Source organism: Rhinatrema bivittatum, chromosome 3, assembly GCF_901001135.1.
Source record: "Rhinatrema bivittatum chromosome 3, aRhiBiv1.1, whole genome shotgun sequence".
Taxonomy (NCBI): Eukaryota; Metazoa; Chordata; class Amphibia; order Gymnophiona; family Rhinatrematidae; genus Rhinatrema; species Rhinatrema bivittatum.
In genome coordinates, this window is record NC_042617.1 from 532735414 (window position 1) to 532879592 (window position 144179).

Below are 144179 nucleotides of genomic sequence, written 5' to 3' on the forward strand. Positions count from 1 at the left end.
CAAATTCTGAATGATCTAATTCATCAAAAAGCTGTAGGTGCTAATTTTGCTTTCAAACATAAACAATTTTGATATGGAATAAATCTGGCTGGTTACTTGCTAATTTGGCTACAACTAAAATGGATTCTAATTTCATTGGAGATATTAGGAATGACAAGAATGATTGGATTATAAATACTGAGAGAAATGGGAATGTATTTAATCATTTTTATCAACTCTTATATACAATGGAGCCCATGAAAGAGGAAACATGACAAAATTTTTATCTCTTCCTCAATTAATTGAGGATGATTTGAAAGGACTAAATAATCCTATTACAGAACAGGAAATTAGTAATATAATTCAAGATCTTCCTTTGTATAAGTCTCCTGGCCCAGATGGCTTCTGTCATAATCCACTATGTTGATGAGAGGAGCAATCAGATAGGAGTAGCAATCTGATGTATTCCGTAGGTGGAGTAGCAATCTGTTGTATAGACTGTTGGAGATAGTAGTGGGTGGATCCTTGGGCCGGTGGCAGATGACCATGCCCCAGGGGAAGATCCCGAGAGGGACCACCGGCTAGACTGAATATGGAGACAGACACACACTAGTCCTTTTATTAAACAGGTCTTGAAACCACCAGCGGTGGTAGTAGTGAGCAGAAGTTCCCTGCAGGGCTGAAGTCCCTCAGATACTGGAACAGCGATCCCTGGATGGCTGAGCTGTTGAGAAACTGTAGACAGTGAGTAGGCAGGGTATACAGAGTTCATGAACAGAACTAGATGACAACACTCACATATTGGTCTCAGGGAGCTCAGGAGCTGGAAAGGATAGGCCCTCGAGGAACGAGTACCTAGTTCCAGGGAAAGCTCTGAGAGAGTGATGGTAACTCACAATGATGTAGACAGTGATGGCTTCCAGGCAGAAGAGAATCAGCAGATAGTCTGGAACGAGGGCCCTCGAGGAGCGAGTACCGGTTCCTGTCTGTAACCTGAAAAGCAAAAAGAGAGCGAGGCCCCCGAGGAGCCTCTGGTAAGTCTGAGGAGGCAGAGTAGCTTAGGCAGGGTAATCAGGGTAAACCTTGTCCTAACCCGAACCCTTGCTAACTCCATTTGTCAGCGATATCAGAGACCTTTAAATATCGGAAACGGATGATGTCATCTCAGGGGGACGCCGCTGAGGTTCGCGCCCTTGCTGGTACTTCACTCGGAGTGCGCGTGCACCCTAGGCTTCAGGCAACATGGCGGATCTGCAGCGTCGAGCCGGTTTGGGGAAGCCAGAGAGCGACGGCAGGGAGACTCCGCAGCAGCCAGCCGTCCTTCAGATCTGGAGGGAGTCGCCACAGAGGTAAAGAGGGCGGAGTGGAAACGTCGGGCAGCGACGGTCGCAACAGCCTCCCAGTGTTGTTTTATAAATCTCTTAAAGATTTAATGGTATCATTTTTGAAAAAACTTTATACTACTATGATAGAAAATGAGTGTGTCCCTGACACTATGAAGGTAGCAGCGATAGTAGACTTACAAAAACCAGGTAAAGATCTGGCGTATCCTAGTTCATATAGACCCATCTTATTACTGAACCAGGATATTAAAAAATATTCCAAGATAATAACTAATTGTCTAAAGCTAATCATGCCAAATTTGATCTCCCCAGAACAAACAGGATTTGTTTATGGGAGGAAATCTGTTATGAGTGTATGAAGGCTTCTGCTGGCTTTGGAGATTTGTAGGAAGATAAAACTTAGAGATCCTTTGGTAGTGAGCTTTGACGCAGAGAAGGCTTTTGAAAGAGTGTTGTGCGGCTTCCTCAATGTCATTTTGGAGAATTTGGTTTTATTGGTTCCATCAGGACAGCTATTCACTCGCTTATATCATTAAATGTGTCAATTTCAAAAACTTTTACTTTAGGAAGGGGAACCAGTCAAGGTTGCCCTCTATCCCCATTGCTATTTATACTCACATTAGAGCCTCTTATTCACAAATTAAAGCAGGATGCTCGTATAACTGGTGTTAGATCAGGAAAGAATGATTTGTAGTTGTTGTTCGCGGACAACATCTTAATGACATCGACAAATGCAAAAAATACCTTACCAATAGTGTTAAGTATTATAAGTGATTTTGGCAGCTTTTCCGGGTTGATTAAACTTGTCCAAGTTTGAAGCATTGGATATAGAAGGTCACTTGAACAGCACATGGCTTGATTTTCCTTTAATGTGGGCTGGGAATACCATTAAATATTTGGGTATTAAGATACATAGCAACCCAAATAGATGGTACAATTTAAATATCTCCCCCATAATTCAGGAATTTCATAAAAAAACTTGACATTTGGAAACACTTGACTTTGATCTTAATGGGAAGTAGCCTTAGTCAAAATAACCTTAATACCGAAATTGATATATACCGCAAATGGTTCCTTTGATATTACTACAAAAGGATCTAAAAATAATCCAGAAATTTTGTTCAAAAATTTTTTGGAGAGATGGAAAAGCTAGGTTAACCATCGCCAGACTGATATTGCCCAAGGATGAAGAGGGTCTAGTTTTTTCCTGTCTTCACTTATACAGTATGGCTTGTATAATGGGGTTGTTGAAGGAATGGCTACTAGACACTTCCAAGAAACCTTTAGTTAAAATGGAGGAGAATTTTGCATTCCCATACAGTCTCCCGTATCTTCTGCATGTTCCTATTTCTACTCTTCCAAATTATATTTCTCATTCTTTACTGGTAAGATCGATAAAGAGAGGGTGGAATTTTCTTAGGAGTCTTCTAGGGTTACATAAAAAAAAGGTCTTTATGCTTGTCCCTCCATGGAAATCCACAATTTCTCCTGGAGTCAGTGAACAATCTATTTTCCATTTTGCAAGTCAAAGGAACTACAAATTTATGTCCTTTTATTAATTTACAATCAGGGGAAATTCACATTTTTGCTTTTTGCTGTCAAAATCTACATTTTCAGAAGAATTTCTTCATTACATATTTACAATTATGTAGTTACATCTATGAAACTTAAGATGATGGAGGATTCACAAATGGTCCCTTTCAATGTTTTTTACATCTGTTTGAGAAGAACTAATTTCCATTTAAGAATGTATAAATATCTTCACAATAACTCTAAATATTATGTATTGCAATCTCTAGCAGATGTATGGTCTCATGATCTGAAGTGTATATGTACAGATGCCATATATGCTTGTGGTTCATTGGTAGGGACAGTAAACAGCATAATATTTTGAGAATTACATTTCCAGATTATCAAATGAATAATCTTTTGGTCTAGCAAAGCATTATTGGCAAAACTTACAGGTTCTGATGACTGTCTTAAATGTTCCCATGCTTCTGCATCATTTGTGCATTGTCTGTGGGACTGTAAAGTTGTGCACGTGTTTTGGAAACAGCTACTAGAATTTTTCGCCTAAGTTCTTAAGGATAAGTTTCCATGCTCAGCTGCATTTTGTCTGTTAAGTCACACTGATTTGAAATGTGTATTATGAAATTCTTCCAAGCTCTTCCTGATTAAAGGTTATTTGGTAGCTTTGAAACTTATTCTAGCAAAATTGCTGGAAATAACAAGTCTGGCCTTTGCCACTTGGAGATCATCTATGCTGGAGTTATACTTGCTGGAACACAAACCAATGGGAGATAAGTCGGATAAAAAGCAATATTTTCATCAGCAAATATGGCAGAATTTCTTGACTACATTACTGATGGATCTTCATGCCAAGATAACTCAAGAGTTGATCATCTTATACTACAGGGACATAATACTATAATGTGACTTTTATTATTATTTTGCTACATCATGATATATAATACCAATTCTATAACTAAGCTGATTGTTTGAGCTTGATTTTGTAAGTTTCCTGCCATATACTGAACTGAAGTACATGTGGCTCAGGATAAGGGGAGGGAGGGGTGAGGTTAAGGGAAATATGTTCTTGTATTGTATTTTATAGGCATATTTGTACTAAGTTACAACTCTATTGTTATTGCAGACTTTTCAAATCATAATAAAATATTATATAAAAAACATGTTTGAAAATAGATACATCATTATTATTATTATTTAACGGGGCTATTTTATAGTTTATAATATGAATATGGTATGGAACTACTTTTTTTTTCCCTTATATGCTACATTATTTTTTATTTCATTTTTGTAAATGAAAAAAACTATTTGAATTAAAAAAAAAAAAGATAGTTGAACTGGAAAAGGTACAGAAAAGGGCGACCAAAATGATAAATAGGATGAAATGGCTCCCCTATGAAGAAAGGCTAAAGAGGTTAGGGATGTTCAGCTTGGAGAAGAGACGGCTGAGGGGAGATATGATAGAGATATATAAAATCATGAGTGGATTAGAATGAGTAACTGTGAATTGGTTATTTAGTCTTTCAAAAACTACAAAGATTAGGAGACACACCATGAAGATAGGAAGTGGCACATTTAAAACAAATCGGAGAAAATTCTTTTTCACTCAATGCACCATTTAGCTCTGGAATTCATCACTAGAGGACGTTGTTAAGGCAGTTAGTGTACCTTAAAGTTTTGAGCAAGTTCCTGGAGAAGTCCATAAACTGTTATTGACCAGGCGCATTTGGGAAAAGCCACCACTTATGGCTGAGCATTAGCATTATGGAATCTATTTACTGTTTGCGATCTTGCTAGGTACTTGTGACCTGAATTGGTGACTGTTGGAGACAGGATACTGGGCTTGATGGATCCTTAGTCTGAACCAGTATGGCAATTCGTATGTTCTAATGAAGCAAGGTTTACATAGTGAAGACCTAGATATTTAGAAAGTATTGCCCTCTCTGAGGTCTATGCATGGATTGGAGGTATACATTTGACATGTCTGAGATAACATTTGGATAGTTTAAGCAAGGCAGATCAAAGTAAATACTTACAGAACTCGAATGTAATTGTGAAGTATTATTAAAGGCAGAATATAAATAAAAAAAATCTTAATATAAATAAATGACCAAATGGTTTAAGAAGAAAGACCTTTCCCCTTAGTTCTGTAATTAAAATAGATAGGATTTAGTGCTGAACTATAGACTCTGACCATCACAGTGCTTCCCAACCAGCGTGCTGTGGCTGAAGTGCAGGGGGTGATGCGAGAGGGGCCCAATAAGAAAAGTTGAGGTGCCAGCAGTCTTCATTTTCTTTTTCCTTCATGGCTTGCAGGATGTCCTGCCAGCAGGGGTGGGGGTATTCAGAGAACAGTGCCCGTCTGCTATTGCTGCTTCCCCCTCTGTCGACTGTCCTCTGTAAATGAAACTGCACAGGCCCTGTAATCTTCCCAGACCTGCTGGCCTTGTGTTGTACTGATTGCAGAGGCAAGCTGGCAGAAGAGGAAGAACACAAAGTAAGCACTGCTCAGACCGCTACCGGTTTGGAGTGAGGGTGGAGGAAAGGGACAGCTGAATGTGCCAAGAGGTATGGGGGAGAGACAGATGAATGTGCTATAGGGGGTAGGGGAAAGTGATGATGCCAGGGACGGGTGGAGAGGAATTGATGATGCCAGGGAGGTGATAATGCCAGAGAGTTGGGGGATGATGGTGTCAGGGGGTGGGGAAGAGGGAAGATGATGACAAGGGATAGAAGGAGAGGGATGGAGGGAGATGATGGTGATGCCAGGGAGTGCTCAGGAGAAGAAAGGGAAGAAAAGGTGACTACCAGCGGGTGGGGGAGAGAAGGTAGTGATGATGATGCCAGAGGGTAAAGAGAGAAGTAAGGGAAGAAGGTAATGATGCCAGGGGAGAGGTAAGAGAATTGAAGTGATGATGTCAGGGTGTAGAGAGAGGGAAGGGAAGAGAAAGTGGTGATTATACCAAGGTGTAGAAAAGGGAGGGGTGAATGATGCCAGCAGCCAAGAGGAAGAGGGGATGGGGAGAGGGACGGGAAGATAAAATGCCAGGAAAAAGGAAGAGAAAGTGATGTTGATGCTGGGCATAGTGGAGGGGAAGGAAAGGTTTTGCTGCCAGGGGAGAGTGAAGAGAATAGAGATGTGAATCATGTGCCAGATCATCTTAACGATCAGATTCGGCTGGGGGGGGGGGGGAATCTGATCGTTAAGATATGTGAATTGGAATCGTTTCCGATTCCAATTCACATCGCTAATTTTTTTTTTAGGGAGGCCCGCGCCGCTAAAAAAAACCCAACCCACCCGACCCTTTAAATTGATCCCCCCCCTCCCGACCCCCCCAAAACCTTTTAAAATTACCTGGTGGTCCAGGGGGGCCTTGGGGAGAGATCCAGGGGAGCCTTGGGGAGAGGAGAGATCCAGGGGGGCCTCGGGAAGAGATTTCCCGTTCCCAGGGGGGAAGAAAGGGAGAAGGTGTTGGTGCCAGAGGAGAGAGGAGAAGCTGATAATGCTTGGGAGGGGGTGGAGGGTGAGGGAAAGGAGGAGAAAGAAAGAAGATAAGCCCTTTGGGGAAAGGGAAATACCTACAGTACCTGAATGTAATCCACTTTGAAGTGCTTGAAAGGTGAAATATTAAAAAACTAAAATAAATATGATGACGCTAGAGGGGTGGAAGAGGGAAGGAAGTGAAGATTGTGCCAGGGTGGGGGGAGAGGGAAGGTAATGTTGTCAGGGGGAAGAGGAAAGATGATGATGATAATGATGCCAGGGGTGGGAGGAGAGGGAAGGAAATAGGTTATGATGATGAAAGTGGTGGTGTGTCACGATGAAGTGAACCTCCATGCTTTTTGTGCCACTGTGCACATAGGGGTAGATTTTCAGACGTACGCCCAATTTTATAACATGCCGGCGCAGGCGCGTGCATGTTATAAAATCGGGGGTCAGCACACGCAAGGGGGTGCAAAATTGTACGGCATGCACGCGCTGACCCCACTCCGAGTTGCGCTGCCTTCTTCCATTCCCTCCCAGGTGAAATTGGAGCGACCTCAGAGGGAACTTCCCTACCCCCCACCCCACCTTCCCCCTACCTCCCCCGCCATTCCCCCCTACCTTTTTCTTTTTTTCCCTTTTGTTTTAAAACTTACTTCAGCTCTGGGGCTGAAGTAAGTTGGTCGGCGCGGGATCCCCGGCACAGCAGCAAATGGCCGCTGTGCCAGGGCATCTGACCCTGCCCCACATCGCCCCCGGACCGCCCTGCCCCTTTTTGCCAGCCCCAGGACTTAGGCATCCTGGGGCTTTATGCGCGTCGCAGGGCCTTTTGAAAATAGGCCTGGCTCGCCTAAACTTTTGAAAATCCGGCCCACAGTGTAGGAAAGCACTGCGGTGCCCCGAGTTTAGAGGGCCCGACCCCAGCTCCCAGCTGCACCTGATAGCAGGGCGTGAAGTTGGAGGCCGGGCGTCGCTATCTCTTTTAAAGGCGGGGCGGGGCAGTTTAGGGAAGGAGCGCGAGCCAGACCCCGGAAAAGAGCAGGGAAAGCTGACGTCACTGTGACAGGTGTGCTTGGAGCGTGAGGGAGAGGCGGAGTCTATTTCTAGGCTGGCGTCAGTGTAGAGAGCGAAAAAAAAAAAAAAAAAAAAGCATGATCCACATTAATCTGCTGGAACATACAGGAAACTTTCTGTGAAGTACCCTCCTGCCCCGCGGAAAGAATGGGGCGTGCTCCCGCTTAACTAGATCGTGGGCGCAGTTTGGTGGTCACTGCCGAGTAGGGACGAGGGCTGCGCTTCGGATCGTTCTTATCTTTCTTCTGCAACTTCCTAAACAGTCGCGGCCCGCAACTGCAGCAGAAACTGCAAATAATTTATTTGCTTGTTTTTGGGTTGGTTTTTTTTTTTAATCGCAAGTCCCTGGACAAAGGAGCAGTTACGATAACGCTTCCTCTAAAAGGTAACTACAAGGTTTCCCCCTCTCTCATCCCAGTTGTTTGCAAAATATGACGGATAGATCTTCCTGTGTAATTCCAGCTGGGCGCTACTTTGTGACGGTCTTAAATGACAGTTATTACCCGCTATCAGCGTGCAAAACACTTTAAACCAGTCTTCCTGCATAATCCTGACCCCCCTCACCACCCCCCACCCCGCAGAAGAGTTTACATTACTGTCTGATCTGTTTTCAGTTAAATTGCCATCCTGCAGCTGGGTGTTTACCGACTGCTGTTAGTGATTTACAGGTGTGCTCTGTGCAACTGGCGTTTTGAAATATTTAGTTCACTATATTGGCCGCGGCCAGCGGCTCTGGCTTCTATCGTATATGAAATTCCTCCTTCATCCCCCCATACTTTCAGATTTATACTGTGATAAGATCAGTCACTTTCGATCAAGCTGCTGCAACTTGGCTGTTTCATTCTTTGTTTTTTCTCTCTTCTGTGACTAAACAGAATTCTCCCCTTCCAGCTTTAATAATTTTCGAAGGAAGTGTAATGGATGTATAAAATGCTTTCAGTCTCAACAGGAATTGCTGAGTAGAGAAGCAGGCAGGGTTGACTGATTTTAATATTTCAGAAACCTAGGCTACTTGCTCTCTTTTCTACCCCGTTCTCTCTTTCTTCTCATATGTGCTTCGGATCCTCCCAAACATGTTGGGAATTGCTGGAATTCCAGTCTTCTAAACTGCACAGCACAAGCGATAAGAGGATGGCTTAATGGCTAGAACCTTAGTACAAATCGGAAAAGATATAAGGGTTGTTGCTAACTCTTTGTACCCTTGGCTAAATAATCGCCTCCCTTAGCTTCAGCCATTATCAAACAGGAAGGAACAAGGCTGCTTCCCTTTTTCCTAACTCCTTTGGGAGAATGCCATGTTCTTCAGGCACAATAAATGTATTGCTAGGTCACCAATTCAAGAAAGTAATTATAGATAACTTAAGATGTGCCTTTACTGGGTCAGCTTTAAAGGTCCAGAAAGTGACCATTCCTGCCTCGGACAGTGGTCACTTCAGGCCACTAGGAAGCACTTCACCGATCCCAAAGAGCAGATCCACTTCCTGATGCAGCAGGAAAGGATCCTGTAGCAAGCACCTGCTCTCCAGGCGATGCATTGTCCTTTTGCACCAAGGATATCTCCCCAAGGCCTACTGCCCAGGAGGGGTTAGGTCGGCCATCATAGTTGGTGATTCGATTATTAGGAATGTAGATAGCTGGGTGGCGGGTGGGCGTGAGGATCGCCTGGTAACATGCGTACCTGGTGCGAAGGTGGCGGACCTCACACGTCACCTAGATAAGATTTTAGATCGTGCTGGGGAGGAGCCGGCTGATGTGGTACATGTGGGTACCAACGACATAGGAAAATGTGGGAGGGAGGTTCTGGAAGCCAAATTTAGGCTCTTGGGTAGAAAGCTTAAATCCACAACCTCCAGGGTAGCATTCTCTGAAATGCTCCCTTTTCCACGCATAGGTCCCCAGAGGCAGGCAGAGCTCCGGAGTCTCAATGCGTGGATAAGATGATGGTGCAAAGAAGAGGGATTCGGTTTTGTTAGGAACTGGGGAACTTTTTGGGGAAAGGGGAGTCTCTTCCGAAGGGATTGTCCTCCTTAACCAGGGTGGAACCAGACTGCTGGTGCTAACTTTTAAAAAGGAGAGAGCAGCTTTTAAACTAGAACAAAGGGGAAAGCAGACAGTCGCTCAGCAGCGCATGGTTCGGAGATAGGTATCTTCATAGGATACTAATGATGCATTAGAATTAGGGCATCCCGACAGTGAGGTTCCAATAATAAGAAAAGTAGTCCAAGTGCCTGTAACTAAAAACTCAGCTGAACTAAAAAAAAATTCTAACTTACCCCTATCAATTAAAAAGCAGAATGAAAATACAAACAAAAAACAAACTTTGAAATGTTTGTATGCTAATGCCAGAAGTCTAAGAAATAAGATGGGAGAATTAGAATGTATAGCAGTGAATGATGACATAGACTTAATTGGTATCTCAGAGACATGGTGGAAGGAGGACAACCAATGGGACAGTGCTATACTGGGGTACAAATTATATCGCAATGACAGAGAGGAGCACCCGGGAGGAGGTGTGGTGCTTTATGTCCGGGATGACATAGAGTCCAACAGGATAAGCATCCTGCATGAGACTAAATGCAAAATTGAATCTTTATGGGTAGAAATCCCTTGTGTGTCGGGGAAGACTATAGTGATAGGAGTATACTACCTTATACCTGGTCAAGATGGTGAGACTGATAGTGAAATGCTAAGAGAAATTAGGGAAGCTAACCAAATTGGTAGTGCGGTAATAATGGGAGACTTCAATTACCAAAAACAACAAAGTGGAAACCGAAATAATATATTAATCTTAGCCTTGAAAGGTGTCAGCAAGCCTGACGTTGTGTAACTTCAATAGTAACCAACCGGTCTTCTAATCATTCACCTTCAAAAAAATCTTTTAATTCAAAAAACATTTTTTGTTATCTTTATATTATTCTAAAAAAGTTCTCTGTTTTCAAAACAATGTATATCAGAAGACTCTTTAATACTGTTATCAAAAACAGCCCAACACGGCTGGTGTTTCGCGATATAGCTTCCTCAGGGGCATGCGAATATCTTTGCATAGAGCCATAAGGGTTTCACCATCTCAAAATGGGCACTGTGTCTCAATGCCTCTTCCGTTTTCAGTGAAACCAGAGAATACTACTCAAAGGATTTGAATTGGGCACTGCTGAAAAGAAGCAAACTCCAGATTGCACACCTTGATCTAACAGCAGGAATGGAGGACAAGCTGTGCTGTTAGTGCTAATGGTATCGTTGTCCCATCAATCATTAGAGAAGGCTTATTGAAGCACTGGTATGAGGAGTATCTTTCAGACACTTCCAGTGTGATAGGGTCACTGACCAGATAAGCATAGATTGTTTGTTTGTAATACTTGTAACTAAAATCTGAGTAACCTGTCTGTGCCCTGTGAAAAATACTGATGGCTTGTAACTGTTCTTTGGCACACCTCCCTACATCAAAATATGAGACTAACCGTGCATAACTACTTGTGTTAGGGCGTCAATTGAAAAAAAATACAGGAGCAAGTACCAGCAGATCAATGGACTAGTATTAGGAAAGCTACATATATCCCCACACGTAACATTAACAGGCCGATACAGAAAGAAATGAGGGAGAGTGGGCACTTCGTGTTGAGAGACCGCTTTCCTGACGTGCGCCCAGCCACCTCTCCTGGGTGTGCAATTCAGTACTTAAATGAGGGGTTGTGCTAATAAGGAGGAGCTAGGGACAATAGAGCTTCCCTAGCACCTCCTTATTAGCAGTAGAGGTGGCTGTCAGCGGGTCCAGACAACTGACGCATCTGTTTCCGAACCCGCTGATAGCCACGGGTTAGGAAAACGGACATCAGTAAAATTGAGTGACTGTTTTGCTAACCACTGACTGGCGGGCAGATATCTTTTTACTTTTTTTTTTTTTCTTAATTTATTTAATTTTTGGTGGTTCCAACTTAATATTACTTTTCCGGGTTGCTTGGCTGCACATTTTACTTTCGGTATCCTGGGGACTAACTAATAGACTCATCAGCATGCATTTGCATGTGATGAGCGCTATTCGTTTTTGCCGGGGGTGGGGTGGCTGCGTTTTTTCGATGCACTAAACCCCTTCCTGTATGAGGGGTAATAAGACGCATGCTAAACGATTGGCCTGTTAAGTGTTACCTATAGAAAGTAAAACCAATTAGGGAAGGTCATTATTGCAGATGCTTGACTGACAGACTATCTCCTAGGTTATAATTCAATCATTCTGGTAATAGTTCTTCAAAAGTGTTATCTTGAAGGGTCTGGATGGTTGCTGAACTGCATTTTGGCATATGATTCAGATTTTGTTCTTGAACCTTGAGTTGGCTGCGAACAAGGTCTGACTGTTACTGAAAGCAAAGTGGCAGTTGTAAGAGAACTGATGAGGTAGGGATGTGCAGAAGGGATGGATTCGGTATTCGTATTCATCGGGACCCAAATACGTTGCATTCGTTTTCATAGGGGGAAACCCGATTCGTCCATTAGTTGAATTCGGTATTGGTTTTCCATTAAAGTTGGAAAAACAAAAAAAAAAAACCCTTCCCAACCCTTTAAATTTAATTAACTACAACCCCCCCCCCCCCCCCAAGACTTGCCAAAAGTCCCTGGTGGTCCAACGGGGACCTGGAGCGATCTCCTGCACTCGGGCCGTCTGCTGCCGATATTCAAAATGGTGTGCTACCATGTGGCAGGGGCCGACCAATGGCACCGGTAGCCCCTGTGATATAGTAAGGGCAAAGGCTATCGGCACCATTTTGAATACTGGCAGCCGACGGCCTGAGTGCAGGAGATCGCTCCAGGACCCCTGCTGGACCACCAGGGACTTTTGGCAAGTCTTGGGGGAGGTCAGGAGGGTGGGGGTTTTATTCGTTGTTGATACATTGCATTCGTGGGGGTTTGCCATACGTTTCGGAAACCCACGAATGCAACGAATAGGTACCTATACGTTGCAGATTGCGCATTCGTTCAAAACGAATGCACATCCCTACTGAAGGGCAAAGCTGATAAGTTTGATTTCTACACGATAAGCCACCTTATTCACAACATCCATTAATATCTATCTTGTGAAACTCCCATAAGTATAAAAATTACTGTATCATGATCAGATATTTTATAGTTGTGCCTTCAACTTAGGATGTTACTCGAAACTACTCCACCTTGTCTGATTCATAGTTTCTGCCCTAGATTGGAAAACAAAAAGTTTGTTTACTTGTCAGTGAATGCTTCTTCATTCTTTAATCTTTTCACGTTAAGATTAACACGGCAGCTGTATGAAAATTCTGCATGTTTTGTGCCAGGTAAATTACATTTTCCAAGGGAGTTTTGTGGGATGTCTTTGTTTGTTTGCTTGATAAACTCTCTTCCATTCACACACTCCATCCGCCACTTTTTTCCAGCAGGAGATGGTTTGCTGGCTGCAGGTTTGTACCTGTAATAGGACAAGAAAAACTGGGGCTCGGAAGCAGTTCCATAGGAGAGATGTGGGAGAGAGAAGGATGAGGGTTTCAAGATTCTTTGTATGTGAAATCAGTTTGTGTGGGATACTTGTATAGCTACATTTCAGGATTGCTGTGATAAGTATACTTGGGAATTACCCAAAAAATTGTTGTTCATTTTATGTAAAACACACAACACGTACTAATATAAATACCTAATGTGAGTGAGCATTAAATGTTCAAAAAAATATATTTTTATGATTTTTATAAATTTGAGGCATCAAATGTGGAGCTTCGTCAGTTTTAACTGATGAAGTATTCCAACCCTTGACATCTGCCAGTCTTTTATGTTGCTTTTACATTTCTGAAGAATTTTTTGAAACATCGAAGTCGGGACTTGCAGTGCAGTCAAATTGTCCTTATGGAAAGATGCTGCTGAAATTTGGTGAAATCTTATGGCTGGTGACTTTGAAGAAGATTCCAAGTTAAGTACTGATTTTTCATTGACTGACATTTGGGGCATCTCGGTTTTTCATTTTAAAATGGTTGGAATTTGTTTAAGAGATTTTTTTGTACCCTATTTAAAAGCAACATTTAAGACTGGCTTATGACAAGGAGTGGAATACTTCATCAGTTAAAATCTTTATTGATGAAGCTCCATGTTTGATGCTTAAAAAATGTATAAAAATCATACAGCTTCTGTAACTGGACACTAGATAACTTTATGCAGGGCAAAAGTTGGAGTGTAGCTCTTGCAAAACCTAGCATAATGAAATGTCTCAACCCACTGAGGTACAAAATGTTAGCAAAAAGTTTACCTTCCTGAAAAGCAGGTAGAGTTCTACTGACTTTATTAGTCCTGGAGAAAGCTGGTGTTATGAGACCGTTTCAAGTATCAATACAGATGTAGTACATGAGCTTTCAAGACCTTGCAGATCTCTTCTCCTTGCAGATGTCTCAAAAGCTCATGTACATCACTTTTTAAGTCCTAGAAAAGGTGTCTCAACCTACAAAGACTGAGAAGTAGGTCACTTCTGATTGCAACATCAGCTTGATTCTTTTACTTTCAAACATGTCTGCAGTGATAGTTGGTAGGAGGAGGTACCATGTACTGTTTACAGAAACAGATCAGGAACAAAAAGGGAACAGGAGTAGTAGTATAGTTGGGTTTAGCAACCCCATGAGCAGAGCCAGTGCAAGGGTAGTGGGTGTCCTAGGCAACTTCTGCCTTGCACCTCCCCCCCCCCCCCCCATTTGCACTGTGGCGTGCCACGCTTCTCAGGGCTGCGAGCAGCACGCGCTGCTTGTGATCTGACTAATCTCTACTCTTTGCCATGAGCGGCTCCGCTCTCAGCACCACCTGGCTGCTCTTTGGTGGCCCCCCAAGGGTCAGCACCATAGGCGCCCACCTAAGGTCACCTAATGAATGTACCGGCCCTGCCCATTTCCTAGAATATATAAACTCATGCCACCATTTTAGAGTGTGGACTCTTCAGGTATTCTTTTCTAGATCAGCATGTCTCCATGCTGGCTCCTGTTTGGTTATTTTCTTAGGAAATGACCCTTGGGTCTCTAGGGATGAGACCTGGCCAGGGAAAAAAAGATAAAGGATGCCCTTGCCTAACCTTACCATGTCCTTGGGATCCTTTGATTTTTTTTTCCAGAGGGAAGTTCTCACCCTTCTTTTCTCTATCCATAGTTTCCCTTTTCTTTAAGGTAGTTTATTTTTATACCATGCCTGTATCCTAAGGCCCACAGGGGCTCAGTGTGTTTCCGTGTTGAAGAGGAGATGGTGTCCTTCACAGAGAGAGAACCTATGAACTACTGTTCATTCCTGGAAAGGAATGAATCCATATTTATTTCTGGGGAAAAGGAGAGAAATTGGGAGGAGAGAAAATCTGTGGCATTCATCCAGTGTAAACCATATCCACATCACCAAGATGTTGAGAGGAGTAAAAGGGATGCCTTTCTGGTACCAACAGGGAACTAAGGAGAATGTTCATAATCTTAGTCCAGTTCCATCAATGGGACTAGACTTAAGCACACTTAAAATGGAAAAATATTATTCTATCTATCAAATTCTGGCAGGAAGCTCCAAAACTACCACATTAGTTGCAATGGATCAGGAATGAGAAATGTCAATTGATTCTTACTGATATCAAATTGAAATCTTAGTTACAAATTTTATTAAAAGATATGGAGCTGTAAAAATGGACTGTAAATAAGAACCTATAACTGACATTTTTATTCTTTCATCACTTATCAGTAAGAGTTAAATTGGAAACCAAATCAGCTTCCAGCATGTTATTGGTGCTGGTGGTAACTCTAGCATCAGCAGTTTGGGAACAGCCAGAGGAAAAAGGCATGGAATGGCTGCCCTATGAGGAAAGGTTAAGGAAGTTAGGGCTCTTCAGTTTGGAGAAGAGACGACTGGTGGGGGGATATGATAGAGGTCTACAAAATCATGAAAGATCTTGAACAAGTTAATGTAAATAGATTTATTCTCTCAGATAATAGGACCAGGGGACACTCCATGAAGTTAGCAAATAGTTCATTTAAAACAAATCAAGAATTATTTTTCACTCAATGCATAGTTAAGCTCTGGAATTCATTGCCAGAGGATGTGGTTATGGCAGTTAGTATAAATGGGTTTAAAAAAGGTTTGGATAAGTTCTTAGAGGAAAAATCCATAAACTGCTATTAATTAATAAGTAATAGTAGCTTGAAATTTAATGTTCAGGTACTTGTGACTTGGAGACAGGATACTGGGCTTGATGGACCCTAGGTCTGATCCAGTATGGCATATCTTATGTTCTTATGAGGCAAACTCTAGCTGTTCCTTAATTGCAGTTTTACAGTGAGATTGAGAAAAGTGCACAGCAAAACAAACAAAACAGGCATCTTGCCTTGGAGTTCAGGTCTCTCACAATTCACACAGTGCAGTATAAAGTAAAACAAACAATCGGGCCGATACAGTAAGGAGCGATAGGAAGAGGTGCGTTAGTGCCGGGCGCACCCGCGTTTGCCGCATGCACTGTCCGGCTCACCTACCGCTCGATACTGTATTAAAATGGCATGCAAATGCAAGCCGCGTCCAAGAAGCGTTAGGCCCGTGCAATCCATTTTACTGTATACAGCGCCTATACAGTAACCTGGGTGCGCTGGTACCTGTCATTTCAAATGACAGGTACCAGGAAGTGGATGGTTCTCCTACACTCGGGTCCTCTCTCCCCCACTCCCGAAGCAAGGCGCAGAGCGAAAATTAAAACAAAAGTGAATAAAGTGTAATAAAAATAAACTTACTGCATGTGAATTTTCTTTGAACAGTCCTCTCTCTCCTCCTCCCAAGGCATGCACCGCGGCTCCCGGGGACAACCGGCGGGCGTGCGTTCATCCGAGCGGGAGCCGGCGGCGAAAGCGGCTTCCAGCAGCCCCTGCCGGCGAAGGTGAATGAATGAATGTGCGTCTGTGTGTGCAATTTGGGCGCTCAAGGCGTGACGTCACGACGTTTGGCGTCACGGCGTGTGACATCGGCGTTCGCTAATGCACTTCCTTGAGCGCCCAAATTGCATTCATTCACCTTTGCCGGCGGGGGCTGCTGGAAGCCGCTTTGGCTCCCCTGCTCCCGCCGGCGAAGGTGAATGAATGCACGCCTGTGTATGCCTGTGCCTGCAATTTGGGCGCTCAAGGCAGTGCATTAGCGAACGCCGACGTCACACACCGTGACGTCAAATGTCGTGATGTCACACCTTGAGCGCCCAAATTGCAGGCACAGGCGTGCATTCATTCACCGCTGGCGGGGGCTGCTGGAAGCCGCTTTCGCCGCCGGCTCCCGCCCGGATGAACACACGCCCGCCAGCGAAGGTGAGTGAATGCACTTCCGCCTGGATGAATGCACGCCCGCCGGCGCGTACGGGCGTGCATTCATTCACTCACCTTTGCTGGCGGGCGTGCATTCATCCAGGCGTACGGGCGTCCATTCATCCACCTTCGCCGGCGGGGGCTGCTGGAAGCTGCTTTCGCCGCCGGCTGCCCCCGGGAGGCAGGGAAGCCGCAGTGCGTGCCTCGGGAGGAGGGGAGAGAGGACTGTTCAAAGAAAATTCACATGCAGTAAGTTTACTTTTATTACACTTTATTTACTTTTGTTTTAATGACATGTCGAGCCGATTTTCGCCTTGCTTCGGGAGGGGGGGATTTTGACCGGAGCCTGCCTATTGCTGTCGCACCACACTAACGCCAGGGTAAGGGTCCCGGAGATGAGGGGGTCGTTTGCCCATGAAATTTCGTCTCTCTGACCTGACGCTCCACACTAACGCAGGGGTAAGGGTAGGCAGTTAAATTAGCAGGTTAAACGCGCGGCAAAACTGCAGGTTAAAAGGCGATAGTCGGGGCGCACGTTACTGTATGGGAGGGAATAGCTAATCCGATCGTTTACATCTCATATACATGCTGCGGGCGGAAAGGGTTACCGGTTGATTTAAAGAAGCGGTAAGGATGAGTTAAAAAGGATAGTGAATTGCGGGTTGGACTTGCGCGGCCAAATTGTGAGTTAGAAGCGGGTTAGAAGCAGGGTAACCGCGGCCGCGCTTTACTGTATCGGCCTGAATGTAAGCAGCTCACCTTGACTTCAGGCAAGTCCCAGTCCTAAACAAAGCAGGCCTTTAACATACTGTCAGTGTCAAACCTTAAACTTAGCAGGTCTTCTCAAACGGTGGATCTCCCTTCACCCAGGGATTCCCTGTGGGTCTCAATCTTAAGAAGGACTGCCCGATCCCTTAAGGTAGTCTGGGGGAGTTTTCTGTGCACTCCTTCACAATGCCATATACAAGAGCATTTAATGTGGAATGTATTTGGATGCTCACTTCAGTATAGAACCACGCTCGGGGCTTAAAAGAATCTTCCTTCCAACAGGAAATCATGAACATCAGATTTGGCTTATCAGGCAATGACTTTAACAGCTTAAATCTTAAATTGAGGTGTAGGATGCTAGCCCGGGATTTGTTTTTTGTCTGAAAAAGTGTGTTCATAGGCATTGCTTTACAAGTCGTCATGATCTGGAAGTTCTTCAGCTTGCTGTTTCACGCATACATGTAGTGCCATCACTTAGATTGCTGTATCTTACTGTTTTTTTCCACTTCAGGTACTTTTTAAGGAAGGGATATTTTTACTCCAAGAGCAGTGAAATTGTAAAAAGCCTTTCATCAACACAAATTGGCTGTCTGAAACTTGCCCATCCCCCAATGCAATGTATGTGGTGTTCCTCTTATACTTTCCCTTTTGCAAACTTGGTGCAAAGACCACAGGAAAAAAAACTACCCATGGACTTTGCACCAATGAGGAGACTTTGAAAATTACTTCCTCTTTACCAACAGAACTATTTGTGGTTACAAATTAAACTGGTTTGGTTTTTCGAGTCTGCTGATCCAGTGATTCAGATTGGAAGATGGAAGGGATTTAAATAACTGAAGATGTAGTGTGCTTTTTGTTTGCTTGCCCTTGCCTTCCCTTGTCAAGAGCTGCTAGGCAACTTGAAGAAGCTTGCTTGATGGACCTTTTGGGTTTTTTTTTTTCATTCTGGTCCTCTAAGAGGCAAATAGAAGCTGAATATCTGGCTTTCTCCAAGGACAAGCAGGTTCCTGAAGTCCTCACCTATGGGCAACATTTGCTGATGGAACCCAGGCTGGAGCTTTTCGTAAGCTCAAAACATGAAATGGGAAAAAGCTCTGCTGAGCTTGTTCAGATCTTGTGGGGTATGCCTAGGGTCCCCCTCAGTTCTTTTTTTTCAGTGGAGCCAATGGTCCGTTCTCAGCTCATGGAAGAGAATTGCAATTTTCTCTAATCTACTTTTTTTTTTTTTTTTTAAATCGCGGATGCCTTTCCCTTTGCCCTTTTTGCCAGATTTTTTTTTTTTTTTTGACATTTTAAATCTTAAATGTTTGTCTCAGCCCTACTTGAGACCTAGTGATCCTAAGAACTTAGTCAAGCTTTATTTTTCCACTATTGATTCTCTTGATTTCACTGCAGCTGTCCCAAAAGGAACCAAAGGCTAGTGGCTTCAGCAAGTGCTCCCTGTGCAGCTGCAAGAATGTCTGTGTGATTGTCTAGGGGGAAGGACAGGACATTTGTTTTCAGCTCTTGTTGATTGATGACTCCAGAGGATGTCATTTAGAGCTCATGGAGAAGTTCTTGGGGTCTAAGACTGACCATACATTCAGACATTGAAAAAACCCAATCTGTACCGAATGTTGGTTCATCACTAACAAAGGAACATTGGTAAGGGCTTCGGAGAGACTTTTGTCTTAACTCTTCCTGCCTGTTGAAAGCGAAGGGTTTGGTTTCCTCAGTACCAACACTGGGGAACTCAACATCTGTGCATTGAGTAAAGGTGAAGAAGCATCAATATTGATCCTCATTGGTGTGCGATGCTCAAAGCAGGGACATACTATCTGTAGCTGAATGACTTCTGGACCCAGATGCATTATTACCATTTGAGCATCCAGGCCTGCGAACTTCACAGGATCTCCAGCAAATACCATTCACCCTACTTAAAGAGAAAATCTGGAAAAGAGATTAACATGTAAACTAGCACAGTTCTGGTTTTCTAACTGTCATCCCAATACAGTCTGGTGCTTTTCTTGTGGAATACACCTGAGATGTCTTTGAAAAGCCAATAGGTTTGAATTGTCAGGGTTTCTGAATTTTGGTGTTGGTAAATTAAAAATTAGTCTTCTATGAAATTCCTAACCATAATAAAATTGTTCTTTAGTTTTTTACACCAGTAAAAACAAATCCAACACTATTATGTACAGTTCTCTTAGATAGCTCAAGGATTCAGTGAAGCTTGGATTTATCTAATTTTGGACATGCGAGTACTTTATGCTGGAGTATAAAGCTTTGAGCCTCAGATCATCCCATCCTGGGAAGATTCCCCAGAGATTTTACAGTGGTGGCAAGATGACAACTTTTTTAGATGTGAATGTTTGGATGTGCAGTACATGGAGAGACAAATGGAATTCCAGAAATTATAAATACTGGATTTTCTTTATCAGCTGTTTCATTTCATCATTCTGTCTTAAGTAAAAATACTGGCAATGCAAATCTTGCATGGAGTTGATTCTTCATCTACTATTCCCCTGTGTGTTGAGGAAGAGATCTACCATCAGTAGGGCCTATGAACTGTATTTCTCTGCACCCCCCCCTCCCCCGTGTCTACTTAACAGAACCTGCAGAGCCATTCCACATACTCCAAGGTCTACAGTTTCTCTTTCAGTTCAAAGGTGGGAGCACAGAGCAGCTCCTCTATATTGGATACCACGGTCCAAGAAGTACAGTGCCTCCCTTTCAGTCCCAAGGAAGAAAAGACTTAGCTTCTTAATGCTTTATGAGCAATTTAACAGGCTCCTTTCAGAAATGTATATACAGTCAACATTTTCCTGGCTGGCATGTAATAAATGATTTCCACTATAACTCGTTCAGTTCTGTTGGCTATCAAAATGCTTTACCTCACCAGAACTCCTATACTGGTTTAATTTCTCACTGCATGCAGCTACCTCCTTACTCGGCCCTCATGCAGAGGAGTGACACACACAGCATTAGTCAGCATCTTAATAGTAATGAGTGATCCTGGATGAGATGGTAGAGATATCAAGTCCAGTTAAAGTGGCTTTGAGTAGATTTTATGGAAACTTTCTAAGAACTTTTTCATTAGATATGTCCATGAAGTGCTAATTATTGGTGATTACGAACATTATTTGAGCTGATTTGTAGCATTGGTTTTGTTGACCTGAATTTTGTAGATTTAGCTTAGTGCAGCAGGTATTATGTTGTTTCTAATGAGGATTTGATTCGTATCAAAATTTTGTTTATATTTTAGGAGTGCAATATTCAGGGAATGGAAGGTGCTGAAATTGGGCTTTACATGTAAATTCTGAAGCATCTCTGCTTATTCTACCTTTGATTTCATCACTACCTCCTCATCTATTTCTTCCTCAGCTACCACTGCCTCATCACTGCTATTACAGAGGGCTGCATGTGCAACAAAGATTGAATGTGGACCAAGAGAGCGCTCTCAGAGCACTGTAAACCATTCAAATGGCACATCTTCTCCAGGTGAGTCTGCTGCAAGATTTTAAATGCTGTTTAGTGGAGAGGCAATGGCTCTGTCATATCTATTTAAGTGATCCACCTATCTTGCCCTGCTCCCCACAACTGAGAAGCTTGCAAAAGTGCATTTTTTGCATAGACAAAGTGGTATTTTTCCATAGAAATCCAATAGTTTCTCTTGTATTGAGTTAAAATTTGAGGGTCATGTAACCTGCTGTACTAAAAAGAATATTTTATTTTACCCATTGTATTTCAGAAGTGAGAGATGTAAAGATTTTTAAAAAATATAGTTGGGGATATGATGGTGGCCTAACCTGAAAAATGAGACTAAACTGATTCTGAGAGCCAGTATCTTTCCTATCCTTCTGACCATTAGTCATTTTGAAAACCATTACACTATCACTCTGCTTATAGCTTTAAACCTAGAGGGTAATTTTTAAAAGAAATTTGTAGGCAAATGTTTACCTGTGTTAAAATGAAGTGGACCAGGCACCATAAAGTACAGACAGGGATTTCAAAACTGTACCTGCTTGCTTTGCACCTGCAAAAATATGCAAGTACACAAATATCTGCAGTTTCCTGAATTTTCAGAGAAACTCTGTGAGGCTTGCAAACACTGTGGGAAGTTTGAAAATTACCCCTGTAACTTCCAAATGTCTGCTTACCAGTAAAATAATTTGCTATATTCTGTTACTAGAGACCATGGACTTATGAATCCATGAGTTAAAGCTTTTTCTCCAAGGACAAGCAGGATGGCAGTCCTCACTCGTGGATGACATTGGATGGAGCCTGGCACAGAAAACATATGTCAGTTTCTAGAACTTTGAGCACTACGGAGCATGCTCAGCATGCATTACACCATGGGTCCACATGGGGTCCTCTTCCGTCTCTCTTCTTTTCTGCAGAACCTCATTTTTTTCATAATTTTTGTACTAATTTTCTAAGTGGTCTTTTTTGCCAAAGATTCTGTATATTCTTCATGCGGTCGACACGGGGTCCTCTCGGTTCTCCTGTTAGCATCCTAAGACAGGCTTTTTGACATTCTAGGGTAAAGTTTTTTTTTATTTTTGTAGTCAATACTCCTGGGGCAGCGATGCGCTCTGCCCACCAGCTATTGATGACCACTACCATCACTTTCGATCTCATATCCCTTTTTATTTCACAAATGCATGCCCATTTCGGGTTTTAAGCTGTACCCCAGGTGTACAAGGACCACATCTATTACAGATTTCCATGATAGATGTGTCCTCTGCCTTGGGGTGTCCCACAATGTTCAGGGTTGCAGCAAGTGCGCCAAGAAGATCCAGCTTGACAAAATGGATCGCCTCTTCTTGCTGGAGAAGACCTCTCCGTTGGCATAGGTAAAGGAATTGAGGGTCTTCAAAGTTGCATTGATGGACACCAAGCCGTTGACATCAGGGCCGCCTGTTCTGTTAAGGTTGTTGACTGAGAGGGACGCAGGAGACTGGCCATTGTTTGGCTCTTCCACATTGAGGAGGTCTGGTTCATCATCCTCGACCTTGGCATCAGAGCAGGACTGATTTAAGCATCAAGGTAGATGAGGAAGCATCAACATCAGTTTCTGCTTGATGCATGGTGCTGGGCACAGGGCTGTACCAGCTTCTGCTGCAATGCCTCCAAAGTGACGGCAAGGAACCAGTCCTCCATTAATGCCAGGACTTGAGCCATGGTCTCCATCAGTCCCAATACCAGCCACTGATTCTCCACCCCCCCCCCCTCATTATTGAAGAGGATCTGGTTACACCTTCTGCATACCAGCCTGTCTTGACATTGGCAGTGTTCGAGGAGGAATTGGAGAAGTATGTGCAGCTGGCTGTCGAGAAGGCAATGCATGACCTTGGTGTCGTGGCACTGACACCAGCACAGTCGCTCTTCAAACTACTGCTGGAATTCCTGCATGTGCTTATCGGACTGTTACCGACCCAGCCAGTGTCTATTCCATGGGCAGCATTGATGCCCTGCAGGGCACTGCCACTGCCATCTGCTGATCTGGTTGTCATTCCTGGTTCCTTGGAGGAGGAAGCTTCCCTAATACCAGACATGGCCCTGGGGTCCAGGCCAAAATGACCAATTCCACTGGTGCCTGCACTGCTGGTTGGAGCTGAGCACCTAGGGCCCTGTCGCTGGTCTTTGACCAGTGGAGACTAGGTCACCTATGACCCCTGGGGGGATGACTCCTCTGTGACTTCTAACGACGCTTCGGATGGTCTTCCCTCAGACCTATTTCCTCCAGAGGATCAAAGGAAGTCCCTGCTGGAGGACCTCTTCTTTGCAGGCTTTGTTCTGGTGATGGAGGCCATCCCATTTCAGTTGACTGAAGGGGATACTGGCATAAAATGCTAGATATCCTCCAGTTTGTGGAGCCTCCCAAGGAGACTGTGGCACTCCCAGGAAATGAGATCCTTGTGGAGTTACTGATGTGGGAACACCTCCTCACAGTGCCTCTAGTGAATACAAAGGTGGATGAGAATATTCTCATCCAAAGGCTCTCTGATTCAACAAGCATCAGCTACCTCTCCAGTCAGTGGCTGTTGAATCTGCTCTTAAGAACGCCAAATGCTCTCTGACCCATTTCTCAGCACCCCTGAGGAAATATCACAGAACAGTGGATGTTTTTGGAGGAAGGTGTTCCAAGCCGCATAGCAGCCTACTTATCTCTACATGAGCCAATATACATGGGACATCTGGAAGCAGGTGCAGGACATTGCAGAGCAGCTTTCTTAGCAGCAGCACACTCCTATCGCTTGTGCATCTTGAGTAATTCGCTTGGCTGTGCCCTCAGACCAGGGGTGCAGGAGCAACTTGCTGACGTGCTGTGTATGGGGAAAGAATTTCTTCAGATATAGTCAAGGACATGGTGGCCTTAATCCAGGACCACCATGCAACCCTTCCACAGCTTTCCACTGGCACTCAGGACCAATTATCCTCAGCCAGGAGATGGTTGAGGCTTGGGCCTAGGAAGTACTACCTTCTGCCTCCTTATTCCTGTCAGTCACATCAGGACTCTCATGGTTCTCAAGCAACAAAGAGTCCTAAAGCCCCAATTGGCACCTCCATCAACACCAGAGATGGGGGGTTTTGACTGGATCACTGGGAACATAGCCAACCTGCTGGTTGGGGGAAGGCTTTGGTTCTTTGTGAACCAATGGGTTCTTTCCATCATTCGTGAGAGGTACAGCTTGAATCTATTGGGTACCCTACCAAATTACCCCCCCCCCCCAACCCATTCTGGGGCCTGATAGTGATTCGGAAAATATTAATACTGGAGCTCTCCTCCCTCTTAACGGCCAGAGCGGTCAAACCTATTCCACCAGGGAAGAGGGTATGGATTTTACTCTGGGCACTTCCTGGTACCAAAGAAAACATGGGGACACTATCTCATCCTAGACCTGAGGGCCTTGAGCAAATTCCTCAAAAGAGATGTTCAGGATGGTTTCCCTGGGCACCTTGATCCCCCTTCTTGCAAAAAGACTAGCTATGATTCCAGGATCTCAAGGACGTGTTCACTCACATCAAGATCTTCACAAGTCACTGGAAGTATCTCAGATTGTGATGGGAAAGTAACACTTCCAGTATTGTTCTTCTATTTGGGCTTGCATGAGTCCCATGCATCTTTACAAAATGCCTAGCTGTGGTGGTAGTGGTGGTGGCACACCTTAACAGACTGGGAGTTCATGTTTTCCCGTATCTGGACAATTAGCTGGTCAAGAGCACGTCTCGGGCAGGGGCTGACAGGTCCATGTGATCGATTATCCAGGTGCTGTAGATACTAGGGTTCGTTATCAACTACCCCAAATCCCATCTCAGCCCATCACCACAGTTGGACTTCATTGGAGCCCAGCTAAACATGGTTCAGGTTAAGGCCTTCCTGACCTGAAAAAGGACTATCAACCTGATGACCATTGTTGCAGGAATTCAACAGAGCCAGTGGGCATCAGCTTGGCACATGTTGAGGCTGTTGGACCATATAACTGCGATAGTTCATGTCACTCCCTTGGCACATTTACACATATGAAAGGCCCAATAGACCCTGAGGTTGCAGTGGAAACAATTTACTCAGGATTTCAGGACTGCATCAGAGTCATTTCATTGCTCCAGGACTCTTTGTCATGGTGGTGGGAAAGAGGGAGTCTTTCCAAAGTCCTTACACCCAAACTTCCTAAGCACAGATGTGTTCACTGTGGGCTGGGGAGCTCATGTAGAAGGGCTCAGCACCCAGAACCATTGGTCCACCCAGGGATGTTTCTATTAAATCAATTTCCTGGAGATCCGGGCTATCGGGTACATGCATGGGCTTTTTGAGATCGGCTGTTCAACAAAATTGTTCTGATATAGACTAACAGCCAAGTGGCAATGTGGTATGTTATCAAGCCTCCTGTGTCAGGAAGCGGTTCAGATCTGGTCATGGGCCCTTTCCCATAGGTTGGTGCCATGTGCCTGACCGAAACAGAGAATGTGATAGTGGACAGACTTGAGTCATATCTTCAGACCCCCATGATGGTCTCAACTAAAGGGTTGTGAATTGGATCTTCTGCCTCTGGGGAAGCCTGGAGGTGGATTTCTTTACAGCACCTTGGAACAGGAAGTTTCCTCAGTTCTGCTCCCTGTACAGGACAGGCTGCATACCAGCCTCAGATACCTTCACCTGCCATTGGGGTGAAGGTCTCTTGTATGCATATCCTCCAGCTCCACTGGTAGCGCAGACTCTCTTGAAACGTCATGAGGATAGAAGGACTATAATCCTCATAGCCCCTCATTAGCTGAGACAGACCTGGTTTCTACTCCTCAGGGAGATATCCATCCAGAAACCGATCAGGCTGGGGACTTCCCCAGATCTCATCAGCCCGGATCAAAGTATGTTGCACCATCCCAATCTACAAGTCCTGTCACTCACAGCCTGGATGCTGAGAAGTTGATATTGCAACCACTCGATGTCTTGAGTCCTAGTGGCTTCCAGAAAACCTTCCTCTAGAAAGTCCTAAGGACTGAAGTGAAGGAGGTTTTCCATATGGTGAGAGCAGAAGAACCTAGATACTTTCTCCTGCTCCACACAAAAACTGTTTGACAGCCAACTCTGTTATGTGTCAATCGCACAGAGATGAACTCTTTATCACCATGGTGTAGATGGTACGCCCATCTCTGTACAGCCTATAGTACGATTCATTTTGGTTGTGCTTCAATTGAACCCTCTCTAAGGCCTCCTGTTGTGTTGTGGGACCTCAGTGTGGTAATAACTGAGCAGATATAAGCTCCCTTTGAGGTGCTGCGTTCCTGTGACCTGAATTATCTGACCTGGAAGGTTATATTTTTGGTGGCAGTTGCTTCAGCATGTAGGTTGTGAGCTCTAGGCCTTTGACTTATCCACCCTACTCTGAGTTCTTTCGTGACAGCATGGTCTTATGTTCACACCTTACTTTCCTGCCTAAGGTGGTGTTGGACTTGCAGCTTAACCAATCTATTGTCCTGCCAACATTCTCTTCCAGGCAAACAAGCCCTGCACAGTTTGGACTGCAAAAGAGCCTTTACCTTCTTTCTGAAGTGGACAGAAGCCCATGGACAATTCATCCAACTTTTTTGTTTATTTTGATAGACATAGGTTGCGCATTGCCATTGCCAAGCAGATGCTTTCCAATTGGGCTAGCAGACTGCTTCTCTTTCTGTTATGCCCAGGCAGGTCTGCATCTTAGGGGGGGGTGTTATAATCAGTGCTCACTCTGTTTGAGCCATGGCAGTGCTGGTAGCCCACTTGCAAGCAATTCCCATGGAAGAGATCTGCAGAGCTGTAATGTGATCTGTTCACTTATTCACGTTCCATTATGGTTTGGATAGGGATGGCCGACACAACAGCAGGCTTGACCAATCTGTCCTTCGGAACTTGTTTGAGGGGTGGAACCCAACTCTGTTCCCACCAAGGGCCTGTTCTTGTTCCGGCTGCCCCCCACCCCTCATTAACAACAAAACTGGTTGTTGTACCTGACACTTATTTTGGAGATTTGGTCTTTTTTTTTTTTTTTTAATTCTTGGTTGGCTAGATTGCAGGATGGACACACTGCAAGGGCTCCTGGTGTATGTGGGGGCCAATTTGGCAGAGCTGGTACATGGCCAGCAGCAGATGATCAAGCTTCTGTTAACCATGGCAGGAGCTGGATTGCTGATGGTCCTGTCCCGGCCACGTGGGCCCCTGCTGCCCCACCAGTGATGCTCCTCCTTGTCACCCTGGGAACCATTCCCAATACCTGCCCTACATCCCAACCCCCATCCTGTATATATTTGTGTGTATATATTATCCATGTAAATTTTATTTTTTTTTAAATTTATTTATTGCATTTTAATATACTTACAAGCATCCACTTGTTGAAATTTCTTAAGTATACAAAGAAAATTAGTAATTTGTAATTATAATATCAAAATAACTGTACTTAATAAAATAAAAAATATGGGAGAGCTATGGAAAATGGATCATAAATTTATCACATAGGCAGTATTACAACTAAGTATATATGGTAGCCTGAGCAGATCCAACACACTTTTTCCTTTCTTAATCACTCACACAGCAGCTCTAACTAGGAATGAAATGAGATTCCAAGAAGGTCCTGAGCTGTGATGGCTCAAAGAACACATAGCTTTGGGCCTAGTGGAATACACAGAACTTGCAGGGGAATCGCAATTTAAACCTTGCACCTTTTTTATAGCACTTTCTTCTTAACTGAGTTTGTTTAACCATGTCCAGATAGCACCATATTTTTTGTCCAAAGAGGGCTTGATTGTATCTGAAATACTGTTTGAAAATGTTGTTCTTATCCAGTAGAAAAGCAAAGGAGACTAACAACGGTCTCCATTGTGCCATCACCATCTCTTGAGAAGATTCAAGTAGAGTTGTCAATTCAGGCAATGACTGGTCTTAAATATTATCATGATTTGGTTCATTCGGATAGAGGTAATGCACCTTAGTTATCAGTAAAGGATGACAATGTAGAATCGGAAAAAATGGACTTTATTGAACTTGCCCGACTCTGGCCGAGTTTCGCTCACATGAGCTGCCTCAGGGGCTTTTTGAACCAATGTAATTGGCTCTGTGCAGTTTCAATGTAATTTTACATCAAGTTTGGACAGTCAGCATGCCCAGTGTTGGCGTATACAAAAAACAAGCACTTGTACTTCATAGATGGTTGTGCAAGCGGTGGTGATGCGATTCTTCAGATGAATCGGAATTCAGATGCTCACCGCGCAACCTCTCATAACACCTTGATGTTATGAGAGGTTGCGCGGTGAGCATCTGAATTCCGATTCATCTGAAGAATCGCATCACCACCGCTTGCACAACCATCTATGAAGTACAAGTGCTTGTTTTTTGTATACGCCAACACTGGGCATGCTGACTGTCCAAACTTGATGTAAAATTACATTGAAACTGCACAGAGCCAATTACATTGGTTCAAAAAGCCCCTGAGGCAGCTCATGTGAGCGAAACTCGGCCAGAGTCGGGCAAGTTCAATAAAGTCCATTTTTTCCGATTCTACATTGTCATCCTTTGCTGCTAGCCACATTGGATCGGTTACCGGTTTGTTTTCTTGGACCATACCTTAGTTATCAGTGGCTTTATTTCTTCAGGTATTTTCAATATTTGTGATTACAACAGATCTAAAGGGGAAATATTCCTCAGTACTGGAAAACTTAGGAACCTTAAATTGTGCTTTCAAATTTTTCCAACCTGTTATTCACATTGTTTTTGCTTTGAATGATAGTGGTCTGTATTTTTTCCATTTCTGTTATTCGACCTTACATTTTTTTTTATTTTGCAAAACTATTTCAGAAGCATTTTGCTTAACTTTTTGATTTTTAACATCAATCACCTCTTTTGTAAGTCCAAGTATAACTTTTTCCAGGGACTGGAGAGCTACCCAAATTGTAGAATGGGTTATTTCTACTGTAGGCTGAAGTACTCTTTCTAGCTTTGGAGATACATGATCTCCATTTCCTCCTCCAGTCGCTGCTGCACCGGTGCTATTTCCCAAGCCCGACGACTCTACCAGTGTGGCAAAGTCCAGCCCCTCTCCTCCATTACCCCCACAGGGCTGTACCTTTTTGTCTGCTGCGCCGAGATGGTAAGTCCCTGCGTTGTTACACTGTGCCCAACTACTCTTGTCCCACCTCGGAATTCCTCCAATGGGGTGACTGTTTCCTACTGCCCTCGTCTCAGCCTGGAAGTGCCAATCTAATTAGTGATCCGGGGCGTAAAGATATTTCAGTGGTCAGAGAGGATGGCTCTTGTCCCTCAGCGACCAGCTCACCCAGAGTTGTTGGTGGTCTGCTGCGAAGAAGTTTCCTATGTGGGGTTGAGTGGATTCCAGCGGGGTGGAGATACCCTCTCCACCTCGTACCCTTGCTTTTCTTTTTTGTGTGAAGCACTGGTCAGTAGAACAAGAAGGGGAAATATCAGGAGCTTCTCTCCAGTATGATTGTTCAGGTTGCCATCTTGTTTAAATAATAATTAACATTTTGACAGTTGAGACTTATCCTGTGCTGTCCCTGTAATGGGGAAGGGGAAAAATGATAGAGAAGAGGATAAGGGTAATTTCATGAAATGGGGAAGGGTATGTGAAGATACCAGGCAAGGGCTATCAGTGGTGATGTCTAGGATTTGGGGGAAAGAGGTGAGTTGTGCCATTATCTCCTGTGTGTTTATTAGCAGGCTTCCCACATTTAATCATACTCTAATAAAGCATAACAAGATAAAAAATAGACATCTGGATGTAAAAATGAGACATTGCAGCCTTGGAAAAACAGGGAACTAATTTATTGATAAGACATAAATAAAACTGTCACTATTGTCTTGGTGATGTTAAGAATCGGGTTAAGGCCTCCGCAGAAAAACTTTTTCCATCAGTTCCATGATGTTGTTCTGGAACTGTCTGTTCTCCTGCTGCATGTTCTCAAGGACCTTTTGTACTCTGCTCCACCCTTCTGCAGCCGCAGAGTTGTGACCTTGCTGATGTTGTATAAGGTTGGTCACTATGTTGTTGGCAAGCTCATCAAGGCAAATGATGGGCATGCCAACCTCCTCCACTAGCTCCTCTTCTGTAGCCCCTGCAGTCTCTGCCAGCTGTGGTTCCGGGATGTCCTGTGGAGGGGTGTCCTCCTGCAGGAACAGCTTCCAAAGTTGTTTGTGCTGCAGATCCTCGGCCACTTGTGACTCAGGAAGGTTGTCATCAGTTATGTGGGGGGGAATATGAATTCAGGTGTGGAAGGAGCATCAGAATCACCTTGCACACCCTCATCCATATTGTTTCTTGGTAAGTCTGACACAGCAGCTGCAGGAATAGACAAAATGTAGTTAGGTCGCTCGCCCAAGCACATAGAAATAAACCAAAAATTCAAACAAGGTAGTCATTTTGAAAATTGTATGTTCTGGTCAACCTGAGTCACAGCTGTCTGGTGCAGCCACTGCATAAAGTGCCTGTGCCTGTAGTGTGGAGAGGACCAGCTCCTCCGGGGGGGGGGGGTGTCAGTTGCAGAGTGCTGGCAGGCCCACCACCTGTCTGTCTATGCGAAGCTACAGTTTTGGCAGCTTTCTCCTTCTCCATGTGGGTGTCGCGCTACCAGTGCTGGACCTGCTTCACATCCTTGGCCTTGACCCCTGGAGACTGACCTCTTGAGCGATCTGCTCCCAGATTTGCTTTTGGGTGGCCTGTGAGCACTTGGATTTGAAGAGGGTGCGGTAGTTGTCTCACACACTCTGGCACAGCTGCTCCTTCTCCGCCTCCGAGAAGCGCACATCACGCACACGCTTCTGTGGAGCTGGTTGGACACCACTAGGGCCCGCCTACGCTTCATCCAAGCTTTGTTTTCGATTCGCATTCTGATGACCGTCATGACCACTGGCATTTCCACCTTTGTTCTCCATTTCAGTTACTTGCTGCCGAAACAGAGACAGGAAAGAAAAGTATAGTACTCCAGTTAGTGGCAAGTTAAAGAACAGCTATGATACATGAGAAAACACAGCGGACAGGTACAGAGAGCATGGACAGATAGAAAAATAGAGACACAGGCCCTGCCAAAAAATCAACAGCATACACTGATCTAGCGTCCTAAAGCTAAGAGGCGTTCTTTACTGGTGTAGCTAACTGGATTTCTAGAGGCCAGAAATCATTGCATTTCAATAGTTAAACTGCAGGATGGACAAAACAGAAACATACAGCCCCCTTGGAGCAAGGACAGAAACTTGGAGAAAGGCCCCCCAGATTGGTACTACAAAGTTACAAAAACAAACAAAACAAAAGTGCTTTTCTGGCACTGAAATTAAAGTTACACTGATCCAGTGTCCTAAAACTAAGCAATGTTCTTTACTGGCTACCACAAAAAAAAGCCATACTGGAATAGGATGCCAAGAAAAATGTTCAGGAACGCTTATCTTATATAAAAAAAAAAAAAAAAAAAGTTTGCCCCTGTACACACGTTTCCAATAGCAGCAGACACTTTTGATTTTGTGATGCTCTATTTTCTGACCCCTTTAACACGCTCTATTCTCAAACGCTGTATTAAAGAACGTACAGCTTTATATATAAAGCTGTACGTTCTTTGAAATCGGGAGATGCCGAGGAAATGGCGCACAAGTATAAATAAAGCAATAGCAGTGCCGATGGTTAATCGGGAGTGCCTGAATAGAATGTGAGTCTAAATGTCTACCTTGAGACTATCGGGACGGCTTAGGAGGAATAAAACATCAGCGGCCTGTGTTTAATCATTTTGAGCATATGAAAGTGTTTTGTTTTTAAGAATCGAGGTTAATTCCCTAGAGGAAGTTTAAGAGGTTTATCCTCTGGTTTAGAACGTCTTGCTGAAATTCATCTACCGACGAGTTGAAAAAGTTGCAGAGTGATTGTGTCCGTGAACACACGGGTTCGGGATTCAAATTAAGGGTCGGAAAGAGAGGGCTGCGATAGAGCACCGTACCTAGTGATTTCTCTGATTCGCTCACTAAAGTTCAGAATCAAGAGACGGGGTTGATTTATTCACTGTTGATCGGTCCTTTTCAACTTATTTCCCCTGAAGAAGCCAAGAAGGCAAAACAAGGGCCTTATCGGGGAAACTCTACAAATGAGGGTGTTCTAATGTGGTATATTTTGGACATCCGCAATGAGCGGTGCACATGTTAAATGATGGTTTAAATGTTACATGAATTTTTTAAAAATGGAAATAACAGCACTGCCATGTTGATGATTGTATAAGTAATTTATTAACCACGTGTGATTGTAGTGTTACTAGTAGCGATTAATGGTGATTAGTATCTTATGATTTGTCAATGCCGTATGCTTTAGGGAGAGATTTAGCTTAGTGGCAGAATAGTGTTAAGGGTTATAATTAATGTGCATATGTCTTTGCATATATGATGAGAGCTTTGAAAATTACAGCACTTTCAGAGAGTAATATTATATGCTAATGTGTTTTTTTTTTTAGAAAAAAGTATTGAAATTGATAAGAAATTAATTGTTTTTATAGATTTGAAATAAACTGTTTATGTAAATAAGTAAAAAGTGTTGTATGGCAACTGTTTGAATGTCAAAGTGCTTTTTCCTTTTCTCCCCAATATTTTGTTTTTTGGGGGTAGTTTTGTATAAATACACTAAGCACTAGGTGTAATATATACATTGCTGTTGTTTTGAGATAGATATCTATCTAACATTTTTTAAAAGTAGAAAGCTACCGGTTCTTACCTTTGCAAAAGGAAGGACATGAGGAGATGAAGGTGAAGTCTCGATGACGTTCAAGTCGTGTGAATTCAAGGTTCAGTCTGCAGCCAGTACAGGTCCAATGGAACTCGACACAAAGGGGAAGTTTACCTGGTTGCAGCTATTGATATACCCTGCTCATAATAGGGTTATGATGTGCTTGCTGACGTCACAGGCACAAGCCGATATGAAATATGCAGTATTCATTTTCAATATCGATTTTTGTACTTCAACAATTGAACTACATTTGCCAAACCTTTTTGACAATTATAAGCAGACTTTTTTGCGTATTTTGCTCCAGCGATGCAATATTGAACATCCGATGCAATAAAAAAAAATCGCGCTTAGATGCTGCGTTTTGCGCAATGCGCGTGTTTTTCGCGCGCTTTTTATTTTGGCTTCATTTCAATATTGCATCAGAGCTAACTGTGAAAAAATATGCGAATGTTAAATCCGCGTGCATTCCTACTGAACACAATTTTTTCCCGCGCTTTTTTTTATTGCATCTGCCCCCTAATCTTTAACTTCTGGGATGAGCACCCTCCATATATCTAGCACATTTAACTGTTTACAAAGAAAAGATACACCCTTATCCTTCCCAAAATGTGAGCTGATTGTGTTAGTTGATTTATGTAACTGGTGATCATGTATACAATTGAGATCCCCCAACAGTATTAATGAACCTTGTGTATTTTACAATAAAATGGTTGATAGCTTTGTAAAGAGAGAGTGGTTATAAACGTTCAGACCGTATACATTACACAGTTAAAACGTTCCCATTTACCTTCCTAATCAGAATAATATAGTGACCCTCCTGATCTTTTCTTTTATCACTTGAATACTAGTACTTTTATTAACCAAATTGCAACCCCTGCCTTCTTCCCTGCTGCAGGAGAAAAATGACAGGACCCTACCCAGTCTCTCTTCAGCTTAATATTTTCCACCTCTGATACGTATTTCCTGAATACAAGTGATATCGGCCTTATTCCATTTCGACACTTGTAAAAAAAAAAAAAAAAAATGTATTGGGGAACTCAATCCACCTACATTCCAAGATATAATTTTAGCTGTATTCCTCATCTTCCTTATTGAGTGATTTGAATAAGACCTTAATCCCTAAATTGCCTTGGATAAAGAGCTCCCAGCCTTGCCCTTCCCCTTGAGATAACTGCTCCATAACATTTCCATCTTATACCATTTCCTCCCAACAAAAGCTGTACCATATACCATACATCCTCAGCTTACACCCTCCATTTATTTATTTTATTTATTTATTTAAAATCTTTTCTATACCGTTGTTAAGCAGTTGCCATCACAACGGTTCACAATAGGGCATCACAACGGTTCACTAAGTCATTAGTACTAAATGCTTTTTTTTTAGGTGCCCTCCCTAAAAAAAAAAAAAAAGCTCACCTTACATCCACAAGTGAATGAGCCTTCTCCATAGCTGGACCTTCACACTGGAACTCCCTACTGCCTAACCTACGGCTTGAAACATGTCCTTCCAAATTGAGCCAATTTAAAGACCTGGCTCTTTAAACAAACGTACCCTCAATAAGCCAAGCCCCCTGTTTCTCCCCTTACTCGCCTTACTAGTTCCTAGTTGAATCATTGTACATTGTCCTGTTATAATTTATAATAACTATAATTGTTTAAGTAGTTGATGTTTCACTGGTTAATGGTTACATTTCTTTGCTAAACCTTTTGTTCATATGTATTCTCTCCCCTTACGCCTGTTCATTGTATTTTCCACCTGCTGTTGTGCTGTAAACCGATATGATGTCGCCATGAATATCGGTATAGAAAAAGTGAAAAAATAAGATCTCAACTGAATTTCGACTATAGTAATAGATTGTACTGAATTCTTATAACTTAGTTCTAGGTCTAGACCCAAAGGAGCAAGTATTTGCAAATGATTGGCATAGATGTATGGAATCAAGCTAAAATTTCTAATAATCCCACCCACTGCACTCAAAGATGTTAAAAAAAAAAAAAAAAAAAAAAAATAAAAATGGGTGAGAGCAATGAGCCCTGGGGTACACCATACTTAATCTCGCACGGTTCTGATATCTTTCCTTGTAAAGAAACTGTTTCCCTCTAACTACTTTGACATAGCCCTTCGGTTCAATTTCTTCACATCTTTTCAACAATAAATCATGTGGCTCTAAATCAACTTTATTTTATACTGTTTACAACAGTATAAAAATAGTTACTACCAGATGGATATTAAAGATGATGGATTTTATAGAGATGCATTTAATTTTCTACAAATAAATATACAAAGTAGCACTACCATGGTGATGCTGGTATTAGGGCAGGGACAACTGGGGCAATAGCCTGAGGCCTCGGTATCACAAGAAGCTCTTGCTGGCAGTCGGTCCCGGTTTCTCTCTCCTCCTGGGGGAACTCCTGAGTTTGTTTGCACCCCAGGTCTCTTGGGTCAGCTGGGAACCTAATGCTGAGGCTGCAGGTGACTGGAGCCCTGTCTACGGTGGCTTTATATGTACAGCAGCAGCACAGGGACAGGCAGGTGCGCATGCCCATGGTTCCTGCATTGCCCCACCACCTCCCTAGAGTGACTCTGCTGCCTGCAATTATTCTCAGGAAAAGAAACCTGCACGGAAAGTGGCATGGATGCTGCAGGTCCTGTGCTGATTCTCTGAATGCTGCTATCCACTGTCCCTCCCTTCCCCTCCCAATGCAAAGATGTTTGCTGAATCAGGACAGGAGGTAAGGGGAGGGAGTTAAATTGGGAGGATCAGGGTGGTGAGGAGGAGGAAATCAAATCTGTAGGATCACCAGAGAAGGAGGGAAACCTTTTTAAAATGGGAGGATCACCACTGGGGTGGGTGGGTGTGAGGGGGCCTCTTATTGTGTGTGTGTGTGCAAAAAGTTAATCCAAGTCTGGTCATCTTTTGTCCTGTCCTCCACCCCCTGACCCAGGATTGGTTTGGGGGGGGGGGGGGGTTTGGAAGAAGGAGAGACCAACATTGGATGATAAGAACTTGCCAAGAGACAATGGGAAGTTAGAAGGAAGAGGTAGGAAGAGGAGGGATAGACCCGAATCAAATAATGATGAACCAGGAAAGAGTTATAAGGGGCGATGGAGGAGGGAAAAGATCTGAGATGGGGTAGAAGGGGGGGAAAGTGGAAGAGGACAGGGACCTAGGATTGTTTTGTGAGGAGGGGTAGGCAAGATGAGGGTGAGGGATATGGGTTGGATGGTGAGGATCCAAGAAGAAGCTGGGTAAGATGGTAGGGAGAATGGAGGGAGGGGACCAGGGATTGAGATTGTGAAGGTGAGCACTCCGTTTCTGTCCTGGACTCCTGTATATCGAACACTAGCCTTTATTTTAAAGTATCTGTTTTAAAGTATTAGTTTATTTTCTGATAACCAGTTTGTGGAATCAAAGCCCCCAGGTGCCGGGCTGTAGGAGCACCTGGGGGCCTTTTTTTTTTTTCCCCAACTGCACTGAGGTAGAAGGCGAGAACAGGGTGTTTGAGATGTCTGCTGTTTCTGTGACTTTAAGCATTTCTAGAAGGAGGATGGTGGTGGTGATGCAAAGGGGGGGGGGGGGGGGGGAATGGAGGAGGCAACACATGTATTAGGCCCCAGGTGCCGGAGATCCTTGCTATGCCACTGACATCCAAAATATCTGGTCCAAGAGGTAATGAATCATGATTATAGGATGATCAGGTCTGGGGACCACTGACCTTTTTGCACAACTTTTATTTTGAAGGGTTGCAGAGGTGGTGAAGTTCAGACACTTGGGAGCTTGGAGAAATCCGTTTCCCAGTGGACAGTAGAAGATGTGTGTGACTGGCTGAGGAGTGGCTCTTTGGAAGAGAGGGACTTCTTGGTGGAAGTAGTTGGCAGCCACGCCATTTCAGGTACAACAGATTGTATATTTGTGAAAATACTAGAGTGGCAAGACTTGGTTCCACCCTCTTGTGTGGTGACTATGTACTAGAAAAGTTTTTATATGGAAACCTTATCCCTAGGTAATTAAAGCATTATTTTATATTGACCTAATGAGTTATAGCATAGTCAAAATGCTGAACTACATAATAGTTTGGGTTTTTTTTCTTCCCCTCCTGCTAGACCAGCCTTTAAACTTGGTATTTCCCTGCTCCTCTGCTGCCAGAGACAGAAGTCATACCCCCTTCATGAGCTCATTCTCTCCTATATGGGGGGAGAGGCTGTAGGCCCATGCCAGTGGTCTGTCTCCTGCAGCTGTGAATAAATGTAGATAGACGTTGTCTCCAAGAGTCAGGGCACAGCCCCAGCCTGACTGAGTCCCTTAGCTGCTGGGACAAGAGTTCCTAGGGGCTGCTTTCCCAGTTGAGCTGTCTCCCAAGGAGGCCCCTGGTAGGAGGTGACCTAGAAGCTGATCCCAGTTTCCTGAGGGAACTGAGGATATCTCCTAGTGCGGACACCTATCTCTAAGGAGCAGGGGATCCAGGATGACCTGTCCTTATTTTTTTTTATTTTTCTAAATTCCTGAGGTTCCTCTCTCTCTCCTCTTCCCTGCCTCACCTCTCTGCTGCTGTTCTGCCAGCTGTCCTCGAAAGAGACAAGGCAAAGGAGAAGGAAGACTGAGCAAGCAATGAGGTGGCAACCTCCTGTCCCAAGCCCCCCCGGAGATGGCAAGTCGAACAGGAACAGGGAAATCTGAAGAGAGTGCATTGCCATTAATAGCAAGCCATACATTCAACACACACACACGTTTCCAGAGGTATTCCAACCTGGCAGCGTAATTGGGGGGAAAGAAACAAAGAATGCTTAGCAGCTGCAGGACTGTGTCTTGTGGGTTAAAGAGGATCCTCTATGTTGCTGGCTTACTGTGTCTTGCATGAGATGGGGATCTTAACCCTGCCTCCACACATAGGCCCTCTGGGGACCCAAGCTGAGCAGGGGAAGAGCTGTGGGAGATGGTGCACTGGAGCTGATTCTGCCCCAAACACTCCAGAGAGGGGAAGCTTTTTGCCTCCAGGACAGCTAGGCCTGGCATCCCCCCCAAGGGGTAAGGGGGCTCAGGAGAAGGTATAGGAGGCAAATTGATGTATCTGGGACTTAGCCTTGAGTAAGAGTTTGCAGGGGGTCCAACAGGGACCCGCCCCATGGGTTTCTCACCAGATCTTGAATTATTGAGCCACCAGATGTTCTGTACTATGCAGAAGCTTGACTGACTTTGGGATCAATGAATTTGGATCAGGGGTAGGCGGATCAAGAAAGAGTAGCCCCTAAATACCTAAGGGATGCCCTGATGGCTAAAGCTTCTCCAGCTGTAACTACTACTCCAGGCTCAAGGGAAGAACTGTGGTCAGCAGACAGTTCAGAGCCTAGTGAACCTCAGAGCTCCCAGGAAGAGGGGCAGTGCTCCTCCTCAGAGGAAAAATTGACAATCATAAGACTGTTTAAAAAAAAGAAGAGCTTTCTGCCCTCATTACTAGTGTTTGGGCAACCCTGAAAACAGTGGACTCCAAAACGCAAGACCCTGTGGAGGGAAATCTATCCTACAGGGAATAAGGAAGCCTACAAGGGCCTCTGCCTTACACAGAGTCCTAAAACAGATGGTGCTGACAGGGTGGGATGCCCCACAAGGGGCCTTAGAGGAGCAGGATGATGGGGAAGCTGTACCCTCTCCCTGCATAAGAGAACAATAATCTACTACATGTACTCTAAGGGTTGATGGGCTAGTGTCAATAATAACCTATAAGACTACCAGGAACAGCTCTGAGACCCTTAGGACAGGAAAGTTGAAGAGATACTTAAATATGCTTTCTCAACAGAAGCCATGGGGATTCAGGCCTTCATATGTGGAGGCTAGATAGCCCAGGCAATTCTGTGCTGCATATAGCAGTTGCATGAGAGTCAAGAAACTGCACATAAGGAGTTGGCTATTGCTTTTTTGGAGACATTAGATATGACCTGATCAGGCTGTCCTCCAGGAATACATCCAGAAGACTCCTCTGACTCCAGAATTGAGCAGTAGACACTGTGTCCAAGTTACGCCTCTGCAAGCTTCCCTTTAGAGGAGGATTACTATTCAGAGGGGATCTAGAAAAGTTAGTAAAAGATTTGGGTGAATCCACGCCTCAAAAACTGGAGGATAGAGGCCAATAATGCACATGAGGACCTAAATGACAATATCTCTATTATCAGTGGAAGGGCAAATCATTTTGTTTGGAAGATTGGCTCATTAGAGCAAAGACTACTCAGGAGAACCAGCAGGCTTCAACCATGGTAGATAGGCTTCTAGAAAGGCTGGTAAACTATCCAAAGAGCAACTTGGAACACTGACAGCCCATGGAATTCTTTGGTGCTGTCTTCAACACAGTAGAAGGGTCGGCAAAATAAGAACAAGTAAAGGCATTTCTAGCTACTGGGGCTAATGAAAGCTGCCATAAATCTTGTCCTGTAGGTTGTTACATGCTGGTCTCCAGCCTCCCAGAATTATGGTGGTGGTGGTGGTCTGGACTAGTGATTGAATTCATCCAACCTTATAAAAGGGGTAGACATAGAGCTGCCCAACTGGGTTGTTCTAACCACAGCAGCATGTTCGGGTAGGGAGCACATTCCCAGGGCCATCTGGCCCAAGAGGAGGAGGAAGCCTTATAGCCAATAAACAGATTAACGGTAAGGGCCATCAGATTAGCACTACAGACCTATCATGGCAAAAGCCTATGTGAACATGCAAGGGGACACTTGCAGCCCCAGGCTTGTGGAAGAAACAATTGGTCAGGGAAGAACCCGTCCCAGTTGTTAGCACCTCACATCGCAGGAAAGGAAAATGTTACTCTGCAGGCTGGACGCACGAGAATGGGATCTCATTGGTCCACTATCTAGATGATAGTGGACCAATGGGGACTGCCAGCTGTGGACTTAATGTTGATCCAAGCAAATGCCAAAGTAGGCAGGTACTTCAGTCAACAGAAGGAGGCAGGATCCAGTGAGATGTCTTAATCCAATCCTGGACAAAGTGCAGGCTTTTGTATGTATTTTGACTCTGGGTCCTGATAGGCAAAGTGATAAGAGCCTCACCCATCAGAGGTGATACTGGTAGCCCAGGACTGGCTGATGAGACCTTGGCATGCAGACCTAATAAGGCTCCTAACAGTCAGGCCTATCCAATTCAGCGTGCTCAGCCGAGCGCACTGTTTAACCCGTGGTTGGATGCGGGTTTTGGACTCTCATCCACAACCCCTTATTCTATAAGGGGATTAGCATATCCAAAATGCGTGTCCAACCCCCCCCCCCCGTGAAACTAATAGTGGTCATCACATGCAAATGCATGCAAATGAGGCTATTAGCTATTCCCCCCAATCCAAACAAAATGTGTGCCTGACCCACACATTTTTATGCTCAGAAATTAGTGCCTGCCCAGAGCAGGTGGTTAATTTTTAGCAGCCCAAAAAAGTGTATAGAAAAGGGAAAAATCATGGTGATATTAAGTCAGAGGAACAAAAAGGACAGGACAATGTAAAAAAAAAAAAAAATTGTGCCAGCAGTCAGGTTAGGAAAAGGGATGCTCAATTAAGGAGTGTAAAATTGAGCGTCCCTTTTCCTAACCCGCTGCCGAGGAGGCTCTAGAGGTGCACATTTGTCCCTAGTGCATCCTTGGCAGCGTGACTTCTCATTTAAATATTCAGTTGCGAGCCCAGGAATGGTGGCTAGGTGTGCATTTAGGAAAATGGGCGCTCAACACTGAGCACCTGTTTTCTATGGTGATTTATTGGATCGGCCTGAGTGTGTTACTCTCCCCATTCGCAACTCCCCAGAAAACAGAGATTGCTGTGACAGGGTCCAATACCAATGGAAGCTTCATCTTCAGTTTGACTTGAAAGGGCATAGCTGCAAGACAGAAGTTACTCCCAGGCAACCATACAGACCGTGCTGAAAGCACCTAAGAGCTCAACCTTTTAGCCTATATTTGAGTTTGGAGGCTATTTGAAGCTTACTGCCAGGAGCATAAAACTTCCCCTTGGAAGGATGACATCCCGCAAATCCTAGACTTCTTGCAGAAGGGCTTGGACAAAGATTTAGTACTCAGTTCACTGAAGGTACAAGTTGTAGCCATATCTTTCTATAGGGGCTGCATTAAAGGTACCCAGGTAGCAACATACTTGGATGTAGTGGGCTTTTTAAAAGGGATGAAACTTATACAATCACCCTTCAGACCAATTTTTCCTCAGTGGGATCTCAACTTGGTTCTCAGAGCACTTGTGGGCGCACCTTTTGAGCTGCTAAAGCAAGTGTCCATTAAGGACCTATCATTAAAAACTATTTTTTTGTAGCTATCTACTCTGCCTGGCTTTATGGAGTTACAAGCTTTTCCAGTCAGAGAACATAACTTGGTTGTTTTGCTTCGGTCTTCTTCTGACCGGTACCCTCATTCCTTCTAAAGGTGGTGTCCCTTCCATTTGAATCAGATGGTGGTGTTGCCAACCTTTAGAAGAAAATATAGGGGTAAGGATGAAAATGTATCTTCTGGATGTGCGCCGGGTGCTGCTAAGATATCTGAAGGTGGCAAATCCTTTCAGGAGGTCCGACAGGTTGCTCATGCTGTTCAGAGGACTGTTAGAGGAGAGGCAACCTCCAAGGCCACACTAGCTAAATGGATCAAAGAAACAATCGACTTGGCTTATTTGCTCTATGGTAGGCAAGCACCGGTGGAGCTTCATGCACTCTCTACAAGGGTGCGGGCGTCATCCAGTCTAGAAACATCGTCTGTCTCACCAGGCAAAATCTGCAGGGTTACCACCTGGTCATCACTGCACTTGTTTTCCAAACATTATAGGCTAAACATTTATAGATTAGGGTGAATGCAGCCTTTGGCTTGGGGGTCCTTAAGACAGCTCCATCTTCCTCCCACCCAGCCTAGGTGTAGCTGTTGTTACTCCCAAGTGCAAGGACTGGTCTAATGAGGAAATGAGGTAAAATGTTTTCTTCCCTGATTTGATTTTTCTTCAAGTCATGCTAGACCACTCCAGGGGTCGCAAGCAAAGATGCCAAAGGCAATCTGCTTTGAAGTGCCTGAAAAGCAGAATATAAATCCAAATAAATCAAGCTCGGTGTCTGTTGGGAAGGAAAGGGTAAGAAGGGGGGATCTTTGTCTGGTTGCCTTGGAAGGCTACTGGCAAGAGCTTACGGCCACTTCCTACCCTTATAGCTGAGAGTGAGGTCTTGAAGGAAGTGTGCCCTTTGCAGCTGAGGAGCGGGGAAATCCCGGGTGTAAGGACTGGTCTAGCAGGACTCAAGGAAAGAAAATTGAGGTTAGAACAAGTACGTACTTGTGACTTGGATTGGCCACTGTTGGTAACAGGATACTAGGCTTGATGGACCCTCAGTTTGATCCATAAAGCAAATTCTTCTGTTCTAACAAATTTTACTATGTTTGCTAGAAACTGTTTTATATATTTATAACACTTAGAATTATGGATTCTGTTTTATAGGTTTGAACTGATTTTAAAATGCCCCGATGCAAACAAAAATAAAGATATTTGGATAAATGCCAGAAAACAACACACTGCCCCTATTACTCTCACCCCTCCCTTACCTGTCTTGGATCCTCCTCTGTTTATGCCTTTTCTGCACTGATTCCTCAGCTGCACAAGCTTTGAGCAGCTGATGTGCCTCCATTCACCTTCACCTTCTCCCACTAGCACTGCTCACGGTTGTTCCCAATGGTAAGAGGACAGAATGAGGAGGTGTGGAATATTTTATGCTGTAGGTACCTGTGCTCTTGTGATGAACGAGAGGATAATTATAGAAAAGTGCTTGCTCATGCACTTGTGAGCAAGAGGTGAATGAGTAAAGGTGGAGAGTTTGAGAGCAAAATGGACAGATGGGGAGAAAGTTGAGGACAGGCTGGTGGAGGGAGAGTGATGGGATTGAGATTATATTGGGAAGGGTGGTTGGGACTGTAGGGAGGCGACTGCTAGGTAAGGGGACAAAAACTGGTAGTTGAGGGAATGTATTTTGTTATGGCAGTACATTTGTGTCATGGAAATGTGTGTATTGATTCAGCTGGAAAAGGAATCAAAAAATACTACCTTTGCTGCAGAAACACTGGTAGACTTATTTGTAACCTCAAAGAACCTTTAATTGGAAACTAAACACATTTTACAATTTATAAATACTTTAAAATGGAGTCCTTACTTATTAATGAGGTGCCTCATCAGCTATTATGGACTAGGGCAGAGGTAAGTAAACTTTTTTTTTTTTCTTCTGCCAGGGCCACATTACAAGATCTTGTCTGCAACTGGGACCAGGAAAGTAGGGGGGGGGGGGTGGGGGGTGGCATTGAAATATGGGAAAGTTAGAAGGTAAAGTGTCAATAAGACCCCAAGAAACGGAGGGACAAAGCAGTGGAGAGATTTATACAGTATTTCTTTATCAATCCAGCAATCTAAAACAGCAAAAGGGTTTTTACTCCTAGTGTAACATGAGACTACCAGCTATATATCGACATTTGACTAACCGTTCATCATTAGTTCATTTTTGTTTTTTTAACAGGCGAGAGGATGGACTAAAGGAAAAAATTCAGATTTTCCCGCAGATAAGCAGGCTGAGTTAGCCATGCTGCCTGGGGAACGTCCTCCGGTCCTCTGGCTGGTGGAGCTCCTCAAAGCACACAGAGCCCTCCTCTGTGTGCCTCCTCTCCCACGCAGCTCCCAGCCTGCCTCAGTCTTGTTCCTCTGCTTTGCAGGCTGCAGGCGGAGCTCCTGGACTCCCTTACTGTTGCCATTTTTTGGCTACAACTTAACTTTTTTTGTGACTACTTGGTTGCAAAACAACAAGAGAGTGATGCCGAGACTACCTGGCTTTAAGTTCTGCCAGTGCGAAAAGATGATGTAGGTAGCAGATGGCCATATGCTCTGTTACATTTGCCTGGGGCCCGACCACGACCCATCCAGCTTCAGGGACTGTGGCTGCATGTCCCCAAGAGCACGCAGGCAGCGAACAGCGAAAATAGAGAAGCTGAAGGAGACAGCGTCGGATACTATGTTGCAGAGCCATCTTGAGGATCCACTCAGTCCTCTCCGGGGCCCAGCCAAGGAACCCCCGAGATCAAGGACAAAAAGAGGCTCCTCAGGTGACCCAAGGGCCCTGCTGAAGCACGATCATGCTGCCTTGACACAGGGAGCGCTGGAAGAGCCGCAGCTTCCACGGCCCAGGCAAGTCTCGGGCGATACCAACTCACCCATCCAACATACGACGCGACTTAGCACATCACGCGGATACACATGCATCAAAGCATAAGAAATGCGATGCAGGTTCAAGGCACAGGAGAGCGTTGGTCAACACATCGACACAGGTCCCTGAAGCACCATGAGTCGCCGAAGAGTGCATCAAAGCAGGGGAGGCCCACAGACCATCTGGTTCCACATGCTTCTCCGGCGGATGTTTGTTGCCTACAACCCAGACGCCAACCTTACAAGGGGCACCTGTTCTGGATCTGGAGCTTGTATTCTCAGATATGGAACCAACGTTAACCCATGGGTTAACAGGATCTTCCCACTCTTCCAGGGTCTTCTCCGACCTGTCTTCAGTGTTGAGATGCAGACTAGAAGGGTCACATATTCAGGAGCCCTTGGGGGGCCTGTGCGACCCAGAGGCCCTGACTCCAATATTCTATTGGCAGCATTGCCTCCCAGAGGGCCTCCAAGGTAACCTTCCCCCTAAGCCACAGGGAACCCTGAGCTCTCAGGCGATGACACAAATTTCACAAATATTGACAGTTTCTTTTGTCAGTGGAACAATGTCATAGTGGAAGGCAGGGAGAGCATTCCCCCCACAGGACCCCACCTTTACCAGGTGAGTGCATTGACCAGCCGGTACTATACCCCCCTCAAGATGCACCTCAGGAAGATTCCACTTATAAGTCATCTTCTACATTGTCTAACTCTTTGACAGGTTATTCCTCCAAACCCACCCCCCTCCGGAGGAACAGCCTAGGCCTGTCTCCCCGCCAGAAGACCTCTTACTCCAAGTTTGTGGAAAAGGTGGGGAGTGTCCTTGATGTAGAGATCAGGAAGGTGCCAGACCCCCCATGCTGAAGTCCTGGGTATACTTAAAATATTTGAGACGCCAGCAGAGCTAACTGCATTAACTTCGCATGTGGTCCTAGATGACCTAATAAAGCATGGCAATCTCCCTTGTTGAGGCCAGTGACATCCCGCCAAACGGAATTGAAATTTCAGATGTGAGCATCACCCTTTTACAGTGTGGTTCAGCTTCCCCACATGTCCATCGTAGTGGAGTCAGCCATGAAGAGGGTGAAAAAAATCACAACTGCACTCCAATACCCCTCCAGGGAGAGACATGTATTTGGACTGTTTTGGAAGACTCACTTTCCAGGCCGTAATGCTGAATGCCAAGATACAAAAGCACAAATTTTGTGTCACCCAGTACTTGTATGAGTGTCTCCAAGCCCTGGAGCCTGTGGCGATGAGCGCTGACCCGGACAGCAACCCACCAGCCCAGCCGCATGTCATGGAGGAAGGCCTACACCACTTGCTCTGCACCATTTGAGGCATTTGATACATCAGCTAGAATCTCTGTGGTAGCTATTGCAGCCAGACATTTGGCATGGCTGAGGGCAAGTGCAATCAGAGGATGTCTGAGAAGCTCGCCAACCTCCCCTGTCTCCTGGACACCTTCTTTGGGGATATGGGAGACAGTAGCCCAGCTGAAGTAACAAAATCTCATGGTGCAGTCCCTTACTTCTCAGAGATCAATCATCGGGAAGAAAATATTACTCTGCCCCTCTGGAGAGCTTGCGCTCAATTGCTTACAGGCATAACTTATCCTTCCTTTCACCCGCAGTCGTACCAACCACCCAGGGGACTGCAGCCACAGCAAGCACAAAGTTGTGGTTGACAACGCAACTCATGCCTACTGTGTGCCCTTGCAGACTCAGCCATTCCTAAACCCCAGCAGGGGTTTTAGGAATACCCAAACCATCTCTATTGCTAGTGGTGGGGGGAAGACTCTCCCATTTTTATCAGTCCTGGGAGGAAATTACGACTGACCGCTGGGTGCTTCAAATCATCAAGGAGGGCTATACCCTGAATTTCAAAACAAAACCGATCCTCCTACATCTCAAGCAGCTACAGGGGGAAGGAGCACACAATGGGAATGCTCTCAAGGAGGAAGTTTCCAGACTGCTTCACTAGGGCTGCATCTGCTGACTTATCTCTTTGCGGAATTGGGGGTTTTATTCCCCATAATTCCTCAATCTCAAAAAATCGAGAGGCCTTCACCTCATCCTGGATCTGCAGACACTCAACAGATTCATTTGCAAGAAGTTAAAGATGACTTCCCTTAAATCCATCCTACCCTTTTTACAGCCCAACGATTGGATGAGCGCACTAGACCTAAAGGAGGCATATGCCCATATCCTCATCCACCGTACTTATTGGCAGTACATCTGCTTTCAGGTCAACAAGCACCATGTCCAGTACAAAGTACTCCCATTTGGACTTTTGTCGTCCCCGAGAGTCTTTAACAAGTGCCTAGAAGTGGTGGTGGCCCATCTCAGGAAACAAAGGATTCAGCTGTTTCCTTATCTTGACGACTGGCTGCTAGTTGCCCCGGACCCATCCACTCTGCGGCGCAGCATACAAATCACGATCTGATGCCTGGAAGAGTTGGGCTTGCTTAACTACGAAAAGTCTAACCTACAACCAACCCAAACCCTTCAATTTATTGAGGTAATAATCGACATGAAAGTAGGCAAGTTGTCCCTACCGGAGTCCATGGGACATGCTCTGTGGACCCTGGCTACGCAGCTGCTGGTGGCTACACCCAAGTGTTGACCGTCCTGGGACATGTGGTGGCATCAGTCTATGTGGTGCCACTCATGCGCCTGCATATGTGCCGGCTACAGTGGGGCCTGAAAACACAGTGGACATGACAGGGCTGCAGATGTTATGACAAGTCAAGGTCACCACGACAATGAAACGGGATCTCCAGTGGTGGCTGCACCCTACGACACTGCTCTTGGGAATGCCCTTTCGACAGCCAGCTCATCAGGTCATCCTGACCAAAGACTCCTCGAGCGAAGGCAGGATGCCTACATAGATCAGTTTCAAATCCAAGGCCGATGGTTGGACTGAGAGAGAATGCAGAAAATAAACCTGTTAGAACTGCTTGCGAGTGATCAGATCAGGGACGCCCAGTGGGGAAAGACAGTCATGTTCCACACAGACAACCAGGTGGCAATGGTTTACATAAACAAGGAAGGAGGGTCCGGTTCATGGAGGCTCTGCCAGGAAGCCGTATGCATCTTGGAGTGGGCAGAAGGGGAGTCTGTCGCACTCCAAGCGACTTATCTCCCTGGGATAGGAAACTCAAGAGCAGACAAACTCAGCAGGATTTTCCATTTCCCATGAATGGGTACTCAACCAGGAGGTGGTAGACTGCCTCTTTCAAGTGTGGGGCCACCCCTCCATAGATCTCTTTGCCATGGAGAGCAACAGAAAAGTGCCCACATTCTGCTCAGTCTACCCCAGCAAGCATTCCCTAGCACAGGACGCTTTTCTTATCCCGTGGACGGAAGGACTGCTATATGCCTCCCCCCCCCATCCTGCTCATATCTAGGACCATCCAGAAGTGCATCATGGACAGAGCCGATCTCATTCTCATAGCTCTGGTGTGGCCCCGGCAACCATGGTATACCTATCTAGTCCGCCTATCAACCAGGCAGCCAGTTCCCCTTGGACAATCTCAGAACCTGCTATCACAGGACGGAGGGTCCCTTCTTCACCCCATGCGCTCCTCCCTCCATCTCACAGCGTGGAGATTGAAAGGACAGTGTTGACATGCTTAGATTTACTACTACCAATTCAAGATATATTGGTATCCTCCAGGAAGTACTCCACCAGAAAAAACTATTAAGCTAAGTGGATTAGATACTCAAAGTGGTGCAGATAGCACAGAGTAGACCACCTCTCCTGCCCTTTGGAACGCTTGCTGGAATAACTCCTCTCTCTATACTAGGCGAGACTGTCAGCAGCGACGTACCAGGTTGAGTGCTTCTCCTACAAGAACCGGAATGGACAACGCACCACCTCCAGAGACCAGAGGGTGCTCAACCTTCCAGCTCAGGACTCTCCGGTAGCATGGCTAATTCAGCCTGCTTATCTGTGGGGGGGGAAAAAAGCAAGTTTGCTTACCGTAAACTGTCTTTTCCATAGGGTGAGTTAGCCATGCTAACCCACCCGCCTTCCCGGACAGTCTCCTAACCGTGAGGTACAAGCTTGGATAACAGACTGAGGCAGGCTGGGAGTCGCGTGGGAGAGGGCACACACACAGGCACACAGAGCAGAGCTTTGTGTGCTTTGAGGAGCTCCACCACCTAGAGGACAGAAGGACATTCCCTGGGCAGCATGACTAATTCACCCTGCTATTTACAGAAAACACCGTTTAGGGTAAACAAACTTGCTTTTCCCTTCAACTAACTACTATATTAACAGCTGAAAGTATTCTGATCATTTTCCTTAATTTGCCCATCCTCATGCTGTGTAGCCTGTGTCTTGCCATCCTGTAGTGTCCTCTGCCAAAAACATAGATGCCATTAAAAAAGGCCCACTGATGCTGATGTCACCAATAGAATAGGCAGTGTATGGTTGCTTCAGCCACTGCCAATGCTCATATCAAGAGGCCTTAAACGACAGGTCCTTGCTAATGACAGTACACTTCAGCATTGGCAGACTAGAAAGATAGGGAGGCCAGTTCTGGCCCATAGGCTTTAGTTTGCCCACCTCTGGACTAAGGCACTAGGCAAATAGGCAGCAAAGAGAAGCTAAGCTGGTCTGTAAGGAGACCAGAATGGTTAGTGATTTGTAGTTTATTTATGATACATAAGTTCTTAGCAACTTTCTAAACCTATTGACCTGTATTTAGTAAAAACTAGTTGTTTTTTAAAAGATTATGTACAGGAATCAAAATGTTTGCCATGGTGTGTTCAGAGCTGAACTTGTTGTTTCTTTCTGAACTGGGGTTGTTCAAAATGGCTTTGGATAACTCTGGGCTTTATTGGACATGTTCTTGTTTTAATTTTTGATGCACCAAGTTGTTGAGCAAAGGCAAGCTCAATGCTGCATAGAGACAACTGGTGTCTTATCTTCAGTCACTGAAGGAGCAGACCCAGCTGAGATTGTAGCTATGACTGCAGAGGAGAGCAATATGGTCTATGGACCTATGAATCATTAAGTTATGACAGAAGAGGAAGCTGTGAAAAGGAGGGCCATCTCTGAGTGCCTGTGCAGGAAATGTTTTTTTTTGTTTTTTGTTTTTTATTTAATTATCACTCCTGCAAGGATTTAGCAGATCACACTGTCTCTCTCTCTCTCCAAAACTGACTGCTGAAGTCTGTGGAGAGCATTCTCTGGTAGCAGATGGTGGACTAAGTTTGAAACTGGAGGATTTAAGTTCAAATTCTTCATCCTTTTCTGCGACATCTTCAGTTACAAGCAGACATGGTGTCTTTGAAATACTGAAAGTACTGCTCTACTGATTGGGGCTGGACACATGCAGGTAACTTACACTTATTGCTGGAGTAAGAGCTGCAGTTGCTATAGACTCAGCTGCTCCTCTGAGAACAATAATGGGATAATGAGGCCTACCTTTTGGCAGCTCATCCTGCCAACTACAGTGTCTAGCTTTTTTTTTTAATTTTTCTGTTTTTGTATGTGAGAAGGGCAGAGATTTGCACATGTTGATGGGTCCAAATTGTGTTTCCAGAATGAGTCTCTTCTGTAGACTAGTACTTTTTGCTTTGAACTTGTTGATGAAGTCCATTAATGAGTGTTTCTTTTTATTGATGTTTTTCGACCGGCTCAGATCCTGTTAGAACTCTTTCTGATCAAGGCGTTGGAGTAAGGCACCCTGCATTCCAGAAGGCTGCAGTAGAGGGTGCAAGGATGCCTGGTAATTGTTGGAAAGAGCCTGGAGGATCAGGTATGGCTACACCCTGCAAATCTTTTCCAGTATATATTTGTCATTGTCCAGCATGATGCCTTGTGTGTTTCTGCAAGTATTGTCTCATGTGGACTCTGTCTGGTATGCTAATGTGGGACCTGTTATATTCTTTTCTTTTTTTTGTGACTTTTGGTCCAGTTCTGCCAGAGGACGAGGCCTCCTCCAGTCTGTTTGCTTTTCTTTGTGTATGCCATAGAGTTTTTCATGCTTTGGGCATGATCCTCTGTTGCAAGCAGTGGAAAGGCACATGCTTTTCAGTGTTCCCCAAGCAGTGACTGTCATGTTGCTTGTTTGTGTCTTCTTTGCATCTTGCCTTTCCATTGTCTACTCATAAGTGTAACTGTTATCTCCTTGAAGCTGACTTTCTTTTCCTGCTTTTCTTTTCCACAGACTACCCACAGTATGCAGCCAGCAGCCTCTTCCAAAGTTTGGTATCGTCCAGGCATCCATTGGTAGTTGCATGCATGCATTCTTTAAGGTTTGCTCTGCAGGGGAAGTGATTACCCCCCCCCCCCCACCAACTATTGGAAGTCTAGTTGCATGAACGGCCTTCCTGCTTTGCATCTGCTGCTTTCTCTGTTATCTCTGAGGCACCCTGACAGTCCTTTTTTGTCTTTCAGCCTTTCCCTGACATGCTGCTGCTGCACTATTGGAAGCACCAGATAGAGGAGAAGCTTACCTAGAGGGGTGGATGGATTACTCTCACATCCCCTGCTTTTTTTTTCCTAAAAGATGTTAGGACCTTTCTCCTTATTGCCCCCACCCTTAGGTGGGGAGGAGGGAAATATTTCTAAAAATGTGTTAAACTTTGATTTTAAAATACTCCTCTCTTTGTTACATTTAGTGTCTGTTCTGATTATTCCTAGGCTTAGTAGTATGAACATATGTACAAGGTAGGTCCACATAGATTTCTTCTTGTGAAAGTGATTGTGAGAAGTGTGAATATGGTGAAGAGAAACCAGCCTGAGGGCTAAGTGCAGAGTGACCAGGGTCGCTGGGGCTGGAGCTGCCGTGATGTTATCACTCACGATCATGGGAGGAGGAGTCGCTAGATTGTGATCCTCTGCATGCAGAGTTCCAGAAGAAGCCCTGGTGCATGAGTCCCTTGATTGAGGACTGGACTAAAGTAAGTTGGGAGGTGGTATAAAATGGGGAGGAGGGGCAAATTCCTGAGTACTTGTGAATGAGAGCTTAAGTTCCAGGTCCCAGTCCTGATTCTGAATGAGCTGGAAGCCAAAAGGATCAGGAAGAAATTGCTAGACCCCACCCTCCAAACCCCCCCCCCCAAAAAAAAATGAATGGAGCAAGGGGAGACGTGTAGTTAGTGCGAGATGCTTATGCACTCACTTTTTCATATGGACAAATGTTATGGGGTGCTGAGGCAATCTTGTACTGTCTCTTTAAGAGGTGAGAGCCAGCTTCAAAAGTGACTTCAGAATTCCTTTCTTGCCCATCTTTTTTCCTCCTTCTGTTCAAATATAATAGGATGGTGCGGTTTGCTGCCTATGTTTTTTCTGAGACAGGAAAATTAAATAAAAATGTTTTTCCTCCCATATGAAATAGTGTGAGTGTTGTGGCTATGAAAGGAGGTTGCCCTGACTTACTCTTGCCCAGAGCAAGAGTAAATCAGTGCCTTGGAGACAGACTAGCCGTATAACTAGGTGAGCGAATAAGCCATTGGAGGCAGATTTTGAGCCCAGTAATGCTAAATAGCTTTTTATGAGCCCTTCCAAAAAATTAGTTTTGCCTCTTGCAAATCCTCTCAGAATATCAGTAGATACTTAGGGAAGCCCATTCTTCATCTGCTTATTCCCCCAGTGGATGCCTAAACCTCAAGGGGTGAGTTGAGCTACCACCTTAAATTTTTTTTTTTTTTTTTTGCAGTGGCAGCATGAAATGCTTATTAACAGAGCCACAGCAAAGAGCGTGCAAATTTTAGGGTTACCCAAAGGAGTTGAAGATCGATTCTCTGAAGCTGTAAGAGAAATATACTACTCTCTTTTCAAAGTTTGGACATTTTATTTAATTAAAAATGGATACAGGCTTACCAAATTAATAGCCCTGGGGGAAGAAAGCTGCTCAGTGAGATTTCAGCATCTTTCTCAGCCTCGAAAGTCTGCACTGCAACCAATTGATATCTCTCTAGATGGTAATTCATTCGTTAAGCTTGGCTGTACTTTAGTTGTGACAGCTTATTCAGAAGGAGACTAAGAAAAGGCAATGGGATTTATGCAGTGGGAGGCAGAAGGGAAGGGATATTTCCAGAATGACCCAACAGAGACTCAGTACATTTTTAGTTCCCTGTGAATACTTTCAAGGACTTAAAAACTGAAGATGCTGTTTCATGCCCTGCAGCAGTCTTATTAGCAGGAATGCAGTAAATGTTTTTGTTTTTTTTTAAATGATTTTTAATAACACAAAGCTGCTTTCTTGGAAAGCTCTTTCAAATGTGTCAGAGGAATCTGGGTGACTTGAATTTTTAACTCTGGCTTAATTTGATTGGAGAGTCAATTACGATCACACATTTTGATATTAATTTGATGTGTGAATATTTTGTAGCTTGCAGTTCCTTTTTCTAAGAAGTCTTTTGATAGATATAGGATATATGGAGGCACTGGATGATGTGAATCTTGCTCCAAGAAGTGTAATTTTTACTAGTTTGTTGCTTGCTTTTTATTGAAGTCAAGTTGCAGCTTGATTTCCCCATGACATGTGAGTGGGTTGGTTTTTAGATTTTATCTGTGGGGATTTAAATGGGTTGTGATAATTTTTATTTTTTAGGGTTTGATGGTTTTTTTTTTTCAAAAGGATTTAAACACACAAAACCCAGTTTATGCACATAAATAGCTTTTGAAATCAGCTGGGGGCCACAGTGTGCATAACTCGATTAGGCATGTACTTGCAAGGAGGTGTTCTAGGGGCAGTGTTGGTGCTGGGAAAGGTTTTTATGTGCACTTTTTTCATTTTCCAAAGTATGTGTGTGAATCTGTATGCATTAAGGTTACACCAGCTCAGAAGCAGATGCACATATGTTCATGCACGTATGTTGGCATGTGTCCTGGGGACAACTGCAAATTTCTAAAGTGGACTGATGCACATCTGCCCGAATATTTCAAAGCAGACTGAAATCTGTAGGCACAAAGTCATGCAGACCTTAGCCCTATGCAGGCTGTTTGAAAATGACCTTCCCTAAGGATAAAAGAGGTGGCGTAGTGCATGAGAGCTTTACAGACCTCATAGGTTGAAGGAAGAATCTTTTGTGGTCTCAAGTTCATGCACTACAACATATTTTAATGGACCAACAAAAGGAAAATAGCACCACAGGCTACCTAATTCCACTAGAGATTTGTTCCTTGTTACTGCAGTTTAAGGTCCAGAGCCCTGGAAACTTGCCGTTTTATACTCAAGCCACCACTGTAGCAGTGGGCAAACAGAACTGGGCCCTTCATAAGCTGAAGGCCCTTGAGGGCCAGAGGAGGCGTTTCAGTATTAGGCTTGGTCCATCTGCCATGTTTTGGCTATATGGTTTCGTCCTCTACCATCTCAGCTGCTGGTGGTGGTAGAGAATGGAATTTTATCTACTTACGAAAGAAGAGGTCATGAAGAGGGTAGGGTATTGCCGAGGGAAATCTGTCAGCATGTGTACTGAACCTCACACAAAGCTTAGAAAAGCCAATAAAGGAAAACGCCTCAAGGTCTTTGCTCTTGGTGTCCTTCATCCTATGGTTTCGCTATAGGAAGGAGCTGTTTTTGTGATGGAAAATGAAGATATTTCTAGATCTCTGTAAAGTGACACAGAGTAAATGAGCATGTTTGACTAAGAATGCCAATTAACCAAGATAAAGGCACAAACCAGTGGAGTGGATTGCGGGTTAGTGCAGTTAGTATAACTGTGTTTAAAAAAGGATTGGATAAGTTCTTGGAGGAGAAGTCCATTACCTGCTATTAATTAAGTTGACTTAGAGAATAGCCACTGCTATTACTAGCAATGGTAACATGGAATAGACTTAGTTTTTGGCTACATGCCAGGTTCTTATGGCCTGGACTGGCCACTGTTGGAAACAGGATTCTGGGCTTGATGGACCCTTGGTCTGACCCAGTATGGCATGTTCTTATGTTCTTTTCTGCACTTCTGAAAACTAAGCAGTGTGTGCAGAGCTATCTGACGAGAACACGGGTTGGAAGTGTCTCTTCCAGCTTTTTGCTGTCATAGAATGTACTCACTGTTAGCTTTTTTTTCTTTTTTTAATCCTGCCTTCTGATATAAGGGATCTGTCATTATCCTTGCTATAAATTGCCCCTCTTTTATTAATTTGGTGTGTTGGAAACTCTGCAATGGGAACTGAGAACTTATACTTTTTTAATAAAGACATTTAAACATATCAAACAAAAGCCTGGTATACAGTTGGTTCTGTAGGCCCACCGAGCCACATTACATAAGTTTATACAGATTTCTCCCTTTTTTCTCCCCTAGGAACTGAGCATTTCTTATACCGCTTGAAATTCCACACTAAACATAACTTATTTTGCATGCACTGCCTTTTCATTTCTTTTTTGTAAAACCTGTCTCCTTGTAAAAAAGCACCTAGCATGGGATACAAAATTCTTAATAAAATACACTACCCTTCTCAAAAGATTAGACTGTACCCAACCACAAACCATCTCCACCCATCTGAACCCCTTAAAATGCCTACCACCCACAATAAATGCTTGCTAACAAACCCCTCCCAATATGCCCCCTACTGCTTAAAGAATCTGGCCTCCCTAGGACTCCTCCTAGAGCCCTGTTATCATATAGAGATAGTTTGACCTAATTTAAGGGGATGAACCTCTCACCTCTGATGTGACCAGCCAGGCCTTCAATTTGCATCTAAAAGATCAAAAATCACTCATCTGCCTAAGAGGCAGCCTGTTCCAGAAGAATGGATACAGCCTGCGAGAGATCGATTCGCCACTGTAGCTAATTGAGGGGGCCAATACAATAAAGTATGCACAGGTTTACGTGGTGCGGTTGGGTGCACGTTTTGGACATGCTAGACTAGTACCTGTGCTCAAAGGTGTAGTCGATATCACTCATCACATGCACACTTCTTAACGCGGCAAATTTAACTCCAGCCCCGGAGCTGGGGTGAGGTCGAACCGTGAGTCAAGGGCTCAGGAGAAATTTTTAAAATACTGTCCTCTGTGGTTCTCTTACTTAGTATCGTTGTGATACTTAAATCTACTACTTGTGGTGTTGAAGAATAAAAGTATAATGTAATGGCTAGATGGGGGGAAAAAAAATTCTGGATGTACAATAATCACACTCCAGGCTGATTTCAGCCCTTGTTATTGTGCTTGTATATTGTATGTGCATATTGGGTGAAATTGTCTGAAGCAGGATAAAATGGATGCTCGTATCGAACGCCTGTTGCAGTTGTGGGCACCCGATGCTTTTGAGCGCTAGGGACGTACAATTCTTCCCTAGCGTGTCCTTGCCATCACTGGAAACTGGTGAAGAATGACCAAAATTTGGGATAATATACTCAGAGGGGCCACTTCCAACCATTAATCTAGCTGTACGGTTCTGAATCAGTTGAAGTAGTTTTATCTTTTTTAGAGGTGGTCATAAATAGTGTGGTGTTGTACTCCAACCTTAGTACACAGCCCATGAACAGTCTCTGCCTGTGAGAAATATGGTCAAATTTTGCACAGTTTGCTTAAGTAATAGAAACTTGATCTCATGATGGAAGAAATGTTTGCATCCATAATGTAGGCCCAAAATATCAAATAAAATGCTTTGTTATAACTGCATAAAGTAGTGGGCTTGTTGCATTAGTCCAATTAAATGCATGGAATAAAGGTTAACAAGCACAATAAAATAAGATATATATTTCATATTGAACTAAATCCATTTGTTGTCTCCCAAAAGCTAGTCCTTACCATTTGGTTATTTTTTTATGTTTAACCTTTATTACCATCATAACTATGAAAGCAGCACCATAGTACAGAAATGGGATATCATAGATGGTTGGAGTTTGATGTTACTGCTCTCGGGGATGGGGGAATTACCTTGATACACAAAAGAAACTATTATGAATATGAATTAAGTGCATTTCACCACAGGAAGCCTGGCTTTTGGGATGCTGTCTTAGGTATATCTTATTTATGATGACTCACCACCAGAGGTCAGTGTAACATTAAGAAAAAATGCTTGCAAAAGCCATAGCATCTGGAACCATGTATTTAAAACCTGCTACCTTGTCTCTGAAAGCCTCTCTTTATAAACTTTGCTGGTATTTAATTAAATGTGTAGTTTTAAGAATAAGGATTTCATCATGCATTTCACATCTAATAGCCCTTAGTGCTGGGTGTAGAACATGCCAAAACTACAGTTGCAGCCTAATTTCTATAGTACGAAGGACAATGCTAGTTGTTTAATTCAATAAAGCTGAAGCCAGATTCTCTTTTGATTTCCCCCCACCTGGCTTTTTAAACCAATTTAATGTTCTTATATCTAATAACCATTTCTGTCCTATCTCCCTCCCTTCACTCCCACAAGACAGTGAACACTTCTCATTTGTTGGAAATAGAGGCTGCAGCTTTATCGTAAAGTGAAAACTTTGCAGCTGAACCAATGATCTATGGATGTGATGGACTACCCGCACGGGATTCAAATTAGGCAATCCTCCCCTAGCCCGACTATGCTGTCTATGAATTGTTAGGTCTGACCTGTGGGAATCATTCTGTGCCTTTTGCCATGTTTCCAAGCTTTTGGTTTCTGAGATTACTCCCACCACCTAAGGACTCGCATAAAATAGGACAGTCTTTGTCCTCTGCCAGATGCCCAAAGATGAGGATGCTAGGCTTATCTTGCTCTAAATCTATCTCTTGGCTTGAGTCCATTGCCACAGGACTGCTTTGCCCTAGCCTGCCCCAAATAGAAGCTGTGCCTGCTAAATAGGTCTATAGGTACAATCCCTTGATGGTCTAGATCATTATTGTAAAGATCTTGTGTGATATCAAAGGTGGGTTAAATCAGCTCTCTAAAAGCATGGAGAGTTGGCAGATGCTTAATCTGTTTCTCACCCAAACACACAACCCAAATGCTAATGTGTCTCTTACCTTTTATTTTTTTTTTTTAAGGCCCCCCCCATTCCACAGCTTCCCTTTTTCTCAGCTAGGGTGATGGATATGATTGGACCAGAATATAATTATATTTGGGTAGCCAGTCTTGTAGGTCTGTATCTTCTTTTTCAATCTGAATTAACTGCCTTTGAGGTCCCAAAAGTAATTTCCATTCAACTGAAGGCAACTGGGTCTCCCAAACTTACCAATTACTGCTTGAGGAAATGTATCAAATTGTTCCTAGCATATGCTACACCTAACTATCCATTGGACACCTTTAATGATAAGGCCCAGCTTATTGCCATACAGTCACAAACCCACACACATGCCTGCCCATAAAATAAAGATGTGATCCAGACTATCTTTCATTGTTGGGGCAAGCTTAGGGTGAAATTAATATGAGAATATTAGGGACCATGGTATACACTCCCACTTGATCCAACATAAGAGAGGTGTTTTTAAACTGCAGATTGCCATTGTTCAGCCTGGAGAAGAGATGGCTGAGGGGGGATATGATAGAGGTCTTTAAAATCATGAGAGGTCTTGAACAAGTAGATGTGAATTGGTTATTTACACTTTTAGATAATAGAAGATGTAGGGGGCACTCCATGAAGTTAGCAAGTAGCACATTTAAGACTAAGCTGAGAAAATGTTTTCACTAAACACACAATTAAGCTCTGGAATTTGTTGCCAGAGGATGTGGTTAGTGCAGTTAGTGTAGCTGGGTTTAAAAAAGGTTTGGATAAGTTCTTGGAGGAGAAGTCCATTACCTACTGTTAATCAAGTTGACTTAGAAAATAGCCACTGCTATTATTAGCAGCAGTAGAATGGGATATACTTAGTTTTTGGATACCTGCCAGGTACTTGTAGCCTGGATTGACCACTGTTGGAAACAGGGTGCTGTGCTTCATGGACCCTTGGTCTGACCCATCATGGCAATTTCTTATATTCTTAAATTCTTATGAATTGTGGAGTTAAAAAAAAAATCCTAACTGGGCTGCCCACGTTGCTGTGCTAGTTCTGTAGAATTGGGTATCAAAGTCGGAGTGGTCCAGTGCTGCTGCTGCAAGAGCTTACTTAAACAACACACTGAATTGGTTGCATGGGAGTGGATCTAGGTCTTGATGGACGAGTAAGTTGTTCTCTCCTTGGAGGGTCCCTTTTTGCAGAGTCTATCTGCAGGCTATATCTAAATGTTATTCATTGAGCAAGTTACCAATGCTGGGACCTCATGAAGGGTTAGGAAGTGCCCATTGCTGATCTGATCAATCTTGGTTCTGTGAAATTTATATTCACTTATATTATCTGAAAGCTGAATGCTGGTGAGACAATCTATCCAGACTGATGCCTTAACTGAAGCAACTAATACATTTATGGGCAGGGGTACAAAGAGCTAAGTATAGCAGGGCCCACGCTAATTCTGATACATAAACTGATGGTAAAGTGTAACTTATCTGACTTCAGTGCCATGAAAAATAGTGGAAACTATTCTCAAGATCAAACTCATAGAGCATATAGAATGGAATGGAATACAGTCAATACGGATTTACCCAAGGGAAGTCTTGCCTAACAAATCCGCTTCATTTTTTTGAAGGGGTTAATAACATGTGGATAAAGATGAACCGGTAGATGTAGTGTATTTGGATTTTCAGAAGGCATTTGACAAAGTCCTTCATGAAAGTCTTCTAAGAAAACTAAAAAGTCATGGGATAGGAGGCAATGTCCTTTTGTGGATTACAAACTGGTTAAAAGACAGTAGGATTAAATGGTCAATTTTCTCAGTGGAAAAGGGTAAAGAGTGAACTGTACTTGGACCGGTGCTTTTCAATCAACTAGATAAATGAGGCTTGACCATGTCGCAAATGCGCAGTAGAGAGCAGCTCTACTGCGGAGGGCTGTCTTGGAAGCGGTGGGTAGGAGCAGCGGCGGCAGCACAGAAGATCTCCGGAGGTCTCTCTCTCGCGCGGTGAGAAGCCGTGGCGGGGGCACAGACACAGAAATGGGAGGTCTCCGAGAGTCTCTCTCTCGCGTGCACCTCATCACCGAGCGTCGGGCATGCCAGCAACGAGCCTGGTGGAGAGGTGCGCATGAGAGAGAGACCCCAGAGACCTCCCATGGAGCAGCGGCGGTGTCTAAGCGTCGGGCGGGCCAGCAATGAGCCCGGTGGTGAGGCGTGCATTCTGGATGAGAAGAAGAGGGAATGGAGGAGGGCTGAGGGAGAGGGACGGGTTTGTGGAGGAGGTGGGAGGGGAAGGAAAAGGATGTGAGTAAGTAGAAAGGGTAAAGTTGTGGAGTACAGAAAAAGGGCTTGGTTGAGGGAGAGGGAAGAGAGAATAGCCACTGCCATTAGCAATGGTAACATGGAATAGTCTTAGTCTTTGGGTACTTGCCAGGTTCTTATGGCCTGGATTGGCCACTGTTGGAAACGGGATGCTGGGCTTGATGGACCCTTGGTCTGACCCAGTATGGCATTTATGTTCTTATGTTCTTAAGATTCAGTCCACTTGCCTATTCTCATCAATCACAATGTCATCCTTATGAGAAACATATAGGAAAATTGGTTCTTACAAGCTAATTTTTGTTCCTGGAATACCACAGATCAGTCTAGACAAGTGGGTTTTGCATCCCTACCAGCAGATGGAGGCAGAGAACAAAAACTTTGAGACACTGCTACATAACCAAGAGTGCCACCAGCAGTCCCTCAGTATTGACCTGTACCCAAGCCATCACAGAGCCAAAAAACTGTCAAAATGTTCCTCTTCCCAGGGTAATGGATTGGATAAATCCCAGGTTGGAGTCCCTATAACTGGAACCCACACATCCAGTAAGGAATGAAAACCCTTCAAAACATTAGGGTCAACATATATATACATATCAATATCTGCAGAAAATACTGCCAGAACAATCTTTTTGGAAGTAAGGGGATAGGCCTCTGGACTGATCTGGGATATTCCAGCATCAAAAGTTAGCAAGTATGAACCAATTTTCCTTTTCTGTTCATACCCCAGATCAGTCCAGTCAAGTGAGATGTACCCAAGCTGCCCTACACTGGCTGGGATCCTGAAAGACCTGCTTGCAACATACTCACTAAAGATGGCATCTTCAGACACGTGAGCATCCAATCGGTAATGCCTGGTGAAAGTGGGAAGTGAAGACCATGTCACAGGCCTACAGGTCTGAGGTGATACCAGCTGACACTCCGTCCAGAAGGCTGCTTGTGCCCTCATAGAATATGCTTGCAACCCCTCTGGAATCTTTCAACCTCTACAAAGATATGCCGAAAAATTCTTCTTCTTCAAACAAAAAGCAATTATGGCCTTAGATGCTTTACTTCCCTTTTTTGCCCCACTGAATAAGACAAAAAAAGATGAAAGACCTTAAGACTTTGCAACAGAATCTGATGCACATCCACTAAGTGAAATTCTCTCGCATGCGGCGCCCCCGAAAACAATTTGGAAACACAGGCAGCTCCACTGTCTGGTTCAGATGGAACCAGGAAACCACTTTTGGTAAGAAAGAAGGCATTGTTATGCAAAGACACTCCGTCATCCGAAATCTGTAAGAAAGGATCTCTGAAATTTGCCTGGCCAAACAGGTCACCAGAGCAAATAGCCTTCAAGTAAGATTTTTCAATGATGCCCTCCACAAAGGGCCAAATGGAGGGTCACACAAAAACCTGCAGAACCAAGTTAAGGTTCCACTGCGGATATAACCTATGCACCGGTGGATGTAAGAGTTTGGCCCCCTTTAGAAAACGAACGACATCTGGATGAGAGGCCAAAGACATATCCTGAAGCTTGTCCTTAAAGCATCCCAAGGCAGTGATCTGAATCCAAAGTGACTTGTAGGCCAAGCCCTTCTTCAAAATCTGCTGCAAAAAGGCTAAGATGTGAGGAATCTCTGTCCGTAAAGACTCTAGACCCATATCAAGCACCAGGACTCAAACACTCTCCACATCCTAGCATAAGTTAGGGAAGTAGACTGCCTTCTTATCTAAAGTAAGGTGGAAATCACCGGCTCCGAGTACCTTTCAAATGACATTGCTGCCTCTCAAAAGTGAGCCACTCGATCTGAGAAGATGTATCCTTGTCAAAGCAACCGCTGTCTATGAGCCAACCTGATGGGATAGTCTATTGTGAGATACACAAGAACCACAAACCATGGACAACACAGCCACCCTGGTTCCACCAGAACAACTCTCCATGGGTGATGTTCTATTCAGCTTAACATTAGACCTCCGAGATGTCATGGAAGAAACGGATACAGCAGGATCCCCTTTGGTGATGGAAGAACCAGAACGTCTGTCCCCTTGGACCGGACCTCCCATCTGTGACTAAAGAATTGCAGGGCTTTGGCATTACCTCTCGACACCATCAGATCCAGCAGTGGACTGCCCCACCTGATGCACATGAGGTCTAATGCCTACAGGGACAACTCTCATTCCCCAGAGACCAACTGTTGCCTGCTGAGAAAATCTCTTGTACATTGTCCATCCCAGCGACATGCGAAGCCACTATTCCTTCCAGCTACTTCTCCACCTATATAAATAGCTCCTGGGCTTCCAGCACCCCTGTGTGACTTTCCATCCTGCCCTTACTATTGATATATTTCACTGTTACGTTGTCTGAAAAAGCTCTCACCATTCTTCCTCAAATCTGTGGCAGAAAAACACAAGTCCCTGCAAACTGCCCTCATTTCCAAATGATTGATAGACTAAGTCGCCAGCATTGGTGACTAGAGACCTTGAACAGCTTGCCCCTGACAGAGAGTCCTTGTGGCTGACATCCGTGGTCACTACCACTGAACCTGGAGTCTCCAGACCCCATGGACAAAAGAGCCCCCTAAAGGGAACACATGTGTGCAAACGGCCCATGGCACCCAATCTAGTACAGAAGCCATAGAATCCAGGAGCTGCAAATAGTCCCAGGCCTGGAGTATCACAATATGTGAGAAATATATCATTTGAGCCTGCAACTTCACCACTCACTCTGAGGTGAGAAACACCCTGCCAATCCAGGTATCGAACCGTGCTCCCACGTACTGTAATGTCTGGACTGGCACTAAATGACTCTTGGCCAGGTTTATCACCCAGCCCAAAGACTGTAACAGTTCCAAGACCCGTAGAATCAATCGACAGCATTCCACCTCAGACTTTGCCCTAAAGGGCCGGTCGTCCAGATAAGGGTGAAGTAAAATATCTTCCTATCTCAGAACTGCCATCACCACCACCACTATTTATTTATTTATTTATTTATTTATTTATTTAAAATTTTTATATACCGGAATTCCTGTATGCAATACAAATCAGTCCGGTTTACATAGAAACATATAGAAACATAGAAATGACGGCAGAAGAAGACCAAACGGCCCATCCAGTCTGCCCAGCAAGCTTCACATTTTTTTCTCATACTTATCTGTTTCTCTTAGCTCTTTGGTTCTATTTCTCTTCCACCCCCACCATTAATGTAGAGAGCAGTGATGGAGCTGCAACCAAGTGAAATATCAAGCTTGATTAGTTAGGGGTAGTAGGGGTAGTAACCGCCGCAATAAGCAAGCTACACCCATCTACATTTACACTACATTTACAAGTAACGAAAGAGGTTGCCCTGGTCTGGGAAATTAGACCTGGTTTTTTTTTACATAGAACATGGAACAATAACAATAAACCATTGATCATTATTACAAGTAACATAGAATGTTACTTGTAATAATCACTATCACCCTTGTGAAGGTACAAGGAGCTGTCGTGAGCCCAAACAGGCTTTAAATGGTGCACTCTGATAATGAGCCCAGTGCTGTTTGTGTAGCCTTGCTGGGCTCATGCTATCTGCGTATCTGTACAAATTGACGAGCTTCCCCACTTGTGAGCCCTGCTCAGTCCTGAGAGCATCTTAGCAGTATGGGTGTGAGGGATTGAGCGAGGACGTGGAGCGCTTGATGGGGAGCACACGGCACTTTCTGCCTGGAGTCTGGGCCCTTGGGCAGCGTTGAGCAGCATGGAAGGAAGCAAGTTCTCCATGTGTCCTAGACTGCAGGTCTTCAGACTGCCTCCTCCAGGATCACTGGTATGCTCAACAATCTCCTCATCTGGCTTTTCCCAATCTCCCAGTCCACAGGAGCTTCCTGAACCATCAGTGACAGCAGGGGTGGGAAGCTGACTTCCCCAACTCCATCTGCCTCCTACCATAAGGAGGCAAAATGGCCACCGCCACCTCCTTGTCTCTGGCGGCCTTGTTATCGGCACCCAAATAGCGGGTAATACGCTTGTCCGCTGTCCCCAGGGAGCTGTCTTAGACCCTGAAGGCACAATCAGGAAAGAACATGCCTACCTTCAGACACAACCACTTCTCCCCACAGGCCACAAGATTTGGTGTGCTCTGCGACCAGCGCCAATGCTGTTCTCACATGCGCGCCATGCCGACAGTGCCCTGCCTCTCTAAGCCCTCTTGGATCCCAGGAGGATGAACTCTTGTCTCCCGACACGTGCCACACCAAGCGTACAAAATGCTGTTGAGCTCTCCCAGATCCCGGCTGTGGAAAAGTGACATACATTGTACTGCCTGCACCAAACCTCGCTGAGCCCTCCTAGGGCTGCAGTGTGCAGCTGCGGTCTTCCTCCTCACCTCCTGTTCCAGCAGAGCCAATACTTCACACGTATTGCCAGTATCCCTGCAACCTCTTCTTTTTTTACACCACAAAAAAGGGAAGGCAGTACACTTGGACAGAACAAGACAAAAGCAGGAATACTTCCCTGAATCTTGCAGCCAGGAACCAGTGAGGGGGATTCAGAGGAACTGAGGGAGCCAGAACCCCTGGCCTTCAAGTCCTCTGATGGCCTCGGGCCAAGACAGCCAGTGATTTCCAACCCCCCTGCTCGCCCAACTCGACCTAAGGAATGGACCATGAAGGAACCTAATACCTTAGGGAGCCAAATATCTTCTTTTTCCTTTTTCCTTTTCTTTTCCTTTTTTTTTTTTTTCTAACTCCAGACTGCAAGTTTGCACCTCTACCATCTGCTGGAGACTGATAAATACTGAGGGACTGCAGGTGGCACTCTCGGTTATGTAGCAGTGCCTCAAAAGTTTTGTTCTCTGCCTCCATGTGCTGGTAGGGATGCAAAACCCACTTGTCTGGATTGATCTGGGGTATGAACAGGAAGTACAGTAAAAAAACCCAAACAAACCCCAAAACAAAGTTATCCATGGCAGAAACTAAACTCCATTCACAAGAAGGCTGAAAATTCAAAACCCAAACATTGCAGTGATGCAGTAGCTTAAGAGGCCTCAGAATGCCCATCGCTGTGGGAGAACTTACTTCCTCAGGTCAGAGTGGCTGTGGTAACTGTGGTCCAGCTCCTTTCAAATCCCCCTTTCAACTTGCTGCCAGATGAAAAAAGTTAAAAAGTGGCAGAAAACCCTCCCTAGTGTTACTGCAGCGTAGAACTATTTAGAGAAGCAGGAGTTTATCAAAGAAGCCCCCACGTCCCACCCACCCCCACCACATACACACACAATCTGAAAATAACACATTATTATTTATGAATTTATTTATATACATTAGTATTTTTTTTTTTTTAGCTATAAAGATAATTCTGTTTTAGTTCCAGCCTTCTCTTTTACTGTCTGCGTGCCCTTTTTTTTTCTTTGACCTGTTAATGTGGGACATTTTTTCAGCAGCAGGCATCTCCCCTTTATGGTAGTATTGCATTAGTAGATGGATAGCATCGTTGAAAGCCCGTTCAGCTTGTTTTTAACTTAGATCCATGAGTGTGGTCGAGAACTGAACCAAGGAAGCATTAAATCCCCCGCGGAGGTACATTTGCAGGGGGATTATAAAATAAGGGACAATCGTTCTTGGGTAGCTGTGAATGAAGGTTCATGGTGCCAGAATCCTCACCTGGCTCCAGTTAAGCCACAGGCCTAAAGGAGCAGGCGGAAACCAGCAGGTGAGAGAGAAAAAAAAAGGATGGAGGAGAAGTTTGAAGGACCTGGAGTAGCTGTGCCCATAGTTTGTCCAGTTTTTACATTTGTTAATGTGTATTTTATTTTAGATATATTTAGAGAAGGGTAAGAAAGGTGAAAGAGTTTGTTGTAGGAAGATGGTCTAGTGAATGAGCAAATTAATATGTCTATTAAGGCTGTTTGAAGTCTGTGTATTAACAGGCAATACCGTTAATGTACACATTAAACCAGGTGTATTGCATGTGTAAGTGATCACCCATGCACTGAGGCCCTATTGTGAATGTTCACACCCTTAACATATTAGTGTTCATGCAAATGCACATGCAAATGAGAGAATCTTACTAAAATGACATCATAACATTTTATTATTTATGCAGTATGTATTATCTAGTGTTAATACCTGCATGTGTTAATGTACCCAAGAGGTCTGAAGGAATCCCCCTTCCTCTCTCTCAAACCCAGCTAAGGGCCTCCAGGCCAAAGCTCCTGCCTTCTCCATCAAATTGGCCAAGTCCTCCCAACCTCTAATGCACCCATAACCCCTTCCCAGAGTCCGGGGAAGTGGCAGGAGCAGGAGAGTGGCCTACTTTCTTCCTTCCACTATCAGTTCCTGCTAGAATGTGTGACTCTGAATGCAAGGTGGAAAAGATCAGGAATGGATGGCAACTCATGATATTACATTGCCTCCCTACAGGGCGTGCTCTGCTGAGACTGACAGACCAGACTCTGAAGAGGATGGGATTCCATCAGAAAAGTCAAAGGCATGAAGTATTGCAGGCAGTGCTGGAGCTGCGTTTACAGCAAGAGCTGGAGGACCTGATGGACATCATTGATGGTAAGTGTGAGCTGCAAGAGATGCTGGGTAGTTTAGTAATGCACCGCAAGTGCTGCCTGCTATGGGATATTATTGTGGCCCAGACTTAAGAGGGAGCACAGAATATGAGTCACCGATATTTCAACAATGTTTTACATTTAGATCTCCTGTATGGGGGATCAGGAAAACACAAAATAAGATGGCAAAGACCATTAGGCCCATCTAGTCTCTTCAGTTTCATTCCTGATGCAGTACCATAGACTACAGTTGATCTCTGGTTCTCCCCTTGCTTTACAACTAGGAATAGTCTGTGCTTAGATCCTTTGTGCTTATCATCCCATGCTTCCTTGAATTCTGTTACTGTTTTTATCTTCACCACCTCCATTGGGTGGCTGTTCCATGCATCCACCAACCTTTTAGTGTAGACATTTTTCCTGATGGTGCTCCTGAGTATACCCCCTCGCAGCCCAATTCATTGATCTCTTTTCAAGGGCATTCTTTCTTCCCAAAAACATTTGTTTCTTGTGCCTTATGTATATCTTTTGAGGTATCTGAATGCTTCTATCACATCCCTTATGTTTCTCCTCTCTTCTACTATGACTACTTATCACTTCTGTAGCACTGCTCAATGTTTGCAGTGCTGTACCAAAACTTGCAATAGACAGACCCTTCTCAGTAGAGTTTATAGTCTAATCAAGACAAATATACAAGGCAAAAGAAACTTTGGGATTAGGTCCTTGTGGTTCATTCATAAAGCTTTTAGTGTAAACCCTACATGATGTTAGTAGCTTTTCTCTGGACTGCTTTCAGCTTGTCTATATCCTTAACTCCTAAGTTCCATAATGGGAGGCAACATTTTAGGTAAGATCTCACTAACAACGTATTGTAATGTGACATGGACTGGATCCTTAGGCCATTGTGAGGAGAGAATACCACGAGGTGGCTCTCTCCCACATGGCAGACTGCAGGCCAATGACAGAGCGAGAGTGGTCAGAGTCTGAGCTGAGGTCATGGCAAAGACGTATTCAGTGACCAGTCCAAGATCAAGGCGGGCAGCAGGCAAAGGCATATTCAGAGTCCAGATAAGGGTCACAGATGCCAAGGCGAGATCAGTGTTCAGCCTAAGGTCAAAGCAGGGAGCAGGCAAGGTGAGAGGCTTTATTACTACCCTTTTTCTACTGGTTATGCCTCTCCTTATTCATCCTAGCATCTCTTTGATTCAGGCTACTGCCGTCTTTTATTGTTTTGCTACTTTGATCATCAGACGTGATCACTCCACAGTCTCTCTCCTTGCTAGTGCACATCAATAACTCACTTCCATCTTATACTGCTCTCTTGGATTTCTGTACCCAAAGGCCCAATTTGGTACATTTTTTGCATTAAATATTAGTTGCCAAGCGCTTGACCATACATCAAGATTTCTCATTATATCTTTTCTCTTAGGGATGTCTACTGTGTTTAAGAATTTAGTGTCTTGTACAATAAAGCAAAATTCTTCTTCCAGCCCACTCACAGTATCATGCAAACAGATAGGGAACAGAACCGGGACAGAGTCCTAGATTCCACCAATCACCCTTTCCTTGAGGTGAATTCCATTTACCACTATCACTCAACCAGTTTCTTATAGAATTCGCTGTCTTGGAACCCATGTTAAATCTATTTATGGTTCTCTAATGTGAGTCAGCATCAAAAGCTTTGTTGAGTTCAAGGAATCTACTTGATCTTGCAGTTTGAGAAGTGGACCATTCTCAGGGTAATGTCTCCTAATGGGTTAATTTTGTACATACCTTGACAGGATTGAACTTTACTTGTAAGCCAGGGAATGTTGAGTATGATCTCAGTCTCTCAGATTTACTGTTGATGCCCTTCTTAATCTTGTATTGTGCCAAAGCGAGCTCTCTTATGAAGTTCGTAGGGTGTAATATGTACAGGCAACATGTCTAGATGTATCTGAAAGTTCTTTTTAATCAGGTCAGTGGCACCCAATACAATTTTTGTATCTTTGTGCCACATTTTCTTGATCTCCAATTGCACCATTTGGTACTTTGGGTCAGTTGATTTTAGCAGCTTTCACTTGCATTCTTCTTTCTTCCAGTTTTTGGCATTACTTTATTGTAAACCCTCATGATTAAAATATAGGGTCTGTGGCCTAAATATAGCAGTACACTATATCCTTTCAGGGGTCCATGTAAATTTATCTTTCTCTTAATTTTGCCATTAAATTCTGTTGTCTGTCAACTGTCATGGGTCCTTGAGTATTTATTTAATATGTCCCACACTCTCCAGGGTTTGGGGTGGGACATATTACAAAAATAACACTCAGAAAATGTAAATACAAATAAATGAACATCCAGACACTGATGTTACTTAATATGTGCATCAAACCAGGAGAGGAACTGCCTGTTGACACAAGGAAAGAGCTACTATAAACACACCAGAAAAACCTTTTTATCAATTCTGTGAGAAATCCACCAATGAGAGGTGTCTTAGCTACTAATGCTATTATAATTATATTATAATGTTATTCGGACTGCTCAAAGTCCATCTTAAACACTGTTTTTGGTGCCTTCTTAAATACTTGTATGTTGTAGTCCACAAGGCATCAGTTAACGTACTCCATAATAATGGACTTGTGGTGTATAAAAAACCCACACCCAGGTCCCTGTAAGGTGTGCCAGGTGAGGGGAAGAAACTTCAAATAAACCCTGATTGGAGGATCTCAGCAGGGGCAAATTGGCCTATCAGGGTTTCAGGCATCCCCTGTAGGCTGGTCAAGCCAGTCATGTGACAGATGTTGGTCACAGTGGCCCCATGCCGGCAGAGCCATTGCAACGAATACCAGGTGCCAGCAGTTTCTTACCAGAAGGAGCCTCCCCTGAGGGTCTCTACTTGCTGGCCCTACTGACTTTGATTTTCTTGCAGTGGCAGTGGTGGTAATGGCTCCCTGGGTCTGTTCCCCTGCTTCTTTCTCAGATTCCACACCATACTTCAGCAGAGGTGTTGCTAGGAAGCACTCCTGTGGCCTCCCCTTTCACTCGCTCAGTGGAGTCACTCAGGTGGGAATCAAATAATGGCTTGTAAGAGAGGCTGTGGTGTAGCTGAAGAAGGGCAAAGTATTGAAGGTAACTGTGGGGCCTATCTGTAAGTCAGCAGTGCAGAGGCTCTGAAATAATCCCACCCCCTCCTGTTGCAGGTGTTTCCTGTTACCAAGGAAACCCCTGCGAGGGTGGGGGTTCACTAAAGAACCTGAGTTATGTGTCAATGAACATATGAGTGATCACGTGTTAGTGTGTGTATATATGAAAGAGATGAGAAAGTCTGTGCCCCCCCCCGACTAATGCAGGATAATCTCAGGATGACTGGAATCAAACGTTCCCAGGTATGGAGCACGAGATTTTTTTTTATCCTTATTTTTTTTTTTACTTGATGTGTCTGCTGTTTTGAAATATTTTATTGTGTTTAGGAACTTTTAAAAAAATGTTTTAATAGGATATTATGTTCATTAGCTTTTATAACATTCTTTTTATTAGTATGGTTTTACTATTATGATTTTTATATTTCTTGATTTTATTGTTTAATCTTATGAGGGATGGTGGTGATTCTGTTTTTCTGTTGTTGCACTGCATAGTATCTATTTTCTTGGTCTTGTGGTTTCCACTTCAGTTTTAGATATTTCTATTTATACTTTATGGTCTCTCTATTCTGTATTTGGCGAGCGTCTGTGTTCTGTATGTGTGACTGAGGTGATGTATTCTGCTAGCATGTAGTTTCTGCATAGGGATCTTTCACAGTTCGGCTTGTTCTCTTTTCCCAATAGGAGGTGTGTTAATGTTCTAGGGCCTGGTGTAACATTTGCAGTGTTGCCTTTTTATAGGTTGAATTGCTATTGCCTGAGTGTTGGCATTTAGTGCTGTTTTGGTATGGAAGTTTACTATATTGTAAATGTAATTTAGTTTACTGATGGCTTTCCAAGAGCCTGCCCGTACCAAAGGTGTGGTCAAATAGACCTAATAACATATGGCAGGAACTGCCAACTCCACTCCTCAAGAGCCACAAACAAGTTTGGTTTTCAGGTTATCCATAATGAACATGCACAAGATAGATTTGCATGCACTGCCTGAACTATATGCAAACATCTCAAGAATATTTATTATGGAAATCCTGAAAAACAGACCTGTTTGTGGCTCTTGAGAACTGGAGTGAGCCACTCCTGCCATATGAGTTCCAGATGTTTGGGTTTTTTTTATGCAGGGTTTTCTGATTTGGCACCACAGCAGCATATGTAAATATAATATATCTATGTTGAAAGCGATGTTTTTACCCCAGAAAACTGTAGTCTGTCCTTTTTTATATGTAAAATATGTTATAAATGCATACTTTTTTTTAATGCATGTGGGGAGGGTAGGCCCAGGTGGTAATACAAGGCTATAAAGTTCAACTAAGGCGGCTAGTGCTTTTGCACCAGCCCTAGCTACACTGGCTCCAAGCGGGAAAGTGGGATTCCATCTGAAACTGTGCTGCGTTGGGTCAGAGGTTCTCCTCAGTGTCTCAGCCAGGTCTTAATTTTTGGGTGTATTTTTTTTAAGCCCCACATGAATAGCACGGATTACTTTTTGTTCTCCACTTTTCCTCTGCAGTATGTAGGCTGAGCAGAACCTGGGGCACCATAAAAGCCTTCAGGTCACTGGGTTCATTTAATCTGATTTTTATTTGCATTTTCTTGCCACACACTGTAAATTTCAAGGGCAAGTCTTTCTTTCCTTAGAGAAGGGTTAGGTTTAAGGATTTAAAGACTGGGCAACATATTTGGGTGGGAAGGTATGGTTGGGTTAGGGGGGAGGTGCTTGTTTATATTGGTTATATGGTTATAAGGTCTCCTGGTGTCTGGATGTACCAGAAAAAAAGACATCTGGACTAAGATTTTTGGGGAACATATTTTGGGTTAACTAGGGTTTGTTTGAGTGGGGTGTGGAAATGGGAGGGGATTGTTACATGTACAAATGACTATTGTTTTGTTCAGATACTGTTAAAAGACTGTATATGAGGTTGCATTTCATCATTGTCCTTATGATGGCTTTGCAATCTTTTCTTTATGGAATAATTTGTAATATTGTTTAATAAAGATTTTCCTAGCGTGTAGCAGATGGATTCAGGACCAATGATAGCAGTTGGAGACGGATCAGATTTCAATCTGACATCAGCCCTAGTACATATACCCCTGCAGGAAGTGCAGCTCTTCAGTATTTTCCGTCTCCATAGCAGTTGGGGACTATCTGCATGCTCTTGCAGCGTTAGAACCAATTCAATGAAGAAAACCCAAAATTGAAGAAAAACCAACCTCTGAAGACTAGCCCCACTCTCCTGCGGTGATACCCTCAGGTGATTTCCCAAGGTGATTTCCGTGGTCCCTCGGAGGTGAGCCTCGGTCCGGCGGCCGATTCGCAGCGAGCACCTAACCCCCGATCCTGGGCGCGGCTGAGAGGCATCGGGTGCACCCTCAAGCGTGGCGGTGAAGGTATTTTCCCTCTCCCCCCACAGCTGGAGACCGCTTGGAACGAAACCAGGAAGTGCCGAAGACAAGGTAAGGTAGAAATCTTCAGCGTTGACTCCGGTCTCTGAGGTACGAGGAGTCGCACAGGTCGCCGGCCGGGACCAGTGCCGCTGGGTTGATCCGCCCTAGCAGAGACAGGCCCCGGTTAGTTCCCACATGGAGACAGGCCTCGGTTAGTTCCCACATGGAGACCCTCCGAGGTGGTCGCCATATTGCCCGCATGGTCGCCGTCCCCATCTTGGCCCTATTTGCCGCTCCGTTCATCGTCTCGATCCGGGCGCACAAGACTACTTAGGCACATAAATTACATGTGCGCATAAAGTTACACGCATATAATCTGTAGAATATGCTGATGGAAAAAATACCAGAGATAACACCAAGCTCTGAGGAAGAAAACTAGCATGAACTAGTTTTGCAAGGACACCACAAACATCAGCAGAATCAAGATGGAACATAACAAACAAATGAGTCACAGGAAGAGCATGAGAACGCCTAGGGCACGAAAGAAATAATCTGTGAAAAAGAATGTGAAGGGAAAGATAAAGGGGAGCAAAGGACAAGCTGTGTTGGCAGTTAAGGATTAAGTGCTTGAGTAATAAAACAAACAAATCCTTGTGCGCATAAGTTACACGCACAAGGGCCATGCGCACAAGATATACGCATATCGCACGCCTACCGGGCTGAGCGCATATCCATGACTTGGGCGCACAACCCACACGCACATCTTAGACGCACCAGAGCACATAAGGGTTTACGCGCCGACAACCATGGCACCCCCAGAAACGGAGATAAAGGCTCAAGACCTCTGCCCAGCATGCCATATCAGAGCCGCACAAAGCGAGGAGGCCAATGCCCTGTGCGCTCAGTGCAAGGAGGCCCTGGGAGATCCAGCCCAGGGCCAGTCCCACCCAGGGCCGAGTAATAGCTCCTCAGTGGGTACCCCGGACCTAGCAAATCCCAGCAGGACACCCCCGCGGATGGGGACTCCCAGGGACCCAACACCCCTCAGCTTGGATCCAGCGTCTATCTCATGGGTGGAGTTCTTCAAAGGGCTACACACCTTTGTTCACATGCAAACGGAACCTCTGGCTGATCAGCCACATATTCCGCCAGAAGACCTTTATGCCCCAGTCTCTTGAGGCCTAGACAAAGGTTTCCACCGCCCAGAAGCCCCACCTATGGGGACACGGACAACTCTGAAGAGGAAACAGAGCCCCTAGAAGAGGGGGAACTGCCCCCGGGGACAGAGCCTGACCGAACCTCGGAGCGGCCTCGGAGGGAACGGAGGCAGACTGCGCGGCTCGGCGCACGCAAGTTGCACAATTGTGCACCCCCTTGCATGCGCCGACCCTGGATTTTATAACATGTGCGCGGCATGTTATAAAATCGGGTGTAGATTTGTTCGCGCCGGGTTGCACGAACAAATCTACACCCGTGCGCAGGTTTTAAAATCTGCCCCATACTGTATATATAAATAAGACCAAAATCATTATGTTAAGCCACTCTTTGCTTTTCTGTGTTCCATCTGTTTTTCCATTTGAGGGAATTAATTTGCCAATTTTGTAAAAAGTATGCAACCCAGACATAATATAAGATTCAGCATTAACACCATGGCCTATACGTGGACCAGGATTGTTATCTGTTGTGCATGAAGTGGACCCTTGGCCTGGGGCAGGGTTGGTATGGCCCTCCGGTCAGACCTGGAGGGCGCCTGCCACCAGGAAGCGGCGTACAGGAGGAGATGGTCTCAGGTGGGCCTCGCAGGATCTCAGAAGAAACAGTTCAGAGGAGTGCCCACTACCACCAGGGTGCGTGGTCGTTGTTCAAGGAGGTAGGCCAGAGGTCACGGGAGGCCAGCAAGAAGAGTCCATATGGAATGCAGGGGTCAGTACCAAGAGATCAGTCCAGAATAGTTAGCTAAGGTGAGGGTCGGATACCAGAGGTCAGTCCGTGGATAGTCACTCAGGCAAAGGTCAGGTTCCAGGTGGTGATCAGACAAGGTCCAAGAACAGGCAGAGGTCCGGGCAGGCGGCAGGCAAGAATGGTCAAAGAACAGGCAAAAGGTCAGTACCAAGAAGACAGTCTGGGGGTACTACCTTGGAAGGAGAGACGAGGGAACTGGAGACATAGGAGACACTGAAGACACAAGGACGCTGGAACTGAAGGCACTTGGAACAGGAGACGAGGGATTTACCTGAGCGAGTGTTCTTTCAGACCTGGGTCCCAGCCACCACAGAAGCGGACGCCGGATGGAACGGTATTCCCAGGGTGAGGTCAATCAGGACATGGGATCCGGAGCAAGCACTGAAGAAGGAGCTGTAGAACAACCCAATTCCAAGGCGAAGACTGAATGGTAACTGAGCCCTTTTGCAGGGCTAAGGAGGCAACTCCCTGGGAGGAGCTTGCGGGAGGAAACCCAGGGGCCGCACCCTCACTGTCCCTTTAAATAGAGAAGAGAGCCATGGGCCTGCCCCCTAGGAGGAGCTGTAGCAGGACCTTGGACAGCGGCCATGCTGCCGCTGTAGCAGGAGAGCGAGGGAAGCCGGAGAAGGGCCTCAGGGCAGGCCCCACGTTGGTGGCAGCATCAGCCTCATAGGAAGGTTCCAGGGGTGGCACAGCCGAACAGGTCCCAGCTTCAGCGGCCTCCAAGCCATGTTGGAGAGGCCTGGCACAGCTCCTGCCATGCCGGCAAGATGGTGGTCATGTCGGCAAGATGGCGGCCGGGCCGTGGGGATTCGTAGCGTCGATGGCTGCGGGAGCAGCGAAGATAGAGGCCTCCGGGCCGCGAGGGACGTCAGGCTGCAGCCTTGCCGGGCCATGGGGCGGTGACGACGGAGGTAAGAGGTGGCTCGTGGCTCTAGCCACGGGCCACATCGCAACATTATCTACGCCTAAAAGATCTATATTATCACTACTACCATAATTACCCCTTGTGCTGGGCAGGGGTTTACACCATTATATCTTGGGCATCATGCAGTCAGAATAATTTTTCTTTCATGTCATACTTTAATAATAGTGCTCCCCTTGCTGAAATTTAGTCATTATGTTGTATACAAGGTCACCATGTGAAGGTACTAGCAAGACTTGGTGAGAGAACTTTACTCCATTCAGGTATTTCTCCCACTTCAGACTGGTGCTGCATGATGTAGTGTAATAAGACATTCTAAAACCACAAAGCCCACAAAAGCTGTCCTAGATATCAATAAACCACACAAAAATAGGCACAGTGTAAATCCAAAAAGGCGATAGTTTATACCACGCTCAAGTGGATGAAAATGTGTCAAGTCTATTGCATATTAATCAAAATCTGGGGTATCAGCAAACCGGGTGTAAGCGAAAGACCTTCTTGCCATAGAAAGGTTACCCGGACATCTCAGTCATCCATTCCTGGCCCATCAACAGTGCTGTAAGGTAATAGAATATGCTGAAATCAATTTTTAAAGCTCAGTTTTTCTGATTGCAAGTAAAAAGGCCTAAAGGCAGGTATTTAAAGAAAATCACAAAGCCATGACGTAGACTGCATTGGCGCCATACAAACAATGCCAAATCAGTAGTGCAGAGACCTTCAGAGCCCTCGGTATCGACATCAATACTGTTAATTCTATTGAAGCCGAAGCCTACTACAGTGCCAAAAATCTTCTTGGAGTGGAAATGGCTGTTCTTCACATAGTCAGACGGTCTAATTCAATTATTCATGCCAATATATCTTTTATTTCCAATTGTTTTCAAATTTTACAAAAACATTAATTCTTATGCAGGGACTCCATCTTAAATGTATACAGTCAATATATCCATTAAAAATAATCCAAACATGCTTTACCCCTTATAGCAAATCATTAGGTGCAGTTCTCTACAATGATGATAAAGAAGCAGTAGATTTTTCTGGACAAACCCTCTGATAGGGAGTAATAGGGGATGGGAACTAATCTCCAGTGCATGCCTTTCCAAAATGAGTTGTGAAAAAGAAATTTGCTTAGATGTATCAGGTATCATAACTTTTCACAAAATCAGATCAAAGTCTATATGAAGGAATCATTTTATTTCAGAGATAGCAATGGAATTTCTGAGCATGCTCAAACCGACAAGGTGTCAGATTCAGGCACCAAAATGGATTGAGATGCTCTTTTGTGAAGAACATTATATGGTAAACATACAACTGCATATCCTCTGAAAACTCATTAGATACTATATCCAAAGTCAGAGGATCTAAGGCAATTATTCATGCCAATATATCTTTTATTTCCAATTGTTTTCAAATTTTACAAAAACATTAATTCTTATGCAGGGACTCTATCTTAAATGTATATAGTCAATATATCCATTAAAAATAATCCAAACATGCTTTACCCCTCATTAATTAGACACCACACATACTCATTTTGGAAAGGCATGCACTGGAGATTAGTTCCCATCCCCTATTACTCCCTATCAGAGGGTTTGTCCAGAAAAAATCTGCTGCTTCTTTATCATCATTGCAGAGAACTGCACCTAATGATTTGCTAGTAGGTATTTCTGATTTTGAAGGATCAGGATACTCGGATCATTCAGGTTCTTTTCCTTCTTTCAAATTGCCATCAGATTCTTCACTAGAACTGGCTGAAGACATGACCTATCCAGCAGTTCTTCAAAGATCGTCAGAAAATATACCCTTTTCATGAGTGGAAAATTCTCAGCAACTATAAAAATTCTAGGGTGTACATGGATTTATTCAGCCAACAAAACAAATGAAAATGGTTCCCATGCATATGTTCCAGTGGCAAAGGATATTGATATAAAACAAAGAATATTGATATAAAACAGAGAATAACCATGTCCTTGACATACTAGAATGCAGCTACCTCATGACTATATCTATACTAGTGGAATCTGCAATGAAAAGAGAAAAAAACCCAAAAATCTTTTTCAGGTGTTTCCCAGGGAAGGACTCCAAATTATTGGATACCATTGAAAGTTTATTACAGCTATGCTAGAAGCATACATTGTGGCTCATCAACTGCAAATGGTACAGTATTTATATAACATCTTGAAAAAGATTAAGGAGTTTTCTTAGACTTTACAACAAGAGGCTCAGGAAAATTCACGTCTTTAATTAACGAAGTAGAGAAGTGTTCCAAACATGTGACTAAGGTGATTTATGGTTCAGTTGATACAGCTTTTTTTTTTTTTTTCCTTTATTTATGATTTTAATTCACAAAATAAAATCAAAATACATTTCAATAATGTTCATACAATGAAAATTATTTTTGAGGAAGAAAAGGTTATCATAATTACAACTTAAATGTCTAATAATCATACCTTAATCACCTTCTTCCAGTTACCAAACAAATTCTGGGGAGCCACTATAAGCAAGAACTTTTTTGAAAATAGTTTTAGAAACAAAATTAACAGAAGTATGTCGACTAAACATTAAAGTCCAAAAGTATCCTGACTAGAATTCCCATCTCTTTCTACCTGAGCCCTCTGACCTTCTAAGAACTTTTCTAAATCCTGTGGTTCATAATATATATACTTTTTATCATTCACCCACATTATGCACTTACATGGAAACCTTATGATGGTGCGGATCCCAAAAGTTTTAGCAAGATTTGCTAGTACAATAAACTTTTTCCTCCTAGTTTGAGTTTCTCTCGCTATGTCTGGATAAATCCATATCTTCTGGCCCAGGTAGAGAGAGGTTCTATTTAACATAAACTGTTTGAGAATTTTATCTCTGTCTTCTGACTGAGAAAATTTAACTAACAAAGTTCCCCTACTCTCTACCTGGGCACTGAGAGATGTCTCTAATAGATCGGTGACATTTAACGCTATTTCTTGATTTACATTCACATTGCTACTTTGGCTATTCTGTCCTATAAAATACGCATTGGATATTAAAGGTAGGTTTTCAGATGTTATTGAAAGAACATTCATAAAGTAATTTCTCAGTTGTTCTTTAGATGACATTAATCTACACTTAGGAAAGTTGACAATTCTAAGATTTTGATAGCGGACTACATTTTCTAGATTTTCTACTTTCTTAGCCATTACATTCTCTCCTTTAATGATATTAAACTGTACATTCTTAATCGAGTTTAATTCTTCTTCCACCTTTACCAACGTTGCACTGTTATTGGTAACCAAAGGATTGATATTTAATATAACATTCTGCATCTCTTTTATGTTGATATTCAAATTAGCAATATTTTCTTGTAAACCAGTTATAGCTTGCCATAGCATTTCTAAGGAAACTTTCTTAGGGTTTACAGGTTTAGCAATTGGGGTTGATGATGACAAAAAGTTCCCTTCAAGTTCTTGTCTGTCAGTGTTCCCTAGGTTAGGAGGTGTAGTACTCTCCCCAGGAACGTTTGGACTCCCATCTATTCCATTTGATTTTCCCACCGACTTTAAACTCTCCCAATTTAGATGTATCAGCTGCTTCACCAAGCTCGCTTTCTTGTACTGACATTATCCCTGGAGCCTCCTCATTTGGGCCCCCTACTACCAACGACTTCCGTAAGGTATGTGAGCCTGACTCCAAGGTATAAGCAGTAAACTGGGGGGGAGCCGGCATTGATGGAGCCCCTGGACTTAGACTGACTTCGCCTGATAGAGGGGACACTTGCTCCTTGTCTACCTCTATAATAGGCTTCTCAGGGGTTAAACATGCCGACGGTGAGTAAAAACCGGTAATCACTGACTGAATAGGGATAGGTCTCGCTGGTATTGAGGACTCCTGCTTGACCTTTCCCTTTCTTTTAGTATGAGGCATTGTAGTGAAACAAGGTTAAAGTCAATGAATATAGGGTTACTCACACTTCTGTAACAAGGCAATGTACGGCTGAAGAGGTACCGGAGGTTCCGATGTCCTGGAAATAAAGTCCTGGGCGCCTTCTTCGCCTTCGCCGGTCTAAGCCGGTCAAAGCCGCGCGCCCCTTACGGAGCGCGCGGCTTAGGTAGCGCGCCGACTGCGACGACGCGCCGTCTGTAGATCTTTTTAAAGGCAGACGCAGGCTGCTGACGTCACTGGGCGTCTCCTTCCGGGTCCAGAACCCGCCGCTGTTCCGAGGGATGTCAGGTGGCGTTTAACAAGCCATCAAGGCGCCAGCAGCAGAACTCCTCTCCGGCCGAGGTCTCTCTCCTCTCCGCTCAGCAACTCCCGGGGTTTCCCGCGTCTGCAGATCTTTTTAAAGGCAGACGCAGGCTGCTGACGTCACTGGGCGTCTCCTTCCGGGTCCAGAACCCGCCGCTGTTCCGAGGGATGTCAGGTGGCGTTTAACAAGCCATCAAGGCGCCAGCAGCAGAACTCCTCTCCGGCCGAGGTCTCTCTCCTCTCCGCTCAGCAACTCCCCGTTGATACAGCTTTAAGATTGTTATTTTTCCTGAGAATTTCAATGTTATAACAAAAATAAAAGCAGTGGAAAATGACTGTTATAAGAAATAGGAGAAAAATCAATGGAAAAATCATTTTTCTACTGATTATTTTTTGTTATAACATTGAAATTCCCAGGAAAAATAAAATAAAAATGATGCCAGTAGCCTTGTGATTATGGTAGGAGGCAAAGGACTGGCTGGCACCATTTTAAAATGGCGGCTGCCGGGTCTGGAACATAGAGATCATTCCAGACCCTCACTAGACCACCAAGTCAAATTTGGAAGTCTGGGGAGAAGGGGTTGAGAGGATGAGCTAGGGTGGGCAAAAAGGGGGGAACCAGTCCTGGGGGAGAGCAGAGCAGGCCTTTTTTTTTTTTTTTTTTTTTTTAAACAAAGGGGAGGGATTGGAGTGGGACCTGTAATAGGTTTTTTTTTTACACTATAACCTTTTCTGGGAAACTCTGGATGCCTCCAGGAGAAGGGGGGGGGGGGGCTGGGACTGGGACAGGAGGGTCTTCAGAGATCTTCTGAGTTAGTGTACGCCGATAACCTTGACAAACATCCTATTTGCTCCAAACATTTTGAAGTGGCAGGTAAGAAAACCTTTCTAAATAAACAAATAGTGTACACAGAAAACAGATATAAAACACTGTGGGGCAGATTTTTAGAGGACCGCGCGCGGGGTACATTTGTGTGCGCTACCCGGTACGCCCAAATGTACACCCAATTTTATAACATGCGCGCGCTACCGCGCGCATGTTATAAAATCCAGGGTCGGCACATGCAAGGAGGTGCACACTTGTGCACCTTGCACAAGCCGAGCCCTAGAGGAGGCCCGATGGCTTTCCCTGTTCCCTCCGAAATCGGAGTGGCCTCGGAGGGAAGTTCACTTAGAGAATAGCCACTGCCATTAGCTATGGTAACATGGAATAGACTTAGTTTTTGGGTACTTGCCAGGTTCTTATGGCCTGGATTGGCCACTGTTGGAAACAGGATGCTGGGCTTGATGGACCCTTGGTCTGACCCAGTATGGCATTTTCTTATGTTCTAGGGAACTTTCCTTTTGCTCCCACCCCCCAACCCTACCTAAATCCCCCCCCCCCTACCTTTGTTGTCTAAGTTACGCCTGCCAGCCGGCTGCTGGTACGCCATCCCCTGGCACAGCCGCTGTGCCAGAGGACTCGGGACCGCCTCCCCGCCCCCTTCCTGCCCCTTTTTCAAAGCTCCGAGACATACGCGCGACCCAGGGCTTGTGCGCGCCGCCAAGCCTATGCAAAATAGGCTTGGCGCGCGCGGGGGGGGGGGGGGGGTTTTAAAGGGTTACGCGCGTATATTACGCGCGTAACCCTTTGAAAATCTACGCCTAAATTTTGTTTATTTCTGCTTGTTTAATTTAAAACATGCCATGAAATGTCACAGACAATGTAATTTCACACAAAAACACATCCCTAATAATTATGAAACATTTCACCTATATGGATGAAATACTCAGAAATGTGTATACTCTTTTGCTTAGAGTGTTTTCCTGAAATAGGAAGCATCAACTGATGATAAACAATATCCATTTATCCTGGTTTGTAAAGCCAGGTGTGTGTGTGTGTGTGTGTGTGTGTTTGTATATTGTCACCGAGTTAGACTTAAAATCCCATTAACATCTTTCCTCCTGATACACCTCATCAGGTACAAGGTAATAATGTGCATTAACCAAATCCCTAAGAGCTATACTTCATTGGTGGAGGTAATGAAGAACTACCAATAAATAATGCAATTTCCTTCGTTTTCTTCTTTAAAGAGCAGATTCAGGAATCAATACTTCTTCATATGCTATAAATTAACACATAGCTGAGAAATACAGAAGCAAATGGTTAAGATTCAATTTTCATATTTGAACAATGACTAAAATTTTATCTTTTAAAAAAGATAAAGACTAACTTTTTCTGAATTTTATAAAAAAGGATTAGGCCTATGAATAACCATTTTTAACAGTGAGGAATGTCCTGGCCCAGATCAATAGCTCTTTAAACATCTGGATAGGGCTGTGCAATACAAAGTCCAAACATTCATCATGATCAAGTAGATCCATTCCTTCGGAGCTCCAGGAAATAGTCTCTTATGTCAGACAATGGCACAGCTTTATATGTAAGGAAACAAAAACAGACCATGGAAGTTTTCATGAGCTTGTATCCAACTGGGGAGACTGACTCCCAGATTTCCTTCAGGTCACTCTGCTGTATGAAGTCCTCAACAATCTAGTAGAGAGGTCCCCAAACTATGGCTCATGGGCTGGATCTGGCCCATGCAACTCAGTTTCGTAGCCCACCATGCTATTCCTTTCAGCAGCTGGATTTGGCCCACAGAACTTAAATAAGGAAGAAGATGTGCATTGACATATGAGTTTGCCAAGTCTTGCCAGCAGAAGTGGAAGAAGATATGTGGTGACAACAGAGAGGCTGGTGCAGTTTTCCAGGCCTTGACAGTGGTAGAGAAGTTGGCCAGACTTGTGGAGATCAAGAGAGAGCCACTAGTAGGGAGGTGAGATCTTGCCAGCAGATTACGTAAACATAAATTGGATGAGGGCTGAGTGAGGGAGAAGGGCAGGGAATGCAGAGTGAATGAGAGAGGGGAAAGATGAGTGGAAGAGGAAGGGAGTTGGTGAGGATGGATTGCGTTTCCTCCCCACCCTACACATTTACATCCACCTACCCCTCGGGGCAGATACAGTTGGAGTCTCTCTTCTGCTGGGGGTACATTGCCCCAGGAGTGTGGCACAAGACTGCAAGGCAGGATGCAGGGTAGGACAAGGGCCAGTATTCCACCTAACCAGCTCATCCCCCGCAGGTTGAGCCCTTGGATTCTGGGGGCCACTAAGTCTCTGTGGTGGCAGTACATCATGGTGAGTCTGTTCTGTGAAACAAGAAAGGAGCAAGGCTTGGACAGACTGGTAAGGCTGGAGCAAGGCTTGGAGAGGCTGAAAGGCTGGAGCAGTTACTGGCTAGAGGCTTGGGCATGGAATGCAGGCATGGCAAGATACTGAGCAGGACCTGGGATTAGACAAAGACACTGACTGAGGGAAGGCAATGATAGCCCTTGTCTGTACCTGTGTACTAGGTAAGGCAAGAGTACAAGGGCTGGACTGGGCAGGGCACAACAAACCCAGACAAGGTCAGGACCAGGACAGGACCAGACAAGAACTAAGTTCATAGAAGCCCAAATACAACAGTACAGTAGGCCCACAGGCTACGAGGCAGGAAGCCCAGAGACTACAAGGTAAGGTTCAAGGTACAAGAAAACTCAGAAGCCTTAAGGCAAGGAAAGGCCCAAGTAGGTCACAAGGCAAGGCACAAGGAGCAAGAAGTTCCAGAAGCCACAAGGTAAGGTATGACCTGGGTAGGCCGCAAGCCAAGATCAATGAGCAAGAAGGCCTGGAGGCCACAAGGCAAGAATTGAGGAAAGTGTGTCCAGGTCAGAGAGCCAAGAGTAACTCAATGAAGAAGCAAAGTGCTACAGATGGGGCTGAGTTACATAGGACTGGAGGCTGGGTGTAGCAAAAGCATCAAGGAAAAGCTTGCAGGGGTGGAAGCAGAGCTCGCTGAGGACTGCTGGTGTAGCGGGGGCTGCTACACGGGCTGAGTCAGGTGGTCATTGAGGTGCTGGCTTCGGTGGCTGGAAGCAGAGCTCGTTGGAAGCCTTTGCTGGTGGGGAGGTGTCATTGCAGGAGGCAGCAGGTTAGGATCAGGCTGCGTAGCAGGCAAACCCTAACATACAGAAAAAGGTGTGGGCAGGATTGCCAATGTCTAAGAAATTTAGAAATATTACTGACTTACTATCTGCCATACCCTTAGAAGCCCTGACCCCTTTCTCCCCCCTCTTCTGGCATTTCAAATCCATCAAAAAGGCCAGACATGCTCCCTCTCCCACCAACTGCTCAGCAAAAGCTGAGGACAAACTGCGCCTTCCCTGAAACCTCTTGGTAATCTGAAATGTCCTTTGTGGCCCTTCCTTTGAAAAGTTTAGGGATTCCTGATCTCGTAGATCAGGAACATAGAAAGTTGTATCAATAGCAATATCGACAAAAGAAAACTTGCATCTTAAGGTAAATGTATGTATTTAATCGGTTTTGTAACCCACCAATTCCACAAAAGTGCACAAATGTGGGACCCATAGTATAAATGTAAAACAGCATATTAAAGCAGTAAAACAAAAACAAACACACTATGTAGAATAAACCAAATAAAATATCAGCAATAAGTAAAACAATATCAAACAATAAAAAGACTTCATCATTATCAAATATATAAGATAAAACAGAAATAAAAATATGATATATTGCAGTCCTGTGACTAAATTCTAGGTAGTGAGCATTTTATTGTACACTGCTTTGGGCAGCCTGTGTTTGGCTGTGTAGGCAGTTAATAAGCATTTTTAATTAAATACATAAAATAATGGTTTGGGTCAGGCTTTTCCACCATACTACCATCATCTAGCCTACTGGTCACAATAAAATATTTCTCATTACAATCAGGAGAGAGATATTACTTGATTGCATGTAGACCTGCCTTCCCCTAAACTGACACCACATGCTGAAATACAGGTGATTCAGAGGCTCTTGTGATTCTCTGTCATCTTCTAGTGCACCCAGTCATCACAATGTTGTCCAGTGATTTCATTGTCCAGGTTGGTTCATAAAGGTATTTGTATTGCCACTGCTCCTGGACAGTCTTCTGAACCTGTTCAACAGAGCCTACCAGGGAATAGATTATATGGTTTTCTCATCTCCAGCCACTGAGGTACATCCCAGGCTGTTGATTGTTGGTCAGAACTGGATTCCACTGATGTTACTAGGGTCACAGTCATGTCGCAACTGCAGTCACCCCAGATTCTTCCTAGGCCTTGCGTTCCAGCCAGAGAGTCACTTATCAGTCTAAAATGAAGCACATTACAGTCTCAGCAGGTGATATGAGTGGCTATTGGCCAGCATGGCGATTTGCAGAATCAACATTGGAGCTGCATGATCATTTGCCCATATTCCAAACTCAGCAGCAATTTTTCAGGGCAGTAATGCTTCATCTTGATTTATTTTCCTTTTCTCTGCTCCATAAGAGCCTCACTCACAGTATGCTTGTCTGCTTGCTACTGGATTGGCAACTTCCTTCCACACTCTACCCTCATATGCAAAGTTCAATAACATCTTAATAAGCAAACATGCTGATCTGTTTATTTATAAAATTTCTATTCCGCTATCTCTCAGGAGGCCTGTCTGATGTGGAATACAACATAAAATAAACAATCACAAGAATGTTAAAAACATCATAAAATAAAAAAAAATTACACATCTTTAAAAATAATAATAATAAAAAAAAATCTACATTCTAATTACAAATTGTTTCACATGGCTACTTGGCATAAGCCTCCTGGAAGAGCCAAGTTTTTATGCTCCTGGAATTTCCTAATATCTTTTTCTTCAAAAAGCCAGGAAGACTGTTCCAAATAAGTGGGTTCCAGCACTGAGAAATCCCTCTTCAGAATAGTTGTCAAATGATACTCTTTGATTGTCGGAACAGTTAAGTCTTTGCTCACTGGATTGCAACACTCTTTCAGGTTGATATGGAATTAACAAGTTTTTCAAATAACTCGGTCCAGTCTGTAGTTGGGCTTTCAATACCGACCTTGTACATTTAAATTTTGCTCTCTGAACAATAGGCAACCAGTGCAATCTTAATACCAGTGTCATATGATATGGCAAAAACTGATTGGCATTGCATGCACACAGTGACATGCACACAGACTCTGGTGTTCTGAAAGTTTCTCTAGTTGCATAAACTCTGTAGTCCTTGTTTTATCATCATATGTGCACTCTTTTACTCAGAATTGCAAATGGCCGAAACTCTGGCCATCTTGGGAATTTGAAAGCTAGGACTTGATGGATATAGCTCATTTCAAAAGCACATTGACTGGTCCCGCAGTCATCCTGTTGAGATGAAGAGTAAGGGGGCTAGTGCCTTTGAGATCTTAATAATGGCAATCTAAGAGAGAAACCCTTGAAGGATATTGCTTTCCAAAGCATAGGACTTTTATTCTTTCATCAGTTCACTCTGTGAGCTGATGCAGTGAGGAGTTCCTTTAGCAGGACATGTAAATTTAAAAGGCCTCTCATCATAGGAAACACAACCTTCTACACCATAAGGTTTGTTTCATAATGCTTGATTCTGGAATCATGAGCTGTATTTATTGTAGCGTACCTATTAGGCAGAGCCAGTTCATAAAATCCACTCTGCTTCATGGTTGCTGGCTATTATTGCAAATGAATTAACCTGTATGAAGAGATACTGTTGTACCACAAACTCCACACTATTATCTTATATTATTAAAAGTGCACTTCACATTAGTCTACAGAATGACACACACTTTGATAAACTTGAATTTAAAGACATCATTGTAAAAATCGGGACTTGTGCGTGTGGCTGGGCCCTTTTGAAAATGCAAACGGCGTGCGCAGGGCCTGGTCATGCACGCAAGTCCCAATTTTTATGCGTGCGGCCCTTTAAAAATTTGCCCTTTAGTGTGACAGTGTAATCTGCCAGGGATGAGACCTTGAGGCAGGAGTGGCTGGTACAATGGCATGCTGAGTCAGAGAGGTTTCAACTGGAACAGTGGGAGTGCGTCTTCTGCCTTCAATAGCCATGATCCCCTCAGATTGAGCCTTCGGGTGGTGGTAGCCAGCAGGGCATAGGTAGTAGGTCTCAAACCATGACTATGCAGGAATGCAGTATAAAGCGCAAAGAAAGTGGAAACAGGAAGATCAGGTGATATCAATTATCAGATCCAGAGAAACAAGGAGTATGCTCCAGCACAGTGAAATGAACTCTGAAAGAAGATCTCCTACACGAGGGCTGGAGAATGAGAATCTGGCAACTTATTGATTGAAAGCCTGGAAATATATATAACCAGACAGGAAATAAGATGGTCACCAGCAGGAAGCGCAGGCAAAGTTGCTGGGAGGACTAACCAGTTAGTCTCTGAAGTCTACAAAGGTCCCGGCTGGTGAGAGGTGAGAATTGCCTATTGGAATATCACACCTAACGACCTATTTTTCTAATGAAGCCCTGGGTTAATCTACATGGACTGGTGGTTCCAACCCGAACAGCAGTGGCAACACAAGTGCCTGGCCCTGAAAAAGGGGAGGGATGAGGGGCTCTGTGTTCCATCGTCTCCATTTAGGAGAGGAGGAGATCGGGCATCCTGCTTGACTTGACGAGAGCAATACTGGATATCTACTTTAAACACAATGATTTCCCAGAGACGCAATGAAAAATTAGAGTGGTACACTGAAGTTTAAAACCATAGACCTAGATTCATCATTTCACTATAAATATAGCGAAAATAGCACCTGCGATTTAAAAAAAGAAAAAAAAAAGGGGGCGTGGTTAGACAAATTTTCCTGATACCACATCAGTATTTACAACAATGCACAATACATTTATCACACCGCTCATGATTCGAGCTGAGAGAGAGAGCATCTCTGAGGCTCACAAAAAAGTGAACTATTTATACCACTTTAAGATGGGCTACTAGTAACTCATGGTGAGGTTTTTTTTTGGGGGGGTGGTTGGGGGGGGCAGTTTTACATGCACAGTCATATGTATAAACAGCACAGTTGCCATCCGTGATGATTTAATGTGATTTGGAGTGATGAAAGGTAAATGAAGAGTAGATTTGTGCCATGTTCTCTCTACCTAGCTTGATGCACTCTCTACCTAGCTGCAATCAAGCTAGATAGAGAGTAAATGGTACAAATCTACTCTTCATTTACCTTTCATCACTCCAAATCACATTAAATCTTCACTGATGGTAACTGTGCTGTTCGTACGAAGGCTGTAGCTGTAAAACTGCTCCCCAAACCTCACCCCGAGTTTATAATACCCCCTCTTACAGTGGTATAAAAAGTTAAATTACAAGTGAGCCTCTACCAAGGTTCCCTCTCCCGAGCTGGCATTTGCGATAAAAAAAACATTTCAGCCGGTAACGCACAGCTACCGCAGGCATAACGCATAGAAAAAAAGGTAAAAACCTTCATTGTTGTGCATTACTCTACCACATGCCACGTTAACCAACTGTCATTTCCATTTACTCTGCCCACACTTCTCCCACTCGAATACTAATTTTAAATTTGCATACACATTTTGCGATGTGTATTACGGCGTTATTGCCGTAATACACATCGCAAAATGTGTATGCAAAGGGTGTTATCGCGCGCATTAGGGCTCTAACACATTTTGATAAATGACCCTGCTAGTTTGCTAGCTCCTTTCCCCCCCATGAAATCCCATGCAAACTGGTCACAAAGGGTTCAAGACAAGATATTAAATGAATGGGTTGTGGTTTGCTTCTTCCACCACATCATGCTGACACCATTCCTTGAGCTTGCCCCGTGTACTTCCTATGCTCAATTTCATCAGATCAACTTTTGAATAGACAGAAAGGGACAGTGAGCCTGATACACTTTGTAATGATCAGATAATTCATTCTGTGCCTCAGAAAAGGATTTGCATGAAATCACTAATATGTCAGACTCCTGAGGTACCTTCTTTCAGTTTTGGATGTGAATATAAAATGTAGCACACCATACCAGCTAGCTATTCACTGAGGCTTCCTTGATGGCTTCTAAATGGGTGAATCAAGTCAACTTTATTAGTCTGCCATTTATTCTACCCTTCAAAGTGCTGTATTTCAGTACTTTGTCTGTTACGGGATCATGAATAAGATCATGGGTCTTGAGATTGCTTTATTAGTTGGAAAGCTCGTCCATTAGTGAACTGCCATCTGCAGCATTATCTTTGGTGGCACGATCCAACAGCTTGGCTAGCCACTAAAACTTTCATGTAAGATTCCGAAGAAGGCTAATATGACAACATTTGATCCCTTAAAGAAGAATCACATCTTTTGCATTTTTGAGTATATCAGAAATATATGTGATGAGTAATTTATACTCTGCATCAATTCAAAATATTACTGTAAATGTATTTGTTTTGTAAGCCGCTTCCCTAGAAGTAGCCATGTTAGCAGGAGTCACAAATTACCTCACAGTCACACGCATATACAGTCATTCACTGTATGAACCAGATCTCTTACCATTGGAGAGCATGTCTGTCACTGCGCTAAGCATAACTTCTCCAAAGATTCAGGCAAATTTGGTGAGGGATTCGGGGTGAATGGGAGGAAGCAGCTCAAAGAATTAAAAAAAAAAATAAGCAAAAGTGTTTGACAAAGAGTGGATATTCTTGCTGGGTATTTTTGGGATATGCTCAGTACACTGTAGGGATCAACTCTTTTAAAGATCAGTATTATATTATGCTTAATATTTTACGATAGAACTATATCAGGGGTGACCAACCGTTCACAGACCTAGAGCCAGGAAACCAGAATGCACAGTACTGAAGAGCCTTACATTTTCAAGAGACAAGAAGGGGGAGCTGGGGCAGATCTTTCCCTCTCTCTCTCTCTTCCCCATCCCCCCCCCCCCAAACCTGTGCCACCAGTCTCTCCCTAAATCCTCCTCCCTGTGCCCACCAGCCTCTCTTTAAATCCTCCATCATGTGCCCACCAGCCTCTCTATCCCATCTGTCCTCACCAGTCTTCTCTCAGTCTCTCTCCTCTCTTAGCAGCCCAGGCATAACACCCTCCTCCCTGCACACGAACAATGACGCAGGCTCAGCAATCCCAACATAACACTTTCCACCCCTTCTTGTGCTACTGTACCCTCATATCACCTTCTTTGCACTCTATCCCACAACTCCTCGGTTTTTTCTCCTGACCCTACTCCCTCTGTCTCCACCCTACCCTCCACACACTGTCTCTTCTTCCCTACACTCTACCCAATACAAGTATCCCAAACCCCACTGCTTTCTGGCTCTTTTACTACCCCACCATCTTCACTTCTGGCTCACTTTCACATAGCCCCTCCCACTATGACTTTCTTTCATGCCTTTATTGCCTTTTCCGCAGTCCTTTTGAACCCTTTCTACTCCAGCTCTAGCTCTCCCTTCTCCCCCCACACTGTTTCATATACACCTTTCCTTGCCACATGGCTCTCATGCATCTTCTCTTCCAGCCCTCTCTCACTCCCTCTATTTCACCCACACGAGCCCTGGTTTCCTCATGCCTCCAGCAGAACACATGGCAGCATAGACCTTGGGGAGGAATAAGCTGAAAGAGCCTACATTCACCTCTTCCTTATCTCCTCCCAGCATTCACCCCTTTCCTCAACTCTTTCAATATATTCAATCCTTTTTGCAACCCTCTCCTCAGAAATATTCACCCCCTTGCGTTTCTCTTCTCCAAGTATTCACGCCTGTCACTTCCCCCACTGCTTATCAATTCTCACACTGGTCACCCAAGCACTTACCACCTGCATTCACCCCATTTTCCTTTCATTCCCTTTCAGCATTCACTCCCGTTCCCTTGGGATCAATCATTAAGACTTGACTGGCACGCCAAGTGACTCCTTTCTGCTGTCAGCCGAGTTCCAGATCATGGGAGCAAAATAATCTGCTGGGCCTAGGACAATGTTCACTCCAGCCCCTCCTTTATTGTAAACCGCTTTGATGTTAATTTGGATGTTGTGGTATATAAATAATCTTAATAAAATAGTCCCCTCCTGATAGCAGAACCCGCTACTCCAGGCAGCAGGTCGGTTGAAGCATGGACAGGATCGGGAGGTAACTGGCTCTTCTCTACCTTGCTGGAGTATGGTCTCTGCTTTTAGCCCCTTTTCTTCTGTCTTCTGCAGTGCTGCCCAGTTGCCGTTGGGAACAGGAGGGCAAGAGCCTCATTTTGCACATGAATTAGACACACGTGGCTCCCGAGCCACAGGTTGGCCGTCCCTGAACTATATGCATACTTCACTCAAATATTCATTAAAGTATCATGCATCCAGAGCATTATATTGTTGACTATAATGCTCTACTTTGGGACAAACACTGATCTCTTGATAGAGGAGAAAATGATCATGGCTGTGCAAGAGTAAGTCTACTTCTAGAATTTATGGTATCCTATTGTTCACTAGTCATCCGGCAGACAATTGGGGGGACAGGGCGGGGGTTCCTGAAGAAAATGTGCAGAGAGAGAGAGTCTGATTTTAATGTGCTCACGTTTCAGATCCAGAAAAATGACTCTCCTTTCACTGTCTTGATATTTAATGTCTACATTGCCAGTCCAAGAATTGGTTGAGAAATAGGACAAGCAGCCGTCCCACGTATTGTTAATCAGCTTTAGCACCTTGCTAAGCCACCTCATGCATTTATTATTTTCATTTGCTATTCATAAACGAGCACTCTCTCAGCAGACGCTGTCTGAGCGCGTGAAGAAATGTGACAGGGCACAACAGAGCTAAACTTCCTCCACCAGTACTGACAGTGACTTAATGGTGGCTTACTGCAAATATCAGCCAGATGGCATAGGCAATCTGTATTGATTAGGTCAAGGTTCGTTTGTTTCAGTCTGGACAGCATAGTGTTGTGTCTTCAAGTTATTGATGATGCATTGTCAGATGAAAGGGCACCAGTATTTTCATGTAGAAGGTTGAATTTATTAAAGACATATACAGCCAGGTCTGTCCCCAAAAATCCATTGTAATATGTTGAAAAAATGAACAACAGGCTGTCATTAAAAAAAAAAAAAAAAAAAAAAAAAAAATCACAAATATCTCTGTTTTGGGCTAGAGATAACCCCCCAAACACTACTTCTTGACAAATTCTTATACCTTTTTGGTACTTGGGGACCAGAACACTTCTGGTAATCCAGCTGGCTTTCATAGCTCTACAGGTCAGCTTTTTTACAATCTTTGGTTCGATAATTATAGTAATAACCCTTCAAACAGCCCAGCTGCTGAATAGTGAAAATACATTTACATGGACAGGCATGACGATTAATTGGAATGGCCGTTGGTTGTGAATTCTTTTTAGTGTGGCTGCTTTTCAGCATTCTGTTGTATAAGCATGTGGGTAATCGGGGACCTGTAAAAATGTTTGTTTGTTTTTCTTTTAATAGCAGGAAGGCAAACATTGGTGTTAAGCACTGTAGTCTCATGCTATTTGATTAGTAGGCATCCTCAGCCAGGACCAGGTAATATGGACCATGATCTGATGGTCATCTCGTATGTGTTTTCAGCCAGTGGTTCTCAAACTTGTGCTGCGGGACCTGTAACCAGTTAGGTTTTCAGGATATCCACAGTCGGGGACGGCTCAAGGCAACCTGCCTGAGGCGAGGCATGAGATGGCACTGCAGCCCTGCCCCCCTCCCCCCCGCTCCCTCTCCCATTTCCACCCACACCCACACATGCAAACACACACATAAACTCGTTCACTTCTCTCCCTCTTCCATACATCCCTGCACTCTCGTTGTCTCTTCTCACCTTTATTGCCATTAGCCACAGGAGCCTCCTCTATCCCCAGGCCCACGGGACATGCGCTCTACTTGCTCCTCCAGTAGCGTCGGCCCACTCTGCCCTTGTTTTATTTTCGGTGTGCGGTCCAATACTGTTGTTCCTCCTCCTCCTGCGTCTTCAGTTTGTTTCCCGCGGAGGAGGGTGTCTCTCCTGCTCGTCTTTCTTGCCGCACAGCACTGGGCTTCACATTTTCTTCCGGGGGTCCGGGGTGCTGATGCTCCTCCTCCTTCAAGCGCGTGCTGCTCCAGGCCCTTTCTCTTCCGCCCTTCTGCAACAGGGTACCTGGAGTTTTCGGGTATTGGCCCGGAGACCCAGCAATTCCTTCAGAATTCCGGAGTCTCTAGGCCAAAGTCGGAGAGTTCCCAGGTATGAGTGTGAAAAGGAGCAGATTGCAGGAAAATATCAGCCCAGGGGATATTTTTTAAAACCAGCCCACAGGATATCCGTGACTCACTCGTGTGCTTTCTGTGCAGCACATATTTCAGCAGCTCCATAAACCCCACCATCGACCCTTGAAAGATACATCGTGTGAGCTGGAGCCTGGCAGAACTGAGACAAAAAATCTCCATCAAATTTCATATTTTTCTAAACAACTACAGCACACCCAAGACCAGTGGTGAGCAAACTGAACTGCAATCCCCCTTCCATCCATGCAATTCGTTGTGCCCTCCACAATTTTGGTTACATCTCTCATATATATCATGGTGTGGAGTTAATTTTGCTTGCAACCTTTCAAATATTAAACCAATTGCCAATTAATGAGACAACTATACTGCCAACCAGTGGCTCATTCACACACACACACAAAGACATTTGCTGTTGTGCTGCTGCTGCTGCTCACATGCTCACTCAGCAAGTGTACCCTACAAAGGAAGTCAGTAACTAATTATGAGTCTAGAGAAGATATTTATCTTTGACAGAATATTTGAATTTAGGGGATGAAATTTTACTTAGGAATAATGTGATTGAGCCGATAAGTTTTATGTTTTATTGATGTACTGTTTTTTACTCTAGTTTTAAGTTTTAGAATATTTTATGACTGTATTGTAATTATGTTGTATTTTATCTATTGAATTTTAGTATTATATTGTTAACTGACCTGATATCTAATGAGGAAAAAATGAATAAATAAAATAAATAAATACCCTACCCCAGCACTTCCACATGATTATGTTAAAAATCCTTGCTTGTTGCCAGCCTTTCTTCAGCCTGCAGCAGCCTACTCTGTTTCCCAGTCTCACCCCTTCTCAGCAGCCCACTCTCTCCTGGAGACTCACTGATTCCATAGCCAACTGCCTCTCTCAAAGCCCAGTCACCCCTGACAGAAGCCTCACTAACACTGCACTGGCACTTCTTTCTGGCCGACTCCCCCCTTTCTATGATAGCTTGCCTCCACTTGTCAGGGAGCCACCCCAGCATATTTATATTAAGTGTGTGCTACACAGAATACTGCTTTTATGGTTCCTAGGCTCTGCTCAGCCAACCTTCTCCAGGGAAGGGGAGCCAGAAGTGATCCAGCTTCCTCCAGGGCTTAAGAAAAAGAAAAGAAAATTAAATCCTGGCCCAAAACAGCACAGTTCCAGATGGAATCCTGCATTCCTACATGGCGCCAGTGCAGTGAGAGCTAGACTTATGCAAGGGGATTAGGCAATTAAGCAAACCTTACCGCCTTGCACACACATACCTCCAGCCCCAACCTCTCCACACACAATTAAGTTATGTATTTATATTAAGGTTTTACATGAAAATGGACAAAAATGGACAAAAATATCACAACATGTATTATATTTACATGCACTGCTGTGGTACATGTATTATATTTACATGCACTGCTGTGGTACCAATCAGAAAATCCTGCAAGAAAAGTAAATGACAACTGGAACTCATTACAATAGGCCTAATATAATATGTGTTCAGTGTCGGTGTGGCCCTCAGAAAGCCACTAAATTACAAAATAGTAATCCTCCCATATGAAAACATCACTAACCACCAGTGCTCAAACAGTAACAACTCTATCTATGAAAAGGCAACACTACAAAACCAAAAATACCAATACCCCTCATATTAGGAAAATAGAACAAGCCAGGCTGCTATAGATCCCTACAAAGAAACTACACGCTAACTAGACATGGCTGTTCTGCCAAGCCTTCCCCGCCACTTGTCCAACAGCCTGACTTACAATTGTGCCAGCAATTATGTAAATAAATAAACGCTAAATCATGTTACAAGTTATCATGAGGACGGCTCCTTGCCCCTCTCATATACTCTCTTGTATATCGTACTTTATCGTACTTTATCTTCATTCCCCCTTTCTTGTTTCCTACTCCCAGTTAAGGCATCCTTGTTATAATGTAACTTTATACTCCTTCAAATTGTCTCTTGTTGATTGGTTGGTTTATAGTTACTGCCTAGTTCGATGTAAACCGAGTTGATTTGATTTGTATCAAGAAAGTCGGTATATAAAAGCCTTTAATAAATAAATAAATAGTCATACATACAGAACACAGGCTGACCCTCTTCAAATGCAGAATAAAGAGACCATAAAGAATAAAAAGAAATGTGCAGACAAAAACTAAAATGGAAAATGCAATGTGCTGGACTCTGTATGCAGTGCAACAATAGAAAAATAAACATTACTATTGCTTTGAAAACATCGAACAATAAAAACTAAGAAATATAAAACATAATAGTAAAATCAAATCAATAAATATAGTAAATGCTAATAAAAAGAACATATTTCAAAACAATTTTTTAAAATTTACCAAATACCAATAAAATATTGAAAAAAGAGTAGATACATCAACACCCAATATTTAAAACTAATAAGGAAATAAAAATACTTTGCTTTCCATACCTGGGAACATTTTGATTTACAATCATTATGAGATTGTCATGGATTAATGCGGTGCAAAAACACATACGCAAGCTGCTTCTCTCACACACACACACACACATATAAGTTGCCACTCACTCGCACACAAGCATGCTGCCTCACACACACGCAGATATACACAACCTGTCTCACACAAACTTCCTCACACACGCGCACACACACACAAAGCTGCCTCAAACTCACACACACACAAAGCTGCCTCTCTCTCACGTGAGGCCTCTTCTCTTTCTTCAACTGCCACCAGCTTGGGCTCCTATGGCGGCCTCTAGCCTCTCTACGTTCTTCAGCCGCTGCCAGCCTGCTTCAGCCAGGGTGGTTTGCAGGAAAATATTAGCCCGGGGGATTTTTTCAAAACTGGCCCATGGGGTATCTGATAGGGATGTTAATCGTTTTTGAATGATTAAAATTATCGTCAGATAATTTTAAAATCGTCCAAAATCGTTAGAGTGCATGATACAATACAAATGCCCCCGATTTATCGTCAGGGGCATTTGTATTGTATCGTTAAATAGGGCGCGGGAAAACCGGCACACCAAAAAAAAACACGACAATAAGATTTCCCTCCCCCCCCCAGCCAAAATCGATCGTTAAGACGATCGATCACACGATTCACACCCCTAGTATCTGATGCCTTCATGCACTTTCCCTGCAGCACGTGTATCAACAGCTCCCAAAAGTACACTAAGTCAACCCTGGAACCCTGCAGAATTGAGCCAAAATATCTCCAAAATAAACTTAATCTTTTTTAAATAACTAAGAAGTTGAACACATTATAGAGACCATTGGTGAGCAGAGTTATAGCCCCCATTCCTTCCATTTAAACTGGTTGGGCCCCCTACACATCTGCTTATATCTCTTATAGAGATATATTCTGGATTCCTGGTCTGGCTCTTGAATCAGTTGCAAGTAATGACACTGCCAGCCAGTGTCAGACACCACACTCAGTCACAAACATATGTTTTAGATTGCAGAAACTTTATTGGCACATACACACTAACAACCACAAAGATATATATTTTCCTTCCACGGGGCTCCAGCGGTGAACTTGGCCTGTGCGTTCGGCGCTGAAGCCCGTCGGGGTAAGGCCTCCTGTTCCGCTCACCCCGATCGGGCTCCCTCGCCGATCGCCGGCCCTTCTCTTCAGCTGCTCACCTACCTGAAAGGACGCGATCCTCCGCCTCCAGCCGGCCGCGATCGGAGCCACGAACCCCTGCCTCCAGCCGGCCTCGACCCGGACCACGAGCCCACGCCACCAGCAGACCCCGAGCCGAGCCGCGAGCCTTCGCCCCGAACCGCCCACAAAAACGTCGCGGCGGTGACGTCAGAGGTGCGACCGGCGGGGTATTTAAACTGCCGCTCTCCTCTTCTTCCTCCTTTTCCTTCCACGGGGCTCCAGCGGTGAACTTGGCCTGCGGGTTCGGCGCTGAAGCCCGTCGGGGTAAGGCCTCCTGTTCCGCTCACCCCGATCGGGCTCCCTCGCCGATCGCCGGCCCTTCTCTTCAGCTGCTCACCTACCTGAAAGGACGCGATCCTCCGCCTCCAGCCGGCCGCGATCGGAGCCGCGAACCCCTGCCTCCAGCCGGCCTCGACCCGGACCACGAGCCCACGCCACCAGCAGGCCCCGAGCCGAGCCGCGAACCCCTGCCTCCAGCCGGCCTCGACCCGGACCACGAGCCCACGCCACCAGCAGGCCCCGAGCAGAGCCGCGAGCCTTCGCCCCGAACCGCCCACAAAAACGTCGCGGCGGTGACGTCAGAGGTGCGACCGGCGGGGTATTTAAACTGCCGCTCTCCTCTTCTTCCTCCTTTTCCTTCCACGGGGCTCCAGCGGTGAACTTGGCCTGCGCGTTCGGCGCTGAAGCCCGTCGGGGTAAGGCCTCCTGTTCCACTCACCCCGATCGGGCTCCCTCGCCGATCGCCGGCCCTTCTCTTCAGCTGCTCACCTACCTGAAAGGACGCGATCCTCCGCCTCCAGCCGGCCGCGATCGGAGCCGCGAACCCCTGCCTCCAGCCGGCCTCGACCCGGACCACGAGCCCACGCCACCAGCAGGCCCCGAGCCGAGCCGCGAGCCTTCGCCCCGAACCGCCCACAAAAACGTCGCGGCGGTGACGTCAGAGGTGCGACCGGCGGGGTATTTAAACTACCACTCTCCCTGGCGTTGCGCGCCGGGCGTCGCGCGCACGAAGGAGCGCGACAAAGGGGCCTGCCCCTTTGTTTCGCCCCTTCGTTTCGCCCCTCGCTTCCCCGAGCAGTTTCACACCAATATTACACTAGAGCTCAACCAGCGTCCAACATGCTCACGTCCTTCCAGCTCTCTTCCTTCAAGCAACCACCCAGCGCCCTTACAGCGCCCTCTAAGTAATCAACCTTCCTGCGCCCTCCCATCAAGCACCCAGCAAGCAAACTCAGCAAGCATCCAGCCTGCGCCCTCTCAGCAAGCACTCAGCAAGCATCCAGCCTGCGCCCTCTCAGCAAGCACTCAGCAAGCAACCAGTCTGCGCCCTCTCAGCAAGCACTCAGCAAGCATCCAGCCTGCGCCCTCTCAGCAAGCACTCAGCAAGCAACCAGTCTGCGCCCTCTCAGCAAGCACTCAGCAAGCAACCAGTCTGTGCCCTTTCAGCAAGCAACCAGCAAGCAAACTCAGCAAGCAACCAGTCTGCGCCCTCTCAGCAAGCACTCAGCAAGCAACCAGTCTACGCCCTTTCAGCAAGCAACCAGCAAGCAAACTCAGCAAGCAACCAGTCTGCGCCCTCTCAGCAAGCACTCAGCAAGCAACCAGTCTGCGCCCTCTCAGCAAGCACTCAGCAAGCAACCAGTCTACGCCCTCACAGCAAGCACTCAGCAAGCAACCAGTCTACGCCCTCTCAGCAAGCACTCAGCAAGCAACCAGTCTGCGCCCTCTCAGCAAGCACTCAGCAAGCAACCAGTCTACGCCCTCACAGCAAGCACTCAGCAAGCAACCAGTCTACGCCCTCACAGCAAGCACTCAGCAAGCAACCAGTCTACGCCCTCTCAGCAAGCAACCAGTCTACGCCTTTTCAGCAAGCATCCTTCCAGCGTTCTTCCAGAGCACTAACCAACCAATTATTTATCTCCTAATCTCAGCCTATCCTCCCATCTGCCATCCGCCTACACTCTGCGCCAGCCAGCTAACCTCCCACAATGTCTCTTGCTCTTCCAATACCAATCTTACAACACCGCCTCCTATCTGAAAGAACATCTACCAGACGAGCCCCTCACAATAACTTAAAAACCCTCACCCCTATCTTGATCACACCAATTACCCAGCTTCTAGGCCTCTCCCTCTTTTCACTCTCTCTTTTCAATGCACAATCTCTAACGAAGAAATCCCTAATTTTCAATGATTATCTCACCGACGCCAAGCCAGATATCTGTGCAGTAACCGAAACATGGCTTAAGCCCTCAGATACAGCTTTAATAAACCAACTACCTACACAAACCTATGACTTCTTCTTACTCCCGAGACTGAAAAAAAGAGGAGGGGGCATCCTTCTGGCTACCAAAAAAAGCCTTAACTTCTCCCAACATCCTTTCAGCTCTAACTCAAAACTGGAAGTCGGCTTCTTCACCTCACAACATCTTCAAATCCTTCTTGTCTACGCCCCCCCCCGGGACTCCTAGAAGCAGAGGTCTCCCCCCCTCCTTGAAATCACCACCATGCTCATCAACCTGGATACTCCAGCAATCATTTTAGGAGATTTCAATCTGCACATAGACAATCCCTCACCATCTAACAGCTGCGTAACACTCATCACAGCCCTGTCTGCTATGGGATTCCAACAACTAGTCAACGAACCCACACACAAAGCGGGTCACACTCTGGACTTGATTTTCGTCAACAAGGGCATTACGACTACATCCAATTTGAAGAACAAAAAGGTTCCATGGTCAGACCACACGCTCATCTCTACCTCATTCACGCTGGAAAAATCCAACACTCCCTACTCCCCCTCTCCTTCATTCCACTACAAGAGGCGATGCTCACCAGAAGACCTTAACAACCAATTGGTCTCACAGCTACCCCTATTAGACCTCACTGACCCGAACACTGCCATTCGCTCCTGGAACAACATAACAGAAAACATAGCCAACAAGCTCTGTCCTTCAACTACAAAAAGATCTCACACCAATGCATCCAACAGACAACCGTGGTTCACTAATGAACTCAGAAAACTAAAACAAAGTTTAAGAAAAAAAGAAGCGACTTGGCGCAAAACCCCTTGTGACATCACCATTTTTTCATACAAATCCACACTTTACCAGTACAAATCTCTCACCTCAAAATCAAAAAAAGACTATTATGCATCTAAGATTCACAACCTGGTTTTTGACGCCAAAGCCCTCTTCGCTTATGTCTCCAGCCTCACTCAAACCATTCCGCGAGAAATCCCAGGCAACATGGCACAACCCAAAGCAGAAGAACTCGCTCAGTTTTTCCAAAATAAAATCACCAATCTCTTAACACAACTGCCTTCCAATACAGCCGACCTCCAGACATATCAACAACCTGCCCACAAAAACGTCAGCTTAAACACCTTTGAACCCGTCTCTTCCACGGAGATACAAACCATCCTGAGAAGAATGAAACCTTCGTCTCATCCTGCAGACCACATCCCCTCCAAACTTCTTCTAGCTATTCCAGACACAATAGCCACTTCATTGAAAAATATCATCAACTGCTCTCTAGCCCAAGGAACCTTCCCAGATGATCTTAAAATGGCCTCAATCTCACCGCTCCTAAAGAAACCCAACCTAGACCCGAAGGACCCTAACAACTTCCGCCCCATAGCTAACCTCCCATTCATCGCCAAGATCATGGAAAAACTAGTGAACTCTCAACTCTCAGATTTCATCTCTCTCACAGACAGTGTGTATGGGTGTGTGTGTCTCTCACTCTCTCTGACACTGACACACAAACACGCTCTGTGACATGCCACTGTTGTGCTGCTGCTTATGTGCTCACACAGTGAGTTCCTCCAGTCCAGCACTGCTGTGTCATGGTGTAAAGTTCTTGCTTCCTGCCAGCCCTTCCCCATTCTGCAGCAGCCCCCTCCCTTACCCAATCTCATTCTCTAAGAGACTCACTGGTTCTAGAGCCAGCTGCTTTTCTCAGAGCTCAGTGCCATCACCTCAGACAGAAGCCTCCCCAACACTGCATAGGCACTTCCTCCTGGCTTACCCCTTCTGACCTGTGCCTGTAGCCTGCCTCCACTTCTCCGCAACCCTCCCACCATTCTAGTGCATTCCCAATGATTGCAGGTTACACAGTCTGCTGCTTTTATGGTTCCTCAGGCTCTGCTCTGCCTCCTGACTCTAGGGGAGAGGGGACAAGAAGTGACCCCTACTGTTCCCTGGACTTATAAAAACAGAACATTAAGCCCTGGCCGAGAGTGGGGAGAGCAACTAACCCACAGTAGCACAGCTCCAGATGGAATCCTGCTTTCTTTTGTGGAGGCAGTGCAGGCAGAGCTGGTGCGAGGAACTTAGGTGTCATAGGTGAAATTTACAGCCTTGCACACTCTCCTGGTCCCACCCTTTCCACAAATAATTTAAAAAATATGCATTTATAGTTACAGATTTTACATGCAAAAGAATATTCAGTGTTCTCAGGTAAAATTATCACTTAAAACATGTATATTGTTTACATGCACTACTGGTGGTACCAACTGGAAAACTCTGTAAAATAAGCCACCTACAGTCATATGGTATTGGGACTATTGTAAAGCATGTCGGCCCTCAGAAAGCTTTAAGTAAACTTAATTACAATATAGTAAACCTCCCACATGAAAAGAGCACTAACTGCTAGCACTCAAACAGTAACAACCCTACCTATGAAAAGGCAACACTTCAAATACTACACTAGGCTCTAAAACACCAATCACATGATATTAGGAAATAGAACAAGCCAAGCTGAAACTACATGCTAGCAAAATACATGCAGAATACAGATGAACCCTCAACAAATACAGAATAAGACAAAGTACAACTAGAAACATGCAGACAAAAACTGAATTGGAAACCGTAACAAGACAGACTCCGTATGCAGTGCAACAAAGTAAAAACATTTATTCTTTTCATGATTATGGTCTTTTTAATTATAATTGACGTTTTATATATCTTGATTGTTTGATGTTTAATGAGGAATATTCAAAACAGCTGATGAAAAGAATACCCAATAATTATTTTTTAAAATTATTCCCAAATACCCTTAAATGCAGAATATAAACAAATAAATAATATATTTAAAAACAGAAGACATCAAATAACACCCAATAATTAAAACTCATAAGGATAAAAAAAATTCCCTTCTCTCCATACTTGGGAACTTTTGATTTCAAGTTATCCTGAGATTGTCATGGATTAGTTTGGGGAAGGAGTGATATAACGTTCTCCTCTCTCTCTCTCTCTCTCATACCCATATTTTCCAACACATACATATATATACACACACACACAAACACACTTGCTTACTCACACATCCTCACACACGTTCTCTCTCACATTCACATACATATGCTTTTTCATATTCCCTCTCATGCATATGCTCTCCCCAGAACATACAAATAGAGGCTTCCTTGGGCCTGCACAGCTTCTTTCTCACATACACATTCAGTCTTGCATGCTGTTTGCTCACATGCATACATGCTCCTACACATGTTCACCCACATGCTGTCTTACATGCTATTTGCTCATGCATATGCTCTCTCACCATTCATACATGCTCCATCTCACATACATAACACACAAACACACACTTTCTTGCTCTCTCTGTCTCCGGAACATACCAGCTAACAGAGACTCTTCTCTTTGGCAGTACAACCCTGCAGATCGCAGTCTTCTATTTTCCACCTTACAGCCCAGCTAACAGGGGCTTCCTCGCTTCTGCCGGGCCATGTGGCTGAAAAGAAGAGGATCCTGTCAGCTGGGCCATGAGACAAAAATGGCCTCTTCTCTTCAGCCGCGTGTCCTGGCCGATGGTGGCCTCTTCTCTTCAGCCACACAGCCTGGCTGATGGCGGCTGAAGAGAAGAGGCTGCCATCGACCGAACCGCGTGGCTGAAGAGAAGAGGCCGTTATTGCCTCTTGGCCTAGCTGACAGGATCCTCTTCTTTTTCAGCCACGTGACTCGGCCGACGGCGGCCTCTTCTCTTCAGTGTGCAGCTCAGCTGATGGTGGCCTCTTTTCTTCCTCTATGCGGTCTGGCTGATGCTGGCCTCTCTCTGTTCTTCAGCTGCCACTGGCCTGAGCTCCGGCGGCAGCCTCCAGCAGCCACACAGGGGCAGGCAGGGTGAGGTGGAGGCCACAGTGACTTTGAGAGGGGCATTTTTTGCCACCTCAAAATTCTGACACCTGAAGCGGCCTCCTTACTCTGCTTCATTATAGAACTGGCCCTATCCACAATGAATATACAGGAGAGATTTGAATGAAAAACTTCTCATGCATATTCCTTATGGAAATCCGGAAAACCTGACTGGCTGGGGGTCTCCCAGGACAATTACTGCAGTTCTGACCTTCATATCAATTTTCCTTCAGTTGCAAAATGAGAAACTTTTCTTAATGTGTTAAACTTGCCCACTACTTCTTAGGGAATAATATTTATCATTTCATCATGTGTAATGCAACATTTGTGTGAAGCTTTTCAAGTGCAGTGATGTGATAATTTATATCTATGTGTGTGGTTCTTATATTTGATCTTTTTTCTTTTTCCCCTTTGTGGTCTCTACTACCCTGCCTTCCTAGAAGGCATTCTTCTTTGTTATGGGATCTGATGGGATATATCCCAGAATACTGAAAGAGCCAATAGAGGTATTTATCATACTCCTCACTGCTCAAGCAGCTTATTTGAAACAAGAGCAATTCCAAGAGACTTTAGAAAAACAGCTATAGTATCATTCTGCAAGGGTTGAAACAAGGAGGAAGTAGTAAACCATAAAAAACTGTTAGCGTGACATCAATGACGGTCAAGATAATGGATGCACTAGTGCAACACCTTGAAGCCATTGGGTTATTAGATCAAAGGCAACATGGTTTTACCAAGAAAGTTATTTCTTTGAAATGACCAGAATAGGAAATTAGGGAGGCTACATCTACTATACCCATCTGAATTTCTGTAAAGCTTTTGACACTGTTCAGTTCAGAAGATTGGGAAGCCACCCAGTCTGATAGTTGGAAGAAAAATTATAAATTGAGTGATAAGTTGGTTGAACAATAGGACTTGGAGATTTTACAGGTCAATCCAGTAACGAGTGGTAGGAAGAGCTGCGTTAGTGCCCGGCGCACACACACGCACAGTCCAGCTCACCTACCGCTCGATCCTGTATGTAAATAGCTTGCAAATGCAAGCTGCGTCTAAGAAGCGTCCGTGAAGAGTTAGGCCCGCGCAACCCATTTTACTGTATAGAGCGCTATACAGCGCCTATACAGTAACCTGGGTGTGCGAGCCTAACGCTTCACGGACACGCTGGTATCTGTCATTTCAAATGTCATTTCAAATGACATTTGAAATGACAGGTACCAGGAAGTGGACGGTTCTCCTACGCTCACCTGCCCTGGCCGTGTCAATGGATGCTGGTCTCCGGGGCAGCCCCAGTCCTCTCCCCCCTCCTCCTGAAGCAACGAAAGCAGAAAAAATCTAAAAAGCGAAAAAAAAAAAGTAGCAACGAAGTGGACAGTCGGGATTGCCAGTCCTCTCTCCCCTCCTCTCGAAGCAAGGCTGCTTTACTTTACTTTGACTGGATGGACCTGACACGCTTTGAAGCTTTCCCGTGACATCACGGCATGTGACGTCACGTCTTGAGCGGCCCAATTGCACGCACAGGGGCTGCTTTCGCCCGTGCAGGCATCCATCTTCGCCTCTGGGAGGCAGGGGAGCCGATGTCCGTCTTCGGAGGAGGGCTGCGAAAAAGTAAGTCGTTGCTTTACACTGCCAGTCCTGTCTCCCCTCCTCCCGAAGCAAGGCTGCTTTTCGCGCCTTGCTCCGGGAGGAGGGGAGAGAGGACTGGCAATCTCGAGCGGCTGCGAAAAAAAAAGTTAGTCGTTGCTTTACACATGGGACTGTGAGGAGGGAGGAGGCCTTAGCTGCTGGGGGGAGCAGGGAATTGAAGTGGTGAAAACGAGAATCTCCCAAAAGAAAACAGGCAAAGTGCTGGAAGAAAGTGGAGGGAGGGGAAGAAAAAATACGGGAAAGCTTCAAAGCGTGTCAGGTCAATCCAGTAAAGTAAAGCAGCCTTGCTTCGGGAGGAGGGGAGAGAGGACTGGCAATCCCGACCGGCCACTTCATTGCTACTTTTTTTTTTTTCGCTTTTTAGATTTTATTTCCGCTTTCGTTGCTTCGGGAGGAGGGAGGAGAGGACTGGGGCTGCCCCGGAGACCAGCATCCATTGACACGGCCAGGGCAGGTGAGCGGGGGCTGGGGGAAAGTTTGCTGCCTACCCTTACCCCTGCCTCTAACGCAGGGATAAGGGTAGGCGGTAAGTTAGCAGGTTAAACGCGCGGCAAAATGGCAGGGTAAAAAAGCGATGGGGCGTGCGTTACTGGATGGTAGGGAATAGCTAATTCGATCATTTACATGTAATATACATGCTGCGTGCGGAAGGGGTTACCCGGGGATTTAAGGACGCGGTAAGAGTAGGTTAAAGGGGATTGTGGATCGCAGGAAGGGCTAACGTGGCCGGAAAGTGAGTAGAAAGCGGGTTAGGAGCGGGGTAAATGCGGCCGCATTTTACTGGATTGACCTGTTAGAAAGTAGCTAAAGAGTGTATTTTACATAAGCTGTTATAATTTTCTTTTTTTAGTGAGATTTTATTTGTATGTTTATTTTAAAGATTATTGAATTGTTTTTTTATGAATGTACTTACTGTCATCTATGCTGAGTTATAAACTGGAAGAAGCGGAATTTAAATAAATAATAAATGAGGTCCAATATGGTGAAGGAAGAGTGACCGGTGAGGTACCACAAAGATCAATGCTAGGCCTGGGCTTCTTCAGAGTTTTATAAATAACACTTGGGAAGGGTTAAAAGGGAGAGTGTGCTTGCTTGCAGATGATATGAAAACTTGTAAGAGAGTAGGCATTCCACAAAGCATAGATAAGATGAAAGATTACTCTAAAAAACCGGAAAAATTTGTTGCCAGAGGATGTGGTTAATGCAGTTAGTGTAGCTGGGCTCAAAAAAGGTTTAGATAAGTTCTTGGAGGAGAAGTCCATTAACTGCTATTAATCAAGTTTACTTAGGGAATAGCCACTGCTATTAATTGCATTAGTAGCATGGGGTCTTCTTGGTGTTTGGGTAATTGCCAGGCTCTTGAGGCTTGGTTTGGCCTCTGATGGAAACAGGATGCTGGGCTTGATGGACCCTTGGTCTAACCCAGCATGGCAATTTCTTATGTTCACTATGCTTTAATTCCCCCCAAAATGCAAAATCATGAATTTAGGATGCAGAAATCCAAGGATCAAATACTTGTTTGGAAGAAAAAAAATCTAATAGCTATCAAACAAGAACGAGACCCGGGGGGCCATCATCTCTGATAACCTCAAGATAGCCAGTCAGTGTGGCAAACAGTTGGGAAAGCTAGTAGCATGCTTGAGTGCATAAAGGGAGGGTTTTTCTTAATAGAAAAAGGGAAGTAATATTACCTATTTACTGGTCTCTGATGAGGCCCAATCTTAACTACTGTGTTCAGTCCTGGAGACTACATCTATAAGAGGATATTTCAAAGGAGGGCTACTAAAATGGTGCATGGCCTATACTATAAGTCCTACACAGAGAGAGTGAAGAAACTAAAGATGTTCTTTCTAGTAGATAGAAGGGAAAAGGGAGATATAATACAAATATTCAAATATCTAGCAGGCTTCAGTAAATATCAGAAGGTGGCATTTTCCATAGAAAGAAAGAAAAGGTCAAAGGACAAGGGATCATCATGTGAAGCAGAAAGAAGGGAAAGACAAGAGGAATGTGAGAAAATACCTTTTCACTGAGTGGTTGGTAGACACCAGGAGTAGGACTTCCAAAAGAAGTGATAAGATTTTAAAAGTGGCAGAATTCAAGTATGGATGTGATAGAGACAAAGGAACCTTAGGAGTGGGAGGAGAGAAGAACAAGACCATAAATCAAGTAAGGCCAGTGACAGCACAGTAGGCAAACTACAAATGGGCAGATTAGGTGGACCAAGTGGTCCTTTTCTGCCAACATTGTCTATTTCTTTGTCACTAGGCTCAAATGCATTGATTAAGGGTAGGACTGGATTTACATCCCAAGAATCTGATACCTATAAACTTTTTTCCATTTAAAGATGATACCACCATGAAGACAACAGAATATGAGCAAGTTCATGCTACTGACTCTAATGCAGTATTCACTCTTAATCTGGAATGTATTGATATGGAAGTAGCTGCTGCTGAAGGAACACACAAGAAGGAAAATTTTGGTGCTTATGTCCAAACAACAAGTCAAACACAGTATTCATCCTTGTTGGAAAGACCTCACCTTCAGGCCCAGCAACATCAGGTAGCTATAATGGACGATAGCTTCTCATTGATTAACCATAACTTAAGAGCTATACGTGGATCCCTAGCTGGTATGCATAAAGACATGAATAACATGACTAAGGCCATGTATGCGATTGTAAAGAGTATCAATAAATTAGCAAAGAGGAATGTAACATTGAATGCTGAATTAGTGTGTACAAATCAGGCACTAGGTGAGACAATGCAGAGGTTATCTGGAATACTTGAAGAACTGACTCCTCTGACAGATCTCAGAACTATGGCAAATGATGGAATTATACGGGAGTTGTCAGTTTCATCACCGCCTAGTACCCCCCAAACATCAGAAACATTGCCTGGGAGAGACGTCAACCCATCTTTTCCACAAAGGAGACAAAGAATGGCAACTCGAGGGTTAAAGCGTGTAAAAAGCAAACAAATATAGCAGAACTGATACGTATATTTACCATGTGCAGAAAATATTCTAATGGCTGGAGGTGCTACTTGAGCTGTAGAAATGTAATTTTTTTCAACTTTGAATATGTTTAAGAAAAGACATTGGTGTATGCTCAGATAAAAACCTATGTAATGTGTATTGATGATGACATAAGAATTGTTCCTGTATTATTACTAGTAAACAAGTTCAACAGTGCATTTGTTGTCCATCTTCCTTTTGTCATTTCTCCTCTTTGGCTGTAGACCTCTGTAAGATCATGCAGAAGTTAATTGGATACATCTGTGCATATTCTCTAAATGACTGTAAAGCACTCTCCATTAGAAATCTTCGCTAACCACTGGGCACCATGTCATCCCAATGGTCTTTGATCTTACATATGTGAGGGAAGATACCTTAACCACACTCTTGACCTGGAAAAGAATTATGGCTTCTTTAAGCTGGATCTGGAAACATAAGCAAAAGACAAAGCATCCATCAATTTATGCAAACATCTATTACATATATATTGGTCCACTTTAACTTGTAATGCTATATTATGACTACACTTATTCACAGATAGGACATACCAACTGGGATACATAAGGTCTGAAAAGTAATCTAGTATTATAGGAATTGGAGAAATGTGTGATGTTACCAGTGATAGATATGTGATTAATATGAGTATGTGAGTGGCAAAGTGGTTAGGAAGTAAGATCATGCTTCATACTTCCTGCCTTTCTTACGATATTATCAAATTACTGAAAACTTTTATCCAGTACATGGTATCAGCTCTATGAAACAAGCAAGACCCCTTTAAATGCTTTGCAGTACTGTCCTTATTATGCACAGAGCTGTCATGCCATGTCCATCACATGATTTTCCTTATTTACCTGACTAATCCTAGAGATAGTATTAATTGTTATAATAGTCATAGAGATCAAAAGGAAGTGGGGAAAAAAGCACCTATGGGATTACACAAAATACAATGTGGTCATTTACTACAATACTTTATTCCAATCTAATAGCATATACAAAAGTGAACAAATATAAACAACTTAATCCCAATACAAAATTGTTCTAACATTCCCCTCTAGAGCATTAGAAACAATGTCACACACATAACTATTAGATATGTGTTTTATAGTTAAACAATGGTAAACCTAACAACATGGGATAGCTGATCTACAAAGCTACTAATCAATGACTACCACAAACTGAAGAAGCAAATATATAGGAGTGTTAACATGGCGTTTATTCAGCTGAATTAAAATTTAGAACATCACACATGATTATAGTATACTAACAGAGAATCACTTATGGTCAAGAGAAAAAAGGCAAAAAAGGGGAGGGGAAGAGGGAAAAAAATAGAGAAAACTGGTAAAAGCCCCTCATACAATTAAATATTGTAAACATAAATTTGTTCATCAGCAACCTTATAAATGCTTGTGAATGGTAACAATATGAATACGGTGTCCAGGTCGTACTGAAAAAAGTAGAAAAAGAAAGAAGAAAAGAAAGAAATGACAGGAAAAAGACTAGCACTTGGCAAAATGTCGCCAATAATCTATAGAAATGCAATAGATTATTGCGGTCAGTAGGCTTAGAGAAAATAGAGGTAACTAACTGTCACTGACACTTAGGGCCTCATTTTCCATGCCGCTCGCACGCGATAAGGGACTTTTCGCGTGCGAAAGGTCCCTTATCGCGTGCGATACCAGGATGGGGGTGGAGTCGGGGCGTCACCGGGGCCAACTCTGCGCCGACGCCGCGGATAGCGAAAAGGTAAGTGCCTTTTTGCAGCAGCTTTCGCTCCCAATAGCTACACCTCCTATGGTGGCGCTATTGGGTGTGAAACCGGCAGCGATCGCACTGCGACAGTGCGATCGCTGCCGGCTAGCACAGGCCCTCCCCCCCGTTTCGGCCCCCCGCCCCTCATCTTCTAAAGTATCACAGGCCTGCGATACTTTAGAAAATGAGGCCCTTAGAGACCTGTAAATCTAAAAATGAAATGGACATTATAACACCAAACCCAGAGCTGTTTTTGTCAGCTCATCATGACCATAAGTGATTCTCTGTTAGTATATATAATCATGTGTGATGTTATAAATTTTAATTCAGTTGTATAAACGCCATGCTAACACTCCATGTTGTTAGGTTTACCATTGTTTAACTGTAAAGCACATATCTAATAGTTATGTGTGTGACATTGTTTCTAATACTCTAGAGGGGAATGTTAGAATAATTTTGTATTGGGATTAAGTGGTTTATATTTGTTCACTTTTGTACATGCGATTAGATTGGAATAAAGTATTGTAGTAAATGACCACATTGTAATTAGATTTTGTGTAATCCCATAGGTGCTTTTTCTTTGTATATTATAAGCACAAGAAAGTACCACATATTGCCTAATTCTTTGTTTATATATATATATATTTATTTATTTATTGTTTTTGTTATACCGAGTTTCATGACTGGCATCACATCAACCCGGTTTACAATTAACAATGTGTGAAAAGCATAAGGTAACGTGATAACAATATTCCCAATAGAACTGTGAACTTTAAATACAGAGAATCAATTGAAGGGTGTGAGAAAGTTACAATAAAACAGGGAAAATTAACTTGGAGCTGGAAGAGGGGAGAGATTGAACAATGCAATATTTACATTTCAGCCAATTAGTGTAGTAGTATAGCAGAGTGAATAAATAAGCCTATGTGGATAAATGAGACGGTACATAAATATGAAACGGTAAAATAAGTAACCAAGAGAATAAATGACACAGTAGTGAATGATAATATATAGAAACATAGAAACATAGAAATGACGGCAGAAGAAGACCAAACGGCCCATCCAGTCTGCCCAGCAAGCTTCACATTTTTTTCTCATACTTATCTGTTTCTCTTAGCTCTTTGGTTCTATTTCTCTTCCACCCCCACCATGAATGTAGAGAGCAGTGATGGAGCTGCAACCAAGTGAAATATCAAGCTTGATTAGTTAGGGGTAGTAGGGGTAGTAACCGCCGCAATAAGCAAGCTACACCCATGTTTATTTGTTTTACCCAGACTGTGTTATTCAGCCCTTATTGGTTGTTTTTCTTCTCCCCTGCCGTTGAAGCAGGGAGCTATGCTGGATATGCGTGTAGTATCAGTTTTTCTTCTCCCCTGCCGTTGAAGCAGAGAGCTATGCTGGATATGCGTGAAGTATCAGTTTTTCTTCTCCCCTGCGGTTGAAGCAGGATATGCATTGAAAGTGAAGTATCAGGCTTATTTGGTTTGGGGTAGTAACCGCCGTAACAAGCCAGCTACTCCCCGCTTTGTGAGTGCGAATCCTTTTTTCTTCTCCCCTGCCGTTGAAGCAGAGAGCTATGCTGGATATGCGTGAAGTATCAGTTTTTCTTCTCCCCTGCCGTTGAAGCAGAGAGCTATGCTGGATATGCGTGAAGTATCAGTTTTTCTTCTCCCCTGCCGTTGAAGCAGAGAGCTATGCGTGAAGTATCAGTTTTTCTTCTCCCCTACCGTTGAAGCAGAGAGCTATGCTGGATATGCATTGAAAGTGAAGTATCAGGCTTATTTGGTTTGGGGTAGTAACCGCCGTAACAAGCCAGCTACTCCCCACTTTGTGAGTGCGAATCCTTTTTTCCACATTTCCTCTTGCTGTTGTAGCTTAGAGTGATGTTGGAGTCACAGTAACCATGTGTATGTTTATTGAATAAGGGTATTATCTCCAGGCAGTAGCCGTCATTCTGGCGAGCCACCCACTCTTTATTGACGGCCTCTTGATTTTATGGATCCACAGTGTTTATCCCACGCCCCTTGAAGTCCTTCACAGTTCTGGTCTTCACCACTTCCTTCGGAAGGGCATTCCAGGCATCCACCACCCTCTCCGTGAAGAAATACTTCCTGACATTGGTTCTGAATCTTCCTCCCTGGAGCTTCAAATCGTGACCCCTGGTTCTGCTGATTTTTTTCCTATGGAAAAGGTTTGTCGTTGTCATTGGATCATTAAAACCTTTCAAGTATCTGAAAGTCTGTATCATATCACCTCTGCTCCTCCTTTCCTCCAGGGTGTACATATTTAGATTCTTCAATCTCTCCTCATAAGTCATTTGATGAAGACCTTCCACCTTTTTGGTCACCCTTCTCTGGACCGCCTCCATCTTGTCTCTGTCTCTTCGGAGATACGGTCTCCAGAACTGAACACAATACTCCAGGTGAGGTCTCACCAAGGACCTGTACAAGGGGATAATCACTTCCCTTTTCTTACTCGATATTCCTCTCTCTATGCAGCCCAGCATTCTTCTGGCTTTAGCTATCGCCTTGTCACATTGTTTCGCCGACTTCAGATCATTAGACACCATCACCCCAAGGTCTCTCTCCTGCTCCGTGCACATCAGCCTTTCTCCCCCCATCGAATACAGTTCATTCGGATTTCCACTCCCCATATGCATGACTTTGCACTTCTTGGCATTGAATGTCAGCTGCCATGTCTTCGACCACTCTTCCATCTTCCTTAAATCCCGTCTCATTCTCTCCACTCCTTCCGGCGTGTCCACTCTGTTGCAGATCTTAGTGTCATCCGCAAAAAGACATAACTTACCTTCTATCCCTTCCGCAATGTCGCTCACAAAGATATTGAAAAGGACCGGTCCCAACACCGATCCCTGCGGTACACCGCTTAAAACCGCTCTCTCTTCAGAGAGAGTTCCATTTACCATCACACATTGTCTTCTGTCCGTCAACCAGTTTGCAATCCAGGCCACCACCTCGGCACTCACTCCTAAGCTTCTCATTTTATTCACCAGTCTCCTGTGCGGGACAGTGTCAAAAGCTTTGCTGAAATCCAAGTAGATGACATCGAGTGCTCTTCCTCGATCCAATTCCTTGGTTACCCAGTCAAAAAAGTCAATCAGATTTGTCTGACAGGATCTTCCAATGGTGAATCCATGCTGCCTCTGGTCCAGCAATTCTCCCGACTGTAGATAGTTCACTATTCTCTCTTTCAACAGTGACTCCATTACTTTTCCCACCACTGAAGTGAGGCTAACCGGTCTGTAGTTACCAGCCTCTTCTCTGTTCCCACTCTTGTGAAGCGGGACCACCACCGCTCTCCTCCAATCATTCGGCACCACTCCCGTTTCTAGGGATCTATTGAATAGGTCACACAGCGGACCTGCCAGCAATCTCTGAGCTCCCTCAGTATTCTGGGATGAACTTCATCAGGCCCCATGGCTTTGTCCACTTTCAGTTTCACCAGCTCTTCCCATACATTTTCTACTGTAAATGGAGTTACATCTACTCCATTCCCCTCCAGTTTCTTGTTAACTAGTGTCGGTCCTTCTCCAGGGTCCTCTTTAGTGAACACAGAACTGAAGTATTCATTTAATATTTCTGCCATTTCTTCGTCTCTCTCCACGCATTGATCCTTTCCACCTTTCAATTTCACTATACCATTTTGAACTTTTCTCTTTTCACTGATATATCTGAAAAATGTTTTGTTACCACTCTTTACCTCTTTGGCAATCCTCTCTTCCGCTTGACCTTTTGCCATCTTGATTAATTTCTTCGTCTCCCTCAGTTCTACCAGATATTCTTCTTTGTGTTCCTCCTTTTGGATCTTTTATATTCTTGAATGCTGTTCTTTTAGCCTTTATTTTGTCAGCCACCTCCTTTGAGAACCAGATAGGTTTCATTTTTCTTTTGCTTTTCTTTACTTTTCTAACATATAGATTAGTTGCCTTGGTGATTGCTCCTTTTAGATTGGTCCACTGTTGATCCACATCTCTCTCGTTTTCCCAGCCTTTTAGTTCTTCCTCCAGGTACTTCCCCATTTCATCAAAGTCTGTGTTTTTGAACATCAAAACTTGGGTTTTTGTGCTTCTTTTCCGTGTCCTTTTTGTGATATTAAACCATACCGTTGATGATCACTGGTGCTGAGGTGGGCACCCACCTGGACGTCTGAGACATTATCTCCATTAGTGAGCACTAAGTCGAGTATAGCTCCTTCTCTCGTGGGTTCCATTACCATTTGTTTGAATAAAGCTACTTGCAGGGCATCTACTATTTCTCTACTATTTTTAGATTCTGCAGATGGGATTCTCCAGTCTACATCTGGCATATTAAAGTCTCCAACGATCACCACTTCTCCTTTCTTTGCTATCCTGTGGATGTCTTCAATTAGATCATAATGGATGTCTTCAATTAGATCATAATTGGATGTCTTCAATTAGATCATAATGATATGATAAAACACAGCAGGTAATGATGTGCGTAAGTTTATGGTAGTTGGATTCTTATTTAGATCCAGTTATTGCATGCGAGTTTGTGTTGAAGAGTGGAGGTTTTATTCAAGGCTTGGAAATGCTTTTTTGAAAAGCCAAGTTTTTAGTCTTTTTCTAAATGTTAGAGAGCATGGTTCCTGTCTCAAATCCGGTGGGATAGAGTTCCAAAGAGATGGACCTGCTGAAGAGAAGGCTCTGAGACTCAAGGATTTATGTTGGAAGGTTTTGGCATTTGGAATTTGGAATTTGGAGTGACTCTTTGTAGTATTCCCTGATGGGTCTGGCGGAAGTGTATTTTTTAAGTGGTATTTGTAGATCGAGTTGTGTGTGTTGGTTAATGGTCTTGTATATGATGTTGATGGATTTGTACATGATTCTATAGTGGATCGGTAACCAATGGAGGTTTTTGAGGATGGGGGAGATGTGGTCAATTTTCCTGGAATTTGTAAGCACTCTGGCTGCAGAGTTCTGAACCATTTGAAGGGGTTTGGTATAAGAAGCTGGGAGGCCTAGTAGTAATGAGTTGCAATAATCTAGTTTAGAAAAGATTATTGCTTGCAAGATTGTTCTAAAGTCTTGAGCGTGGAAAAGTGGTTTAATTCTTTTCAGAATATGTAATTTGTAGAAGCAATCTTTGGTGGTTTGGTTAATGAATGTTTTGAGGTTGAGACGATTGTCTAAGATAGCTCCTAGATCTCTTACGTGGGTTGTTTGAAGGAGTGTGGGTGGTTTTGGAAGTGAGTTATTGTTTTCCGGTGATATGAGCAGGAATTCCATTTTCGAAGCATTGAGTACGAGGTTTAGGCTGGTGAGGAGAAGTTTAATTTCTAATAAGCAACTGTCCCAGAATTCCATTGTTTTTGAGATTGTTTCTTTTATGGGAATCACGATCTGTACATCGTCTGCGAACAGGAAGTGTTTCAGGCTTAATTTTGTAAGAAGTTGACATAGTGGTAACAGGTAGACATTAAAGAGCGTGGGTGAAAGTGATGAACCTTGCGGCACTCCTCTGTTAGAAGGGTGGTATTGGGATTCTTTATTGTGGATTTTGACTCTATATCCTCTGTTTTCTAGGAATGTTTTGAACCAGTTTAGTGTAGCACCTGTCAATCCAATGTTTGCCAGTTGTTTTAGAAGGAGGGCGTGATTGACGGTGTCGAAGGCCGCCAAGAAGTCAAGGAGGATTAGTAAAAATGTTTGGCCTTTATCAATTCCAGAAATGAGGTAGTCCGTGAGAGAGAGTAGTAGTGTTTCGGTGCTTGCGGCTTTGCGAAAACCATATTGGTTTGGGGACAGAAAACTGTGGTCCTCTAGGTAGTTGGATAGTTGGGTGTTTACCAATTTTTCCATGATTTTAGCTATGAATGGGAGGTTGGAAATAGGGCGGAAGTTGTTGGGATCACATGCGTTTAGATTTGGTTTTTTTAGCAGAGGCTTGATTGAGGAAGTTTTTAGGTCATCTGGGTAGATACCGTGTGATAGGGAGCAGTTTATGATTTCTGCCAGGGTTTTTGCTATAGTGTCAGGGATGAGAAGAAGCATTTTAGAAGGGATTTGATCAAATGGGTGTGATGACGGTTTCATTCTCTTTAACACCGAATGTATCTCTGTGATTGTAATGGGTTCGAAGGCGTTAAGCTGTATGTCTTTGTTTTGGGGGAGATATGAGTTGTCTGGAGCAGTAGTGTTTGTAATCAGCTGATTAAGGAGATCAGATATTTTTTTGTTGAAATGAAGAGCCAGTTCATCTGCTTTAGTCTGGGCTAACTCGGGTGGGATATCTGGAATGACAGGTTTAGTGAGGCTGGAAACGAAGGCGAATAAAGCTTTTGAGTCAAAGATGAGATGATGAACCTTCCGGGCATAATAGTCTCTTTTGGTTTTCAGCGTGCTACTTTTGTATAGATGGAGTGAGCGTTTGTAGTCAGATAGTGAGGCCGGTGAAGGGGCTTTGCGCCATTTTCTTTCTTTCTGCCGAAGTAGTTGTTTGAGCTTTCGCAGTTCATCATTAAACCAGGGTTGTCTTTTGGATGCATTAGACAACCTTATTTTGGTTGTCAGTGGGCAGAGAGTGTTTGCTATAGATTTTGTTATTTTGGACCAGGATTGAAGGGCAGAGTTGGGCGTAGAGACATCGATGAGTGGTAGATCTGAGGTTAGGAGGTTGCTGAGGTGTTCCGAGCTGCAAGGTTTTCTGTATAGGAAAGAGGGTCTTGAGTTAAGATTGGAGTCTGATCTTGGTAAAGAAAAGCTGGTGGAGATTAGCGAATGGTCAGACCATGGGACTTTTTTGCAATTTGGTTGTTTTGTAAGGGAAATACCGGAGTTTGTAAAGAAGAGATCGAGCGTGTGGCCTGCTTTGTGAGTGGGTTTGTTGATTTGTTGTTTGAAACCCATCGCTGACATTGCGGTGAGGAAAGCTTCACAGTTTGTTGAAAGGGGGACTTTGTCAACATGTAAGTTGAAGTCGCCCAGGATTATAGCAGGGGAGTCAAGATTGAGATGTAAAGTTATGGTTTCGATAATAGGTGAGGCATCTGACTCTATTTCTTTTGTATTGTTTTCTGAAGACAAGGTAGTTTAGACACCAGAATTTGAGACTATTTTTCCCTTTCCTGTTACCTTTTGCTAATTTTTTTTCTCTGTGGCTATTTCTTACTATTGTGAAGATTACAAAGTGGAGGAGGGTGAAATGAGCAGTGAGACAAGCTTAGCTTTGGCTGTCTTAGATATCATACAGAAATATATATTGAAGTAGGATGAGACACTGATAAGTAAGGTCCTGAGACCTGTGCTAGAACTCAGCACAGCATGGGGAGATGTCTAGAACAACTTACTACAGATGTAAAACTTAGGCAAGTACTGTGGACTTTTACTAAATAGGCCATGTTGACTAAATAAGATATGACATTGACAACCAATCAGATTTGAAATGAACTCAAAGCAATTTACAATGCATTAGCTCCCTTTGATTGTCATAAAACTGTCATGCCCAATAAGATATCTGGAAGGCCTAGTCTCATGATGCCAACCAACCAGGTGTCTATGAACTGGTTAACCAGAGAAACTGTTTAGCAGCCAAATTTCAGCCACTCAGGAACCAGATGACTGCATTCAAAACAACCAGCACAGACATTTAAACCAGGAATATCAGAATGGACAACAGGAAGTGCTAAGTGCTCAAGACATGGAAGATGATGCTGACTATGCAGAGACACATCCTGCTAAAGGTCTATGATTTCTTAAGCAACTAAACTTCAGGTGATATAACTTTTAGATGGGGGTTAGTTATTATTGTTGAGGAATAACTAACCAGCCGCACATGATAGCAACTTTAGTTGGTGAGCTTTATTAATATATTTTGGGTGAATTCCTATTTTGTTTTCTGGTTAGTGTGTTTCTTGAGATAAGGAGCTGGTGGGTGGGCAGTACTGCCAAAGGCAAGCTTTATTTTAAGTAATTGCTTGGAGCCAGTGGAGTTTCTGAAAAGTTTGGTATCACCTAGCTTATAATTTGTTTGTACTTAGTTACAGAGCCTGGGAGGGGGAAGAGAGGAGGGGGGTTCCATCAGTCAGGAGCCTAGGAGGTAGAAGGGTCTGCTAAGGATTTGCCCATTCATATGTTACAATGATATCTAACTAGCCTAGAGACTAATATGGGACAAAAGGAATCCAACATTTTGTGATTAGGCTTCTTATTAATGTTCCCTGCATTTAGTCACCTTATTCTTAGAATGGCAGCTTCTCAAATGTTTTCTAGGAAAGAAGGGAAAACTAAAGGGCAACATCTGGAGAGACTAATAAGAGTCTCTTCCAAAAGATAATTTAGGAAGGAGGTAATCTTTACACTCAAAGTAAAAGGAGATATAAACAGTTCATAAAATTCCAAACACATTTATGCCGTGAGGCTTTTGTTCAGTGAAATCTGACTGTGGATAGGAACATTTCACTTGGGTTAGCCTTATACCAAAATTGATAGAGACCTTTGTTTTCAGTTTTTTTTTATTTTCCTGGGAATTTATCAACTAATTATAATGAACAAAAACTGGAAAAAGTCAGTGGAAATCAGCCATTTTCTTTCATTTATTTTCTCCCATTTTTGTTAGTTATAAATAAACACTAAAATATTATTGGGAAAAATAAAATAAAAACTGAAAACAAAGGCCCTATAAATTGAGAAGGAAGCTGGGGCTGATTTAGGATTTACCAGGATTTTTACAATAGCAGCTGCCGGTAAAGATGAGCTGTTATTTCTATGATAGCAGTCTGTTTTCTACCTGATGCTGCTGGGAAACCCGGCCATGGACAGCCACAACCGGGCTCCCCCTATCTTACCCGAGGGCCTGGAGGCTCTCTGCCGACTTTGTCTCACCACGCTGGCCCACAGCGGGGCCTTCCCGCGGCGTTACCCCACGAGAGAGATGCTTCTGAACTCTGCTGCTGACTCTGCCTCCTTAGGCGTGCGCATGGGCACACTGAAGCCCAAGATTTAAAGAGGCTGCCATGGGAAACCTCAGCCCGGCCCCCAACATGATGTCATCCTTAGAAGTCTATATATAAGCCATTTCAAACACCCCTACCTTGCCTTGGCAATAGGTCATACTCTCTGAGTAGCTAGTTGCTGTCCCTGTGAGTTCCTGTCTCTGTGTTCCTGATCCAGTTCCTGCTCCACTCCTGCCTCCGTGTTCCAGTTCCTGCTTCTAATTCAGCTTGACTCTCTGGTTCCTGATTTCAGCTTGTCTTCTGGTATTTCCTTGTCTGCTGCCCGCCCTGATCCTTGGCTTGTCTCCTGTCTTCGCTAGTCTGCTGCCTGCCCTGACTTCCGGTCTGCCTCCTTGTTTTGCACCACTGCTGCCTGCCACGACCTCTAGACCGTCTCCATTTCTTCTGCTCTTCTGCCTGCCTCAACTCGGACTGCCCACCGGATTCCTCTTCACCAGGAGACCTCCGCCTAAGACCTCCCGACCCTAGCACCCAAGGGCTCAACCTGCGGGGAACGAGGGTTGGTATAGGTGAAGGTCCGGTCAGGTCTCCTGGTCCTGTTCTGCCTCCCGGCTACGAGTCCCGCTGCAGGCCTTCCTTCAATGGATCTATCACACTCTCTAGCCGGCTCAAGGGTCCACGCCCACAACAGCTTGCCAAGGCCATGGACCTAGCAGATCTCTCTGGCCTCCAGGCCATTCCAGGCCTGGCTCAACGACTACAGCAACAGCAGCATTGCGTGGACCTTTTGGCGGCCACGGTCGAAAGGTTGGCCAACTGTGTGGACTCTGCTCCTCCAGCTGCAGCTCCTCCTCCAGCTCTCATCCCGGCTCCGGGCCCTACCGCCTCTATCCATTTGCCAGCGCCACCTCAATATGCGGGGATCCCAAGCAGTGCCTGGGTTTATAAACCACTGCTTCATGCACTTCACCTTACAGCTGACGCAGTTCCCTTCTGATCAGGTTAAGACAATGTATATACTGTCCTTGTTGGACAGCCGAGTCGTGCAAGGAAGAGGGATTCAGTTTTCTTAGGAACTGGGGAACCTTTTGGGGAAGGGGGGGGAGTCTCTTCCGAAGGGATGGGCTCCATCTTAACCAGGGTGGAATCAGACTGCTGGCGCTAACCTTTAAAAAGGAGATAGAGCAGCTTTTAAACTAGAACAAAGGGGAAAGCCGACAGTTGCTCAGCAATGCATGGTTCGGAGAGAGGTATCTTCAAAGGATACTAATGATGCATTAGAATTAGGGCATCCTGACAGTGAGGTTTCAATAATTAGAAAAATAGTCCAAGTGCCTGTAACTAAAAAAAAAGCAGAATGAAAATACAAACAAAAAACAAACTTTGAAATGTTTGTATGCTAATGCCAGAAGTCTAAGTAGTAAGATGAAAGAATTAGAATGTATAGCAGTGAATGATGACATAGATTTAATTGGCATCTCAGAGACATGGTGGAAAGAGGATAACCAATGGGACAGTGCTATACCCGGGTACAAATTATATCGCAATGACAGAGAGGAGCACCCGGGAGGAGGTGTGGCGCTTTATGTCCGGGATGGCATAGAGTCCAACAGGATAAACATCCTGCATGATACTAAATACAAAATTGAATCTTTATGGGTAGAAATCCCTTGTGTGTCTGGGAAGACTATAGTGATAGGGGTATACTACCGTCCACCTGGTCAAGATGGTGAGACGGACAGTGAAATGGTAAGAGAAATTAGGGAAGCTAACCAAATTGGTAGTGCAGTAATAATGGGAGACTTCAATTACCCCAATATTGACTGGGTAAATGTATCATCGGGACAAGCTAGAGAGATAACGTTCCTGGATGGAATAAATGATAGCTTTATGGAGCAATTGGTTCAGGAACAGACGAGAGAGGGAGCAATTTTAGATCTAATTCTCAGTGGAGCACAGGACTTCGTGAGAGAGGTAACAGTGGTGGGGCCGCTTGGCAATAGTGATCATAATATGATCAAATTTGATTTAATGACTGGAAGAGGAACAGTATGCAAATCCAAGGCTCTCGTGCTAAACTTTCAAAAGGGAAACTTTGATAAAATGAGAAAAATTGTTAGAAAAAAAACGAAAGGAGCAGCTACAAAAGTAAAAAATGTCCACGAGGCGTGGTCATTGTTAAAAAATACCATTCTAGAAGCACAGTCTAGATGTATTCCACACATTAAGAAAGGTGGAAAGAAGGCAAAACGATTACCGGCATGGTTAAAAGGGGAGGTGAAAGAAGCTATTTTAGCCAAAAAGATCTTCATTCAAAAATTGGAAGAAGGAACCAACAGAAGAAAATAGGATAAAGCATAAATGTTGGCAAGTTAAATGTAAGACATTGATAAGACAGGCTAAGAGAGAATTTGAAAAGAAGTTGGCTGTAGAGGCAAAACCTCACAGTAAAAACTTTTTAAAATATATCCGAAGCAGAAAGCCTGTGAGGGAGTCAGTTGGACTGTTAGATGATTGAGGGGTTAAAGGGGCACTTAGAGAAGATAAGGCCATCGCGGAAAGATTAAATGATTTCTTTGCTTCGGTGTTTACTGAAGAGGATGTTGGGGAGGTACCCGTAATGGAGAAGGTTTTCATGGGTAATGATTCAGATGGTCTGGATCAAATCACGGTGAACCTAGAAGATGTGGTAGGCCTGATTGACAAACTGAAGAGTAGTAAATCACCTGGACCGGATGGTATACATCCCAGAGGTCTGAAGGAACTAAAAAATGAAATTTCAGACCTCCTAGTAAACATTTGCAACTTATCATTAAAATCATCCATTGTACCTGAAGACTGGAGGATAGCAAATGTAACCCCAATATTTAAAAAGGGCTCCAGGTGCGATCCGGGAAACTACAGACCGGTTAGCCTGACTTCAGTGCCAGGAAAAATAGTGGAAAGTGTTCTAAACATCAAAATCACAGAACATATAGAAAGACATGGTTTAATGGAACAAAGTCAGCATGGCTTTACCCAGGGCAAGTCTTGCCTCACAAATCTGCTTCACTTTTTTGAAGGAGTTAATAAACATGTGGATAAAGGTGAGCCGGTAGATGTAGTATACTTGGATTTTCAAAAGGCGTTTGACAAAGTTCCTCATGAGAGGCTTCTAGGAAAAGTAAAAAGTCATGGGATAGGTGGTGATATCCTTTCATGGATTGCAAACTGGCTAAAAGACAGGAAACAGAGAGTAGGATTACATGGACAATGTTCTCAGTGGAAGGGAGTGGACAGTGGAGTGCCTCAGGGATCTGTATTGGGACCCTTACTTTTCAATATATTTATAAATGATCTGGAAAAAAATACGACGAATGAGATAATCAAATTTGCAGATGACACAAAATTGTTCAGAGTAGTTAAATCACAAGCAGATTGTGATAAATTGCAGGAAGATCTTGTGATACTGGAAAATTCGGCATCCAAATGGCAGATGAAAATTTAATGTGGATAAGTGCAAGGTGATGCATATAGGGAAAAATAACCCATGCTATAATTACACAATGTTGGGTTCCATATTAGGTGCTACAACCCAAGAAAGAGATCTAGGAGTCATAGTGGATGACACATTGAAATAGTCGGTTCAGTGTGTTGCAGCAGTCAAAAAAGCAAACAGAATGTTGGGAATTATTAGAAAGGGAATGGTGAATAAAACGGAAAATGTCATAATGCCTCTGTATCGCTCCATGGTGAGACCGCACCTTGAATACTGTGTACAATTCTGGTCGCCGCATCTCAAAAAAGATATAATTGCGATGGAGAAGGTACAGAGAAGGGCTACCAAAATGATAAGGGGAATGGAACAGCTCCCCTATGAGGAAAGACTAAAGAGGTTAGGACTTTTCAGCTTGGAGAAGAGACGGCTGAGGGGGGATATGATAGAGGTGTTTAAAATCATGAGAGGTAGAACAGGTAGATGTGAATCGGTTATTTACTCTTTCAGATAATAGAAAGACTAGGGGGCACTCCATGAAGTTAGCATGTGGCACATTTAAAACTAATCAGAGAAAGTTCTTTTTCACTCAAAGCACAATTAAACTCTGGAATTTGTTGCCAGAAGATGTGGTTAGTACAGTTAATATAGCTGTGTTTAAAAAAGGATTGGATAAGTTCTTGGAGGAGAAGTCCATTACCTGCTATTAATTAAGTTGACTTAGAAAATAGCCACTGCTATTACTAGCAACGGTAACATGGAATAGACTTGGTTTTTGGGTACTTGCCAGGTTCTTATGGCCTGGATTGGCCACTGTTGGAGACAGGATGCTGGGCTTGATGGACCCTTGGTCTGACCCAGTATGGCATGTTCTTATATTCTTATGAAGGTATCAGATTTCCACCGCTCAATCTTCTGACTCACACCTCCTGAAAACCCCGAGCAGGCAGCTGACGTTGTAGCTCCAATTCCTAATGAAAGAGTCCTGAACTGACTCACCTGCAAACCAAGTGCAGATAGCCCAGAATGCAATACCATCTCGAAATGGTACTTGGTCAATGGACGAAGATTTGAATGAACTAAAAAGCTAGAGCCACCTGTTGGCTGAATTTGGCTAAAAGCAACAGAATTGGCAATCGGACAAGCTCTAAGCACCACAGATGCGCCCTTACCCCCTTGGTCCCAGTACCCACCTTAGCCATTAATGCCCCCAACTGCTATGCTGAACCAACTGAACTGCCGAATAGAAAGAAGCATATCACACCACGCAAAGTCTCGCAGGATAAAATCATTCACTGAGTTATGCTCAGGGAATGATAAATTATGTATCAACTGAAATTTGCTGGGATCCTTTTTAGGAACCACCACCAAAGGAGATAAAACCATCCCCTGAAACGGTGGTTCCACAAAAGGACCTGCAATCCTTTCCAACCCAATTTCACCCTGCAACTTGTCCAAAACCACATTCGCCATTTTACATACTGAAGGACAATTATTCCCCCCCCCCCCACACACCAACCAGCCCCACAAAAGGGATCCAAAAACCAAGCATACTCAAACCTGAGAAACAAGAAGCACAATCTCCATCTTCGGGTATGCCTCCAGGCACTCACACCGGAGTAGGAGCCCACCCAAAGGACTCACTTTGATGTGCCCTTTGCTGCGGCTCCCCCGGCGGCATTTGGAAACCGGGTGACTGGCTCCACAACCAGAGCAGTTATGTCAGAATTTGCAATCTGGGAAGTTACAAGTGGAGCGATTGAAGCACCAACAGAAGTCAAAGGGGCTGGTTCCGGTTTGACCCATGCCAACAGGCGTGGGACCAACTCGAAAGGGGCGCCCACCAGACCAGACCCCACCCACATACCTGTCGAGAAGCAGGAACCTTGCTATTCATCTGTATTAGCCACAAACCAAATCCTGCGAACCCCAAGATATAAACTTGTTCTCTTCCATACAGTCATGAAAACGCTCATCATAATTGAGCCAAGACCACCCCTCATACTCCCTGCTAGCAACCAGAATAGCATCTGCATAATCCATCATAGGTCCATACTGCAAATTATCATGATGTCCAACAACACTAGCCATATGCAAAAAGGACCGGATCCAATTAAGAACATTACATGTCACTTTTTTTTGCATCCTAGGAAAATGCTCCACCCCCCCCCCCCCCTTCTTCTTTTCCCTTCTCCTCACTCTACAACCTTCCAACAATTGAAAAATATCAATATACTTCCTCTGCCTAATTTTCTTCCTTAGTACATCTTCCCACAATTCCGAGAAAGTTACCAGCACCGGCGCCCCTCAATTGGCCCTTTTACACATGACCCTACACCAGCAGTTGACAAAGCATGACAGAAGCTTGATGAGGAAGAGGAAAACGATGAGGAATCAGAAGAACTCGACCTATAATGCTTCATGCTCCGCTTAGACTTATGCTTCTTAACTCTCAAGGAATCGCCTGACTTATCTGTAGCAACAGGAGACTCACCCACGACTAGCCCCCCTCCGATGAACCCATAGCGATAGGGATAGCAACAGACTTAGTTGGACCCGCACCCATCCCAGATGAAATACCAGTTGTCGCCTCACCCTGACATGCAACACTTGACTCTGCTTCTCTCATAGTCTGGAGCAAAGGAGAAGTAACATTGGCCGCTACAGATTCTGGATCATTATGCCATCCTTCCTGCCGTGAAGGACTTAGACCATCCAGAGAGTTATGCGAAGCAAGTACCTATGAAGAGACCGAAACAGACGAAGCAGCAAGACCAAACAGCCCCACTGACCCCAGACCCCTAGTAGCCACCCTTGACGCATCAGGAAAAGAACCCCAGCCCACAAATAACCAGGAGAAGACTGCCACGCTCTGTGACCCAGTGGGCCAAAAGGAACTCCAACATCAAAACCAGACAGCTATTAACAAGAAGGGCTACCGGAGAAGGCAATCTCCCCTGGAAGCACAACCATGACCAAGGGACTGCAGGACCTTACCCTGGAAAATACTGACCCAAATTGTCCCCAAAACCCCTCACGTTCACAGCCTGACCACCAGCCTCCATTCCTTAATATGCAAAAAACCTAGGAAAAAATTCCCGACTATCTCCCATCGGAGCCTCGGTACCAGAACACGAAGCCGCCAAATCACTGTAATCCCCCAATTCAGGCCGCACAGTACCTAGCCCCACCTGCCCCGCAAAGCAGCCCAACCCACACAAAGCACAGGAGCAAGCACCTCTGCAGAAGCAGGCAAAGTGATATCTGGCACGGCCGCCAGTGATAATTCAGGCTGACCTGCAGCAGAAACAGCAGCGCAGGATGTAGTGCCTCTACTGCAGCGCCCCCCCCCCCCCCCACCCGAAGAGGAATGAGAGCGGGCCCAGATGCAGAACTTACTCCGACCGCAGCTAAAGCCTTCTCCCCGCGGACGACGCAAAAGGACCATGGCTATGTGCGTGAGAGCGCGTGCCTCGACCTCCTGCCATACTTCGGGAACCTGCACTCTCCCTAACCGTCCGAGCCAGCAGGACCGACTCTTCCCCAGCGCCAGCAACAGGGACCACTGTGCCGACTGGCACACTCACCAAATGGAACCCTGACTCAGGCACAGGCCCCGACAGGTTGCTCCCACCAGCACCAGCCACTGCCGCCGCCGAATCTAAGGCGCCACTTGACTTCCCAACCTCTCTATCCGCAGTCACCGCCTCATCGGACTCCATGACAGGTCACAGATCCAAGAAAGCAAAACACTACCACACTCGGCCAAGAAAAAATGATGCAGCAGTAAACAATGGCGGCAGGCAAGTGAGCTTCTCAGTGCCATGTCCCCCAGAATCTCCTGACTCCTCCCCTTACCCTACAAGCCCCATGCCACAGGAACCAATTGGCTCCCAACCCCAAGTGGTTTTAAATTTAAACCACAACTGTCCCTAGCCTAATAGACTGAATATTCTAATCACCCAACACTCCCTCCCCACCCCAGCCTGTTCACAAAGTGAGCCTGGCACCGATATTACTAAGGGCAAGCAGGTACAAGACTGGCCTACTCCTCCATAATCACAAGTTATGATGACTTTCTGACTGCTATGGCATCTTTAGAGTTGAGGCAGATCATTTATAAATCTATGTATATCGAGGTTCACACACTTGACCTTCTGTTCTTAGGTGATCAGTTCGAGGTTGAGAAGATTGATGAGTGGAAGTGCTCTCTAGTTCATGGATAGATAATTTTTTAATTGACATAGGCATTAATATTCCTGTGGTCAGATTGAGATCTTCATATATGAGGAACAAACATAGATGTGGCCATGTCGAGACTGAGGAGTTATGTACAGAATGGTTGCCAAAATTGACTTTAAGATTGACGCCTGAAAGACAACAGTTGACATATGGCAGGTGTCTCTGTTGAAAGCCCTTGACAAGATTGCATGTATAAGGATGAAGGGTCCTGGGAGAGTGCATATTGCATCCTGGTTTAAGAAAGAGTTGAGAGAAGCAAATAGCCAATTGTGAAGAATGGAATGCCCCTGGTGGAAATATAAGCTTGTTTTGACTTTTTGATATTTTCACAATATTTATACAGATATAAGTACCTGGCAGATGATGATAAGAGAAAATATTATTCATCAAAATTCAGGCCACTGGAAATTGCTCAAGGGAACTGTTTCTAATGGTTAAGCAACGGAACGAGCCTTGTGAAAATTTGGGCAATAGATTGTAAGGAACAGCCAGTTGTTTGTTTGTATCAGTTTGCAAGATTATTGTGATAAGATTACCAAGATATGCGCCCATTTTCCATCAGACCTAAATCAGAGTCCAGAAGTAGAATAAGATGATGGCTGGGGAAGCTTCTCAGTGTTAACAAACAGAGATACTTCAGTTTGATTGTGTTGAACTCCTGCCCCACAGTAATTCTGAAAGTGATCTGATCAGAGAAGCAATCGTTAAGATTATCAATCTATCCATTACAGAGGGCTGTTTACCAGTACAATTAAAACAGGGAAGTGTTCATCCCATTTAAAAATATAATAATCTAATCTCGATCAAATGGACCACACAAATTACCACCCAGTTTCTTCCTTGCCTTTTTTTGGTGAAAGTGATCAAGGGGATTATGTTGAAACTACAAGAATTCTTATATGAACACAAGATAGGCTGGTTCCACTTCAGTTTTCGGCTGAAGCATAATACCAAAATGCTATTGTCATCAAGCCTGGATGTGTTCCAGAGGGGTTTTAATAGAGGAAGAGATATATGCTAGTATTTCTTGATATATTTCCATGTTGATATAGTAACCATGAGCTCGTATTGTCATAGGTATGACTCTGGGAATTTATCATCATATAAAAATAGTTTAAATCATAGCTGCCAGATTGTGTTCAACAAGAGGGTTGGAGATTCAACCTCTTAGATACCTTGAAAAGAGGGGTACCACAGAGATCCATATTGTCTGCAACCTTTTTTTTAATATTTCATGAGAGAGATCTGCATATTTTTAGCAGATCTAGGATTGGAATAATATTCTGGGCTAGAATATTGTAACTCCATGTATATTGGATCACCTGCCTCAACATTAAAAGTGTTCCAGGTGGTACAAAATGCAGCTGCATGGGAACTAATAGGTACTAGGTACTGCAATCACGTATTCCGTCTTATGTCCCAGTATTTCATAGTATAATTAATGCATTTTTCCACTATCTGATGCAAATAGATTATCATACCATTAATCCCACTGGCATGAATATCTAAAGAATATGCATTATAATACATGCCTTTCCAAGGTTGTTTTATTCTGGCTCACCTAATGCCTTTTTTTTCCCTAACATAAAGAGGATTTTCAATTATCATGCACAAAATTTACTAGACTTTGGTAATTAATTCTTTAACATCAACTGAATCCTGTGACGGCAACTTTCAAATTGGCGCATGGGAACACTTTGGTGCGTGTGGATCGGCGCACGCCCAGACGTGGCCATTTTATAACTTGCATGTGTATATGTGCGCATGTTATAAAATAGCCTGACTGCATGCCATGTGCTCCCAGTTTTAAGTGGGCATGTACTTATATGTGTAAATCCCGCTTCTAATGTGTAAATCAGTGGTGTATTAAGTTTAAGATTCTTGTACTAATTTCTAAGTTACAAAATGCCATTTGGTACTCATTATTAAAGATCTATACTGCCACATCCATTGAGATCTCAAGCAAAAAAAGTCTTGCTTGATATGCCGTCAGTGCAATTAATTCATCTGTTTGAGACCCAGGAGAGTACATTAATAGTAGCGGGCCCAACCCTGTGGAATACTCTTCCAGATGACTTGAGGATGGAGACATACTTCAGAACATTCAGGAAGAGAGTACAAATGTTAAATGTTTAGCTAGGTGTTCAGTCTGTTACACTTTATGAGGGTAATGGAATTTAGGAATGTTTATTTAACAAGGTCTTTAATACTGCATGATTAATATTAATGTTGGTATGTTTATGTATTTGAGTCTAAGATTTTATGAATGCCTTTTGTACTCCACCTAGAATCTCTATATATATTCATAAGGTTTGTGTCATCAGTTGGTCATGTCAATCATACTGTTTGTGAAGCACTCTTTCTCACGTTCCCATACACAAGGACATCAGGCATAGGCCTGAGCAAGCTCGCACAAGTGCACATCCAAGCTCGAAACACACACAAACATGCACACAAGCTTATGCTAGCATGCAGAAACACACACGCTCATGCAAGCATGCATAGACACGTGCACACATTGGCTCACACACACAGGCTCTTATAGACCAGACTACCTGAGCAATGCCAGGCAATTTTTGCTAGTGTAATAAATAAATACATAAATGTAGAACCTTTGTTTAAAATTAATTATAGTTACAAGGATTCATTTCCCAGTCATTATTTTCTTTTTTAACTTTTAATATCATCTGCTTCTCAATATTTCATATTAAAAGGGCTGCATAAGTATTTCAAAGCATATTTAAATAAGGCAGAGTACAGGGACAAGTGTGGGCAAATGTTTTTTCTGTTTATCCATACTGGTACGGACGTCTCACCATGGTCATGCTCTGAGCACGTTCTCTGTCCCATTAAGAGGATTTTGAAGTCCAGCAGCATGACTACATGTCTGAAAAGGGTTAATGAGTCTCATGCATAATGTGATAAAGCTGGTAATATGTACTGAAGAGAGGGAGTTGGCTTAAAACCCATGAAGTTAGCATGCTGCACATTTAAAACTAATCAGAGAAAATTCTTTTTCACTCAACACACAATTAAACTCTGGAATTTTTGCCAGGGGATGTGGTTAGTGCAGTTAGTGTAGCTAGATTTATAAAGGTTTGGATATGTTCTTGGAGGAGAAATCCATTACCTGCTATTAATCAAGTTGACTTAGAAAATAGCCACTGCAGTTCTTTAGCTCTTTTGGGATTTTGCACTACTCACTCACACTCATTGCTTCTTAGTCTATACCATCTGCATTTTGCAATGAGAATTTCCCCAGTGTATTTCAATGACTATGGTGTTGCCCTGCTTGCTCATTTCTGCTGTGAGCACTAATGCAACCCAGATGCTAAGTTCACTGATTTCTGCCTCTGTTGTCTGCCATGTAACTGAATGATGCAGGAGCAGCTGCATGGTTCTGCTTCTGATCTACAGAACGGTGATGGATAACAGCTTCTACAAAACGCACGGCAGCCTGCTCCCATCATTATAGTAACGGCTGCACCAGGAAAAAGCTGACTGGCTTGAAATGTAAATACACTTGTGAGGGAGCTTAATAATAGGGTAGTTGACAGGGACACCTCCCCACTGTGGCTTGATGGGGGAAGGCTGCTGCATTTTTCAGCTTAGAAAATATTGTCTGTGACTAGCACATTGGCTGATGAAATGATCTGTCATTCTCCAGGTTCTTAAGGCTTTCATTCTTTGTTAAACAGATATGCTTAAAAAAAGATTCTCATTGCCAGAAGGCCATTGTGAATAGAAACACAAGTCGGATGAAGGAGGAGGCACTGTGAATATATGATGAAGGCATAACAGAGAGTGATTTTTCTGGTCAATACAATATGTCTGGGGCTCATTGTGTGATGTGAGACAAAGAATGAGATATGGAGAAAGTCTAAACAGATTAGGGCTCTTCAGCTTAGAGAAGAGATGATGGGAAGGGTATATGATAGAGGTTATAAAATCATGAGTGAGGTGGAACAGAAAAACAGGGAACAGTTATCTTGCAGACAGTACAAGGACTAAAGGACACGCCATAAAACTAATGAGTAGCAGATAAAATATAAACTGGAGAAAGTATTTTTTTTCACTTAACACACCATCATGCTATGTAATTTGTTGCTGGAGGATGTGGGTCAAGGCATCTAGCATAACAGAGTTAAAAGGTTTGGGTCGAGTTCCTAGAAGAAAAGTCCATAACATTATCCATTATCGGCCACTTCTATATCCCTGGGAATGAAGCAACAAGAAATGGATACTACTTGTTGGAATCTGATGAAATGCCGTGGTCGGATTCTTATTTGCAAGGTTCATTCTAGACTGATAAAGCAAGTCCCTTGATTCTTCTTCATTTTTGTGATTGCAATTAAAAGGAATTGTGATCTTATATTAGGCAGCTATCCACTGTGCACTTACAAGCCATGGTCTTGTTATTAGTAAAAATTAACATCAGTCAGTTCCAATGAATAACTTTCACAACAAGCAAAAAGCTGCTAAACTTACTCTGTAAAAGTAAGAGGGGCCCTCTTTGGTTTCTACAAGGCTGCACTAATGTGTGGTGTGAACTTCTCTTTAACCGGGCGGCCAGGAGACCTTGTGGTTCTATCCCGCCCTCGCTCATCCCAGCTAGAAACCAACAATACACAGACAAGGAAAATGTGACACATTGCAGGGATGCAAATGGCCACAGCCATTTATTAGAATACCCTAACAGGGGAGTCTGATTTAGGTGCCAAGTCCTGCCAACACTGCCTAATCTCAATCACCGGGCAGCCGATATCTCCAATTCATTCCACCCAAGTGGAACTGGGGGGGGGGGGATGGGGGTGTTGCTCCCCGCAAGCCCCCAGACTGGCATCAGACCACCGTCACCAGATGGGGCCGGGCAGGTCGTCATGCAACAGGCCTCACCAGATCCCCTCTCAAACATAAGAACATAAGAAAATGCCATACTGGGTCAGACCAAGGGTCCATCAAGCCCAGCATCCTGTTTCCAACAGTGGCCAATCCAGGCCATAAGAACCTGGCAAGTACCCAAAAACTAAGTCTATTCCATGTTACCATTGCTAATGGCAGTGGCTATACTTTAAGGGGTAGATCTTTAAAAACTACGCGATCGCGTACTTTTGTTCGCTCACCAGGCACGAAGAAAAGTACGCTGGATTTTATAAGATACGTGTGTAGCCGCGCATATCTTATAAAATCCGGGGTTGGTGCGCGCAAGGGGGTGCACATTTGTGCAACCTGCGCGCGCCGAGCCCAGCGCGGCCTGCCTGTTCCCTCCGAGGCCGCTCCGATTTCAGAGCGGCCTCAGAGGGAACTTTTCTTTCGCCCTCCCCCCACCTTCCCCTACCTACCCACCCCCCTGCCCTATCTAAACCCCCCCTACGTTTGTCGGCAAAGTTACGCCTGCTTCAGCTTTGCGCGCGTCGGCCGGCAGCCCCGCTCCGTCCTCCGGTCCCGGGGGCTGGTCCGGAGGCCCTCGACCATGCCCCCGGGCCGGTGCCATGCCCCAGGGCCCGCCCCCCGAAACGCCGCAGCACGACCCCCGAAGTGTTGCGTCGTTTCGGGAACGCCCCCGGACAACGCCCCCATCCCTCCCCTTTTCGAAAGCCCCGGGACTTACGCGCGTCCCGGGGCTTTACGCGCGCCGGCGGCCTATGCAAAATAGGTGAGTGCGGGCCTTTTAAAATCCACCCCTAAGTGAACTTAATAGCAGGTAATGGACTTCTCCTCCAAGAACTTATCCAATCCTTTTTTAAACACAGTTATACTAACTGCACTAACCACATCCTCTGGCAAACAAATTCCAGAGTTTAATTGTGCGTTGAGTAAAAAAGAACTTTCTTCGATTAGTTTTAAATGTGCCCCATGCTAACTTCATGGAGTGCCCCCTAGTCTTTCTACTATCCAAAAGAGTAAATAACCGATTCACATCTACCCGTTCTAGACCTCTCATGATTTTAAACACCTCTATCATATCCCCCCTCAGTCGTCTCTTCTCCAAGCTGAAAAATCCTAACCTCTTTAGTCTTTCCTCATAGGGGAGTTGTTCCATTCCCCTTATCATTTTGGTAGCCCTTCTCTGTACCTTCTCCATCGCAATTATATCTTTTTTTGAGATGCGGCGACCAGAATTGTACACAGTATTCAAGGTGCGGTCCTCACCATGGAGCGATACAGAGGCATTATGACATTTTTCGTTTTATTCACCATTCCCTTTCTAATAATTCCCAACATTCTGTTTGCTTTTTTGACTGCCGCAGCACACTGTACCGGCGATTTCAATGTGTTATCCACTATTTATTTATTTATTTATTTTTTTCTATACCGATGTTCCTGTATACAATACATATCGCACCGGTTTACATGGAACAGAACCGTCGCCTCAGTGGCGGAATACATTATAACATGGAATACATTGTAACATGGAATACATTATAACATGTTGACATAGAACTTTAGGAGGGAGAACAATCATGAATAAGATAAACTGAGGATGGGAACAAAAAAACTATGTACAGAATCAAGGTATGTTCGGGTGATACAGGGTATGTAAAGTGCAATGGATACCGTCTGACTCTTCATCAAGTTTTAGCCCTCAGGGAAAGCTTGGGTGAATAGCCAGGACTTTAGTTTCTTTTTGAAAGTTGTTATGACACCTAGATCTCTTTCTTGGGTTGTAGCACCTTACACATACTTGGCCATCGATCTGTCAAGGCCCAATCCCCGGGCCTGACATTCATCATCTGGGGCCAACCGCCAAGTTGTGGTCCATGGCCCCTCTCTTCCTTACCAGCTCCTCCCTGCTTCCTTTTAATGCCTCCAGTGTTACACTAGCCTTCCCTGGACTCTGTCGCCCCACCACAGGGATCCCGTCATGCAAGGGCCAGAAAGTACCCTTCCGCCCCTGCAGGGCGGACTCCCCCCATACTAAAAGGCTACGGTTCCTGCATCAAACCAATGAATAAACCTCTGCAAAGCCTGCAGAAACAAATCATTTCCTATATTTCACAAATGCACTCCATCCAGAGCATACAATTCTGCACAATGCACATCCATCCATTCATGCCTCAGATGGTATCCACCCATGCGGTGAATGGCCTTGGCTACCTGCCAGTTGAACTTGGCATGGTATCGTCCCCACCATTCAATGTCCAACATTTTTCGCCGGGGTATCATTTCAGACCAGCATATTTTTGAAGACAGCCATGATGAGGCAAGGCAGCTCAAGTTGTCCCTGATCGTGTTCAGCAGAGCGAGGCCAGTGCTGTACCCCAAATCATTGTCACTAAGGTATATGATAATAAGGTCTGGCAGTGCCAGACCCATCCCTCTTGACTGCAGCATGGCCCAAAGTTGGTGCCAGTGCATGCCTCCTTGTCCCAGCCGTTTGATGGTCCAGCCTCTTCCTGACAACCCAAGGTCGGGCCCAAATTTCCTGCTTGTGGCCCTTCTACATGCATGCGTGATGAATGAGTGGCCAATGATCCATACAGAACGGTGACGGATGGCAGCTGCAAGTTAAAGGAGAACTTAAGTCTTGGAACGCACCCGCCCTGGGGCAAGCGCAGGGGAACCATCATCATGGCTAATGTATGACACAAAAGTTCTGGACCTCCAGCCAATTCTAGCATAGCTAGAATTGGCTCCAGTGCTGAAACTTTCACTCTGAAGCCTGGCTTTCACCAACATTTTCTTGAAAACTGATATCTGCTTAATGGGGATTTATCCTGGTAAAGTAAAAACAACCTATCCCCTTTTGGTCATAAGGTCAAGTATAGAGCCATGGCCACAACTGGACATGTTACCAGACCTTTAACTGCTGTCAAAGTGATGACGACCACATGCCCCTTGATCAGTCTTGGACTGTCTTAATCTTAGGTATAGCAAGCTATTCGAGATGCTGACAGCCTCCCGCAGCAAGCCCCATAGCTGTGATGATGGCGCTGTGAACTCGCCCAGCACAAGCCTCCAAACAATGCAAGTGTGAAGGCAACCCGGAAGAGCATAGTCTTGAACTTGTCTGCAGCTACTACGAGCACTAGCAAAGCAATAACAGGAGGTCATGGATCAGCGGTCTATGGGTGTCGAGCCAAGGTAAGGACTCCCTTGCGCAGCCCATCATTTCCCATTTGATGGCAAAATATTGCTCTGCCCAGCACGTTTTCAGCTTTGAGAAGAATGCTAGTGTGGCTAGGTGTGAACGAACCATGTTCCTGGACAGCCCCTGATGCTTGGCATGTATGGTGTAGCTGATCAAGAAATCCTCAGGAAACCGGTGACCAGATCAGCTGTTTACAATGAGTAATGCCTTTAATTTGTTGTAGTTGCGAATATAAGTATTCCATGTGGATGGAGTGAGTGATCTTTGCAGCATCTAGTTCGCCGTCTGGTTCTGAAGGCCCATAGCAGTTCTGGGACCTCTCTGCCGATCAGCTCCGCTTGTGGTGCCAGCTTGCAGGCGGCATAACACAAACTCCCTCAGCAACTCTGACACCAGGAGGGACTTGGAAGTCTGCTTGTTTATTGACTGGACTACTGCTGCATTGTTGCACCATAACACCACACATTGGCAACTAAGCGCCTCACCCCAGATGTGTACACGGTGAGGCGATGGGAAACAGCTCAAGAAATATGATGTTCCTGGTTAAGCCACCCGCTGTCCAGTGGTTCGGCCAGCGTGCTTCGCACCAAGCTCCTTTGAAATAAACACCAAAACCAATGCCTTCTGATGCATCAGAGTATAGCTGAAGGTCATTGCTGCTGACCGGTCTAGGAAGCCACACTAAAACACCATTGAAGTCCTTGAGGAACTTAGACCATAAAACTAGGTCTTCCTTAATTAGCTTGCTTATCTACAGGCAGTCGAGGTCATGAACCAAACCTACCATGGACCGGATTAAGTGGTGCAGGAAAATTCTGCCCATAGGAATAACTCGCATGGCAAAGGCCAGACTGCCTACGAGGGACTTCATGTGCCTCAGTCTGGTGACAGACACAAGATCGGCCAGTTTCGACAACTTGTCACCTGGAAGTCTGGATTCCATTTGCATGGAATCCCTAAGAAATTAAAGATCGTTACTGGCCTTGAGACTTGTCTTCTGCCAAAAGGATGCCAAATTTGTGTGCCAGTTCATGAAACTCATCAAATAACTTGATGCATTCAGGTGTACCTCCTCTTCCTATAAACAGGAAATCTAGATAGTGAACTAGCGATGCAAGCCCAGCTGCCTCTGCAGTTGCCCAATGTAGGAAGGTACTAAATGTTTTGAAGTAGGCACACAAAATCAAGCATCCCATTGGCAGACACTTGTCGTAATAGAAGTCCCAAAACAACTTTTGGCTATGGGCTGTGACATCTTGGTGGTGAATGCACCAGAACTGCCACTGCCGCTCGCTTGTGCTTTTCTTCCTTGGCCCCTATGCTTCGCAGAATTATCCAAATTCTGTTTACCTTTTGGAGTCCTTCCTACTTTATTCCCACCTTTCCCAGACTTTTTCGCACCTGTCTTCACTCCTCGAGTTGGCTTGGATGCCCTACCTCCTCCCCATCAGCTTCTATCTCCCCTCTGGTTAGAAACACCAGCAGGTGGGAGGGTCATAGGATGGGGACCTAGAGGTCCCAGTCCAATGGGCACCTCAATGGCCTAGAACCTCAGTAGCGCACTCTGCTGGGGCCTGCCGAGCCACAGCTGAGGAGTTGGAAGTCAGGGATATCTGTAACAAACGTTGGCTGCGCCTCAGCTTCACCACATGCTCACTTATTCCGGATTGGCTGAATCCTAAATTATTAATTATTATTATTATTTTTTTAAATAATTATACAACTTTTTTTTTAAGGAGCGTGCAAGATGCTGGAGTGAGCAGTCTTGAGAAACGGGAATTGTGCGGGAAGCTGGGGCAAAACTAAGCATGCAGCTATATTAAATAGCACCAGCTGCTTGCAAAGTCTGTTATGCTTTCCGCCTGCGGGAGGCCCACGGTGCGGCCTTCTCACCTTCCCAGACGGACCTCAGCGCTCAGTTCTCCGTCGCTGGCCGCCGGCTCCGGCCTTGGGCCCCTGCCAGTGTCACTGGTCCTGCCGTGCTGCCCGGGACCTCCAGCCAGGATTCCTCCTCTATGCAGGCCTCTCCGCTTGCTCCACGGAGAGATGCCACCGATGGCGCTGTGCCCCCTCCTAGGTGCATGCGCGCGCGCAACTCTGATGCTTTTAAAGGGCCCGCGGCGGGAACCTGGCCACAAATCCGGATACTGACGTCATCACTCAATGTACTTAAGCTCGGGTTCCCTGTTGATTGAGTGCTCGTTGCCTCTAGAGATTCGTCTCAGTCTTGTGTCCTGATTCCGCATTGTTCCTGGTTCCTGTCTCTTCGTTTCTGCCCTGCTCCTCGCTTCGGATTGACTTCACGGACTTTGACTTTGCTTTGCCTGATTCTGCCTTGTGATTATCTCCAAGTCCGACCTCTGCTACGTCTGACCTCACCTGCCTTCTCCAAGCCCGACCTCTGCTACGCCTGACCTCACCTGCCTTCTCCGTGCCTTGACCATTGCTACGCCTGACCATGTCTGCCTTCTCCGTGCCTCGATCATTGCTACGCCTGACCATGCCTGTCTTCTCCGCGCTCTGACAGATCACCTTGCTATAGATTCTTTCTTGTCCAGAGTTCTACATTGCTCGCCACAGCTTCCACTGGCTGCCAGCTTCCATCTGAGCTTGACAGTGACTCCACTGCCTCTATCCTCTGGAGGTGGACTTTCAAGGCTTCGGCTTTTCCTTGCTCAAGCACCTTCAGTCGCTCCTTGTTCCCTGGTGCTTGGGTTCCAGTTCCATAACCCGTCTTGGATAGACTTACGCCATCTGCTGGCTGTTGTCTCTGGGCTGAACCATCTACCTTCATTAGCTTATCTCGAGGCCCACCTGTCCTGCCGGCCCCGCCACCCAAAGGCTCAACCCGAGGGGAACATGATCTGGTATAGGTGAAGCTCCAGTGGCCTCTAGCTTCAGCCCACTCCACCTGCTGATGGTGGGAACCCGTGGGCCCTTGCCTACGGGTTGCGTCAACCCCACCTCAGCCCAAGAATCCACCTCCAATGCAACAAAGTCCACATTTCTCATTTTTTTAAAAATGTAATTAAATATTTTCTAAATTTTTAAAGTGGGGAAGTGCTTTAGCACTACTCACCTGGGGGATTGCAGTGGAAGGAAGAAGAGGTCGAACAAAAGGGAGCTGGCGGATTTTAAATTTCCCACTGGTCACCTCCCCCCCCACCGACATCATCATGCCGCTCATCCAGGCCACTTGAGTTGTCTGCCATCGGGGCGCATTATGATGACGTCACCGCACCCGATGCTGGACTAACCAGGAGGAGTGGCATCACCAGATGTGCCAACCCGATGGGTTAAGGAGCTTTGCCCATGATGCTGGCTGGATGCCGCCAGCGCAATTATGACCTTGGCGGAAGGAGTTGGGAAAGGGAACCCTTCCCCACCGCACATCCCGGTACCTATCTGAAGTTTTCTACAAGGCTACACTGATGTCTGGAGTGGCTTCTCTTATCTCTACAGAGTTTTGGCTCCTTGGCCTGCTGATAAGAGCTGGGCCATGGCTTATCTTCCCCAGATCTACTAGCTAATTTAAGGAGCTACAATTAGTTTTTTGTGGTGTTCTGACTGTGGCTGTAGTTGAAGAAAAATTTAAACTGCATCTATAAAGTAATACACAGAGCTTTGGTGGATAGGGAGAAGAGGAGGGCTGCTTTTTCAGGGTCTATGGTAAGCAAAAGAAAGGGAAGTCATATTTAAAATTCCAGTGGGATGCTTTGTGCTGAGTCAAAAACTTAAAATCCCATGAGCTAGAAGGATACAGCACATTATTAGAACAAGAAAGAAGTAAATTAATTGCACTAATTGACTAATGTCAGAGTAATTACCTCTTCAATAAATGAATCAGTTGTACTCTCCTCTTATTAATAACTTTTAATAGCCAAATAGATTGAACTGGACACTGGAGGCAATACTTGCATCTACTTCATATAAGAAAAGAGAAGTACATTAATGTATTTGGTTGAGGCTACCATTCTTATTCTGTTTGAATAATTCTAGGTCTTGAAATGTCCTGAATTATATAACATGGCGCACTCATTTAATCAGGCATCTCGGCCTGCATGCGCAAGGCGGTGCAGGCTGAACATTATTTTATGGTGTCCTAATGTAGACTGAATTCATCACTGCTGCTTGTTCCTCCATCCTCCCCCTGCCGCCGCTCCCTGAAATGGCCCCTCTCTCCTGCCCCTCCCCTCTCTCTTGTCCCTTCTCCGTATTGGAAGAGCCTGCGTGGTTTCTGAGGGAGAGAGAGCTTCATTATTGCCATTCCCCACAGAGACCATGATGAAAAGCACGAGTTAGAAGCAGGATTGCATATAATTTGCCTGGTTCATATCCCTTATTATGCCATAAAACTTAAATCTGTGGTACTGAAGTATTAAATTGAACAAAGTGTATCGTACTTTTTTTTTATTGTGGTATATAATATTAAATTTACATTGAAAGAAGTGTGTTCATCAATCAAAAACACAGTATTAAAATCTACTTGTCTAATATGCCACACATGCCATCAAGTACTTTCAGTTGTGGTGTGCTACAAAATATCACTATAACTGTCTCAGTATAGAATTAATAGTAGAATTAATGCATTTTCCCACTGCCTGATGCGAATAGATTATTATACTGTTAATCCCACTGGCACGAATGTCTAAGGAATATACATTATAATGCATGCATTTCCAAGGTTGTTTTATTCTGGTTCGCCTAATGCCTTTTGTTTCCCTAATATAAAGTAGGTTTTCAATTGTAATGCACAAAATTTACTAGAGTATGGTAATTAATTCTTTAACATCAACTGAATCCTGTGCTGGTAACTTTCAAATTGGTGCACGGGAATATTTTGGTCCCTGTGGATCGGCACGCACCCAGATGCGACCATTTTATAACTTGCATCTATATATGTGCGCATGTTATAAAATAGCCTGACCTGATGCACACATGCGCTCAGTTTTAAGTGGGCATGTACCTATGCGTGTAAATCCTGCTTCTAACGTGTAAATCAGGGAATTTTAAAAGAGGGATGTGCAGATAGCGGGAGATACACACGAATCTGGGTGGCTTTTAAAATTCGGTGGGCACACCGAGCCCGACTTGTGCGCATATCTCCTGATTTTTGTGCACATTGGGCTTTTAAAATCTACCTCTGTGTCTCTGTTGTTTATATAGCTGTGTATGTTGTGCCATTTTTGAAGATGCCAGGAGAGGGACAGGAGAGAGTCTTGCTCTCTTTTATCCTCATCACATTTTGGCTGCTTTTTAAGATAGCGAAGGGGTGGGATTGTAAGGCCAGTGGGCCCTTGCAGGTGGATCTTGGGATATGGTGAGAGGAAGGGGAGTGTTGGGCCAGCAGGCCATTGGGGTGACTCCTGGTGGGGGGGGGGGGGGTGGTAGAATGTTGAAAGCCCTTGCAGGTGACTGCAGGGTGTGGTGGAGGGTGAGGAGGGAGTGTTAGACTAGCAGGCCCTTGCTGGTAAATGCAGGGGAATGCTGGGAGAGAGGGAAAGAAGCCATTGAGGGTGACTCAAGGAGGGGTTGAAGCAGCATTGGAGCATGTCAGCCCTTTCATTTTTCTCAGGTGGAGAGAGGATAAAATACCTTCTGCTCCAGTCTCTTTCACTCCAAGCCGATTTGCAAGACGGATTTCAAGATTTGCTAGTCCCAGTAAAAATGTAATGCCTGGTCTGAGGCTGAGTTGAATTTTTAGGCTATACCAAACTCACAGAAAATAGCAGGTGCGTTGAGTATACCATACTATTTACTGTGTTCCTTATAAGGTCACTCTCATTTACATGTGGGTAGATGCTAATTTTAGCAACATTGTAAAATCTTCCATGCCTTCCTTTAGGAAAATGCAGAATATCAAATGCTTATAAATAAACATAAATAATGTGCTGCAGGACCATTTTAGCATGCACAATAAAGTCTCCTTGCATACAATGTTATTTTTAAAGTACTTGCTATTTTTAAGCCCCTTTATGTGCATGCTAAACTTTATTGAGTAGGCCCATTGCTGTTTTAGCCAGAACCTCTAGTAGCAAAATATTCCATAATTTTACCACTCTGGGAGTAAACAAAAATCCCATCCTAAAAATAGTGAAAGCTATTGCCCCCTTAGTCTTCAGAATGCATTGCTTGTCCACTGATAACTTTTAAGCAATATAATTCTGTGTTTTATATTTTTATTTCACTTTATATTTATCTCTGTATATTTTAATAATGCTTATATTTTTACCTTATGTTTGTGTGTTTTGTTTAATTATGAATATTTTTTGTGTGATCTGAATTGAATAATGGTTTTAGAATTTGCGGAATATAAGAATCAGAAAGTAAATAAATAAATAAATATAACCCCCCTCCTGTTGTTCTCATGTGCAGTAATTTCTCTTAACTAATCTAATTCCCAGTTGTTATCCACATATGGCATCTGCTTAAATATCATATAGGCCCACATAAAATGTATTCCATGTATTGAAAAAGGTCAAAGAAAAACCAAATGACTAGGAGCTGCCCGTCTAGTCTACATTTCTCGTGTCCTGGCCAAACTCCATTGGTTACCTGTATATTGGTGTATACAATTTAAAATACTTGCATCTTTTCCAAGGCCTGATTTTTATTGTCTTGCACTTAGGCCTTGATTTATCAAAATGCACTAAATATCGCATGAGATAGAAAAAGGGGCATGTTTTATGGTAATAGGCAGTTTATCGCAATTTGCGCTAATACCTATTGCACGGCTTAACGCAACCTATCGCAACCTATTTCAACCTTTTGCACAGCTTAACGCTACTGAAAAAGGTGTAGCTAAAATCTGCGTTAAAGCCGTGCGATAGGGCTTCGCAAAATGGTGAACCCAGCCCACTCCTGCCCTAACTCTTCCTCTTTTTCTGATTTGCATCGCACCATACGTTATGGTGCTTTCGCATGCGTTAAAGGCGTTTTCGCATGCGTTAAGGGGTTTTCGCATGCGTTAAAGGTAGAACGCCTTAACGTATGTGAAAACACCATAACGCTATTGATAAATGACCCTGTTTGTGTTCTGCAGCTAATAGATTGCTAGTAATTCCCACTCACAAGCAGATCTAATTAACTGAATCATGTTCCCGTATTTTTGGCATTGCTGGTTTTTCACTCTAGAACAAACTTCCAGAGCTGCTTAAAGCAGAGTCTAACTTGCTACATTTTAGAAAATGGCATAAAACACATCTTTTTTTCTGTGGCATTTCCTAGACAGTAATAGGGGGTTTTGAAATAGATGGTGCTATGCCATCCCATTGCTTGGGACCAGCTATATGTGTGAGTCTGTTGATGACAATATTTTAATTGTTATATTGTTTCTGTAATTTTATGGTTTATTTGTGTTTTGAATTTTTATTTTATCTTAATGTATGTTGTATTTTGTTGATATCATGTATGTAATCCTGTTACCCACTATGTTGTGTGGATTAGCGGGCTACAAATTTGTTAAATAAATAATAGAAGTGACAGTGGCAATTAAAGTCCAAAGAATATCTTTCAAAAAATGGAAAGCAGATCCAAATGAGGAAAATAGGGTAGAGCATAAGCATTGACAAGTTAGATGTAAAAAAGTAATTAAGCAAGCTGAGAGAATTTTAAAAGAAGCTTGCCTCAGAGGTAAAAATATTTTCAATTATGTTCAAAGTAAAAATCCTGTGAGGGAGTCAGTAGAGCCACTAGATAACAGGGGTGAAAAGGATGCTTAGGGAAGACAAGCAAATAGCAGAAAAGCTGAAGTTAATTTTTGCCTCTGTCTTTACTGAGGAGGGATGTATGGGTCATATCCACACCAGAAACATTTTTAGATGATGATGTCTTTGAGCAACTACATTAAATCACTGTGAAACTGGAGGATGTAATAAATCAGATTGAAAGATTAAAGAATAGCAAATTACTGGAACCAGATGATGTTCACTCCAGAGTTCTGAAGGAATTTAATCAGACATGAAATTGCAGATCTATTTCTGGGGATCTGCAACCAAACAGCTACAGTACCTGAAGATTGGAGGGTGGCCAATATGATGCCAATTTTAAAAGCTTTCCAGGGGTGATCTGGGAAAGTATAGACTGGTGGGCCTTATGTCGGTGCTGGGTAAAATGGTAGAAACTATTCTTAAAAACAAAATTATGGACCACATAGATAGACATGGTTTTTACAAACGGAAGTCTTGTCTTATCAATTTACTAGATTTTTTTGAAGGTGTAAATACACATGCAGATAAAGATGAGCTGGTTGATATAGTGCCTTTGGATTTTCTGCAGCATTGAACAAAGTCCCTCATGAGAAATTCCTTGGAAATTGGGAGGTCATGTGAAAGGAAGCAGTGTCCTATTGTGGCTTAGTAGCTGGATAAAAGACAGGAAACAGTGGGTAGGATTAAATGATCAGTTTTATAAATGGAGAAAGATTGTTAGTGGAGTGCCCCAGTGGGACCTGTCTGTTTAGCATATTCATAAATGATCTGAAGAAAGGAACAGTAAATGAGGTGACTAAATTTGTGGATGACAAAATTGTTTTGAGTCATTAAAACAGCAGCATATTGTGAAGAATTGCAGAAGGACCTTGTGAGACTAGGAGACTGGGCATCTAAATGGCAGATGCAATTTAATGTACAGAAATGTAAAGTAATACATGTAAGGAATAATCCCAACTACAGGAGTGGTCAGAAAGACAAATAGAATGTTAGGAATTATTTGGAAAGGAATAGAAAACAAAGCTGAGAATATCATAATGCCTTTGTATAGATCCATGGTGCTACCACACTTTGAATATTGTGTGCATTCTGATCACCCCCATCTCCAAAAAGACATAGTGGATATAGAAAAGGTACAGAGAAGTGCAACAAAAAATGATAAAGGGAATCAAAAGGCTCCCTTAGAAAACAGCTAAAATACATGAGAGCTCTTTAGCTTGGAGAAAAGACGACTGTGAGGGGATATGATTGAGATTTATAAATCATGAGTAGGATGGAATGAATAAATAGCGAACAGCCAAGATGGAGAGAAGTCTCACGAAGATCTAAGTTTTGAATTTAAAATATATGGACTTTGGTAAAATGGGGATGTACCTGGAGAAAGAACTAGAAGACTGGGAGAAAATGGGTGAACTAGAACAACAGTGGGTCAAATTAAAAGGGACTATTACAAAGGCAATAAATCTCTATCGGACTGATACAGTACAATGCGCTCCGGAGCGCACTGTTAACCTGCCATTGGACGCGCATTTTCCCTTACCCCTTATTCAGTAAGGGGCGGAAAACGCGTGTCCAACCCGCCGAACCTAATAGCGCCCTCAACATGCAAATAATTGTTGATGGGCCTATTAGGTATTCGCACGCGATTCAGTAAGTAAAATGTGCAGCCAAGCCGCACATTTTACTTTCAGAAATTAGCGCCTACCCAAAGGTAGGCGCTAATTTCTTCGGGCACCGGGAAAGTGCACAGAAAAGCAGTAAAAACTGCTTTTCTGTGCACCCTCTGACTTAATATCGCCATGATATTAAGTCGGAGGTCCCTAAGGTTAAAAAAGTAAAAAAAAAATAAGAAAAAAAAAATTTGAAATAGGCCCGCGGCTCGCGGGTCAAAAACCGGTTGCTCAATTTTGCCGGCGTCCGGTTTCCGAGTCCATGGCTGTCAGCGGGCTCAAGAACCAACACTGGCAAAATTGAGTGTCGGCTGTCAAACCCGCTGACAGCTGCTGCTCCAGGCCAAAAGGAGGCGCTAGGGATGTGCTAGTGTCCCTAGTGCCTCCTTTTGCCCGTTTCTACCGCCGGGCCTCATTTAAATACTGAATCGCGCGCACAAGCGAGTGGCCTGTGCGTGCACCGGGAGAGCGGGCGTTCGCCTGCTCTCCCGCAGACTTTACTGAATCGGCCCATATGTGAGAAAAGTAAACAAAAGTAAGAGGAAAATGAAAACAGTTTGGTTCTCAAAAGAGGTGGCTGAAAAATAAAGGTTAAAAGAACAGCGTTCAATAAATACAAAGGATCCCGAAAAGAGGAACAAGGGAAGAATATCTGGTGAAACTAAAGGAGACACGGAAAGAAATTAGAACACAAATAGTCAAGTGGAAGAAAGATTTGCCAAAGAGGTAAAGCGAGGTGACAAAACATTTTTTAGAAATATTAGAAAAAGGAGGAAGGTGGTATAGTTAAATTGAAAGGTGACATGGAGCAACGTGTGGAAAAAGCTGAAGAAAAAGCAGAAATATTAAACATACTTCAGTTCAGTGTTTTCTAATGAAGACCCTGGAGGAGGACCATTGCTGATTGACAAGAGCATGGATGGTAATGGGGTAGACACACATCAAACTTTTTCCATTGGAAAGGAAATTGTAGAACTAAGGGTCACGATATGAAACTCCAAGGGGGACGACTCAGAACCAACATCAGGAAATATTTCTTTACAGGGAAAGAGCTGGTGAAGATGAGAACAGTGGTGGAATTCAAAAGGGAATGGGATAAACCATGCAGATCCCTAGAGGTTAGAGGATGGAAATGAAGAAATAGAGCAACCTGTGTTAACTTTAGGTGTAACATTTCCACATGGGAGTTACAGAGCTGCAGTTACTACCCTTAAAAGAAGGCTTAGGAATAATTTGCACAGAGCAGCAGTTACTAACATAAGCAATTTGCTGGGCAGACTGGATGGACCATTAGGTTTTTATCTGCCATCATTTAGTGTGTTACTTTGTTACAAGTGACACTAGGACTAGCGGATGCTCCATGAAACTAGCAACTGGAAGATTTAAAACAAATCGTAGGAAGTATTTTACACTTTGCACACATTCAAGGTATGGAGTCTGTTGCAAGAGGACATGTTCAAGGCAGCTAACATAATGGGGTTCAAAAGAGGCTTGGACAAGTTCCTGAAGGAAAAGACCAGAAATAGTTATTAGCCAGATAGTCTTGGGAAAGCCAGTGCTTAGCCTTGGGAGTGAGATACAAGAAATAGGGTAAACAGTGGAGTGCCTCAGGGAACTGTACTTGGACCAGTGCTTTTCAATATATATATAAATGATCTGGAAAGGAATACGACGAGTGAGGTTATCAAATTTGCAGATGATTCAAAATTATTCAGAGTAGTTAAATCACAAGTGGATTGTGATACATTACAGGAGGTACCTTGCAAGACTGGAAGATTGGGCATCCAAATGGCAGATGAAGTTTAATGTGGACAAGTGCAAGGTGTTGCATATAGGGAAAAATAACCCTTGCTGTAGTTACACGATGTTAGGTTCCATATTAGGAACTACCACCCAGGAAAAAAATCTAGGCATCATAGTGGATAATACTTTAAAATCGTCGGCTCAGTGTGCTGCAGCAGTCAAAAAAGCAAACAGAATGTTAGGAATTATTAGGAAGGGAATGGTTAATAAAACGGAAAATGTCATAATTCCTCTATATCGCTCCTTGGTGAGACCGCACCTTGAATACGGTGTACAGTTCTGGTTGCCGCATCTCAAAAAAGATATAGTTGCGATGGAGAAGGTACAGAGAAGGGCAACCAAAATGATAAAGGGGATGGAACAGCTCCCCTATGAGGAAAGGCTGAAGAGGTTAGAGCTGTTAAGCTTGGAGAAGAGACGGCTGAGGGGGGATATGATAGAGGTCTTTAAGATCATGAGCAGAGCTGGTGGAAGCACTAGGCGAACTAGGCGATTGCCTATGGCGCCGAGCATTAGGGGTGCCGAGCCGCTGATGGCCGACATGAAGGCTCATGCGTCCGCCGGTGGACCTCATCTCACTGGCGGCTGTGCAGTGAACTACTGCTGTGTGCCGGATACACACAGCAAGAAGATCGGCAGGGCTGTGGTGGAGCATGGCCCGAAGAAAAGGGTCGCGTCTCAACGTTCAGGTGCTCCTCCTCCTTCTTGCCCGCTTGGCCCTGG

General features: G+C 44.1%; 1 protein-coding gene across 5 annotated transcripts; it reads left to right on the plus strand.

Annotated features, from left to right (window-relative positions):
* Positions 1-7435: 7435 nt before the first annotated feature.
* Positions 7436-105962, plus strand: LOC115088241 (sterile alpha motif domain-containing protein 12-like). Of its 5 annotated transcripts, none has more exons than XM_029596323.1 (7): positions 7436-7792; positions 20838-20954; positions 36439-36589; positions 65451-65591; positions 68544-68626; positions 101567-101632; positions 105118-105962. In XM_029596323.1, exons 2-7 carry the CDS (start codon positions 20937-20939, stop codon positions 105130-105132), a joined length of 474 nt encoding a protein of 157 aa, XP_029452183.1. In that variant the 5' UTR covers positions 7436-7792; positions 20838-20936; the 3' UTR covers positions 105133-105962. The 5 variants fall into 5 exon arrangements, with proteins under 5 accessions (XP_029452183.1, XP_029452184.1, XP_029452180.1 ...); XM_029596324.1 differs by having other exon boundaries at positions 101570-101632; XM_029596320.1 differs by lacking the exons at positions 68544-68626; positions 101567-101632 and having other exon boundaries at positions 7445-7792.
* Positions 105963-144179: the final 38217 nt, after the last annotated feature.

Coding starts and splice junctions, on each gene's coding strand:
- LOC115088241 (XM_029596320.1), top strand. Junction 36,590..65,450: donor TGGCAGCCACGCCATTTCAG/GTACAACAGATT, acceptor GCCTCCCTACAG/GGCGTGCTCTGCTGAGACTG. Junction 65,592..105,117: donor CCTGATGGACATCATTGATG/GTAAGTGTGAGC, acceptor TTCCATTTAAAG/ATGATACCACCATGAAGACA.